The sequence below is a fragment of the Brachycentrus maculatus genome, unplaced genomic scaffold (genome assembly GCF_059751285.1).
Source record: "Brachycentrus maculatus isolate JH-2025_06_01 unplaced genomic scaffold, ASM5975128v1 h1tg000527l, whole genome shotgun sequence".
Lineage (NCBI taxonomy): Eukaryota > Metazoa > Arthropoda > Insecta > Trichoptera > Brachycentridae > Brachycentrus > Brachycentrus maculatus.
Window position 1 is genome coordinate 180,313 of NW_028281273.1, and position 144,179 is coordinate 324,491.

The 144,179-nt window shown below is 33.2% G+C and overlaps 10 protein-coding genes and 1 pseudogene across 13 annotated transcripts in view; 4 read left to right on the top strand and 7 right to left on the bottom strand.

The window, feature by feature from the left end:
* The first annotated feature begins 1,922 nt into the window (after positions 1–1,922).
* LOC148301701 (uncharacterized) lies at positions 1,923–3,913 on the top strand. The gene is made up of 2 exons (XM_088272786.1): positions 1,923–1,964; positions 3,054–3,913. Exon 2 carries the CDS (start codon positions 3,061–3,063, stop codon positions 3,838–3,840), a length of 780 nt encoding a protein of 259 aa, XP_088128912.1. The 5' UTR covers positions 1,923–1,964; positions 3,054–3,060; the 3' UTR covers positions 3,841–3,913.
* Positions 3,914–9,000: 5,087 nt separating this feature from the next.
* Positions 9,001–12,614, top strand: LOC148301702 (uncharacterized). Its single transcript, XM_088272831.1, has 3 exons — positions 9,001–9,195; positions 11,540–11,550; positions 11,721–12,614. The coding sequence occupies exons 1-3, from the start codon at positions 9,001–9,003 to the stop codon at positions 12,520–12,522; spliced, it is 1,008 nt and encodes a 335-aa protein (XP_088128957.1). The 3' UTR covers positions 12,523–12,614.
* Positions 12,615–22,933: 10,319 nt separating this feature from the next.
* Positions 22,934–38,119, bottom strand: LOC148301703 (sorting nexin-2-like). Its single transcript, XM_088272782.1, has 10 exons — positions 37,955–38,119; positions 37,404–37,550; positions 36,231–36,474; positions 33,354–33,533; positions 32,350–32,471; positions 27,636–27,842; positions 26,443–26,559; positions 25,922–26,041; positions 24,048–24,200; positions 22,934–23,663 (listed from the first exon to the last, which is right to left on the bottom strand). Exons 1-10 carry the CDS (start codon positions 38,051–38,053, stop codon positions 23,613–23,615), a joined length of 1,440 nt encoding a protein of 479 aa, XP_088128908.1. The 5' UTR covers positions 38,054–38,119; the 3' UTR covers positions 22,934–23,612.
* A 395-nt stretch (positions 38,120–38,514) lies between these two features.
* On the top strand, positions 38,515–47,749 carry LOC148301704 (protein PRRC1-like). Its single transcript, XM_088272783.1, has 7 exons — positions 38,515–38,873; positions 39,746–39,843; positions 41,789–42,084; positions 42,863–42,965; positions 43,661–43,831; positions 45,891–46,080; positions 47,335–47,749. The coding sequence occupies exons 1-7, from the start codon at positions 38,718–38,720 to the stop codon at positions 47,452–47,454; spliced, it is 1,134 nt and encodes a 377-aa protein (XP_088128909.1). The 5' UTR covers positions 38,515–38,717; the 3' UTR covers positions 47,455–47,749.
* A 2,803-nt stretch (positions 47,750–50,552) lies between these two features.
* LOC148301705 (hydroxymethylglutaryl-CoA synthase 1-like) lies at positions 50,553–52,529 on the top strand. Its single transcript, XM_088272846.1, has one exon. The coding sequence runs from the start codon at positions 50,749–50,751 to the stop codon at positions 52,129–52,131; it is 1,383 nt and encodes a 460-aa protein (XP_088128972.1). The 5' UTR covers positions 50,553–50,748; the 3' UTR covers positions 52,132–52,529.
* A 571-nt stretch (positions 52,530–53,100) lies between these two features.
* On the bottom strand, positions 53,101–81,398 carry LOC148301706 (alpha-N-acetylgalactosaminidase-like). Of its 2 annotated transcripts, XM_088272847.1 has the most exons (10): positions 81,282–81,398; positions 79,754–79,924; positions 79,115–79,289; positions 75,274–75,448; positions 73,856–73,953; positions 72,444–72,605; positions 71,185–71,379; positions 69,278–69,448; positions 57,577–57,649; positions 53,101–53,284 (listed from the first exon to the last, which is right to left on the bottom strand). In XM_088272847.1, the coding sequence occupies exons 2-10, from the start codon at positions 79,906–79,908 to the stop codon at positions 53,253–53,255; spliced, it is 1,236 nt and encodes a 411-aa protein (XP_088128973.1). In that variant the 5' UTR covers positions 79,909–79,924; positions 81,282–81,398; the 3' UTR covers positions 53,101–53,252. The 2 variants fall into 2 exon arrangements, with proteins under 2 accessions (XP_088128973.1, XP_088128974.1); XM_088272848.1 differs by lacking the exon at positions 57,577–57,649 and having other exon boundaries at positions 53,102–53,284.
* Positions 81,399–82,342: 944 nt separating this feature from the next.
* LOC148301707 (alpha-N-acetylgalactosaminidase-like) lies at positions 82,343–88,541 on the bottom strand. The gene is made up of 10 exons (XM_088272832.1): positions 88,414–88,541; positions 87,757–87,917; positions 86,888–87,062; positions 84,887–85,061; positions 83,734–83,828; positions 83,458–83,619; positions 82,969–83,166; positions 82,713–82,877; positions 82,527–82,599; positions 82,343–82,446 (listed from the first exon to the last, which is right to left on the bottom strand). The coding sequence occupies exons 2-10, from the start codon at positions 87,909–87,911 to the stop codon at positions 82,397–82,399; spliced, it is 1,248 nt and encodes a 415-aa protein (XP_088128958.1). The 5' UTR covers positions 87,912–87,917; positions 88,414–88,541; the 3' UTR covers positions 82,343–82,396.
* A 2,325-nt stretch (positions 88,542–90,866) lies between these two features.
* LOC148301708 (alpha-N-acetylgalactosaminidase-like) lies at positions 90,867–97,882 on the bottom strand. The gene is made up of 10 exons (XM_088272795.1): positions 97,735–97,882; positions 96,904–97,064; positions 96,140–96,314; positions 94,516–94,690; positions 94,263–94,357; positions 93,953–94,114; positions 93,129–93,326; positions 92,388–92,552; positions 91,497–91,569; positions 90,867–91,075 (listed from the first exon to the last, which is right to left on the bottom strand). The coding sequence occupies exons 1-10, from the start codon at positions 97,735–97,737 to the stop codon at positions 91,032–91,034; spliced, it is 1,251 nt and encodes a 416-aa protein (XP_088128921.1). The 5' UTR covers positions 97,738–97,882; the 3' UTR covers positions 90,867–91,031.
* A 2,653-nt stretch (positions 97,883–100,535) lies between these two features.
* LOC148301709 (alpha-N-acetylgalactosaminidase-like) lies at positions 100,536–108,500 on the bottom strand. 2 transcript variants are annotated; one of them, XM_088272836.1, is made up of 10 exons: positions 108,382–108,500; positions 106,584–106,744; positions 106,297–106,471; positions 105,493–105,667; positions 104,598–104,692; positions 103,715–103,876; positions 101,960–102,157; positions 101,487–101,651; positions 101,326–101,398; positions 100,536–100,691 (listed from the first exon to the last, which is right to left on the bottom strand). In XM_088272836.1, the coding sequence occupies exons 2-10, from the start codon at positions 106,736–106,738 to the stop codon at positions 100,648–100,650; spliced, it is 1,242 nt and encodes a 413-aa protein (XP_088128962.1). In that variant the 5' UTR covers positions 106,739–106,744; positions 108,382–108,500; the 3' UTR covers positions 100,536–100,647. The 2 variants fall into 2 exon arrangements, with proteins under 2 accessions (XP_088128962.1, XP_088128963.1); XM_088272837.1 differs by having other exon boundaries at positions 105,493–105,855; positions 106,025–106,471.
* A 2,526-nt stretch (positions 108,501–111,026) lies between these two features.
* LOC148301710 (uncharacterized) lies at positions 111,027–120,255 on the bottom strand (annotated as a pseudogene).
* A 3,635-nt stretch (positions 120,256–123,890) lies between these two features.
* The window catches only part of LOC148301711 (uncharacterized), a 352,511-nt gene continuing 332,222 nt past the window's right edge, over positions 123,891–144,179 (bottom strand). For both annotated transcript variants that reach the window (XM_088272798.1, XM_088272797.1), the window contains 4 exons: positions 131,187–131,274; positions 128,697–130,748; positions 126,204–126,958; positions 123,891–124,864 (listed from right to left, as the gene is read on the bottom strand). In XM_088272798.1, the coding sequence (XP_088128924.1) occupies positions 124,797–124,864; positions 126,204–126,958; positions 128,697–130,748; positions 131,187–131,274 (2,963 nt within the window). In that variant the 3' untranslated portion in view covers positions 123,891–124,796. The remainder of the gene's footprint in view (positions 124,865–126,203; positions 126,959–128,696; positions 130,749–131,186; positions 131,275–144,179) is intronic.

Below are 144,179 nucleotides of genomic sequence, written 5' to 3' on the forward strand. Positions count from 1 at the left end.
TAGAAAAATAGTAATATAAAGTAAGCGAAGAGAAACTCAAACCTCAAACTGAGTGGTCATTTATAATTTGGTTTTTACTAAAATGTTAACATTGTTTGATTTATGTATCCTAATTAATAATTTTGATTTTTAAAATTTTTCAAAATGTTTATTACTATACCAATACATTCTTTGTTGGTTCATTGTATATTTTCTACTCACTTCTGGTCGTAGTAAAGTTTTCTTTCTTCACAATTACCCTGATTTTACTTCTTGATTACCTCCGCATTCAAATTATGTATAATATGTCCTTACAAAAAATCAATAAGTATGAAATTCGTTGTTATAAAAAAAATCTAATGTCTGTATGCGGCCCTTGGGAAAATTTTAAGTCATCGATGGGGCCCGGGATGCTATTTGGGTTGGCCAGGCCTGTTCTAAATGAACATAATGGGGAAATCAAAAGACTAGAAACTTGTAAAGCGTTCACAAAAAAATAACAATGATCAGCAATATTTAGTTTTTTAATCACATACCATTAAAAAAAATGCTTGTTTTAAAACTTCAGTTAATGACCCGTTATCAGGTTGTTCCAAAGAGATTTTATATCTACTTCAGGCAACATTAGATGGTTTTTGTAAGAAACTATTAGGTTTTTTTATTTTTGCGATTGGCTACCTTGAATTTCCTGACTGAACTTATGCGTACTTCCTTGAACACTAAATATACTAAATTTAAAAAAATTATAAAAATTCAATTAAAAAAAGTTGTTTCGTTTCTAATGTATACATGATTTTTTTTTTGATTATGTAAAATTGACAAAAAAATCAGTTGTGGTTATAACTGGGCGATAACAAAAATATGCTAATTTTCTTTGATAACAATCAATGACAATGTTTATAAAATTACAAGAATCAAATAAAAAAAAACATATTGTTAAATTTCTACTTCTATTCTAACCTTGTAGTGTTTGTCAAAAATCAATAAATTGAATATGAAAAATTGTAATTTAATTGCTGGTAATAAATACATATATTTTTTTTTTAAATATGTTTATCAATCGTTATCACTGTTGGCTTAATGATCAGTGGGGCCATTCCCAAGAGATTAAAATTGATATTTAAAAAAACTGCTTCTTCGAAATGTTTGACCTCCTTAGTCATGAAACTTCAGATCTTAATCTGCTCAAGAGAATTGAAGAGCTACATCTTTTCAGCGCTTCTCTATGCTGTCGATAGCTGGACTTCTACCCAAGCTAATACAAGAATTTTAAATGTGAAGGAATTTGCTGTAGAGGAATCCTCAAAATATGATGAGTTGAGAGAGTTTGAAATGAAGATATTTTGAAACGCACACGAAAGGAAAAGTTATAGACAATAAAGAAAAGAGAACTATATTAATTGTTTTATTTAATAAGGGGAAAGATATATAAAGTGATACATATTATATTACACAGCCAAATGTAAACTGGTTGAAGGAAGAAAGAAGATTTGTTCCACTTGCACACTTAGTTGCTATTTAAAGCGAATGCAGACAAAGAAAAAAATGCCATGATGAATGCCAACCAGCAATGTAGAGAGGCATAATAAGAAGATGAATCAATTGTAAATATGGTGTGAATAGTAAAAAAAATATGTATAGAAAATACTATTAGTAATATTACAAATACCTTTGTTTGGGCTGTCACTTTATAAGCGAGAACCACACAACAAAAAAACATGGTATCATTTATTATATTCATAATCTAAAAGTACGTATTCCACTCTGGCATTAATGCACCAATATTTGACTTTTAATTGCTTAATAAACTGTATATCATTGAAAACACTAACTGGTGGGATTTGTTTTATTGGTGAATTTTGGACAGATTAAAGTATATATGATTTTTTATCAATACTCATTGTTAACGTTGGTATATAAACCACGAAAATATCAGTAGAATCACAGTTACATTGTGTTTCTTGCAAAGGATTCACCAACTAACAGTAAGTGTTATACCAACCCTTTACTTTTATACATTTTATTTTTTAAATATTTTTTGTTTGTAAATTTAAAAAAAAACTAGGCAGATATGTCAATAGACATGTCGCTCACTCCTTTCAAGAACGTCATAAATCAAAAAACTTGATTTTTCAGGAGAACGTTTTTAAAGTTTAAAAATATAATACAATGTATTAAAAATAAATATCAAGCCACTTATTAAACTTTTTACTGTGCAACAGATCTTTTTAGGCAAAACCTGAAGGTTTTTTCTCCATTTGAAAAATATTAAGTTTATTTAAAAAAATACATAAACAGTACCTTTTCTTCAAAATGCAAAAACAACACTTTCTGCCCTCTAACGGGTAAATATTGAGTTAAAAATATGCCTCTTTTGCCGGGATATAGTACATTTTCTGGGGATTCCAAAAACATGCACAACTGAAAATTCTCGATTTTTGATTTATGACGTTCTTGAAAGGAGTGAGCGATGTCTTATAAATGAAATCAGTTATTCAACAACAAATAACAGAGAAAGACCAAGGAAAACTTGACATGATCAAGTATTTCAAATACTTATAAGTGGTCAAGTCAAGAGATGGAATAATCGACAGGTTTGTATGAAGAGATGCATGAGTCCACACTCTTCCATAGGAGGCAAACAATGTTTGCAATGACAGAGTTGTATGGCTTTCTATAAACCCTGCCTACTTCATCACACCACTTCCTTGCAGGGGCAAGGAAGTGGTGTGATGGATAGTTTATAACAACTGCACAGGTTTCCTATCCCATTTTTTACAACAGTAATAAAATAGGGAATAAATAAATATATGTCCAAATTATAATGTAACTTTTATACTATTTGGGTAATATTTAACATATGCACCAATTTAGGTTTAAATATAAATAAATAAATTATCATATAAACAATTATCCATATACTCGTAGTATCAACAAAGCAAAATCTATATTTTTATGCATCTGATATTATAAGTTAGATATGTATGGTATATGAATAAAATCAGGTGTATCTGTGAATACTCGTGGTACTTCTGAAGACAAAAAAATACTAAAGTGGTTTTATTATGTTCTAGGTTCAAAATGAAGTTCTTCCTATTAGCGTTCGCCCTTGTGGCATCCAGCCAAGCTGGACTTATTCCCGGCATGATTCCAAATGGTCCAGCTCAACTGCTTCCAGAAGGCCCATCCGTCTTCCCACTACCAATCGTTCCCGACCTGCCAATCAACCTCAAGCCTCTGCCAGTAGAGCCAGACGTGGCCATGCCCCTTCCTTCTCTGCCAATCGTGATCAGCCCGCTGCCAATCATCCCAGAGGTGCCAAGCATCCAGCCACCACAGATCCGTCCACCAACCGTGATCTCCCCAGAAGTCCCAAGCATCCACGTGCCAGAGGTCCCAACTGTCGATGCTGCCCCAGTACCCAAAGCTTCCAGCCCACTTGTTCAAATCATCCTGAACATCGTCAGCGACAAGTCTTCGGAATCCCTTGTTGATACCATTGTTCCGGCCCCAGAAGGTATCACCAAGCCAGTAATCCCAATACTCCCGATCCCAGAAGATATCACCAGGCCTGTTATCCCAGTCCCAGAAGGTATCACTCGCCCAGTTATCCCAGTCCCAGAAGGTATCACTCGCCCAGTGATTCCAGTCCCAGAAGGCATCACCCGCCCAGTAATTCCAGTCCCAGAAGGCATCACCCGCCCAGTCATCACAGCCCCAGAAGGTATCACCCGCCCAGTCATCACAGCCCCGGAGGGCATTACCAGACCCGTTATTCCAGACATCAACAGACCAGATGTCTTCATTCCAAATGAACACTATGGACAGAGCGAAAGGCCAGCCACTGACCTGATCCGTTAATTTACTTCTGGATTCCTGTAACACTATTTTTTATTCATTTTTTGGACCTAATAAATAATAATTACTTAAGCTGATAACAATTCATTTTATTTCAATGAAAGTCACCTAAAGTATTATTCTACTGTCACAATTTTCAGAGGAAACAAACATTTATACAACCCTAACATAATATTAAAACTGAAAACAATTGGAACAATAAGAAGAGAAAAATACTTGAGTGTAAATATTATTTACCAAAACGTTATTGACAAATCAAAAATTTTAATATATACTATTCAATATGCTAAAAATTAACCATTTTATATTAAATTAATATAAAAATCAACAATGAAATACACCCGTTGAAAATATTATTTACTTGACAAAAGGATACCCTTAAACTTTTTTTAAAGATATTTACTATACGCAATATAATATAAAATCTTCAAAAAAAAAATTAACTTAGCATCATCACCGCAGGGGTAGGCAGGGAGAATATAACGCCACACTTATCTGTCTTTGCATCTTCCACCTTCATGTATCTTCTTATACATACCCGCCGATTATTCTGACTCCCGACCTGACCAATTTCAAGTATTTGGCATACTTGATCATACCAAATTTTCCTGGATCTTCAGCTGCTCCCATTTCCAACTACATTCGAATCATTTGTTTTACTGTTCTTTCTACACTTATAGGTCACAATAGATCATATAAGTTCTATTGTGACCTGCCTCTGTATCACAGCTCACTCCCGAGTCCTACATGAGTCATGTAGCTCACGACCTGTCTTGGTGTCCACCTTCTCAGAGCTTCACCTTCTCAGAGTCCAATAGTCGTCCTTCAAGGATGTGACTACATTTGCGAGCGAGTGCGTCACAATTATAGAGAATGTGGATTAGCGTTTCGTTATCCTCCATACAAAATCTGCATTTGTTTAACTGTTCTATCTAAACTTATGTGTGTGTGTGTCCAAATAAATTCAAGTTATTTTTCACTACACTGGACTGGTACCTGAACCGCAGAACTGATCACCTTTTGTTCTAGTATTTCACAACAATCAAGATAATACTAAAGGGTCCGCCAAATAACTTTTTTTTTTCAAAAACAGGGCGCAAAACATCGAGTGTAGCTTCGGCTGTGTGGCACGTAGCGCCGTCCTGTTGAAACCAAATGTTGCCAATATCCTCCTCTTCAATTTTTGTGAACAAAAATCCGTTCAACATGGCCCGATAACGATCGCCATTGACTGTAACGGCCACTCCTTGCTCATTTTCAAAGAAAAATGGCCCAATTATGCCTCTGGACCAAAATCCGCACCAAACAGTGACTCGTTTTGGGTGTACCGGCTTTTCAATGTATGCGTGCGGGTTTTCTGTGCCCCAAATACGACAATTTTGCTTGTTTACATACCCGCCAAGATCAAAATGAGCTTCATCCGAAAAGATGATTTTTTTGGCAAAATCGGCATCTTCTGTAAGTCGATCGCAGGCCCACTCAGCGAAGCGAAAACGCATTGGATGGTCAGTTGGCTTCAACTCCTGAACCAATTGGACTTTGTATGGCGTCATACCAAGGTCTTTATGCAAAATTCGTCTCAATGATGTCTCCGAAATGTTCAATTGTTGAGAACGACGGTGAATTGATGTTGATGGCGCTTCACGCACACTTTCTGCCACAACATCGATATTCTCGGGTGTACGCACTGTTTTTGGCTTTTCACGCTTTGGTTTATCGATGAGGATGCCAGTTTCTTTCACTTTTTTCACAAGATAACGAACATACGGAGCTGACGGTGCTTCTCTTCTTCCAAAAACCGTACGCAATTTTCGCACACATTCTGCAACATTACCATGATTTTCAAAGTAATGTCGCAATATTTTCCAGCGTTGTTCAAGCGTATACACAACCATATTCGCTCAGCGGAAGGATAAAACTAATTATCTGTTAAATCAGACATGAGCTAAGTGTTACCATTCACGAAATAAGCACTAGTTGAAAAAAAAAACTTTAGATGGCGGACCCTATACTATATGAGATGTATTACACAAAGTGAACGATAAATGATAAGGAGAGTGTTATATTACCATACCACAAAGTTAACAATGCTTTTAATTTACAAATTATGTCAAGAAGTAATTGAAATTACTATGTAATTGAGTCGTGGACTGAGTATGTCCAATTGGAGAAAGCTATATAGTTCATAAATTCTCAACTAATGGCAGTACTATCAACTGAAATTCCGCATCTAAAATAACAACTAACATCAGTGTCATCAAAGTCCAACAACAAAGCATACATTCGTGAAAAAAATAATGCAAAATGAATGTTCAATAATGAGTCGAATGATGAATGCTATAAAAATGTATAAAGTAATCAATTAAGCCAGCCAAATGCCAGGTTGTGAGCCCTGAAATGCTTTGACTTACATTTTAAAAATAAAAGATGGTTTGTCTCAGTTGAGACACCTATAATTTGTATATTATACTTCAAACAAAAGAAGCTGAAAAATTTACTTGCATCTTTAAAAACATAACATATCGTCCTAATTTCAGAATAAATATCAAAAATTTACTATGCTTTATGTCAGTCTATATTACAGTATGGGAGTGTTGGTTGGGGTGGTAAGAGCAATGCGTTATTCAAAAGTGTTTTTGTTACCCAAAAATCAATAATTAAAATAACACTTAAAGTTCCAGGACGGGCTCCCACAGAGGAAATATTCAAAAAATTACAATTCATGACAGTCAAACAACTATATGCTAAAACAATCCTTGCATGTGCATTTAAGAATTACTCTTACGTATCACAAGAAAGCATCTCCCAGCAAAGCACAAATAACAATTAACATGCTTTATGGAAATGTACATAGAACTACGGGATCCAAAACACAGAAACACATCAAACAAAATCTAACACATACTATGATGTGATGTTATTATGACTCAATGTATGTCTCTAAAACAACTTTGATTAGTATGCAATAAAGTTATACAGACTTCCATATTCTTCTTCATCTTTGATGAGATGTCAAAAAATAATATGAAAATAACTCCTGTAATTGGAGATAATCCAGATTTTGTGAACAAGTATTTGGACACACTCAAAATGTTGTAAATAAATTATCTGGTCAAATTATAAGCTTAATAATAAAAATGAAAATGGTATTTTCTGGCGTTTCTCATGTGTGTGATTATAATCCAGGATTCGGATCTCACATACTAATATAAGAGTTTCTGCTTAATAAAAAGCTTCTTTACATCTCACCAATAGATGTCTCTAGTGAAGTTCTAGTGATTCATGAACAAGGTTTCTAAATTGGTTCATATATATAGAACTTCCAAGAATTTAAGTAGTGTGGTTGTCAATAATGGGTAGAATTGGTGAATGTTACACGTGTGTAAAGTGATCACTTAAACCAGCCTATGACGGTCGTAAGCCCCGTAAATGCCCAGACTTCCATATTCTTCTTCATCTTTGATGAGATGTCAAAAAATAATATATTATACAACCTGCTTCTATTATCCATAAATTCATTGAAAAACGAAGCTGAGTATAAAAGAGCATATTCATAAATGTATAATGGAAGTTTATAGATCTAAAATAGATAGCATCATTCATAAGGAATTTTATTTTATATAGTTTTATAAATAAGTATTGTAAAATGTTCCCTCGGTAAGGAAAAACTTAGTGAGGGCACATTATTGTAATTTGTAATTTGTAATTATGTATATGATGAAAAATAAAAAATGAAAATTCGTAACTTTTCACTGTCATTCCAGTTCTGATGTAGTTTATACACGTTACAAGTGTTACTTACTCTCACATGTGATACTATTTACAGCTTAAACCATTTTCCACTAGTTTTAACAGTATTGTTAAAAACCTATCAGCGGAAGCTAAACTGGCAGTGCACAACGGAGTCCTGGTTCCAACTCTAATGTATGGAAGTGAAACATGGAGTTGGCAAAAGGAGGATGAAAGTAGACTGAATGCAGTCGAAATGCGATCTCTCAGAAGAATGTGCGACAAAACGATGTATGATAGATGTGCGAATAGTGAAATAAGGAAGGAATGCAAAGCTGAGATAAGCATTATCGATAAAATTAAGAAAGATGTGTTGAGATGGTTTGGACATGTGGAACGAATGAGTGAGGAAAGAACGGTAAAACAAATTTATGAGGCGAATGTTAGTGGGAAAAGAAGCAGAGGAAGACCGAGAAAAACATGGCACGATCAGGTATGCCAAATACCTGAAAGTGGTCAGGTTAGGAGTCGTAACAATCGGCGGGTATGTATGAGGAGATGCATGAACGTGGAAGAGGCGAAGAATGTTTGCAAGGACAGAGTGGTGTGGCGCTCTATTCTCTCTGCCTACCCCTGCGGGGAAGCGGCGTGATGGTTAGTTAGTTAGTTAGTTAGTTTAACAGTATTGGTACCAATAGTAGATAGGGTGAAGAGAAAACCAGTAGTGTGGCTAGTGTACTTTTTTTTAAAGAAAAGATAAATATTTGTATTTTTATTATTTATACAAATATTTCAATTTCATACTAGTTCTATGAGCCTAAGGGGCTCATTATTAGAAATAGGTATCAAATTGTGGTAGAGTGGGTTCGAACCGAGAAACTCTGACTTAAGAGTCCGCAACACTAACCACGGGACCACAACCCGACACTTGGGGTTACATACCTGTACTCATACTAGATTGTGTATCTTGATTACTGCTAATTTGTATCTAGAGAATAAACACCAAGTAAATAATATAATTTCTAATCTAATATAGTGATTTTATGATTTTTGCAATATTTTGAATGTATCCATTTTTTTACACAAATATGTTGATACACGATCTTGACATACGGCACGGAAACAAGAGCCGACACCGCGAGAACAAAAAGCCTTCTTATGACATCCAAAATGAAGACTCTACGACCCATTGCAGGGCTAACACTTCGCGACAGAGTTAGAAACTCTGAAATAAGAAAAATCTACAATGTTGAAGATGTTGTGCGATGGGGAAGAGAGAGAAGACGTTTCTGGAGAAATCATGTGGGAAGAGCGTTCGAATCGAGTGGTGAGGATAGCAGCGGACAGCAACATAAGCGGGATCAGACCCCCAGGAAGACCACCTAAATGATGGAGGGATAGCTGGTCTTCCACCTCCCAGGAGCAGACCGGAGAATGACAGGACTTAGACCTAAAAGCGGAAGAAATATGTTGATAATATTGATGGGGAAAATTGAGGGACAGCGTGGTCCTGGTAGGAGGCAATCGTCTTGGCTGCGCAATATAAGAGATTGGACCGGAAGTGGACATGTGGGGGAACTGTTCCGAGTCGCGCAAGATAGAAAAGCCTTCGCCAGAGTGATTGCCAATGTCAGAGGGACCTGATACGGCACAGAAAGAAAAAGAAATATGTTGAGATAAGATATCAATGAAACTTTGATTACAATCGGTGCCAGAACCACGCAGGTCCACATGTTACAGTCGCCCAGCTACTTAATTAATATGTTGCTGACTTACTAAAATATTATATTTCGATAAGCGTATTTTGAAAATAAAAATGATGAATGTAATGATAAAAGATTTTGATTTTTTATAAATAAAAAGAGAGTTTAAAGTATGTGATTTAAGAATTGATAAAGATATAGAGAAAGGAGAGAGAATATTGCAGTGAAATCATTTGTGTGAAATAAAAATCTAACACCGGAAGCTAGAAAAATCCAGCACTAGCAGTGAAATCACAATAACAATAAAAGGAGTATGAACCCGAATGTATGGAAGTGAAACGTAGAGTTGACAAAAGAAGAATAAAGTAGACTAAATTAATTTATTGATTTGGCGTTTAATTTGTAGAACTCCATTTTAATTTATGAATCAATTATAAATCAAACACAGATTTTTTGAGTCTACTAAGTTGTATTTTATTAACAAAAACACATAAAAATTATATTGTGACAATTGTTTCGCCTTGTTAGGGCATTATCAAACGAATGTGAAGATCTAATCTTCTATACAAAATCACCTGGGTGGCTATGTCAGCCACCTTCAATGTCACAATATAATTTTTATGTGTTTTTATTAATAAAATACAACTTAGTAGACTCGAAAAATCTGTGTTTGATTTATAATTAATACATAGACTAAATTCAGTCAAAACGGGACCTCTCAGTATGAAAGATGTTCGAATAGTGAAAAAAGGAAAGAATGGAATGGGCTGGGATAAGCGTTATCAATAAACTTAATAAATGTGTTTTGAGATGGTTTGGACATGTGGAACGAAGGAGTGACGAAAAAACAGTAAAGCAAATTTAGTTTGAAATAGGAGCAAAGGAAGACTGAGGAAAACTTGGCATGATCAAGGTATGTAATATGTAATCTAAGTATGTTTGAGAAGATGCATGAATGTGGAAGTGGCAAAGTTTGTTTGCAAAGACAGTGTGGTGTTCTATTCTCTCTGCCTATCCCTGCGGAGAAGTGGCATGATGGTTAGTTAGTTACTTAAAAATTCAAAGTATTTATTAGGAAAGAAAATACTTCCATCGGTTTTATTCCATATTGGAATAAGACATCATATCAGCATCCTACCAACATAAATAACTTTAAAATATTATTTATTGCATAGAAAAACTTGAAGTAGTAAGTGAACAATTAGGTAATAAAATGTATAAAAAAGCCTAGACTAACTTTTATGTTTTTATAACCCTTATATTTTATTATTCCTTTACCTAATTGTGTATACCTAATCTGCTACTAAATAATGGGAAATTTGGAAGAACACCCAATTAATTCTTAATCTTTATAGAAGCAGCTTTGATAATTTATGAGTTTGGATGTGAGGATTTGTTTTATTGGGCATGAACTCCATTCTTCTTTGTGATAACACAACACCAGCACTTCAGAAACATACTATATAAACCGGACCAAAACTTTCAATAGCACAGTTAAGTTCCTGCCTGCAAAGAACTAAAGGTAAGTAACTCCTTCCTTTTAACACCAATTATTCATCAAATTATTCAATCAATAACAACAATACTTGTATGATATTCAAATCTAGTTTTCTTAATTTCCTTTCTGGACTCTAGTAAGAAAAGTTTTGATCTCTTAAATGTTTGCAATTTCTGATATCCTTGAAATTTTCATGTATTTAGTAAGGTAATCTTACTCCTAACGCATTTTTGATTTGAAATAACTTACTTTTTATAAAATATGTATCTTTATATGAGGCTGCAATAATTATGATTCAAACAATGATGATAATTATTTAATCATAAAGCCAATTTAAATCAACTGAAATTTTCATTCTTTATTCAATATTACCCTGTACCACCTGAAGCGGAGGGCTGATCACCTTTCCTAAATGTGTTATCTTGATATTTGGGTGCGGATGAGGGTTTGAAGAAGAAAAAAATTAAATAGTAAAAATTATTTCGGGAATACCTTTACCTGCTCCGGAAAGCATTGGATATTTTCATTGTTTTATGTTCGGTATCAGAAAGGTTAATTTATTTTTTTAAATGTTCAATTTTCCTCAAAATCAGCAAACAGTAGATTCTCAGTTTACTAGAATGGTTGGTGAAATAAATAAAAACATGTTTATTTGGAATTGTTTCAAATCCTGGCTGAACCATTTCCAAGTTAAAGGAATCCTGGTTCGTATTCAATATTTTAAGTGGAGACTCTCATAGAAAATCTGTTATATTTATTTTGAACTCCCTAGGAGTTGAACCGGTGCCAACAGCCAACTTACCAAACATGTTAACTCAGTTAGGTAGTTAGTTAAGTAGTTAATATTGTTGTCAATAAAGAGGACAAGCTCCGACTACATAGTAGTTAAAAAATAATCTTTGTATATCCTTGATTCACTAAACGTAAATGTGTTTTTTTTTCTTTTATTCCAGCATCAAGATGAAATTCTTATTCCTGATCTTCGCTTTGGTGGCCACGGCCATGAGCCATCCACTCGTCGGAACCTTCGACATCCCCGTGGGTCATCCTTCTCTCACCCGACCGGCCCTGCCAGAAGGCCCATCTGTCTTCCCACTGCCAGCCCTCCCTGACCTGCCAATCAACCTGAAGCCTCTGCCAGTAGAGCCAGACGTGGCCATGCCCCTTCCTTCTCTGCCAATCGTGATCAGCCCGCTGCCAATCATCCCAGAGGTGCCAAGCATCCAGCCCCCACAGATCCGCCCACCAACCGTGATCTCCCCAGAAGTCCCAAGCATCCACGTGCCAGAGGTCCCAACTGTCGATGCTGCCCCAGCACCCAAGGCTTCCAGCCCCCTTGTTCAAATCATCCTGAACATCGTCAGTGACAAGTCTTTGGAATCCCTTGTTGATACCATTGTTCCGGCCCCAGAAGGTATCACCAAGCCAATGATCCCAATACTCCCAATCCCAGAAGATATCACTCGCCCAGTTATCCCCGTCCCAGAAGGTATCACTCGCCCAGTCATCCCAGTCCCAGAAGGCATCACTCGCCCAGTTATCCCAGTCCCAGAAGACATCACCCGCCCAGTCATCACAGCCCCAGAAGGCATCACCCGCCCAGTTATCACAGCTCCAGAAGGCATCACCCGCCCAGTCATCACAGCCCCAGAAGGCATCACCCGCCCAGTCATCACAGCACCAGAAGGCATCACCAGGCCAGTTGTCCAGGTCCCAGAAGCCATCGTCAGGCCAGCCATTGACCTGATCCGTTAAATATAAGCAAAATATTATGTAACCTACCAGTTTGATTTAAACTTTTTGTCTTATAAATATGCAATAGTACCTGTTTGATTAAAAGAATTCCATCTTGCAGTTTGTTTATGTTATTTTGATAAAATTTAATGTTCCAACCATACTTTCAAAGACACAAAGCTTCTGCCTAGTTCTGATCTCGGGTTCCAGAGATTCCAATAAGCGAGTTACATAGTATATAACTTATTTTTTGATATCTCATCAAAGACGAAGAAGAATATGGAAGTCTGGGCATTTACGGGGCTTACGACCGTCATAGGCTGGTTTAAGTGATCACTTTACACACGTGTAACATTCACCAATTCTACCCATTATTGACAACCACACTACTCAAATTCTTGGAAGTTCTATATATATGAACCAATTTAGAAACCTTGTTCATGAATCACTAGAACTTCACTAGAGACATCTATTGGTGAGATGTAAAGAAGCTTTTTATTAAGCAGAAACTCTTATATTAGTAAATGCCCCGTAAATGCCCAGACTTCCATAGTCTTCTTCATCTTTGATGAGATATCAAAAAATAATATGAAAATAACTCCTGTATTTGGAGATAATCCAGATTTTGTGAACAAGTATTTGGACACACTCAAAATGTTGTAAGTATATAACTTAATAACTTTGTAACAAATTCACTTAATATATCTTAATCATAATGCATATCAGTTTCGAAGCAAACACCTTCTTTCCCAAGGGCTAATTAATAAGGATCTATTTACTTCGAAACCAGTTGACATTATGTAATTAAGTATAAATAGTGAGTGATTTTACAACAAAGGTATTTTATAAGTTATAAAATAGAAAATCACAAAGTTAGTGCTTCAAATATTGTCAATATGTATGTAAATATGGAGTAACTCAAATCTATGGGGATATTCTCCACCTTCTATCAAAATCCAGAATGTTGAATCAAAATACTTCCCCTCATAGTGAAATTAATGAATAAATAGTGGTGTTTTAATATAATGGTAACAATCTTTCCACATTTTGATGACTGAATGTCTACCATCTCATTTGTTAACAAACTATGGAGAGGAAAAGTATTTCTACTCGTTCGGTCGATTGATGCTTAAGGACGGGAAGGGTGTTTTTACCTTCTTCGCCAGCCTCATTTCAAAGCCAAAAAATAATGAATTACATATTTTGTTTTTAAATTAATATTACTATATGTACATAATTATCAAATCCCGTTGCCAGCGGTTTGCAAGCGTAAAAAACACCCATCCTAAATGTTAATACTAACTCTTTATCAACATCGGATTCCCTAAATTAATGTGCTGCTTGCTTCTTTATGCTTTTGTTCCTCAGGTAACACCCGATTAAATGAATGAGAAACCATTCATGAATGAGATTAACCATTTCTGAATGAGAATAATTATTTTAAAATGAGGGAATGAAATAAAAAGACATGGATAATTTCGTAATATTCTTTATAGATTTTTTTATGAATACATATTTATATAATTTGGAAAATAAACTTAAGAGTATCAAAATTGATCATAGAACTGTAAGTATTGCTTCTCAATATATAATATTATATATAACCTTAGCAGATTATTCCATAAAAATAAAGTACAATAAAAATAATGAAAATGTATTTTTTCCTTATATTATTAACAAACTACAGGCAATCCTTAGTATTCATATATTTTTGTATTATTCAATATGTGTATATTCACATAAACCACAAAAACTCTTAAAAAATAAAATCTATGCTTGATAAATGTATGAAGAAAACAAATAAAAAAATACTAACTAATATGCTTCATTGTGAAAAAAGAATGGAACTGTAAAAAATAACCTTTTCAGTAGTTTTTATTTTTTATTTTTTTAAAGTTTTTATTCACATTTCATGAACTAATTGAGGTCAACTGTTACACAGTATTATCTTTGATATTTATTTTACTACGAACTCTTTTTCAAATTATATATTTATAAAGTTAGATACAAAAAAAACAACAAAAATGTCAAAAATCTAATTTCATCAAAGAATTAAAACTGTACGATTTTTCTTTTCAAGCTAGTATAAAAAAAAACTTGAAAATTACTGATGACAGTATATAATACGATGATGAAATTTGATTCGTATTTTTATTTTATTTTTTATTTTATTTTATAAAAATATGATTTGTAATTGAGTAAAACAAATATTGTCGTTTGTGAAAAAGTTTTGCCCCTAAACTGAGAAAATATAGGATTGCCTGTACATAAACTAAAATAAACTATCAAATAAACTAAATTATGGCTAGACAAGTCTTATTATATAAACAAAAAATAAAGTTGTAATATTTTAGGACAATCATGAAACAAACAAAAAAACATAGTCAATTCAAAACTGATAGTAATCATAATTCATGCAGCCTTAATTTGTGGAAATCGGTATAATTTATTTTATATATGGTGGAAGCTAATTATAATGTGATTTAGCAAAGGCGATAATATATCGTGGGTATACTGGCAAAAAACATTAACTCTAAAATCCCTGTTTGAATAATCCCTGTTATTTAAAGCTTTTAGCCTAAATAAAATACCCACTATTAAACTTTAAGTTGAATTTACTGTTAAAACAACATTTATATGACATTTCAAATATTTCAATCTACTTAGTGTATTTTACCAGTTTTTAGAACAGTTTATAGTCCGCCTCCGTAGTGTAATGGTCAGCATGCTCGCCTACCGTTCTGGAGGTCCCGGGTTCGATTCCCAGGGGGGTTTAATAAATATAAGTGATTTTTCAATACTACACTGGACTGGTACCTGAAGTGGAGGGCTGATCACCTTTCCTTCATGTGTAATCGATCGAGATAACACTCCGTTTATATGAAGCAGTGCCCTATGCACCATTGGGGTGCGGTAAGGGATTTATTATAGAACAGTTTATAGAAAGTCAAAATTGAATATTTTCGAGTTAACGTTTTTTGCCAGTACACCCACGATATATTATCTGAGATATTACTATAGTATTCAAAATCCATTTATTTTGTAGAGATCAAGTCTTTGTAATAAAAATGTGCATGCCTGACTATTTTATATGTATAGTTAAATTAAAATTAAGCTAAACCATTCATATGAAAACTCTGGCCATATGGGTAATTTTCGCTTCTTCCGTTATCTTCCAGATACAACACCAATGCAAAATTAGAGGAATGCTAAGGATTATATTTATAATCACTCGCGAAAAATAAGAGAGTGGAGGCTTACAAATTAAATTAAATAAACAAGAAGATTCTATTTTGATATTCATTCTAACCTGATAGGTTCAGAGTGGAACTGTTACTGATAACTGTTCCAGATAACATATAAAACGAGGTAAATATAAACTCATTTTTTTAAACTACAACTAATAGAGAGTGGGTAAAAGAACGGGTTAAGTATGTTATTTAAACTGATATTTTTACTCAATTCAAGTAAGAGAAAGAGGGAATAGAAAGTTCCATGTTATATTATCGAAAGGAATGTATTTAACATAACCGAATAATTACTATCAGATCAAATAATTTTATTAATAAGTGTGAGTCCTGTTTAAATTAAAAATTGCCCCTAATTCCTTAAGTCTTTAATTGATTTTTCATATTTTTGTTCACAATAACATAAAAAATAATTCATAATTTTGAAAGAAAAGTGGTAAGCAATATCATGAGATATTTAATGCAGAAAAAATAATAAGAATTACACTTTTTCATTAAAAAAAACATGCCAAAAACACGACTGCTGTAGATCTAAACTAAAATTACGACTTAGCATTGTAATGCCAGTAAAAAATGGAAATGCTAGCAACATCATAACAAAATATTGTATATTTCTGATCGATTTCAGTTAAATTTACTTAAATTACCTAAAGGTTATATATATTATATAAAAAAAATAAAAACCCTTATCCACACCAAATGGTGCATAGGGCACTGCTTCATATAAACGCAGTGTTATCTTGATCGTTTTACACATGAAGGAAAGGTGATCAGCCCTCCGCTTCAAGTACCAGTCCAGGGTAATATTAAATAAATATTACAGTGAAAAAATCACTTATATTTATTTTACCCCCCTTGGGAATCGAACCTAGGACCTCCAGAATGGTAGCCGAGCGTGCTGACATTACACTACGGAGGCGGACATTTATTTTACGGTATCTCAAAAACAAGACAGCATTGGAAGCAAACTTAGAATTACTAGCCAAAGTCAAAAAATTAGTTATTTTTGTCAAAATAAGTTAAATATTATTAAGCTACATTCGAAAAGTTCAAAAATAATTCAAATATAGACAATATTGAAGAGATTACTTTTATCAAACTTGTTAAGTTTTTAACAAATATCACGTTATCAATTTTCCAAAAATTCCCTCAAAAACATTATTTGCAAATTAAATTTGCAATTTGCATTATTGCCTCAAACGAATCATTACAAAAATTATTGCCGTATATCCAAATCAGAGAATTGAATAAAAAAACTGAATCAAATAACGACTTCTTCAAATGAAACTGTTACTCAATTATGTTTTAGGAATTGATCCTTTAAAACTAATTGTGAAAAATAGTGAACAAATTTGGTCGCGTGTTGCATATTTCTAGCTCTAAATATATATTACAGTTTGACATCAAAAACTTAAACTAGAAAGAAACATAAATTGAGAAAAATCAACGACAAATACTATTCCAATTGGGTAGGCTTGCCGATGTCCCGGTTTGAAGGGAACAGTCCCAGTTTTCAGACAAAATCCCGGTATCCCGGCTGGTTTACTTCACCTCCCGGTAAAAATTTAATCTGATTATGGATGACAAAAAAGTCTAAAAATAATTAACTGTGAAGGATTATTTAGGAGGATTACTTTGTAATTGATTTCACTGTACTGTACGCTGAGGGCATTCTAGTATCCCAATTGAACATTTCAGAAATCTGGCAAGCCTACAATTGGATAACAGAAAAATAAACAGTTACATATTAGTAAAATTTTCTAATTGAAATGTTTTTTTAAACAAGGTGCACTTTAACTAGTTTCCACGCATAAATAAAATAATCATATTTATTATAATATAATACAATGTCAAAAACATATGAAGTTGATAAGGTTTTTTTCATTTTAAATAAAAAAATATTTCTTTTAACAATCATGTTAGTACAGGGTGGGGCGTAATATTGGGTAATTTTAACAACTGTAAAGAAAAGAGTATTACATATTTTTTAAATGAATTTTGATCACAATAAAGTATATAAAAAAACAAAACTGAAAAAAATTGCCACAATTTTACTGTCAAAATTTATCGATTTAAATGTGAGCATTGAATTTATTTTTTTTTCATTATGCAGCATTTCCAGTCGGTTCATAAGGAATAATCAAAGAACAACCAAAGTCTTCAAACATATTGCATTGCAATCAGAACAATGATGTAATTAAACACATATCTACAGATCTATCTATCTAACTTTTTTTTTTTTAAATGATGCTGTATTAAATACATATATATTCCCAAATGTTTTGGCACTAAATTCAGTGCCAAAACATTTGGGAATCACCCATTATTATGCCCCACCCTGTATATTTTTTGTGTTATCATAATGTAAATTCTAATAAAAGATTGTGTAAGGTAACACAATAAATAAGGAAATAAAATAAAACATCTGACATTAATTACTGGAAGATTGATATAAATATGTATATGTAATCTTTATTGAGAATATAGCTGCAGTAAAATTATATGGTTCAATGATTGAATATTATCTTACTATGGAAAACCTATCCATAGGGTGATTATCCAAATGACTTAGTAACTAAAAAAAAGTCTTAAAAGTTGCAATCGATATTTTTTATTGATATCATTACTGCTAGTATTGCTTACGGATGATTGATGTAGACATTGCTTTTCAGATAGCACCACAAAAAAAGTCTGATGGTGTCAAATTATTCAATCTTGACCGCCAACTGACCGTATGATATTGCTTTGAACATTACATTTGATGAAAAATCTTGTTGGCCAAGTGACAGTATAATATTGCTTTAAAACATTACATTTGATGCAAAATCTTGTTGGCCAAGTGACCGTATTATTACTTTGAAACATTACATTTGACGAAAAATCTTTTTGGCCATGTGACCGTATGATATTGCTTCGAAACGTTACATTTGACAAAAAATCTTGCCGGCCAAATGACCGTATGATATTGCTTTAAAACATTACATTTGACAAAAAAATATTGCTGGCCAAATGACCATATAATATTGCTTTAAAACATTATATTTGACAAAAAATCTTGCTGGCCAAATGACCGTATGATATTGCTTTGAAACATTACATTTGACAAAAATCTTGCTGGCCAAATGACGATATGATATTGTTTTAAAATATTACATTTGATGCAAAATGCTTGTAAAACTGTTCTATTCACTTTTTGACTTTCCTTCCAAGGTCATAAAAGTCGACTAGTTCGGGAACTAATTTTCCCTACATTTCTATATGGAGGAGAATCATGGACTATAAAAACCTGTGAAAGAAAAGAATCAGTGCCAAGATGTGGTGTTTGAGACGCGTGCTACGAATTCCCTGAACCAACAGAAGGACAAACATTTCCATCTTAAAAGAGCTAAATATAGACGAGACTTTTCTAAGTCTGTTTAGGACAAGTCCTACAGTTTTTCAGACACATCGCCAGAAGAAACAATAACAACCTTGAAAAGTTAATGATCATGAGGTCGAAGGTAGAAGAGGAAGATCCCCATTAGATGGACTAACCAAATCAAGGCTGCCACAAATTCATCAGCGGTTAGAGCAATGTTGATAGTACTATGAAATGTTTTGAGGACAAGGGGAGAGGATGATCACGACACTCAGCAATGAGAATAAAGAAGCAGAAGAAGAAGAAGACTCTCTACATCTGGCATATCGCCACTCCTTTCAACAACGTCATATATCAAAAAACTGATTTTTCAGGAGATCGTTTTTAGAGTTTAAGAATATAATATGTGTTAAAAATAAATACTAAGCTACTTATTGAACTTTTTGCTGTGCAAAAGATCTTTTTAGGTAAAACCTGAAGGTTTTCCTCCATTTGAAAAAAATTTAGTATATTTAAAAAAATAATTAAACAACACCTTTCCTTCAAAATGCAAAAACAACACTTTCTGCCCTGTAGCGGGTAAATATTAAGTTAAAAATATGCTGTTTTTGCCGGGATATAGGACATTTTCTGGGCATTCCGAAAACATGCACAAGTGAAAATTGGAAAAAAAGGAGTGCACGATATATCATTTCATAACAAATTGCGTGTCTTCGTTTTACAAATAACAAAATCAGACTAAGAAACGTCAAGAAATACGAAAATGGCAGTACCTTTTAAACGCTCACCTAACTACAGCTCAAACTATATTTTATTTCATACCATACATAAACATTTGTTTAGCTATCATAATGTATAAAAATGTTTGGACATAATGTGGTGTATTTATTATCGATTTAATATATTCGGTTATACATATTTAAGACCTAGTTTTTTTACACATTTACTATCAAAATTACAAGCCTAATCTTATTACAAGGGCTTAATTTTATTATATGTATGTAATTGAAAAGCAACCAAGCAAAAACCTTCAATGCAATATTGCGGGAGAATTATTTTTTATTAAAAAATAAATAATTAATATGTATGTATTTGGATGATGGGCAAAATGTGGTATTCATTTCAAAGTAATGACTTAAGTATGGAATAAATTATTGTCCAAACAAAATTAATCTCGATAGAGTATAGACCACGGGTGGCCAACCTTTTCAGCAGCCGGACTAGATTTTAGAAATGAGATTTCGTACCAGGCCGAAAAACAAAATTTCTTTGATTTTTCAAAGCAAACAAGAAATACATTGTTACAAAAAAAGAGAATCAAACATTTTTATTAGATTAGAGTTAGGCAATGCAAAAGATAATAATAAAAAAGTAAACAAAACGTAATAAATTTAAGTGAAACGTCTGATTTTTTTTGTCAGAACCAAGTGTATCAATGTTGATAACGATAAATGTTGTTACATGCAAACAGTTTTCCTATTGCTCATCAATGATTGTTGTTCTCATTTGAGATTTAATGTGCTTCGTTTGACTAAAAAGCTCTTCACATGTGTAAGCGTTTTCAAATAAGGGAATCGTTGATATGTTTGTAAAATGCAGGATAGTTCTCCTTGTCCAAATGTTTTGTAAAACAAAAAATTGTCTGAGATACTTCCATATATGGGATTTGATACGAACTACGCACGATGGAATGTTCTTTTGGTGGTTTTATGTACACTTAAAGAAAAAAAATGTGTGATATGCTCCGCGGGCCGCAAGTAAACACCCAGCGAGCCACATGCGGTTCAGGGGCCGCGGGTTGGTCACCCTTGGTATAGATGTTACATTTAGGCTTTTATTGAAGGGCTGTTCAAAATAGGACTTTTAGTGACATCTGTGAACTTCTTCGTATAGTTCCTATTCCTAAGATTTTGTACAATTATCTGTAACATGATAAGATGGTCACAACTGTCGTCAAGAAAGGGCAATTTAGTTTGCAAGGCCATGTACTTTTTAGCTTGCCTCATTTACAAAGCATTGCGTTCACGCCGCGCAGAACGTCCCTGCTGACAATCCGTCAGCATTTCTCGTTTGAACTTCGAGTAATAATCTTCGCAATATCGTAGTCATACAGGAGAAAGTGACCAAGTGCATTTTTTGCAAAAACGTGATCATTGACTATTTGATATCTTACTAGGTTAATATTGCCATGAAAAAAATCCCAAAAGATTTTAAACTTGGAAGTATAGTACATTGACTTGTTGAAAATGACTAACTGCATTGGTGTTTATTTTCTTGCCAAGCAAAAGTGACTTAAATGATCCTTCTGAACATTTTACGTTTTGGTAGTTGGTCACTTTCTCCTGTACGACTACGATATATATGTTTTTGGAAATTGAAAGTGGTGAATAAACTTAGAAAACACTACACGTATTGCAAAATTATGAAAACTTACTCAATTTCTTCAAACGTAAATCTCAATAAACCGTTTTTTTTTTACATTTTCACACCTTAAAAGTTATTCTTATTAAAAATATTGTATAATTCTTTCTTTAGCTATGAACATTATAATTTCTACATGGAATATGTACTACAAACCTGATTCATTACCTGTCATGATTTCTTACATATGTTTACACAAATAGAAACTTACGAAGACAATATTATTGTTTTGCATTTCAAACACTTCCTATACAAATGTACAATTGTGTGTTCATTAATATTTCTGGAAATGTTATTGGAATTGGGTAAATCAATGTAAAACTTTAATTCGTCACCTGAATGAAGAATATCCTTAATTTATTAACAAGTTGATATTCATGTATTATGTTAGTTATGCAAATGATTTAGTTGTGCAGAAAGCTTTTCAAATATTATGAATCTAAATATTCAAAAGAAAACATACATAGCTAAATGTTAGAAGAAAAAAAACTTGCTTTATAAAGTTTAATTAATTCCCTTGTAAAATTTCCTTTATGCAGTTAGGATAGTTCTGAATTCAGGTGACAAATTCACTATTGAATATGAGGGGTTGAGAGCCAGAGGAACTAATGTCTATTTTTAAAATGTTTTTTCACAAAAAAAGCTTCGTTTTTCATTTAAAATAACTAAGACTTTGATGAATGTGAGATTTTTGGTTAAGAAATATGAAAAAGGAAGTATTTTATATACAATCAGAACAAAACGTAAATATTTTTTTTTATATAAATATAATATAAATAATATAAAAACCCTTATCCGCACCAAATGGTGCATAGGGCACTGCTTCATATAAACGCAGTGTTTATCTTAATCGTTTACACATGAAGGAAAGGTGATCAGCCCTCCGCTTCAGGTACCAGTCCAGGGTAATATTAAATAAATATTACAGTGAAAAAATCACTTATATTTATTTTACCCCCCCTGGGAATCGAACCCAGGACCTCCAGAACGGTAGGCGAGCGTGCTGACCATTACACTACGGAGGCGGACTCTTTAGTCGCTGAAAATATTTTTACTAACACATATCTTTATTCTAAATGTAAAATGCATTTTGGTATTGTAAAGAAAGATTTCTGGTAGTAAAAAATATATACCCTCAATTGCAAAAAGTAGATTGAAACAGTGTACACTTATTTACCTAATTATAAATCTTACAATACAGTTTTAAGTATTAAACTCCTATAAAAGATTTATTTCCTACTAATAAATCTTTTACAGGCGAATTTCCAGAAATATTCACAACATTTTCTAAGAATAAAATCCAATTAAATTGATATAATTCTGATCCAAAAATTTGTTCCTTATCGCTCAAAAAAACAAATGGAGAAAAGATATGAAAAATAGGGAAAAAAAATAAAAGAAAACATATCATAAAAAAATATCATATATTTAAAAGTAACTTAAAAATACGATTTTGCCGATTAATTGCAGCAAAATAAATCTTTTTTGTAAAGATTCTTTCTCGAACTTGCAAACTAAACTGAATGTTTACAGATTAACAAAACAAAATTAATATAAATTGAGCAGAAGATTAAATTAATAAGCTTAACATATAAATTTTGATTATAAGCCAAAGGATAACATAGAGATATAGTTTTATAAAGTAGAAATAATAGTACTTATAGTATACATAGATAGTTACGCATTCTTAAAATGCTTGACTTAAAATAACTCGCTAGATACATAATATATCAAATAGTTCTCCATACATTTGTATATGGGAAAAATAACAAAAATGTATAATATGTTATATACTTATTATTATTTATCAGTTTTATTTAAAATAAAACATATTCGAAGCTATTCAATAAACGAGAATCGGAAAAGATACCGAGTTGAAATAAAAATAAGCATAGATTAAAAATTGTCTTTTTCAGAATAGTTGATTATTCAATGATTGTGTACCAAAATCCTGCATTAGTGGAATTGTACATACAGGATAATGTTGAAAGGAATCGGATGTAATAAAATATTATGTATGTAACAATATAGTACAGGGATCACCATTTGGTATGCTGAGTACGGCTTAGCAGCTTGTCTGAACCTCAGGCAATAGCTTTGGCTTCCGGAACGAACGCCTCCCAATACTTGATCAGCTGTAAAATAGAACACAAGTTATAATATCAACATTTTTTAGGGCTCAGTCCCTCGCTAGCGTATAGCTAAACAATTATTTAAAATACAGCACAACTCGGTTATAATGTCATCAAAGAGACCAACAAAATCATGGGGTTATATCAGAGTGACGTTATAAAAGAAACTTTTTTAAAACGCCATTTTAAACAAAGGAAAATTTAAAAGAAAGCTTACTAACTAATATGCATTTTCTCAAATTTTCAAAGAATTACATTGCAAAAAAATTGTAATCTGTTATTTCAATAGATGTTTATTCCAATTTCGAATCAGCGAGCTTTTATTGTATACTTTTGAAATGTGAATGATTTTTTAAAAGTAATTGAATTGTCTGTTTATTTTCAAACCTGGGCTTGATGAGCCATGTGATCTTCCAAATACCGGATGATTGTAGCTCGGAACTCCCTCACGCGGGAGACCTCAAACAATTCCATCTCTTTCTTGATCATGCTGGATATATTGTTGAACTCTTGCTGCCCTCTCTCCACCTTGGCTTCCCACTAAACATGAAAAATAATCCAATTTATTTTTAACATACTCTTAACACATCGCTGTCAGGCAGTTTTTTCATCAACCCCGACCCTAATTATACTCAGACAGTCTGAAGCCCTACCCTCAGTATACTAATCACAAGTAACCGCAAACCCAATTTCGATGTGTACAATGTTTTTTGGCGTCTCTTGCGTTCTACCAAAAGTAAAACAAAACGCTTATAATCGTCTCTACTAACAGTATGTAAAAGACACTTTTAAGCTTTTCCCGCAAGCAATGAGTTAATCTGTCTTGTGCATCAAACATGGCTCCCATATCCATACAAATCGCTCACTCCTTTCAAGAACATCATAAATCAAAAAGCTTGATTTTTCAGGAGAACGTTTTTAAAGTTTAAAAATATAATACAATGTATTAAAAATAAATATCAACCCACTTATTATACTTTTTACTCTGCAACAGATATTTTAAGGTGAAACCTGAATTTTTTTTCTCCATTTGGAAAATATTTAGTATATTTAAAAAAATAAGTAAACAATACCTTTTCCCAAAAATGCAAAAACAACACTTTCCGTCCTGTAACGGGTAAATATTAAGTTAAAAATATGCTGCTTTTGCTGGGATATAGTACATTTTTTGGGAATTCCGAAAACATGCACAACTGAAAATTGCCGATTTTTGATTTATGACGTTCTTGAAAGGAGTGAGAGAAATATTACAGCCATCAATCAGTTGAACAAAAAGTGATAAAGAGCTTTGCACAGCTGTGACTACGTATCTCAAATACACTGGGGAGGGAGATATATGATGCTGAGATACAAAAAATTATCTTACGTTAAAGATGTAGTTTAAGGTAAGTACTTTACAAATAAAACATTCATATTTGTTTCTATATATGTACTACATTTTTTTATATTCCTATTATGATGAAATGTTAAATAAAACTGAATACTGAATAAAATTACTATGATAGTTCAAGACAAATCAAATGTGATCTGACAATGTGAATCTGAATCACCCATTAGATATTAGTTACTGTACATTCATTATAAGTTACTATCAGTGTGAATTGTTCAAAGAAAAAGTTAATTTTATTTTACAAAGTGTGTTAACAGTTTGTGAACAGTTTTTTTATGCATGATAAGGTGTGATAACCCAAACATTTTGTGAATGTTTTAATTGTCTTTTAACTGAGTAAACAGCAGCACAAATGACAAACATTACACATATTTGGCAAATCTTATATAGGATATCCTTCTAATGTAAAGACAGAAGAGATAAATCTTTATTTTCGTAAAAAAACTGACAGATCACCGAAATCGGTCATACTTATACTATCCGGCATTTAACGCTAGGATACTAAACTATCGTAAAAATTACGAAGGCAAAATGACAATGTCTACATCATTTTAACGCCCCATGCTTCACAGTACCTTCCTAATGCACGTTCAATTTTTTTCCTTAATATGTGATCTTTTAAACCCAAAAAATTTTACTATTCCTTAAAATAATCAAAGTTTTTGAGTATGTATCTTATTTATTCCCATTTTATGTCATATTTTTTACGAATGTTTAGTAACAAAGTGACTCAAAGGATAGTTTAATAATCTAGGGTTAAGGGGTTAAAAGGGCAATATCCTGGGGATAATCTAATTTTTATTCTACTAAAATGATATTTTTAATGCACACATTGATGGTTTGATCACAAGCTAATGGTTAAATTTTTTACCTCAATAATTTCAGATGAAGCTTGTTCTATGCGGTCGTTGCGGCCGGCCAATTCCGCTTTAGCTTTGTTCTCTCGCCTGCGATTCAGCTGCATCTGAGCGTGTTGCCAATTTTGAAAGACCTGCAAAAAAATTGCATCAAATAGATTTGGGAAAAAAATAGCTTTCTAAATTATCACACAGTATTTTATTATTCACCCTACAAATGATATATCAATATTTATTATAGGGGTATCAACCTGAAATGAAACATATCATTTTTTAACACATTGATGTCGGGCAGTTTTTTCATCAACCCCCACCCAAATTATACTCAGATAGTCTGCCGCCCGACCCTCAGTATACTAATCATAAGTGACCACAAACCCAACTCCAATCTGTACAATGTTTATTGGCGTCTCTCGGGCTTTACCTAAAGTAAGCAAATAGAATGCTTATAAGGGTCTCCCGCTCTCTACCAACAGTGTGTAAAAAATACTTTCAAGTGTTTCCCGCAAACAATGTGTTAATATGGAATATTTACCTTAACTCGTTCATGGAACACATCCTTGATTGCGCCCAGGAGACCGATATAATCCTTCAGCAGCTCACAGAGCACATAGAAATCTGTATTAGATTGTTCATTATGAAGATTTTCCACCTGTAAAGGACGTGGGACAGGATTATTGATGAGTTCAGTGTCATATAACCAGTAGCCTAAATGAGGCACTTAGGATTGTAGGGCACATAGGCATACAATCCTAAGTGCCCTAGCCATTGCTACTTTTATTTCATCGTTGAATAACAAACTAGACAAAAATATCGAAATCTTTTAGTGCACAACCATGATACACGATTAACACACAACGAAGGTTTGATAGTCCCAAGAATTAACAATAAATATGGGAGTCGAACACTGCAATATATCGTTCTGAACATTTTTAATTTGTTGCCGACGGATGTTACAGGTCAAAATAAAATATGGAACAAAGGTAAAATAAAGGAATGGGTGAAAGAGTTTATTTTATGAAAATTATAAAATGTTTAAATTCATAATTTTTCCCTATTTTTTGTGTGTGTATTAGGTTAAAATGGTTAAAAACAATAAACAAATGTATTCAAAAAGAACTCCACCGACAAGACACACAAGGTGGGTCTCTGCAAAAAAAAATTAAATATGTTTAAAATTGCGATTTGAATAAATGTATACAATTTATATTAATAAAAAAAAATTAAAATTAATTTAACATACACTTCCTTGTCCATTGCATTTCACCCAAACGTCATTTTATAAATCTATTTTTATAAAACTGTATCTTATAAACAATATTCTATTTAATTCTTAGATCCAAGAATCATAATGCACTAACAAAAAAACTTTAAAATAGAATAACATTTGCTAACGGTCTGCCTTTGTAGTGCAATGGTTAGGATGTTTGGCTAGCAAGCTGGAAGTCCCGGGTTGGATTCCCAGGGAAAAACCGACAGATGGACATCCAGAATCCTAGAATGGAGACCCTGGGACGAAAAAAGAGGATAAAGAAGACAATTCCTTTCACCGCCAAATATTGGACAAGAGCGGCCCAAGGAAAAAAAAACATGGAAAAATATGGAAGAGGCCTACATCCGGCAGTGGAGAAACGGCTGAAGAAGAAGGAGAAAGTGGTGTTACCTTCTCCTGCACGTCTAAATTAGGTTGGAGCAATATTCAAGGAGGTGATATTCAAAGTGGTGTACCTTCTCCTGCACGTCGGCCAGCTGGGAGAGCGCACGCGCCAGCGCGGCGTGCTCCTCGGCGCCCGAGAGCGCAGCTGCGGAGCGCGCGGCGCCCCCGGCCAGCCCGGCCAGCTCGCGGCGCCCACCCGCCAGCGCCTCCGCCGCGCCGTGCAGCCGCCGCAGCGCCGCATCCAGCGCTTCCACCATGCCGCAACGCTCCTCGAACCACTGCCGACAAGGCGCACGTCGGATCAAGTCTCATTAAACAGTTCCCTGACTAACCCTTAACCGCCCTACACAAACGAACGTACGTGATACGCGCAGTTTTTCTTCACCATTCCGCGCTAACCCATATGACCTACGCACACAAGATATCTATTCCAAAAATATTTAATACGTACCGGATACACTGACAAATTTTTGTCAGGTTTCATACCTGACGATATTTTGCGACAACAAACGTTGTGATTTTTTTGCTTGTTTATAAAAAAATATGGCTGAAAATAACCCGGAGGTAGGGTGGTTAAGGCCTAACATAATTTTCTCTAAACCCAGATAACATTTGACGTAATTGAATTTCTTTTTTAAAACACCGTTTTTGTATTGAAATAATAAGTTCTTCTTCGAAATAAATATATATTTTTGAAAGGTACGGAGTTAAAAAAATATATATATTAATATTTTTTCAATACATATTTTAAAAAACAAAAAAAAATTAATATATATTCAAAAAAAAAATCAACATGAAGACACGTGCAGTCCTAAGTATGGCATTCTGAGTTGAACGCTTGAGATCTAAGCCTTAACTGAGCGTGACTTGGGCAAGGAGTTTGTATCATATTTGACAAATCCGAGCACTGCTGGGGTAAATAGTATTCCGACTCGTCATCAAATATTGACCCATTTGTTTTTATTGAATAACCCGAGCGGTGTTCGGACAGTCTTGTTTCGACTTGTGAGTGACAATTTCCTACAACGACAAATTTTCTCACCAAAATTCAACTGTTAAGGTGTCAACCTGTCCAGGAGTGTGGCCATACATGGTCGTCTAAACGAAGCTTTCCTCGAAGCAGTAAGAGCGTACATGAATTTCCGAGCTTATAACTAAAGCTCAGTGACATGTATTTATAAAATAGCACTTTTGCTGCTATCTGTGGTTTTATGTAAACACTAAAACTACATTTCAGATTATTTTTAATTTTTACAAAACGTTACCACACACTGAAATTTTTGTTTACCAGTTTCGAGTACCCTTGGTGCATGTTAGACCTCGGCCTTTAGTGCATGTTGTCCTGCGATTCTTAGCGCAAGTTGATCCTCGGGTCGACCAAAAACACATGTGATTAATATTTTGTGTAGTTTGGTAGTGACGGCTAGTATTGTTGCATGCTGGTGTAGTGATAGTCCTGACGAAGAGACGGGTACATCTCGAAACTGGTAGGCTAAAATCTCGGTGATTGGTTGTATACTACGTATAATACCATATTTAGACCAGTTATACAATACATATATAGATTTTTTTATCTCAGAACTATAGATACTGTAAATATTTTCAACATAAACAATCTTGAAAACATATACTATTGATCATAGTGACTCAAAAAAGTACCATGCTAGTTGGTCATCTTAGTAGGAGAGTCAAGTTAAACATATAACAATGACCCCAATACTTGATTGATAATAGTGCTAACTAAAAAGCAATGTGATCCGTGAGTAAAGACTACAAATTAACCTAAAAACTTTACATATTTGCATATAAAAAGTTATGAATATTTATAAATTGCACTAACAAAATCCTTTATGTAACCTTTTTGTCTAGTTAACACATTGTTGTTGGGCGGTTTTTTCATCAACCCCGTCCCTAACTATACTCAGACAGTCTGCCGCCCGACCCTCAGTATACTAATTACAAGTAATCACAAACCAATCCAATTTGTATAATATTTTTTGGCATCTCTCGCGCTCTACCAAAAGTAAGCAAATAGAATGCTCATAAGCGTCTCCCACTCTCTATGTAAAAGACGCTTTTAAGCATTTCCCTCAAACAATGTGTTAATATAAATTGCACTGTAGTGACATGCAACTATGGATGTATTATATCGACCCCTCATACATGTATCGCAAGAGAAAATAGCACAATTTTACAAAAGGATTTATAAATATTTCATTCCATACATTTGCATGCGTCGATATTTTCATTATTTTTTAAATATACACAAAATACATCTTTTCCAATTTAAAATGATCATTTGTGGCCTCTGATAGTATGCGTAAGAAGGGTCGATATACATATTTGTACTTACTAATTTATATACAAAAAAAAATGTAAATGTCAGTTTGTTTAAAATCTTAAATCTTCTAATGTTATTCACTGATTGCTTTGAAATTTTGATAGAACATATTCGAATACGCGCACGTTTTTATATACCTGCAACAGGTATTTTCACCTGTGACAAGTAAAAACATATTTTTCAACGGCTTTTTTTACCACAATGGCAGCGCTGCCCTATGCACCGTTGGATGCGGATAAGAGTTAGATGCGGAAACAGCAACCACAAAACAACAAGGGTTCATCTTTACCTAAATTGCTACCTACTTAAGTCATTGTCGTTTTGAGGTTGCAATATAATTATACCTTAATTTATTATTAGATTAAAACCAATATTTTTAGCTTTTCCACTTTTTTTTTTTAAAAAAAAAAAAAATAAAAAAAAAAAAAATAAAAAAAAAAAATAAAAAATAAAAAAAAAAAAAAAATAAAAAAAATAAAAATAAAAAAAAATAAAAAAAATAAAAAAAAAAAAAATAAAAAAAAAATAAAATAAAAAAAAAAAATAAAAAAAAAAATAAAAAAAATAAAAATAAAAATAAAAAAAAAAAAAAAAAAAAAAAAAAAGTGGAAAAGCTAAAAATATTGGTTTTAATCTAATAATAAATTAAAAATGCAATTCCATCACGAAGTGTCAGTGGATAATATAAATCTATTAATTATACCTTAATAAATATTTTAAGAGGTAGGCATTTAATACTTCAAGACTATAATATTTATGTACATTCCACTAGAAAAATAATATTTTAGATATACTATAATGACTATGGCTTGGTAAAAGTTCTTACCTTGCCATCCTTCTGCTCTCGTAGTTTGTAAAAATAAAAAATGAATGAATACAAATAGGAGAGCATTTAACCTAACCGAACCTAAGAGGGGGATTTGAAAACCCCCTAAAACAATGTTTCACTCGGTAACTTGATGATAATCAATATTTTTTGTTGCAGTAGAGTCCCAAAAATTCAGGATAACTCCAACACCACCCTGCTAAGGCAAAAAAAACCTCTGCTAGTTAATAGATTTATATTATCCACTGACACTTCGTGATGGAATTGCATTTTTAATTTATTATTAGATTAAAACCAATATTTTTAGCTTTTCCACTTTTTTATTTGACCAGCGACCGGGTTTCGTCGTTACCGACATCATCAGACTGGTGATGTCGGTAACGACGAAACCCGGTCGCTGGTCAAATAAAAAAGTGGAAAAGCTAAAAATATTGGTTTTAATCTAATAATAAATTAACTCTGCTAGTTAATTTTAATTACAGACAGCTTTATACCTTCAAAAAGTATTTTTCTGAGGTCTGTCATACACTGATCAAGATAACACTGCGTTTATATGATGCAGTGCCCTATGCACCATTGGGGTGCGGATAAGGGTTCAAATGAAATGAAATGAGTAAATAAAGTACACACTTTTCCTTTGTGTAAGGGTATTTCGGCAATATATTCTCTGTTGAATTCTCAAGCAAACAATACATACAAGTACAGTATTTTCTGAGGAAACACTAGTACATTTTTAACCACATTCCCGATAACCCGGCAATTTTACAAACTTCGCCACCCTTCGGTCCGAATTTTCGTGACTCTACTATACTTTGAAATACTTCAGCACTTTTCGTTTTAAAATATTCAAAATGTGTGACCCTCAATCAAATGTTTTGATGAATATTTGCGCGATCTACGGTCAAAGCTACGCGATCGATGCGTGATCCAAAGGTCCATGTCACGTCACATGTGATATCTATGTTTACCCGTGATAATGTATTACTTTACTCTAACTACTGCGCGCCACAAATGTATTGAAGCGAAACAGTTATTATGAACTGCATTTTTCCGATCATTCACAGTGTTTGTCACAGGTTTTGTATTATTATTACATACAACATTTCTATAAATACGACTGGAATGTTTTAAATCCCCCCTCTTAGGAGTATGCGTAATTTTTAGATAATTTGTGTAAGGAAGGTTAAACTTTTTGATCTTTAATATGATATTTTCTCATCGGTATTTGATTGCTTTCTTTAACACGTTTGCTGACACGTGGCTTATTTATGTAATCAGTAAAAAATATATGTATAAGTAAAAAAATATACATATACATATTGGTGGCTAGCACACAAAGAAAACCCAAAAATAAATTGGGGAATTGAACCCTAGACCACAACAGGAGTCAAATGGAAATCATTTAAACAGAAAATGACAACAAATTGCATTTATGAACGTATTTCGATCACTATTTTTTATTCTAGATCACTGTTTACTCTTTTCTGTAGACTATAAGAAAAAATATCCCAGCAAATTCTAATCCTTATACATAGTAAACATTCATTTAATAAAACTAAAAATTTAACCACACATATCGCTAATTTAAAAAAATGAAAGCAAATAAAAGTTAACTTACAGGATCAGTCTCATCCATTTTGTATGTGATTTTGTTAACAGTTTCCCCAACTTTGTTGAATAATCGTAGAACTCCTGCGCCACTTAAGGCAGATGTGCTTGTTGCTTTCGGTAAATCCATTTCTGCAGGAAAATCACCATATTAAAGTAACAAATAAATAGCTGGGAAATATGGCAACTCTTGCTATTGTGTGCGTGTGAGTGTGTGGTATGTGTGTGGTAGAAACCAATATAAAATAATGGATTTTTTGTATGTGATTTTGTTAACAGTTTCCCCAACTTTGTTGAATAATCGTAGAACTCCTGCGCCATTTAAGGCAGATGTGCTTGTTGCTTTCGGTAAATCCATTTCTGCAGGAAAATCACCATATTAAAGTAACAAATAATTAGGTGGGAAATATGGCAACTCTTGCTTATTGTGTGCGTGTGAGTGTGTGGTATGTGTGTGCTAGAAACCAATATAAAATAATGGATTTGGTGCAGGTCATGAACACTCTAATTTGAAATACCTTATGAGTTGCCTGCTATTATTTTACACATGGGCGAACAAATTAAATAATAACTTCTTTATAAAAAGGCATTACAAAATTCGCTTTTTGAATTTGATCGCTTAAAGGTAATCACCCTAATCAGTGTACAAATTTGGTTGTGAATTATGTATTTTTAGCTCCTGATATTTTTTATATCAATAACTTAAGCTGGAAAGAAATATAATTAGAGAAAAAGTAACAAATACCATTCTAATCAAGTAAACAAAAAAGTTACCCGCTACGCACATCTCTATATCATATGTGCACACTTTACCATCAGATTAGTGTTGTGAGTGAAAATTTGCAGGCAAAAAAATAGTGCCTACACTCCTTACTTTGTTATCAGTTATACACATCTTGCATGATTTGTTTTAAGGATTATTCTATCACCATCGCAATGGTGGTCACAGTTATAATCTACAATCTGATGTTTGAATGTAGAATTACAGCATTTAGATCACATATCATATCTCACCTGACTCCAGAAACTGCCGGAAATCTGGGTCGATGCATAGTACGGGATGCTGCGCAGTACGATTGAGATATCTCTCCAGTGATGCTCGACGTCTCTCTACAAATTCTGAACTACCAGATCCACCGGGGGAAACTCCAGAGCCGTCGGATGACTGGTTGGACATTTTGATTTTAGTCATCCCTAGAAGAAAATAATAATAATAAATAATAAAACCCTTATCCGCACCCCAATGGTGCATAGGGCACTGCGTCATATAACGCAGTGTTATCTTGATCGTTTACACATGAAGGAAAGGTGATCAGCCCTCCGCTTCAGGAACCAGTTCAGGGTAATATTGAATAAATATTACAGTGAAAAAATCACAAATATTTATTTGAACCCCCCTGGGAATCGAACCCGGGACCTTCAGAATGGTAGCCGAGCGTGCTGACCATTACACTACGGAGGCAGAGGAAGAAAATAAAATAAAATAAATTAAATCTTATGCATCCATAACTTTGTTGAATAATCAGAAATACTTTGATCGTAATAATATAATTGCATAACACAATTAAAAACAAGATGACGACAGATGTCTAGATAAGCACCTGCACTTGACCTACTACTTTACTTCAAGTTTTATGAGTCTGAGTGTAATAATGCTAAGGGGTCGATAAGAGTAAAAAACTAGAGAAGAATACTTACAAAAATAATGATAATTTTTGCACATTACGTTTTAACCATTTAAAAAAAAAATTAACTAAAACTGTGCCAGGAGATCACAGATATATTACATGTTAGCAAATAAAAACTTATAATATTTTAATTACATTTATTATTTATTTAAATCGTTTTTAAACTCTAAGCTGTTGAAATAATGAGTATAAAAAAAATAAGGTATGTTGATATAATATTCAAGCCAGGAAGGACCATAATGTTGTCTTTAAAAAGATGTTGAAAAATATTTTGTAATAAAACATTATCAATGTTTATATTATGTTGTTTTTAAACATACATACTCCAACATGACATTCAATCATATTTGAATAAACAATATCAAATAACTAATTTGGTGAAAAATTACAATGCATATTTTACAACATGTTCTGATAATAATATTATTAACAATGCTGTATGGATATTCAAAATAATTCAGAGATAAGGCTTCAGATAATGCATGAAATAAGCTACCCATTCCATTGAAACAGCTATGTGTATATATTAAGGTGTGACAAGCATGGATAAGCATATTTGTAGCCACTTTCTTGGAAATTGAATCAGTTTATGTATGTATTTATATTTCTAATTACTCATATTTACCTTCTTTCAAACATTAAAAAAAAATATATTATCAAGCTTCTTATTCTTAGCCCGATTTACACATCACAAACACACATGCACACTGTGGGGCAAGAATTATTTTTATTATTTTAACATATTTTATGTAGAACCATTGATTTTTTTAAAATAACAATAACAGATATAGTTACAAACCTTTTACATAATAAATTACCCCCAAGGACAAGAATAAATTATTTATATTTCATCAGAAGTTTAAGCAGAATTACTACACAAAATGATGTTTATCTAACTGGCGTTTACGATATTTCATTGAAAAAGGGTGGACATATTAACCTTTTAACCGCGTTAACTTTATTCCTGAGAGACGCCCATGCGCGGCGGTATTTTGCTGTTTTTTAAATGATTACTTTTCTCATGTATTTAGTTACGAAATGATTTATTTTCCTAAACAAAAACGTTCAATGGGATTCATTGTGCCTTTTTAGTACTCTATAATACACGTGTGTCACATTATTCTTGAAATATATCGTAATATAAAAAAATAAGATCGTAACATAAATAAATCAAAGCACGCATCGTGTGTCACTCTTACCCACTGGCGATGCGTAGCGTCGAGAGTGAGACAGATATAGGGCATGATTATGGCGCGGACTAATTACCGACCTCGAAGAAAAATCAGGGATCTGTTCTTTTATTTATCCTTGTGATGTTACAAATTATTAGTCAGTTATTTCAACAGATGTCATAAGACCAAGGATTGACGTATTAATTTATTCAAAGTTCCACACCATGAAAAAATCCCTCCAAGTTGAACTGAGGGTCGAAACTTGGAGCAAAGTAAAAACACATACGCTCATGTCAGCCGCGTATGGGGCATGTTTTATGAAAACGCATACGGTTATGCGATCCGCGTGGATCCGGTTAACAAACATGGTAACTGTCTGTCTCTCTCATTTCAAACATGAAAGCCTAAGGTGCAGATATCTGCATCTCGCAAGTGAGCCAGATGCAGATATCTTTTGTCAGAATATGGTGGCTACCAAGATCATCATTTTATCATGTAACTATAAAACAAAAACAAAAAATTCTTCAAAATACATATACGTTAATAGTATGAAGAATAAGCCAGGTAACACGCCAAATATCATTACCATATGAACTTAGTCCTGATGACTTATGGTTTAAAACTTGGGTTACTAGCAAAATACTGCGTTCCTCACACATGCCAATTATTGTCATCCACTAATGTTACCTGAGCGGCTCACAAACATGTATGATCCACGATGATTAGGCTAGTTACAGTCTTAATATCAATTTTTTTTTTTTAAAGGAATAACCCGCAAAGTCTCTACTTTTAGAGGCTTGTCTGCAGGTAGGATAGTAAGGCAATTGTGAAAAATTCATCACAAACACCCAAACCAATTGAAAATAAATCTTTCATGAATTTATTTTGCACTTCGGCGGAAATCGAACTTGAGACGCCAGTTTCGCAGTCGAGCGTATACCCAACTACGCCATAGCCCCTGTCATATATAAAACATTTTCTTATTTTCGTTATATGTAAACTGTTCACAAATATAATTATAAATAACATACCAATTACACTCTTTTCCGGTGCTGGTGGAATTATGCGTCCTGCCCTAAGGTATTTTTCCATCAGCTTATCGTGCAGTCCCAAAAAATCACTAAATCTCCTTGAAACTCCGAAATTCTGTTTAGAGAAGATGGGCATATTCGTTTTGGTGATCACTCTGTAGGCTACATAGGAACTCATCCCTTCTCCAACCTTCTGCGGCTCTGTTACTGTGATTTCTATATTGTTCCCGCGTTCCGTCGTTACCTGAAGAATAAAAGCCAGAGATTTAAAAAACATGTTTGTCAAAAAGATTTAATATATCTGTTCACGTTATATCCAACATTTATTGAAATGTTTTATAGCAAAAAATATAAATGTGGAAAAAGAGTGACTGGAGATATTTCTTTTATCAATTGATTCGGCAGTCACTTTGTGGTAAAATCTATCCATTTTTAATTTAAGTTTTACTTAGTAAATACCACTATTTCTTAAAATCCACTGTTACATGTGTTTCGATGCATTCCGCATAATTTTTATGGTGTTTAAAATGATGCGGAATGCATCATTTTAAACATTAGAAGTAAAAGAAGAGATACATAGGCATGTCTATGCAGATATGTATAGGCATGTCTGCGTAATCAGAGAGCATGTATGACTAGATGTATGGATGTGAAGGAGGCGAGGAGTGTATGTCAGAACAGAAGAGTGTGGCGTTCCATCCTCTCTGCCTACCCCTGCGGAGAAACGGCGTGATGGTAGTAGAGTACTAAGTAAAACTTAAGGTAAAAATGGAGATATTTTTGTTTACACACATTCTCACTTAGTATTTAACTACATAGTGCACTTATCCCTGCGGCAAATGGATATAGTTTTTAGCAAAAGGTAAAAAACTAAATATTTTCATAACAAGCTAGATATCAAGATCTTTTTATGAGGAGAAAAAATATCAATGGGTTTTGTAGAGTCAATACTATTTTTATATCCATTACTTAAAATCAAATTGAACAATAAAACGCTTATTTCATTCCAAAACGTTAGTTCCACTGTGAAATTGTATTTTTATTTTTGCCGCATCAAATGTGTCAATATGGTCAATACGTCATTTTCAAAAGTTCACTTATGATATTTGATCATCTCTGTTCATAGTTTATGCTTTTATCAGATTAACCAGTAAATTACAGAAAAATAAATACCTCTTCCATTATAGGGCTACTTATGGAATGTGGTTTACTAATGAGAACGTTCTCCATTTCTTCATTAACAGGAGACGATATTTCTAAACTGGGAAACTCGTCAATATTGTCGTATCCATTAGTGTCTTCTTTCATGACTGGATTATCCTAAAAACATCATACAAAACATTGAATTGCGTACTAAAGATTTTAGTTTTGGGGAAGAAGCAGGCTTACGTTATATTATGAAAACAAAAACTTAAGAAAATAAGTATCAGATGTATATTATGACGCTCTTTTCGAGTCCAAACATAGCTAAATAGTAATGTAACATCCGTTCTCAAAACGACGCTACAACAATAAAATATTTACTTATAAAAGAATAAGTAGTCCAATGAACGCTAAAAATTCATGCATTATATTCAATTACGTATGAACAATACTATTCAAATCAAATAGGGGAGGAAGATTGAGATAATACCCATTGACGTATGCAATACATTACGAACTGTCAAAATGACAATCCAAATGTCGAATAAACGCGTACTCGCCACTAGAATTTTTAGACAAACCTGAATAGCCGAAGCGAAAACATCCTCGTCGTCTTCATCGTCGTCTCTTTTAATATTTACAGTTTCAAACAAAGGGGGAGGCTCCATATCTTCAGCCATTATTGTCCAATTTGATTTTCTCCTAATCAACCGAATGACAACGACATATGACCGGCAACACCAATCCAGCGCTGTAGCGTTGTGCTATGTTTAATGTAGGTAGGAATTTGCAACAATCGATAGCAATCGGTACTGTATTTGAACAATCGATTCATGATTTTTTCATAAATTAATACTAAAACAGTATTTAGTAACATTATTCCATATTATTTAAATGTTTGTATTCATTTTTCTGTTTTCTATGATATTTTGTTTGATTTATACCAATTGTATTTATGTAAACCAGCCTTAATAATTTCTTTATCCTTTACGCTAGACTGTATTCATTAAATTATGTCTCTTCATCAAAAGGTTAATTATTGTTATATCATAAACATTTTACATTCACACAACACCATGCTACTTTTTACAAAATTTTAATTACATTGACTTAATTTTTATTGGCATCTGGACGGACTCTTGTGTTTGGTAGATCGTAGAACTACGAACACCAAGAACTGTCAATTTGTTTTGTATTTGCGTACGTGTTGTTATAACAAAAAATCCTTGTTTTATCTCCCAAATTATATTGATAAGAATTTACATGCTTGCTTTTTTTACATTGGAATGTTCAATAAATTCACATTGATATTTGTTTTATAACGAAAGTTGTCCCACTGGCACAATGAGTATTCCGAATGTGCCAAAACCAAAAATACCAGCTGCTTCCAGCACAGCTGGAAATATTCTTTCTAGTGTAGCTCCCCCGTCGGCCTTACCCAACTTTATTACCACAACAGCACCACAAGTGTCTTCTGAGTCCTCTGATTCGCTTATTAAGGTACCTGCAAACGCTTCTTCGCATCGTGTTCACTAATATTCCTTACCCGATGAGAAAACACTTGTGAAGCAACAAGTTTTTTACTTCATTTAGATCAAACAAAAATGAAACTGCTTTATTGTATTTCATTTTGAATCCATGGCAATTTTTTATATTTATTTTAAAATTCTCTAATACTGGAATCAATTAACTAAAAATATTTTATTTTTGTGGATTCATAATGCATAACATCTATTATATTTCATTGTACTGAACCCAGATGGAGGTAACTAATATTTATATCTGTCACAGATTATCACGCCTAAATAAAGGAATGCTTTTAACACCTAAGGGCGGGAAAAGTATTTCTACACGTTCGGTCGATTGATGCTTAAGGATGGGAAAGGTATTTTTGCCTTCTTCGCCGACCTCATTTCAAAGGCAGAAAAGATGGAATGACATATTATTATGTACCAATCTCTTTGTTAAGGTCTTACCTATATGTACCTAATTATGAAATCTCGTTGCCAGCGGTCCACAGGCGTAAAAAACACCCGTCCAAAATGTGTTAAAAAAAACATCATAACTGTGGTCAAAATTAAAAATGTTACGAGCGTATCTACTTCAGTAGGTTAATAAAAATATAAACAGTACGAGAAACACCGTAAAGACAGTAAAAATATAAAATAATGTATATAGTGACACCTTTAGTTACACATGCCCTAACTCAGTGCATTGGCGATATATAATTATTAGTTAAGATGAAACCTGTAATTTTATCTTAAATTATGTTTTTTTAATGTCTGCTGGTTTCCTGATGTTCATGTTGGATTGGATGGAATATCGGAAGCGGAGATAACAACCTCTGTAACAATTCATACCCTTTGTTACAGAAAGAGCTAGCTGCTGCAGCTCAAAATGTTCCACCAATCTCATCATCACAACCAATACCAAGATCTGAATCCAGTGAGTTTCTTCAACCCACCTTCAGGTATCCTACCTTTAAATAAATAATACTTTTATTATTCTCACCCTTATGCTCAAAATGTTCCACCAATCTCATCATCACAACCAATACCAAGATCTGAATCCAGTGAGTTTCTTCAACCCACCTTCAGGTATCCTACCTTTAAATAAATAATACTTTTATTATTCTCACCCTTATGCTCAAAATGTTCCACCAATCTCATCATCACAACCAATACCAAGATCTGAATCCAGTGAGTTTCTTCAACCCACCTTCAGGTATCCTACCTTTAAATAAATAATACTGTTATTATTCTCACCCTTATTGACACCCAATGGTGCAAATTACACGACATTTTATCTTGACGATAAAATACATGAGAGGTATGCAACCCGGAGAGCCCTGTATCCGAGAATATTGAATGCAGAACTGATTGCTTTGCCTCCATATCGACGTGCCCTACGTAAAGTGCTCTAACTACATTTTTGCCAATTTTGAGATATTTGATGTACGTTATCAACAGACTGTTATAAAATAAACATATAAAATAAATTACGCTTAGTTTTCTGGCGTATTAGACGCTATCTACATCGAATTTTCGAAATGAACTGAACTCCTAAAACGTTAACTACTTAATTTTGACAAAGCATAAAGTTTTAAAACGATTTAATACATCATTTTATTGTGTTTTTGAATGTATAATAGTAGTTTAGAATTTCAGATAAAACCTTTAATTAATAAATAAGAATACGTTGAAAAAATCTTCTAAGCTCTCTCCTGTAAAGTAACAGATTTGCAGATAGAGTGCTTTACGTAGGGGCCGTCGATATATATCAATGATCAATCTCATGGGGTGCCTTGTGCACTATTTGTTTGCTAGCAGAGGCTAAAGAAGAATGAAAAAAAAAAACTACTTTTTTGTGTGCAATAGTAGCCAAATGCACTAACAACACTGCAAAGCCAGATAAAGAATTATATGCATCCATTTGCAGTTTATTTTGTTGGTCTTCTGGGACCTAGAGTCAATTCAGAGCTTTAAATATTCAACCCTTTATGTCCCAGGAGGTAAATTATTAGCAATTTAATTATATTAGTAAGGCTTTTCGCCGTGAGGTTTTAAGAAAAGTAAAACCTAACAAACAAACAAAAATTATGTGTATTCAAAGAGTATTATGAAGACATACCAAATGTGTACACTCTGTGGCGTCAAATATATATGTACATAGGTTCATATTTAAAATTATTCAAATTAGTGCTTGATATAAGCTAGAAACAAGCACAAAGATAAGCGCAAACACGCTAATTTTGTATGGCCAACCTGGTGAGCACAGTAGAAGAGAACCAGAATAAATGTTTAGGAATTAAATACTTCAATTAACTCCCTAAAGAAATTTTTTAAAATTAGAAAATATCAAAATTCTTAACTTGCCTATTACATGTAAATCTTAAAAAAATATATAAAAGAAAAGAAAAGGACTATTTTACCATTAATCAAATAAAACAATGAATCTTGAGTGTAAGTCCATCTCGAAGCACAAGAGCTCAGTTTCTTTTTTGGAGAGGCACAGCGATACTAAAATTATAAGATTGCCATATGTTTAAATGTATAGAAATCGTATTTAAAAAAATGTTACTGTATTAAATAAAAAAATTAAATAATTTATATTTGAAGCACTAACTTTTTGATTTTCCATTTTATAATTATAATGTTACTTTGTTTTAAAATCACTTTTAATAATTTTTTATTATAACTTATTTATAATGTCTACTGGTTTCGAAGCTTCTTTATCAAGACTAATCAGTCTTGATAAAGAACCGGTTAGCTTCGAAACCGGTAGACATTATAATTAAGTTATATTTAAAAAAATCTTTATAGTGATTGAAAAACAAAGTAACATTTTTAATATTTTATAAAAAAATCCATTCCAAAATTAAATTACATTAATTTAATTTTACTCATTTTTTTAAGCCCGGCGATACCTCCTAGCAAGGGTATCCCCACGGAAGCGACTCTCATGGCCAGCGGCTACGGCTCCGAGTTGAGTTCCCCTAGTTCGGCAGACAGCCTGACGGAGGTGCAGTCGGTGCAGTCGGCGCACGAGGCCGAGGAGATGATCGGCAACGTGATGCCGGGCAGCGGGATCCTAACGTGGGTCAAGGGGGCCGTGTCTAGCGGGGGGCTGCTGCACCGGGTGGCCGAGAAGGCCAAGAGCTCCGTGGACTCGATGATCACAACGCTGGACCCGCAGATGAAGGAGTATATATGTATGAAACCATTTTGACTTTATCCTTATTCTTTGATTTGTAATAATGCAATTCGTCACTGGAGTGACACTTCTCATTTTATTAACAGACTACCAATGGAGTCTTTTCACATTGTAATTCTTCTTCTTACCCTTATACCCACTCTATGGTACATAAGACATTGCATTGTATCGAAGCAGTATTATCTCAATCATTAATTTTATGAAGGTAAGATGATTAGTTCTGCTCTAATTATGCAACAAAATATATTATTATTTGTGTAGCTGCCTTGGCTGGTGTGCCTTTATCTCGTTCACTATACTTTGTCTGTGATCTTCTTTCTTAAAAAAGCATCCAAGCTGGTTTTTTTACTCTTGACTGAAGTTGAGTCGATAACTAAGATTGATTATTACTAAGTTATTCCAGTCTGAAACTACTCTGGTGGGTGTAATTTTTTTCTTTAGATTGAGATGAAATTGGGGACTGTAGAAATATCAGTGTAGACCCTGCATATTGGTGTTTATTTGATATACCTCTTGCGGGAAGAAGTCTTTATCAAGTCCCTTTTCTTTCATTGCTCTTCCAATAATTTTAGTCCTAGCGCTTTTAATCGACCGTGGTTAGGGATCCTTTGAGAAGGTTGGGGATTTTTGTTTCACCTTGTGCTTTGTTCAGTAAAATTACCATATTTTGATAAATAGGGATTTTTTCAACCATTTGCTGCTGATCTGGTTTTGTTTACTGTCTATATTGACATATCTGAATTAATCAGTATTTTTAACGCATATCATATTTTTAGATTCTGGAGGAGATGTGGAGGTCCTGGTTGCATCAGACAAGGATGATAAGGTGGTCCCCATTCGAGAATCATTTCAAAATGTCTTTGGAAAGGCAACCATCATGTAGGTTTCAAAACTTTTTTGCTATATTACGAGTTTATTAAAGACTTCCATTGTAAAGATAATGTACATGTCATTTAATTAGTGATAGAATGATAATTATATATTGTTTATCAATTTCCATACCCAATGTGTAAGGACTTCCTATATGAAACGAAGAATACAAAGAATTACGTATCATTAAAATATACATATTTGAAAGCAATGCAAGTACATATTTACAATTTGAATGTTTAAAATAAATATTTGTACAAGAAAATAAAGCTTTGTAAAAAATATTTTGATAATAAATCAAATTCTCATAAATTTATATCTCATTTTTGTAGTTTTCAATTTATATTCCTGCTTTAAAATTATTACGATTCATAAATTAAAAAAACTTGTTTTTCAAAGACATTTCAAATGTTTCGAATCCTTACTGTACACAATTGCTTTGTGTAGACTTCAACTACTTTCTTTAGTTTTATTTTTTAGTTCAATACAAAAGAAATATATATTAGGTACCTAAAATGTACATTATGTTATATGAATTACTTTTATCTAGCAAAAAGATTTCCTTTAACCTGTATCTAAAAAAATATAAATTTACACACGCATCCGGGCAAAGGTATTGTGTACTTTATTTAGGCCAGCAAACGATTTAAATTTTCAATATGGTAAATATTCTTTTAAATTACTGTTTGTTATATTCCTTTCAGAGGGTTTGCTTCTCAATCACAAAAGATAGCTGCACAGCCAGTTGGGTTCGCAGCGGCTCTTTCAGCGGCTAAAGATAGAATAGGTCAACTCCGTTCCAACAATTCCAAAATAGGGAACAATGTGCCTATTGTGGCTGTTGAGAGCTTTGTTATAGAGGTCACCAACGAGAGGTAACTATTTCTATTCTTAAAAAACTACAACATAATGAACATTTCTATTCACCCCTCTGTATTCCTTGTGAATAGTTTCACTTGCTTCATAAATTATAATGGTTACCAACACATAAATATTTGCATTATGAAATATATTATGTATGTTGGTACTACATACATCTTCTTTTTTTTTAAATGCTTTGAGATCTGTGATCACAAAAATTATGACATCAGGTAAATGGAGTACCTAACTCTATAATATATAATAATTATAATAATTTTTAAAACAATGTAGTAGTTTCACATGGTACATATAATGGTTACCAACACAAAAATATTTGCATTATGAAATATATTATGTATGTTGGTACTACATCTTCCTTTTTTAAAAATTTTGCATTGAGACCTGTGATCACAAAAATTATGACATCAGGTAAATGAAGTACCTAACCTCTTGAGTTTTATAATAATTTTTAAAACAATGTAGGCATTTCATGATATGCCCGTCCGTATATTATGAATATACTGATATCTCAAAATTATCTATTTTAGCTTAAATAAGATTTTTCTATTGATTTTGTAATGTTGTATTTTTCTACAGGAAAAAAACATTAATATGTTAAGCTATCTACATACATAATTAAGTACCCAACTAATTATATAGGGAGTATGATTTGATATGAATTTTGTTTTTAAAATTAAAATCTAAATAAGTATGTCAAATGGCCATATTTAGCACTCCCGGCAGTAAGAAGTTACAAAAATAGTACTTTGAACATTTAACAGTGTGATGTGAGAAATGCAAAAAATTTTGATCTTTTTTGTTTTTGATGTATTTATGTACATTTATCAATGTTTCCTCATTCATTAATAATTTTTAAATGGCTAATAAAGTGTAAGTATATAACATTTGCTTGGTAAAATAAAATCTTGGAAATAACGTTATAATGAATTGTAGTCAAATATAAAAATACATTTTAAAAAGAGTTACAAGGTGTTTAAATCAAATAAATTTTTCTCTCATTCAAACATTTTTATCACTAAACTTCTTGTTTTGAAATCAATACAATCAATTGATACTTTTTTCTTAAGAGCAATATTTTTTTTTTATTAAGTGCATTTTAGTTTAAATTAATTTCCCATGTTTTGACACAAAATTTTTATTCTAAAGCCCCCATGATCACACATGTGGTCCATGATGATTTTTTTAGGTAATATAAACTAATTTTCATTTAAGTTTTACTTGGTAAATACCACTATTTCTTAAAATCTATTGTGACACGTATTTCGATGCATTCCGCATCATTTTCAAACACCGTGTGGTGCGAAATCCATCGAAACACGTATCATAATAGATTTTAATAAAGGGTGGTATTTACTAAGTAAAACTGAAATGAAAAATGGATATATTTTACCACAAAGTGACTGTCGATTCAATTAATAAAAATATAAACTAATTTAATGAACCAATTTATTCTCAATTCTTTTTCTTTTAACATTTTTTTACATATAAACATATTTTTAATGAAATAAAATCTGTTCTTAAACGGTCTTTTAAGTTCAAAAAATTAATTCCGTCACAAATTTTAGACAGTGCCCATAATAGCTCAAATATAAAGCATCATTTTAAACTGCTTTTTCAATGCTTCAAATATTCTATTGTTGGAGAATGAACTGATTTTATCACTGTCACTTTTGTTTAAAATAACAAAACATCTCAAAAGGTTGGATACTAAATTAGATACGCATGAATAAGAGAGGTTTTTTTCCGTCCTTTTGTTAAACTCATTTTTTGTTTACCATTCAAAAACCTTTTTTTTTATACAGAATATTAATCAAAAATAATTTCTATGTTTTCACTTATTTTTTCAATTTAAGTAAACAAAATTAAAATAATATTAATTGAATAATCATGACTATTTCATTTTAAAATATGAACATAAAAACTTCATATTCTTATGGCATTTTTTCTCTCTTCCTTTATCAAATTCAGAAAAGATTGTTTCTTCTTTTTCTATGAATTTTTCATTATTAGTGTAAACAATCTTTCAATCAATCAACTTTCAACAATCCACAGATGGTTCGACTTGGCAGTTCTTGTACTGACAGATCCGGAAAGAGGGATAAATCTGGAAACTTACACGCAGATGACTCCGGTACCTTCAACGGTGATAGCAGCCGCACAAGGGGATACTCCGGATGGTTACCAACACAAAGACACAGGATTCAGTACCACAATTGGCTCATACATGAGTGCCAACCTACAGGTGAGTGATCATAATATGTAATTTTATTATTATTAATTAAAACACAATGTTACAGAATGTAATTTATTTTTGTAACAGCTGTTTCACTTTAAATGGGGATTATCAAACTGTATTGAAAAAGTTTGATAATGCCCCCGCAAAGATGTCGCGAAAATAAATAAATTCTGTAGAATCGTAAATTATCATTTGGTTTATATTGATTATGACTTATTATTTAAAAAAATTGAGTAAATACTAACAGCAAGTAAAATACTAATTAGCTTGCAGAAAAATATGCTTGGTGGCATATTTCAATAGCTTGTATTGTCAAAACTGCCAGGTAGTAATTTTAACACTTCTTTTTTTTATAAGGATGGTAATGTTTTGGCGTTTCATATAAAGGTGGAGACATAACATAACGTCATAACATCGCTCGCGGTGAGCATCACCGAGCATCCAAAACTATGGATGGAGCGCTCTGCATGGTGTACTGACTGCCTGAATGCTCGCATCGTAAGGTGTTACGTTATGACGAAATGCTCCGGTCAGTCTCCACCTTAACAAGTAGCATTTAAATCAAAATTGTTTTCAAATGGATTGATTACCATATATGAACTTAAAGGATCTTAATGCATCAGATAAACTATAAACTACACCCTTAGTCAATATATCTTTTGTGTAATCAACGTAAAGATGTTTTATACCACCAGTTAATGTCAAGCATTCAATATAAATCTCATTGTTTCCCAGAACTCTGCTGTTACACTACTGTTTTTCTATCTCATATATCTCAGTATCGTAGAACGGGGCTACTTGAACACACATGTGTTACTTGAGCTCAGTACCAAAAAAGATTTAAATCTGTATTTGGTCTACAATAATGAACGTATCGACATTATTTATTGTTTGCCTGACAGGTGACACTTATTGTCAAGATACTTCGATCGATACCACGATCTAAATAAAAAAAAATACTGGGCTCAAGTAACATATCAAAGTTCAAGTTCTACGGTATACAAATGATCAACTTTAAAAATAATTTATTCATTTTCTACATCCAAATTGTCGTAACCTGAATCGGTTGTAAGTGGAAATTCGTCTTAAGCATATCTGATTATTGAAAAAAGCGCACATTTTGCATTTAAAAATAAAAACAGTTGAATCTTTGTTTAAAAAATATGAAAATCAATGTTTGTCTTTTTATCATTGAAATATGGATCCCTGTTTGATATTATTATTTTATCTGTCATTTTACTAATATTTTGCTATTTTCAGACCCATCACAGTCAATGGCACGAAACTGCTACTTCAGTTTCAAGAAGAGAAATGATACAACTGGCTGCAAAGTCGTTAGCAACCCTTTATAAAAAAGCCATGGCAGCATCAAAAGCATGAATTTGTAATTTTACCAACATGTAATAATATTAGTGGTTAATTTTACATGTTAAACTCAGAGATTTTGCATATCTATTTAACAGTTTTATCCACAACAAAAAAATAACAGTGTGGATCAAATCAATGGAAAGTAATGATTATTTTTATTTATATTAAGTTTCTTATGTTATTTGATAATGGAGCAGATACGAAGAAATGAAAATAAATATTTATTTATGTTACATGAGTTTACAAAAATATTTATTTACCAATTGTATATTAAACAAATTATAAATTTTGCCTTTTTATCATAAAACTTTTATTTTCTTAACATCTCGATTAAAATAACTTGTGTATCAGGGGTATTTTAGCAGAACACATTAAGCCATGCAAATATGTTCTGAGATAATGGAGTTTAAAGGAGAATACTTTTTTATATTTTTATTCCTATACTTTTCCTGTATTTACCTATATAATTGTAACGAATCTATTTTTGGGTACAAAAATTCATAATAATATCCAAAAGAACATTCTTTACAATTAATAAGTAATAATTTTATTTACATAAAAGAGTAGTGTGTAAGAAGATTACCGAGATTAAACTTTTCTCCCTCAAACTCCATTATCCCATAGCATATTTGTATGACTAAATCCTTCCTGCTTGTATGCCTTTGATATTACACTCAATTCCAACACCAAACTCCAATGCTGTCATATTTCCAGTACCCATCTGTGCTCCGCAAGCAGTTTAATAGTGGCTTTTCATCAACCCCTGTGATAATCTATTAATAATATAATAATAAAACCCTTATCCGCACCCCAATGGTGCATAGGGCACTGCGTCATATAAACGCAGTGTTATCTTGATCGTTTACACATGAAGGAAAGGTGATCAGCCCTCCGCTTCAGGTGCCAGTCCAGGGTAATATTGAATAAATATGACAGTGAAAAATCACTTATATTTATTTTACCCCCCTTGGGAATCGAACCCGGGACCTCCAGAACGGTAGCCGATAATCTATTACTCAAACAATATATTTGGAGATCAAGAGCACCAATAAACAAAGATACATGCAAGCGTCCCGTGTCACATCTAATTATAATATTTGTCATTGAAATAATTTTTAAAATATTAATAATTGTAATAATCAAGTAAAACAAAATTAAATTACACACCACAACCATTGAAATGCCAAAACAATCAAAAATTATTCCATAAAGTTTTTTAACCCATGGTGTTTCACCATGAAGAATGTGCAGCAAAGCGATTTATGATAGATGTTCGAATAGTGAAATAAGGAAGGAATGCAAAGCTGAGATAAGCATTATCGATAAAATTAAGAAAGGCGTGTTGAGATGGTTTGGACATGTGGAACGAGTGAGTGAAGAACGAACGGTAAAACAATTACATGAGGCGAATGTTGTTGGAAAAAGGAGCAGGGGAAGACCGAGAAAAACTTGGCACGATCAGGTATGCCAAATACTTGTAAGTGTCATGTTAGGAGTGGAAATAATCGGCGGGTATGTATGGGGAGATGCATGAACGTGGAAGAGGCGAAGAATGTTTGCAAAGACAGAGTGGTGTGGTGTTCTATTATCTCTGCTTACCCCTGCGTTAGTTAGTTACTGTTCCATCACAAAATAGGGTCTTACCAGTTGTGAACCAAATACAAATTTACAAAAGTTAACATAGTTTTTCATCAGGCTTAGTTAATTATTTTACCTTGTTTTATTTCAAATAGACATTGCAAATTATAAAAATATGCCTTGTGTGAAAATACGGGCCGACGTCGATTGCCAAATCGCTGACTGATATAAATTCATTGAAATGTCTACCATATTTTACTAAGTTAAATGAGTAAAGAGGGGTAAGTAATGGTTCAGAGGTACAGTTGGATTTAATTGAAATAAATCGAATTTCGCCTCCCCTTTTCAAGTCTAAAAATATTGACTAAACTAGACTTGTTTTATAACTTAATTTCATCATTAATTTTAGCTAGGTAGAGTTCTCTTAACAATTCATCTTATTTCTCGTTATATTCTAAAAATTTATATTTTTCCTATTTGTACGTTTCTAGAATACATATTAGTATTTTCTTTGCTTTTTCTAATAGTGATAAGATTTTTTCAATCACGAATGTATATGTTTAACACGTTGACTGCCACGGCAATTTTCAGAATTTCGTTCTAATAAGCCAATTCTTTTACTTCTTGATTTTGAATAAATTTTTATTAAAAATCAAGAAGTTATGAATTATATTTTCTGTTCATTTTTTAATATTTTCTATTTATCTAATCTAGCATTGATTTTTTATTCTTTTCCCAGAACCCATCTATCTTTATTAGCACTTATGTATTACGAATTTTATCGGAGCTGTACGAGATAACTCGTAGTCGACGTCCTAACAAAGAACGCAATCTACGAGTTATCTCGTAGTTAGCAGTCAACGTGTTTAGAAAAAGTCTCTTTTTAAAGGGACGGTAAAACCAACGAAAACTCCCTTTTACATGTTTTAAAAATATATAAGGAAGCTTACATTGTACAGGTATAATTTATGTGATTTTTCAAATCGCAAAAAATCAAGACGCATTGATTTCACACAGTACCTACGTAATGAACGTGATCACCGGTACCTACCTGAAATATGTGTTTATTTTTTTTAAATGGCAAATGGCAACTCGGGCGCTAAATTATTTTCAGTTTGATATTTTTCAACATAGGTAGTTTTTTATAAAAATCGTTTTCGGTGCATATTACACTCTCGAATAATAATTTTGAGAGAAATTTAGAAATTAAATATGTTAATTCACTGGTGCTATTATCGATGATAAGTTATCGCGTATTTTACTATCGAATTATGAAAGTTTGCGTAAGGTTATGAAACATCGCGACGGAATGTCATAATTGGCGACGCCGTAAATGAAACCGTAATATTCGCGAAAGTAACAATGTTAGTGAATGAATTCTTCAACGAGACGAAAAGAGACATCTCCGAGTTATCCGGCAACATACCCCCTCCACGCGAGATTCCCACATGTCTCGCGAGATGACCTACATGCGAGCTCTAAGTAGGTAAAATTCTTCGCGAGAGGAGAGAACACAAATCGAATTACTCGTCAGTGTCGAGTGGGTCACCTGCGACGGTTGTCGGCCCGGGCGTATTCATAGCGCGTATGTATCGGATACGGTAGAAATTCCGGTTGGCCTTGATCGTCAAGTTTCACTGTCAACGTAAGCTGCCCGAGGCATCGTACCGGACGTGGAACTTCGAGCGGTTTAGCGCGTCTACGGAACGGGATTCCACGCGTCGCGAGATGGAACGGTGGCCCGAGAATGTCGGCATTTTGGCCATCGAGCTGATTTTTCCGTCGCAGTATGTGGACCAGACGGAGTTGGAGGTTTACGACGGCGTCTCCGCCGGGAAGTACACCGTCGGGCTCGGGCAGGACAAGATGGGCTTCTGCTCGGACAGGGAGGACATCCACTCCTTGTGCCTGACAGTTCTGCAGAATCTCCTGGACAAGAACAACATCGACCGGGAGCGGATCGGCCACTTGCAAGTGGGAACGGAGACCATCATCGACAAGAGCAAGAGCGTGAAGACGGTGCTGATGCAGCTGTTCGAGCCCTACGGGTACACCGACATCGAGGGCATCGACACCACCAACGCCTGCTACGGGGGCACGGCCGCTCTGTTCAACGCCATCTCCTGGGTGGAGTCCTCGGCCTGGGACGGGCGCTACGCGGCTGTGGTGGCCGGGGACATCGCGGTGTACGCGGAGGGCTCGGCGCGGCCCACGGGCGGCGCGGGCGCCGTGGCCATGCTGGTGGGGCCCGGGGCGCCGCTCGTGTTCGACCGCGGCCTGAGGGCCACCTACATGAGACACGCCTACGACTTTTACAAACCCGATCTGTCTTCGGAGTACCCCGTGGTGGACGGGAAACTCTCCATCCAGTGCTACGTGGGCGCCCTCGACCGATGCTATCAGTTATACCGAAAGAAAGCCCAGAAAGTAGACCCGAAGAACGTCGGCCTAGAAACGTTGGACGCCGTAGTGTTTCACGCGCCTTATTGCAAATTGGTACAAAAATCTCTAGCTAGACTCGCATTCAACGATTATTACCTCACCCCTGATGATCAGAAGGAAGCCAACTATCCCGGGCTGATCAAATTTAAGGATTACGAGCTGGAGAATACTTACACGGACAGAGATTTAGAAAAGGCGTTCATGAGTCTGAGTCAGAAGACGTTCGACGATAAGACAAAACCGTCTCTCTTGCTAGCCAGCCAAGTGGGGAACATGTACACCTCGTCGGTGTACAGCGGACTGGTGTCCCTGCTGGTGAGCAAGAGCGCGGCGGAGCTGGCGGGGCGGCGCATCGGCGTGTTCTCCTACGGCTCGGGGCTGGCCTCCTCCATGTACTCCATCACCGTGTCTCGGGAAGCGGGAGCCGACTCCAAACTTCACAAACTCTTGGAGAACCTGAACGACGTCGTGCCTCTGCTAGACAAGAGAGCCCGCGTGCCGCCGGAACGCTTCAACGAAATAATGAAAATCCGGGAAAAGAACTGCCACGCCGCTCCTTACAAACCCATCACCCCCGTAGAATCTCTCTTCCCCGGGACCTATTACCTGGAAAGCGTAGACGAAGCTCACAGGAGAACGTATAAAAGATACGACGGAAAGAATAATTAAGTAAGTTATGGGTATTAGTTGAACATCGGTTTCTACAGGGTGTCGGTTACAAGACGTATTTAGTCGGTGTAAGAAAAGATGTATTTAGTATAGCTGGCGCATCGATGCATTTGCAGTGAAATAATACACCAGTGATTTTTCACCATTTTTTTAAACGCCTTCACAAATATGCATTTTATTAATCGCTGTTATATTTCAATGACTGTGATTTTATTTATCTTGCGTGCAATACAAATTGAAGGAATTAAATTTCACCATAATTTAGCATAGTCAAAGTTTAACTTATTTTTATCATGAAAAGATATTTTTCATGTCGATGTTATTACACTGACTTTTGACAATTTTTTGTATTATTAATGTATGTTTGTTTTGTTTTTGAAATATAAAATTATTTTATATCTATGTTTTTCATTTGCCTTCGACAATCTTTTTATAGTTATCAGTTCATCTGTGATATGAGATCACGCAAGATGGCATCGCACATATGAATATTCCTTTATAATAATTAATCGATTGGGTTTTGTTCAAACTGACATTGCTTCTACAATTTAAAAATATTTAAAAAAATCTTTTGTGAAATGATTAAAAACACGATTGAGCATACTATGATGGAAAAGTCTTTTTGTCATCTGAAATTAAAAATAATCTACAAAAAAAATTGACCTTTGTCTATTACCAATGAACTTTGGATATAACAAGTTTTTTTTCACCTTCAGTATACAGGTGTATCGTAAAATATGGCACATATGTGTTTATAATGCATTAAAAATCGGATTAATTAATGTAATAAACAAATAAATAGGTAAATGAGAAATTAAACAATTTCTACACATTCTATCAGCAGCACAAATAATTTGCTAACCAAATCGAAATTTTATTATTTTAATAATTCTTTCAAATCATAGTTTTATGATTGTTTGATAATTTGAAATATTACCTATCTTATCAGTTTAAAATAAAAGTCATGACAAACAGGTAATTATGTAGTATTTTTTTATTTAAAACATTTAGACATTATAATTTGAAACAGCAAGGTACAATTCAACAATTCTTTATATCTTTATAAATTTTTAAAAAAATCAGTCACATAACACACTCTTATATAAAACAATATAATGAAATTATAGCACATGGAATTTATAAAACACCACATCTGAAAAGAAAAAAAAAAGATTATTAAAATATTTATTGCCTGTTATGATTGGAATTTTTCAAACTACAGGTTCTGACCTACAAAATTTATAAAATGGGTCATGACAACTGTCTTTGTCCATTATAAATAAATAGGCATAATTCATAGACCGGGTCACAATATAAAATTAAATTATTTTTGCGAATGATTTATATATTACTGAATATTTTAACCAAACATATTCTGGTAAGAAACGGCGACATAATTTTGATGATTGGAAAAGGTCTGAAAATGTCAATTTTTATATAAATATGATGAAGAAAAAACAATAATTTAATATTTTTTCTTAAGAAAATGAATACAGATGGAATGACATAATTGGTGTAATCTTCGACTGCAAAATATTTATCTTCGATAAGTCTGCTCAGATCAATTTGTGATGTATTTTTCATCAGTCATCTTCCTGCCCCATCCTCTATACGGCCTTAAGACAAAACTCTAAAAAAGTCTTTGCAAGTTATTCTTTCAAAACAAAAAAAATATTTTGGTTTGTACACCAATGTAGATTTTAAATATGCATAATAATAAAAAACAGCAAATTTTAAAGGCCAGCATTATGAAAATAAAATTTTAAAAAGTACATACTGGTGGATGGGTAAATAAATATGTTTGAGTCAATGAAGTATGAGTGACACTTCGCTCACTCCTTTCAAGAACGTCATAAATCAAAAATTGACAATTTTCAGTTTTGCATGTTTTCGGAATGCCCAGAAAATCTACTATATACCAGAAAAAGTGGCATATTTTTAACATAATATTTACCCGCTACAGGGCAGAAAGTGTTGTTTTTGCATTTTGAAGAAAAGGTATTTTTTAATGATTTTTTAAAATATATTAAATATTTTTCAAATGGAGAAAAAACCTTCAGGTTTTACCTAAAAAGATCTGTTAAACAGTGAAAAGTTCAGTAAGTGGCTTGATATTTATTTTTATTACATTGTATTATATTTCAAAACATTAAAAACGTTCTACTGAAAAATCAAGTTTTTTGATTTATGACGTTCTTGAAAGGAGTGAGCGACTTGTTTGAGAACATGCAGTTTTCAACGTGGATAGTAATTTTTTTAGTAGCAGTCTAATGAATTCAATAGAATACATAAATAAGTATTTAATATTCATGTAGTGTATTGAGTGCTTTAACCCTCTGACTGATGAGTTTCAGTGAAGGTTTTATTTGGAAAAAGGACAGGTTATTTTTTTCTAATAATGAAATAACGCTAATGCATTAAATAATAGTATTTTTGAAATTATATGATTTAAAAAAATGTTTAAACTAAAAGAATTTTTAATTACAAAAGTAGTTTTAAAAAAGGTATTTTTTTAATAAAAAATCAGTTTTAAAAGTAGTTAAAAATAGTTTAATAGTTTTAAAACTGATCTTAGATACACAAACGTTTTCTATCTAGCATTTCATTTCCAATACCTACAAAGGCCCATTTTGTTTGCTCGTATGTGGTATGGCAGTGTTAAGATGAGACTTGAGTAAGCTTGATGTTTGAAGATTATCTATTTAGGTAATCTTCTTTACTGCTTACTAATCTTTGTCAATGGATCTGCACATCAGAAGGATAAGGTTTTATCTGACAGTTTTGACAAAATGATTGATTTAATAAAAACAAAAACCTATACAGTATAACTAGGTGGTTAGCTTAAGCTGTATTAATGTTTATTGTTAACAATTATATTGACGTGCCCTACGTAAAGTGCTCTAACTACATTTTTGTCAATTTTGAGATATTTGGTGTACGTTATCAACTGACAAATATAAATATAAATGAACAAAAAATATATATAAAATAAATTATGCCTAGTTTCAGGCATATAAGACGCTATCTACATCGAATTTTCGAAATGAACTGAACTCCTAAAACGCTAACTACTTAATTTTGACAAAGCATAAAGTTTTAAAACGATTTAATAAATTATTATATCGTGTTTTTGAATGTTTAATACTTGTTTCGAATTTCATATAAAACCGTTAATTAATAAAAAAAATACGTTAAAAAAATCTTATAAGCTCTCTCCTGTAAAGTAACTGATATGCAGATAGAGTACTTTACGTAGGGGCCGTCGATATAATGGATATTTGACACAATCGATAAATGAAAATACTTTTAGTTTTACTCTTTTACTAATTGACAGCCGGATGCTTTTGCCAAGAAGGCATCTTCAGCAAGCTCTCAACGGCTAATCAATATTTACATTTATATTAACACGCCTGTGTTGGGTTATTTTCCTGCTAAATTTAAAAGAACTTGGGTAAATATTTGATTTTCACACGCAAAATCAGATTCTATATAAAATAGCTGTATCTTTTCAACTATAAGTTATATTTTAATAATTTTTTTGCTTAAAAATTATCAATTTATTATGCAATAAACATTTGTTTTATTTAGCTCATAAAATTTAGCTAAAGTACATAAATTTATGAAGAAGAAAAAACAATTTTTTTATATTATAAAAGAAATATGAATCAATAGTTAATAAAAATATTATCAGCAATACATTTCCCTTAGTGGTAAATGTAATTTATTTGCACCGTGAAAGTTTTTATTATTTGTTTTATAATCTTCGTGTCCCTTCAATATAAAATTCTAAAAATCGGCAGGCAGGTACATTGACATAAAAATATAAGATACTTAGTTTCCCGTACCCCACCGATAATTTGTATAAACTGAATTTTGTCAGCTCCCGCTTTTTACATATAATTTATACGAAACATGTTTGCGTCATCTGACTCCTGACAGCAATACGTCAAGTCCTTTTTTTACATTATATTTGAGTATTATTATATTTCTTTATATATAGAAACGGTGGTGATATTGCATTTTTCAGGTTTTAAACTTTGGTATACAATATAATGACATTACAAAACTGAGGAAATATAAATTAATAGGACCGCAGTAACTAATATAATAAAGGTTTGTGGGAAAAATTTGCAATCATTACAAAAGCTGATTTAAGATTATTTTATAGGATCAATAAAGGAACTAATTAAGCCATTAAATTTAAAAAAATAGAAGAAGATATAATAAACTTATTATTTTTAAATTATCTAAAAGAACAATAAAATAAAAATTACAACTTTGGCACGTGACATTTAAACAACGGTCAAATTTCACTATTTTTAACAATATCAATATTTTTTTATATCGGACACTGGATTATTCACCCTACGGATGAGGTGTCAATTTATTTAAAGTTGAAACTGGATAAGAAGCATGTATATGGAATATTTCGGGGCTTACGACCTGGCATTTGGCTGGCTTAAAGTCAACCAAATCCCAGGTCATAAGCCCTGGGATGCTCAGACTTCCATATGCATGTTCCATATCAAGTTGAGACACTTTAAAATAATTAATTGTATACACATTACACAATTTCTAAGGTTGGCTGAGACACCCAATAGAATAAAGTTTTGATTTTTATGCAAAATCACCAAAGGTGCATGCATATGACATCATCTTTCTAATGTACAGATGTCAATTAACTTTTTTTTTCATTAAACTGATAATAAAAAAGATTGCACAAGTTAACTAATCTTTAATCTTTTTTTAAATAATTTCTTAATTTTTGTGTTTTTATTATCATGTTTATATGCATAACAGTAATAATTTCTTGGATATAACAAAAATCATTTATGCGTCACAAGCTTAATATGTTAATAGCAAAAGTACTTTATTTATAATTTATTACTAGAACTATAAAAAATACTAATTTTTCATGCTAATTTTTGTCCGCCTCCGTAGTGTAATGATCAGCACGCTCAGCTAAATAAATATAAGAGTGAAAAAATGTTTGATATGAAATTATTATTATTATTATATCATATTTAAATCATTGAAAAGAACTCAAAGATGCCTAAAGTAAATATATAATCTTCCCCAAAAATAAATATAAATATAATTTATATTGTCCGCCTCCGTAGTGTAATGGTCAGCACGCTCGGCTACCGTTCTGGAGGTCCCAGGTTCGATTCCCAGGAGGGGGTCAAATAAATATAAGTGATCTTTTCACTCTAATATTTATTCAATACTACCCTGGACTGGTGCCTGAAGCGGAGGGCTGATCACCTTTTTTTCATGTGTTAACAATCAAGATAACACTGTGTTTATATGATGCAGTGCCCTATGCACCATTGGGGTGCGGATAAGGGTTTGAAGATGAAGATTTGTTCATACATAGCAGCATAATGAAAATGAAAAAAATAAATGAATGAATTATTATGTATTTTTTAAGGGTTTACAACATACCCATAGGTGGAACCATTATCGTGAGATTTTGTCCTTCAGTAATATTCATGACAGCCATTTTGGCAAATAAGTCCTAAAAAGAATAACACGTTTTTTTTATGCAAACCCAAAAACATTTAATTATGTAACTGAAAAATTTATTCAACTCCAGAATCAATAAGCGGTCATTCTGACTGATCAAATGATTCTAATAACTTTTTTTAAACAAATATAAGTCACTAAGTACAGCTTTGTAAAAAAATGAGAGAAAAAAAAACAATATTTTTGTTTGAAAATATTCATAATCTACATCATGGGTCGGCAACCTGCGGCCCGCATGCGGCCCGCGAGACATCTTGGTGCGGCCCGCGAGATTCTCGCCGCAACGCACATGACGGACGATATTATACACAATCGAGTGAAAAGAAGCGAGAAAGGGAGCGAAGGGAATCTCATTGATTTTATTAAATACAATAAATGTCGTTAAAATATACACTTAGCGTTTTATTTTTAAAACTAAAATATTTGTGCATAAATATTGTATGTATACCTACTGCAAGTGCGGCCCGCACTGATCCCCATGAAAAATATTTGGCCCTTTTACAACAAAAGGTTGCCGACCCATGATCTATTGGGTTGATGCAAAAGTAATGACCGTTTTTTTATGATCCCAGGTAAAAATTTTTTTTTTCATAAATTATGAATAGTATCTTCTTTTTTTATAATTCCATTGTATAAAGGATGCTTTCCCTCTACTTTCTATTCAGTTTTGGCCTGGCCAGAGTACAGTAATAACCCCTTGTATTTTTTCAAAATGTCGTTCGATAAAGTGCATTTACGTCATTGTTTACTTTATGAATTCCTTAAAGACAATACCGCGAGTGTGGCAACCAAAAACATTTGTGAAGTGTACGGAGCAGATGTCATCAAAGTTCGACAGGTACGAAGATGGTTTGCAAAATTCCGATCTGGAGATTTTTCACTCATTGATAAACCACGTACCGGGCGGCCATTGAAGTCTGATGAAGACGAATTAAAAGTCATAATTGACACCAATCCACGTCTAACCATCAGAGAGATTGTGTCAATGATGGGAGTCAACAACACAATCGCATTAAGACATTTGAAGCGCATGGAAATGGTTTCGCGGTACGACGTTTGGATACCTCATCAATTGTCGGCTGCCAATTTATTGGATCGTGTTTCAACGCGCGTTGCCTTGAGTGCGAGACAAAAACATGAACCTTTTTTGCATCGTTTGGTGACGGGAGATAAGAAATGGGTCGTGTACAACAACGTGACAAGAAAAAGACATTGGACTATACCTGGACAAGCCCCATTAACAACTTCGAAGGCCGAAATCCATAAAAAAAAGTTATACTTTGTGTTCGGTGGAATAATAAGGGTATTGTGTAATTTGAACTCTTGGAACACGATAAGACAAGTACAGCAGAACGATATTGTCAGCGTTTATCCAAATTGAACATGGTCCTTCAAAAGGATAGACCAGAATTGGTAAACAAAAAAGGGGCAGTGTTTCATCACGACAACGCGCGACCACATGTGGCTATGATGACCCAACACAAGCTAAATGAGTTAAATTGGGATGTTATCAAGCATCCACTGTATTTTCCAGATCTTGCTCTTTCTGAATTTTATTTATTCCGATCACTGCAAAAAAATTTAAATGATGAAAAAAATTATTCAATAGAGCAGGTAAAAACATCCCTTACTTCATTTTTCGCATCAAAATCCACGGAATTTTATACTACTGGTATTAATAAGTTGATAGAAAGATGGAAGAAGGTTATAAGAACTGGTGGAAATTATATAATTTTTTAAATAAATAATACACAAGAAAAAAAAATTTAAAAAAATATATGTAAAAAACGGTCAAAACTTTTGCATCAACCCAATACATCAATGATTATGAATATTTTTAAAGAAAAATACAATACAATGAGTAAAGAAAGAACAGTAAAACAAGTTTGTAAGGCAACTGTGGTTGGTAATAGAAGAGGTAGAGGAAGACCGAATAAATCTTGGGACCAAGTACTTGAAATACTTGAGATGGTCAGGTGAGGAGTCGGAATAATCGGCAGGTATATATGAGCAGATGAATCAATATGGAAGAGGTGAAGATTGTTTGCAAAGACAGATTGGTGTGGGGTTCTATTCTCTCTGCCTACCCCTGCAGAGAAGAGGCGTGATGGTCAGTTAGTTATATCAATCATTTAGTTTATATTAATTTTTTTTCTCTTAAAGTCTCAGTAACGGGTTTTAAGCATTATTTTCAATAAATCTAGCTGCATTACTGAGAAATGTCAGTCCATCGGTCCACTATCATCAGCCCTGGTCACGGTGGTAGCTAATATGTTGGAAAAGCACATTTTCAACGCTCTTGTGCCTATATTAGCCATCAATGACCAGAAATGTTATATGGAGCTGTTCTTTCTAATGATATTTCATCCTAAAAAATCTATAATTTTTTTGTACTTTTGTGCTGATGATTTTCTCAACCCATTTTGAGCATTCTTGAGCACCACATTTTGATTTTTTAAATCTTCTTTGTGATAGCTTGGATGAGAGTCCATAGTTGGCCAAAGAAAATAGTTTCGAAGCCATAGAAAAGCACTATAAAGATATAGAATTTCTATATAAATTAGCTAGTCTGTGAATTACATTCTCATGCGCAGATGGAGGTTGAAGTTTCTCTATTACTAAAGTCACATATTCCGAAGACGCAGTTTGTCGCCATCTTTATTCTGACTTTGATCTTTCGGGAATGGTCCCATTGATCGATAAGCTAACGCCCAGATATTCAAATTAATGTGCAAGTGCTCAATTCGACGTGTGCCCTACGTAAAGTGCTCTAACTACATTTTTGTCAATTTTGAGATATTTGGTGTATGTTAGCAACTGACCGTTATCTACAAATATAAACAAACAAAAAAATGTATAAAATAAATTACGCCTAGTTTTCAGGCGCGTATAAGATGCTATCTACATCGAATTTTCGAAATGAACTGAACTCCCAAAACGCTAACTACTTAATTTTGACAAGGCATAGAGTTTTAAAACCATTTAACACATTATTTTATATGTTTTTGAATGTTTAATACTAGTTTAGAATTTCAGATAAAACCGTTAATTAATAAACAAAAAATATGTTAAAATACAAAAAAAAATCTTCTAAGCTCTCTCCTGTAAAGTAACAGATTTGCAGATAGAGTACTTTACGTAGGGGCCGTCAAAATCAAATTTTGACATAATCTCATTCCAGTTAAAAGCATTTGTTTCAGACCATTGCTACACGTCGTCTGTTCTAGTATTAAAATAAGATAACACAATTTTACTAACCATAAATTTGAAAAAACGTGACTTTGAAAACACATTATTTAAAATAAATAAAAATTAAATACATATTTTTCATACTTTTGTATGATAACAAATACTACGTTATTTATGCTTTTCTTTTATCATTTTTTAAGTATTTTAAAATCAAATTGTGAGCATGTGTAAGTTATGCAAACATTTAAGGCGTAATTATTGAAAGAGAAAATTGATGTGAAGACAGAAAACTTTCTCTTGATGACTTTAGTGGAAGAGGAAATTAATGAAATTTTAAACAATATCAGAATATAGAACTTTCTACTTCTCTGCTCATGACCTACTAACTAGTCCAAGTTTACATTAATATTCGGACATCATAATTATCAAGTCAATTGAGTGACTCAGAGCTCGAACCGTCTATGCAACAATTGAATCAACCATTTATAAATGGGCCTAAGTCAGTATTCAAAAAAGAATATTTTAATATAACCTTGTAGCCTCTGCATTGTCAGAAAATAAGAGGTTTGACACGCAATAGAAGACGTATAATTACAACATGGAATGATGTGCCCTCACTGAGATGTGATAAGGTTTCCTTTCCTGTGCTAAGGTCACATTTTAAAATACACTTCGGTCTCTTTTTATGTAATAGATACGTTCCACGGAGAGTCGCATAAAAAAAGACTTGAAGTACATACAAAACCGGGGATAGGTTCCATTATTTTTAAAAACCACATAACTTCAAATCAAAATGATAGAATGTACCAAAAATCGCATAATTTTTTTTTTTAAAAATCATAAAAACAAAAACAGAAGAGCTTTTTCCTTAATTAAATATTCACATATAGGAAATCGTTTTTTAGATAAATCCTTAATCCAAATTACAGGTGCTTTTTCTGTTTTTTTTTCCAATAAAGCATCATTGCATCGTTGCACATTAAAAAGTTGAATAAGTGGCTTGATATTTATTTTTAATACATTGTTTTATATTTTTAAACTTTAAAAACGTTCTCCTGAAAAATCAAGTTTTTTGATCTATGACGTTCTTGAAAGGAGTGAGCGATATGACAAAAAATTGTCAATAAAATATAACATGGCTGAATAATGCAATCTATTTCCAATCTACCCACTTCCATTATGCATTTGTGAATAGCTCTTTTATGAAACAATAATAATTAAGACATTTAAAATACAAATGGCCGAAAAAAAGTCAGAAATTAAACACTTTCACTTGTTTATTTGACTAATTTGTTCTTTCATCTATGACCAGGTATCATAAAACTGGGTTTTAATGCAAAAACTACATTCATTTTGTTGATTTCAAAGTACAAGGAAGTCAGAAAAGAAAAACCACTCAATGGTGCATGGAGCACTGCATCCGATTTACAATGTTAACTTGATTGTTAATTTTATAAGAATTCAATTTCAATTCAACTCAATTCAATTTATTTATTTCCAATTAACATATACATTACAAACTAAAAAATTTAAAGTGTATACATAAAATAAATACAAAAATCTAAAATATGCAAGAGCTATATTGCTAAAGGTGTAGAAGAATCCCGCTTCGGAAAACTCCTTCAGACGCAAGGAACAGATCAATATCCAATGAGATATTGTTCAACATAGCGGTAGCTCTTCCTACAGGCATAACCATCGGCAGGTTGGTCCTGTGTATAGGAATGTGAAACAATCTATGCTGATGCTATCTTAGGTAACTATCGGGAACATACAGATCAATGTTTCTGGATAATTTCAGGATTTTTGATCATACCGCACAACAATCGATAAAAATGCGTAATCAAATACAGTAAGAATATGGAAGTCTAGGTATTTACGGGCTTATGAGCCATCATAGGCTGGTTTAAGTGGTAGATTGATTGGCAACCATACTACTTCAATTTTTGGAACTCGTCATCATGACTAATATATTTAAGAGCTACTGTTTAAAGATAAAAATTAAGTATACCGTTTATTACCCAGCTTAACCTAATCTAAGTAATTTAAATCGTGTTAATCAGGTTTGAAGTAGTATTGACCCAATTGAGAATTTCTATGACAAGCAATGTACACCTAGATTTTATGTGCTAGCATTTTATTGCTATTTATTTATTTTTCAAAACATATTACATACATAAGTCATATATAATATTCCCAATGAGTAATTTCTATTTTTCATTTTGGGACATGGGATTAAATTTAACAAGACTGGAACACGAGATTGTTGCGCGGTATGATCGATAATCCTGAAATTATCCAGAGCATTGGTCTGTATGTTCCCGATAGTTACCTAAGACAGCGTCGGCATAGATTGTTTCACATTCCTATACACAGGACCAACCTGCCGATGGTTATGCCTGTAGGAAGAGCTACCGCTATGTTGAACAATATCTCATTGGATATTGATCTGTTCCATGTGTCCGAAGGAGTTTTCCGAAGCGAGATTCTTCTACACATTTAACAAGAGTCTTCTTGCGTAATTTTTAATTTGTTTTTTTAATGTATACGCCTTAAATGTTTGTTTGTAATGTATATATAATTTATTAAATAAATTGAATTGAAATTGAAATTGAATTGAATTGAACACAAATAATAAGGTTACAATTTTATTTTTTTAAATAACCAAACTAATACATGGCAAAATATAAAAACAATAAACAGGTCTAATGAAAAGGCATAAGAAGCATATTTAAAATAATCAAATGAGAAAATATAAAAAGTGAGAAAATATAACAATTGAGAAAATATAAAAAACATAAGGTAAAAACAAAATAAGAAAATATGACACTACATATATATCTTTCCATAAAGTATTTTTTCAGATCATTTATTTTGGATCGCGGAATGGGTTCTATTTTATATATGTCAGGCAGCTGGTTAATTTGGGTATAGGCAATATATTTTAAGGACCTTACTCCAAATTAAGAAGTGTTTATCGGCTCCACATGTATTTTTTTATGTCCTCGTGTTTTATGATTATGAATTTCTTTGTTAAAAATCGGTATGGTATTGCTGTGAGTCGTTTTAAACATTATTTGAAGCATTGTATTTGTAATCTGATAAGTTGGTAGAATGTCAAAAGGTATTATGTTAGTGCACAAATAAATGTCTTTTACATGAATCCACAATTTTAAGCATGATTAATATTTTTGGCGGCCAAGTGTTTAAGGATAAAAATCAAATATACGGCTTATTAATCATGTCCTATTTAGCAATAAAAAAGGTAATTGTATAATTTATAACTAACTAACTAACCGTCACGCCGCTTCTCCACAAGGGTAGGCAGAGAGAATAGAACGCCACACTGCTCTGTCTTTGCAAACATTCTTCGCCTCTTCCACATTCATGCATCTTCTCATACATACCCGAAGATTATTTCGACTCTTGAACCGGCCGCTTTCAAGTATTTGACATACCTGATTTACCAAGTTTTCCTCGGTCTTCCTCTGCTTCTTTTTCCAACTACATTTGCCTCATAAATTTGTTTAACCGTTCTTTCCTCACTCATACATTCCACCTGTCCAGACCATCTCAACACACCTTTCTTTATTTTATCGATAATGCTCATCTCAGCCTTGCATTCTTTCCTTATTTCACCATTCGAACATCTGTCAAACATCGTTTCGCCGCACATTAGTCTAAAGGATCGCATTTCGACTGCATTCAGTCTGCTTTCATCCTTCTTTTGCCAACTCCATGCCTCGTTTCCATACATAAGGGTTGGGGAACCAGGACTCTGTTGTGTACTGCCAGTTTAGCTTTCACTTTATAATTTAGACACTACATATTTACAATTTCTTTGCATAGGCGACTTTGGCTCTCATCCATTCAATTCTCATTGTCCTCCTGATATGTAAAGTGTGTTAAAAGGCTATTGAACAAATTGATTTGTTTAATTTCTTTCGAGTCGTGTCAATTTGTTTATATAAGAAAGGACATGGTCTTATTTATGGTGACAATATGGTAATGGTATGGTAAACCAATTTCATGTCTGCCTCCATAGTGTAGTGGTTAGCGCGCCAGGCTAATGCTGGAGGCCTCGGGTTCGATTCCCAAGAGGGTCAAAATAAATATCAGTGATTTATCAGTCTAATGTTTATTTAATATGACCCTGGACTGGTACCTGAAGCGGAAGGCTGATCACCTTGCCTTCGTGTATTTAACGATCAAGATAACACTGCTCCTATATGATGCAGTGCCCTATGCACCATCGGGGTGCGGATAAGGGTTAGAAGAAGAAACCAATTTCTATACATAGAATATTTAAATTTAACCTTTTATCTTTAGTTATTGTAAATAAAAAATTAATTTAGATATTTTTATGTTTTATTTCATATTCTATTTTTATTTTTTAAATATTTTTTTTTAGTTTTTTCTTTTTTAAATTGAGAAATATTTGTGTTTTTATTATTTACAAGAACACATAAATTTCATACTATTTCTGTGAGCCTAAACGGTTCATTTTTAGAAATAAGCATCAAATTGTGGTAGAGTGGATTCTAACCTAGAAACTCTGACTCAAGAGTCCGCGAAACTAACCACGGGACCACAACCCGACACTATTACGTACACAAGTCACATATATAATATTCCCGATGTATTTATATTTATATTTTTGTAAAATACAGTTTCCTCAGAGGCACTTCAATTAATCATACTCAATGTAAGCCAATAAAAGCTATTATAGTTTATTGTTAAACTAATGTGCTAAAGTGACATCTCCATTAGATAGAAATTTGCAAGACAAAGCATCTCATATAATTTTTTCTTAACACATACGGAAACATGTTATGAACTGTTATACAAGTACATATGGTACATATATAATTGTCATCCAAGTAACAAAAAGGTGTTATTGATATTTGCCATTCTATTTCAAATAAAAAGACTACGTAACCAATGGGATATTCATAATTTCATTTATTGATCGACAGTCACTTTGTGGTAATATTTATCAATTTTTAATTAAATTCAAATAAAACACCATATTAAAAATGATGCAGAATGCTTTGAATCACATGTTACTATAGATATGAGTAAAACTTAAATAAAAAATGGAATATTCATAATTACGGTTTTCATATATATTCAAGTAAAACGTAAAATAGTTTGTATTTTAGTTTAGTTTTAACATTATGTACACTTTCAAACTAACTAACTAACCATCACACTGCTTTCCGCAGGGGTAGGTAAAGAAAATAGAATGCCACACTACTCTGTATTTGCAAACATTCTTCGCTTCTTCCGTATTTATGTATCTCTTCATATACCCGCAGATTATTTATTCTGACTCCTGACCTGACCCCTTTCAAGTATTTGACATATTTTATCATGCCAAGTTTTCCTCAATCTTCCTCTGCTCCTATTTCGAACTATATTCGCCACATAAATTTGTTTTACCATTCTTTTTTCCTCACTCATTCATTCCACATGTCCAAGCCATCTCAACACACCTTTCAAAGAACAGGATAATTTTAAAGAACAGGATTTGGATATAACCCATTAATTTTTAAATTTTACTTAATAAATACTACTATTTTTACTTGGTAAATAGTGGTATATACCGAGTTAAATTTAAATGTGAAGATAGATAGATATTACCAGTGACTGGCGAATCAATTAATGAAATAATTATTTCCCTTGCTTTTTAAGTAATTTGACAGGATAGTACAATCTTATATATGTAAATTACCTAGAAAAATAACTTATAATACATGCAAGTTCTATTGAGAATGTTTCATTGCCATTGTCTTACAGTTTACTGTTTTTTTTTCCTTTACCTTGTTTTATAAAAACTAATAAAAATAAGTCTTCTTCTCAAAATTATTGTATTCCAATGTCACAAAAATACAGGCTGACACAGGTTCTTAAATTACTAAGATTTAAATTGAAAAGGTGTTTTTTTTCCAAAGTCAGTATAAGTCAAGAGGTAATATAAGTCAAGAGTTGAAGACAGCTTGGTATAGGTCAAATTATGACGTCGCTCCCTGGTTATACACATCTGAATAATTTGACAATAGATGATATTGTAAATTAAAATGAGATATTATTTATCAAGACCTATTATTTATTTTAAATTTAATAAATGTTATGTTTTTTTTTAAAATCATTTGTTAGCTATACTATCTCACATAGTTAGTTATACTAGCTGTACCCAGCCACGCATTGCTTCGCCTCAATCTGGTTAAATGAAAAGAAAGAAAATAGAAATCACACACATTCATATTCTAATGTATTTCATTTCACAATGCTTGTAAAGCAATGCAATCAAAAATATTGAAAATGACAGTTCTGTTAAGAAGCATACTGCCTGCCATGACCAATGTTTAGTATTGCGTGTGTTTAGTATGCTCAAGAGATGACGCTACGATAGCGGTCGATAGAGCTAAAAATATATGTTTTTTATCTGTCACCGGTAATAACATAAGCGTTTTCGAAGATATCTAAATTTCAAAGTAATTGGTGAATCCCTTAAGAAGATTCAAGATTTTGAACAAACGAATATTGACATTTTTATTCATATAGATAGTGAGGTCTGAACCCACCAAAATAAATCGAAAACTAGTGAAAGCGTAACAAAATTTATATGCAAAAGTACCTTGAATAGAAATTAGAAAAGGTATTTTTTTTCAATTATCAATTTTGATTTTGATTAAAAATAAAGTACTTCGTAGTACTGCTGAAAAAATATGACAAAGTGCAAGTTCAATAAATAAAATTTTAATGATCATGTTATTGACATTGTCATATAAAAAATGAAATAGAAAAAATACATACATGAAAATATGATCATAGTCCATTATAAAAAAGTTTTGAAAACATATTAACTCCATTATTTCATACAATTAAATTTCACGGAAATATTATTAGCATATTATATTAAGTTTGCATGAGCTGAAAGCAAAAATTTTCACTGAGCACAAATGGTAGTGCTCTTTTTACATCAACACTATCTAATATTAGAACTAGAACATGATAATTATCATGTAAGTATTGACTAGTGTAGGTACATACTTATTATTCTTTTATTTTTTTGCGTAAATACATATAATCTTTACCTATACATGTTATGTTGTACCTCACGCCTTGAGCTTCTTCACTTACCAAAGTCGTCTATTTTCCATTTGCCCGTACCACATAAGGCAAAAAAAAGGATTTGTGGATTGGTACGGACCTGATATGGGTGGAGAAATAGCTCAAACTGATTTTGCTAAAGTAACGGCAGTAATAGTAGATTAAAATGGAGTTATGCGCTAGAGATACTAAACGGAAAACCTTCGTGTATCTACAATCAGTTTTGAAAGAAGTTGAAAATTCCCTTAAGTTTAAACATGCAGTAAAAACATAAAAAATCATAAAATCTGGAAAATATTGCTATTTAATGCCTTGTAATATTGCATTATTTCATTATCAGAAATTTAAAAATCTCTCCTTTTTCTAAATAAAATCTTAATTAAAACTCATCAGTCTAACTAAAAACTAACTAACTAACCATCACACCGATTTCCGCAGAGGTAGGCAGAGAGAATAGAACGCCACACCAATCTGTCTTTACATACAATCTCTACTTCCTTATACATACAGGCCGATGATTCTGACTCATCAGTCAAAGGGTTAAATATATTCCACTTCTTTTTCTGGAGTGCTAAGTGATCACCTTGCCTTCATAATTTAACCGGATCCACGCGGCTCGCATAACCGTGTGTGTTTTAACAAAACATGCCTTATACGCGGCTGACATAAGCGTTTGTGTTTTTACATTGCTCCAAGTTTCGAACCTCAGTTCAACTTAGAGGGATTTTTTCATGGTGTGGAACTTTGGATAAAATAATACGTCAATCCTTGGCCTTATGACATCTGTTGAAATATCTGACTAATAATTTGTAACATGACAAGGATAAATAAAAGAACAGATCCCTGATTTTTCTTGCGGTCAGTAATTAGTCCGCGCCATAATCATGCCCTATATCTGTCTCACTCTTGACGCTACGCATCACCAGTGGGTAAGAGTGACACACGATGCGTGCTTTGATTTATTTATGTTACGATCTTATTTGTTTATATTACGATATATTTCAAGAATAATGTGACACACCTGTATTATATCGTACCAAAAAGGCACAATGAATCCCATTGAATGTTTTTGTTTAGGAAAATAAATCGTTTCTTAACTAAATACATGATAAAAGTAATCTTTTAAAAAAGGCGAAATACCGCCGCACACGGGCGTCTCTTAGGAACAAAGTTAACGCGGTTAAAAGGTTAATAGTTATCAAGTTGACACTGTGTTGATTCATCGCACTGCTCTATGCACCATTTAGGTACAGAATAGGGTGTAAGAGAGAATTTCAAATAATACACAATGACATAATTAGGTGTGTTTCCTTACCGTAACTGTGTATCCATAAGTATTATTCAACTCTAACTCCTTTGTATCCACAATAATAGTTTGCTCCGCAACACTATTCATATTTACAAATGCGATTGCATAAGAATATAAATTTTCACCTTTCATAGGCAGTACTTGTCTTTTCCACAATTTTAAATCTCCAAAAATATTCTGTTGGAAAAAATACATATGTTACTTATGATGTTATCCGAGAATTTTTAAGTACCTATGTTTAAAATAGCAGAGAGGAATAATAATGTAAGCAAAAGGTGAAATAAATTAGCATGATAACAATGTTATTCAATTGTTGTTCAAACAATTGTGGAATCGTTGAACTCAGACATGCGTACAATTTTAAATACAGTCAGTTTAAAAGTAAAATTTAGCCAATTGAATTTTATATATTTTAGATGATTTCTTAACATAACGCACACTTTGTAAATTGGTTTGTCGGTTTGAATAATGATTTAACTTTGACGTAAATGTTTTAATTTTAATGGCAAAAAAGTAAAGAATGATGTAACAGTCAATAAACTCTGTTAAAATAGCCCACATATCGTTTCTTTAAAATCTTTCAATAATGTCATAAATATGAATGAAAGCAATTTTTTTCATTAAAACACTGAGTCACAATCTAACCTAAACTAATGCCATTAGAATTGACCTGAACAAAGTACTAACACAGACGTATTATGGATTTAGGATGTGTGAAAACATTTTAGAATGAATTTACGTATATTAGAGATTTGTCTAAAATAGATATCTGTTACTTTTTCAGTTACCTAAGTTTTCTATCCAGCTAAGTTTTTGATGTTGAATTATCAAATTTATCATGAGCTAGAATTACACAATACGCAACCCAATTTTTACACTGATTGGCGTGATTTGCTTAAAGCTATTGAATCTAAAAACTGAATTGGTTTTTTACTATAAAATTTGATCGCCCATCACTGTACATATATCGCTCACTCCTTGAGTGAGGGCTCATTATTGTCAATTAGATATTGTAAATATGTCAATGATGAAAAATAAATTAATGAAATAACAAAAAACCTCATATCCGAAGTAGAAACCACATAACCTTTTGATTGTTATTGTGGAGAGACATGATTTAACTTTTTACAATTCATATAAAGATCCCGGAGGATAGATATACAATCGCTCACTCCTTTCAAGAACGTCATAAATCAAAAAAACTTGATTTTTCAGGAGAACGTTTTTAAAGTTTAAAAATATTATACAATGTATTAAAAATAAATATCAAGCCACTTATTGAACTTTTTAGTGTGCAACAGATCTTTTTAGGTAAAACCTGAAGGTTTTTTCTACATTTGAAAATATTTATTATATTTTTAAGAATAATTAAACAACACCTTTTCTTAAAAATGCAAAAACAACACTTTCTGTCCTGTAGCGGGTAAATATTAAGTTAAAAATATGCCTCTTTTGCTGGGATATAGTACATTTTCTGGGCATTCCGAAAACATGCACAACTGAAAATTTCTGATTTTTGATATATGACATTCTTGAAAGGAGTGAGCGATATGTAAGAAATGAATACAATAATAATAATAATAATAAATTTGGATAACTTATATAGCGCCATTTTCGTAAAAAAAAATACCTCAAGGGCGCTTCACTGTGAATGAATTGGGGAAAATATTATGGTGGAAATGATTTAGCAAACAAATGTGTTTTTAGTCTTTTTCTAAAGATCATCTCACTCTCACTATTTCTAACCATTGGTGGAAGAGCATTCCACGCCGTCGGTCCTGCAACAGCAAAGGCACGCTCGCCAAATTACCATACCAATTGTGATGGCATTGGGAATCAACTTCAATAAAAAATAAAACAAGAGTTTAACTTAAACCTTATAATGCAGAAGATAAATAAATTTTAAACAATACCTTGAATATTCCACCTTGGATTCCCAAAGGATCTTGATCCACAGCTATAACCTCAGCGTTTGTCAAAATATCTTTCATCTCATCTAGAATGTTGTTTAAATCATTCGACATGATTAATGGCGCCGCAAGAATTGACCAGACTGCCATCTGCACTCTACTCTGTCCTTCGTTCAGTCCCGAATTCCCAATCATCAACTAAAATTTCAATCAACTCGTGAGATTAAATCTAATATTATTGTGCAAAGATTTGAACACACAAAATATATTTAATGAAACACTTGTCAAATAATAAAAATAACAACATATTGAAAGCACTGCGAATGCCCAGACTTTCAAACAACTTTATAGAATCTTCTTCTAACCCTTATCAGCACCCAATGGTGCATATGACACTACATCGTTTATAATAATAATAAAACCCTTATCCGCACCCCAATGGTGCATAGGGCACTGCGTTATATAAACGCAGTGTTATCTTGATTGTTTACACATGAAGGAAAGGTGATCAGCCCTCCGCTTCAGGTAATATTGAATACATATTACAGTGAAAAAATCACTAATATTTATTTGACCCCCCTGGGAATCGAACCCGGGACCTCCAGAACGGTAGCTGAGCGTGCTGACCATTACACTACGGAGGCGGACAAAACATCATATATAAGCAGTTTATATTGGTCGCTAAATACACGAAGGAAAGGTGATCAGTTCTGCGCTTCAGGTACCAGTCTGGTGAAATTTTAAATAAATATTAAAGTGAATAGAATCTTCTTCTTCTTCATCTTCGTCTTCTTTAAACCCTCATCCGCACCCTAATGGTGCATAAAGCACTGCATCATATAAACTAAGTGTTATCTTGATCCGTTAACACACGAAGGAAAGATGATCAGCCCTCCGCTTCATGTATCAATCCAGGGTGATATTGAATAAATATTAGAGTGAAAAAATTATCCCAGGTGGAGAGTCAAATATTCATTTGACTCTCCACCTGGGAACCGAACCCGGGACCTGCAGTATGGTAGTCGAGCATGCTGACCATTACACTACAGAGGTGGACAGAATAGAATAGACCTATGTAACTAATAACCAATCATATTCATTTCTACTTCCTTAAAATATTTTTAAATCAGTTAAGAAGCGAATTAATCTATTTTGTAATTAAAAAAGATGAAAGCAGTGTGAACTTACTTACTTAAAATATTTTTAAATCAGTAAAGAAGCGAATTAATCTATTTTGTAATTAAAAAACTCAATAAAGTTACCATATCTGGATCATTCCAATGCCCGGGGCCCGAGTATGAAGACATTATTTTGTGATGTTTTCCATAATAATTTATTATCATTTTCACGCTATCCCAAGAATCTTGAATATCATGATAATTTCTCCATAAATTACATGTTTCCCTTATTTTCTCGTAATTGGGCTAAAATAAAAAAACGCAATTAATAAAAAAATACAAATGAAATGATAATACAGTCGCATCCGCTTATTATGATCATATGGGACCTGTTATGTATTGTGATAATAATAAAAGGCTGATTACATTAACTCTTTCAAAAACCATAACTTTGGATTTGCCAACATCAGCAAATCACTTTCCTTGCACACATTATACACTTTTGTCACCAACACCTGCAGGTCTTCTCTGCTTTCGGCAAGAAGAACAGCATCGTCAGCTTACAAAAGGTAACAGAGAGTCAAATTGTTCAGCTTATCATTGTTTAATCTATACATAGAGAATAGCATGAAAGAACTGAAAGGTTTAAATATTGGAGCTGGGATGAACATGGAAATGCCGAGAATTCATATACATTTTGTTTCAATGCAAAGCCACCAAAATAGATAACAATAATTCCATTAATTGAATTTAAAAATAGTTTTTGGTAATATATATCTATTTCTAATTTAAGTTTTACTTGGCAAATACCACTAATGATTAAAGTATAAATTTAAACACACAACTCTTTATTTGGTCATTAACTTCCTATTAATTTTTCCTTTTTTGACCGTACTTGCTTCAATAATTTCATTAATTGATTTGGCAGTCACATTGTGGTAATATTTTTCCATGTTTTAATACAAGTGGTATTTACCACGTAAAACTTAAATAAAAAATGGATATTTATTGACTTGGCGTTTAATTTGAAGAACTCCATTTTAATTTATGTATTAATTTTAAATCAAACACAGATTTTTTGAGTCTACTAAGTTGTATTTTATTAACAAAAAACACATAAAAAATTATATTGTGACAATTGTTTCGCCTTGTTAGGGCATTATCAAACGAATGTCTTTGATAATGCCCTAACAAGGCGAAACAATTGTCACAATATAATTTTTTATGTGTTTTTTGTTAATAAAATACAACTTAGTAGACTCAAAAAATCTGTGTTTGATTTAAAATTAATACATAAAAAAAAAAAAAAAATGGATAGTTAACAATGGCCTAGGTTTGATAACAATAGAGCGGATTATTTTTAATTTAGTTTTAGGACCGACTGATCATAACAATAACAGATAGATAATATTATCCGTAATCACAGTAAACAAATTCCACCGTATTGAATTGTAGCACTATTTTTAAAGCAAAATATTAGCTAAACGTGAATAATAATAATGACTACAATATCATAAATTAAATAATAATTACTTCTTTATTTTATTACACCTTACCTTTACTTGAAATATATGTTCTTGATAATACGGCCAGCTGCAGGAAAAGACTATTGGTCTTCCGGTTTTGTTAAGTTCATTCTTGAATTCAGGATACCCTAAAATAAAATATTTACACATTTAATATTACTATATATAATAATAAAAATATAATACTCAGTATTGTCTGACAGAAGATTGTAAATGACAAATATTTGAAAACTACTTTTAAACACTGTACAAACTATAATAGCAACTTGTTAAAAAGATAATAAGCTAGGTATGTTTTAAAAGTGTATTGTAAAATAAACACAGCAATACAAAATAATGATAATAAATTCTCATACTGTATTACAGACTTTGATGCACTTTTTTCTTAAAAAATTGCCTCTAAAATTCAGGTTCATCTTATACTCGAAATTAATATCCAATGATTGATTCAAAATTCCCGCCAGTCTTAAAAATAGTTATATATTTGATGCCACGGGAAAACCTATATTTATCTGGCAACATTGTAATGATAAATATCATACAATAAAAAAAATTGTCAAAACACCACACATGCACTTGTGGAGGTACCAAAAAGTTATTTATTTCCAATACTGCGAAAAAATCTTTTAAATGCAAATCTGTTATGTTTACTGTATTCTATTGAAATCTTAATTAAAGTTACGACAAAACGTGACCAATCCTGTGTCAAACCAATATGAAATCATTAAATCGCACCAAAACAATTTTAAAAGTTAGAATTCCTGATTACTTAAAATCATATATAATGGAAATGTAACATTTTGATGAGGACCGCCACATTTCGCTCACTCCTTTCAACAACATCATAAATCAAAAATTGACAATTTTAAGTTGTGTATGTTTTCGGAATGCCCAGAAAATGTCCCAGCAAAAGCGGCATATTTTTAACTTCATATTTACCCGCTACAGGGCAGAAAGTGTTGTTTTTGCATTTTGAAGAAAAAGGTATTGTTTTTTTTGTTTTTAATATACCAGTATTTTTAAATGGGGAAAAAACCTTCAGGTTTTACCTAAAAAGATGTGTTGCTCAGTAAAAAGTTCAATAAGTACCTTGATATTTATTTTTAGTACATTGTATTATATTTTTAAACTTTATAAACGATCTCCTGAAAAATCAAGTTTTTTTTATATTTGACATTGTTGAAAGGAGTGAGCGATTTGTAGTACACTTGTACTTTAAGATTTTAAGGTCAGTTTGGTTTTATAAACTAAGTTTGTTTAGTCTGGTTTTGCAATCTAATAATAAAAATGGTAAAAATGTTATTTATTTTTAAATTGCTTAAAAATTAAGATGCATCTATAGTCCGTAAAATACGGCAAATAAAGAGTTAGTTGGTTTGTTCAATCTTCTGTCAGAAGAGTTTAAATTTTTTATTATGTTAACAGTACAGTAACACAGTATGATTTACCAAAATCCAGCTCATTAGACAGAGTAAAACATCCGTCTAATTTAAGGTAGTCTACCTCCCATTTGGCAAATGTTTCCACATCTGTCTTCACATGACCTTTGGAACCAGCATATTTCTCACAAGTTACGGTTCCATAATTTTCGTAAATACCGAATTTCAATCCATTATTGTGAATCTGGTAAAATAAAGGACATTTTTACTTCAAATAAACACTTCAAAAGCATGTTTTCTCTTTTATTTATTCCTAAAATCACTTGCTAGGTCCTATAATTTATAGCCTGCGCCTGTCTGCCTCCGTAGTGTAGTGGTTAGCGCATCTGGCTACCATGCTGGAGGTCCCCGGTTCGATTCCTAGAGGAGTCAAAATAAATATGGGCGGTTTTCACCTTTATATTTATTTAATATCACCCTGGACTGATACCTAAAGCGCAGGGCGCAGAGCTTACCTTGCCTTCATGCAATTAACGATCAAGATAACACTGTGTCAATATGATGCAGTGTCCTATGCACCATTGAGTGCGTATAAGGTTAGAATAAAAAGATAATTTATGGCATAAAATTTAATAGAGGAAAAAATTTAATTCCCTGGTAGCAACATAATAAATGCGACATTATAATGAACTTTATAAAAAAAATTGAAGTTTTACTTAAATTAAATTGATACTTTAGATGTTTGAAAAAAATTGTGGTGGTATATTTTTTTAAGTAATACTCAGCTGTATTTTTGCATTATAGCAAATATTCTATTTTTCATTTATTTCCAAACCATTTATATTTATGATTCTACTGGTGTTTCTTTTTTGGACAAAGCACCAACAATTGAACGAATACATTGCCACAATTGCCACAAAAAACTGGTATATTTAACGATGATGTTTTTGTTTTAATTTTTTTCAAGGGCTTCATTATTGCATTATTGATCTTTGGAGAATTTAACTATAGGAGTTGCTTGACATTTAGAGGAAAGGACAAAACCTCCGAGCGAGTGTCTTAAAGGAAACCAAGGTTGGGTAGTAAGGGGTTTGTTTTATTATTCAAAATATGTTTAAGAATGTTAAAATTTTGTTCGTCCGCCTCCGTAGTGTAATGGTCAGCACGCTCGGCTACCATACTGGAGGTCCCGGGTTCGATTCTCAGGGGGGGTCAAATAAATATTAATGATTTTTTCACTGTAATATTTATTCAATTTAACCCTGGACTGGTACCTGAAGCGGAGGGCTGATCACCTTTCCTTCATGTGTTAATGATCAAGATAACACTGTGTTTATACGATGCAGTGCCCTATGCACCATAGGGTGCGGATAAGGGTTTGAATGAAATGAAATGAAAAAAAAATGTAAATAAAAATAACACTTGACACTGGCACAAACATCCTCTCATTGGGTGACAGACGAATAAAAAAATAGTAAAATTTAAAAAAAAACCTATGATAAAACACCTGTTAGTGAAACATATTATCTTTGAATATTTTACATATCGCTCACTCCTTTCAAGAACGTCATAAATCAAAAATCGTCAATTTTCAGTTGTGCATGTTTTCGGAATGCCCAGAAAATGTACTATATCCCAGCAAAAGAGGCATATTTTCAACTTAATATTTAACCGCTACAGGGCAGAAAGTGCTGTTTTTGCATTTTGAAGAAAAGGTGTTGTAATTTTTTTTTTAATTTACTAAATATTTTTCAAATGAAGAAAAAACCTTCAGGTTTTACCCTAAAAGGTTTGTTGCACCGTAAAAAGTTCGGTAATAATATTTATTTTTAATACATTGTATTATATTTTTAAACTTTAAAAACGTTCGCCTGAAAAATCAAGTTTTTTGATTTATGACGTTCTTGAAAGGAGTAGGCGATATGTATTATTTATAATCCTTAATGGTATGTAATATCTTTTACAAGGGAGATGATTTTGCTGTTGAAATTTACAGTTTTAATTAAAACACATTTATTCAAAATAAATAAAAAAAGGTAATTTAGCTAAAATACACAGATCCATAGTCCACTGAGATATTTTATCTGCATATATGCAAATGTAAAAATTATTATTGACATCCCAATTCAAGGTTCTTAAGCATTTCATGCTCTACGATGAGCATCACTCACAAAAAAAACATTAATTTGGAATATCGCTCACTCCTTTCAAGAACGTCATAAATCAAAAAACTCGATTTTTCAGGAGAACGTTTTTAAAGTTTAAAAATATAATACAATGTATTAAAAATAAATATCAAACCACTTACTGAACTTTTTACTGTGTAACAGATCTTTTTAAGTAAAACCTGAAGGTTTTTTCTCCATTTGAAAAATATTTAGTTTATTTAAAAAAATAATTAAACAATACCTTTTCTTCAAAATGCAAAAACAACACTTTCTGCCCTGTGGCGGGTAAATATTAAGTTAAAAATATGCCGCTTCTGCTGGGATATAGTAAATTTTCTGGGCATTCCGAAAACATGCACAACTGAAAATTTACGAATTTTGATTTATGACGTACTTGAAAGGAGTGAGCGATATGACAAATTGTCCTCGCATAATATATTTAAAATTATCTGAAATAATGAACAACAAAAGGCTTACTGTCTCATTCAAATTCTTATTTTTTAACGTACACAAAAGAGTTAGGAAAATACTTTTTTGGTTCATTTTCAACAAATTACACTTGACTGAAAAAATAATGAATTTGGTTATGAGTGCAACTCAACCTCGGGTTACAAGTCAAATTATTTCCATTAGACCATTCACATCAGTTATAGCAAATAAAAACCTATCAGCGGAAGCTAAACTGGCAGTCCACAACGGAGTCCCGGTTCCAACTCTAATGTATGGAAGTGAAACATGGAGTTGGCAAACGAAGGATGAAAGTAGACTGAATGCAGTCAAAATGCGATCTCTCAGAAGAATTTGCAACAAAACGATGTATGATAGATGTGCGAATAGTGAAATAAGGAAGGAATGCAAAGCTGAGATAAGCATTATCGATAAAATTAAGAAAGGTGTGTTGAGATGGTTTGGACATGTAGAACGAATGAGTGAGGAAAGAACGGTAAAACAAATTTATGAGGCGAATGTTAGTGAGAAAAGAAGCAGAGGAAGACCGAGAAAAACATGGCACGATCAGGTATGCCAAATACTTGAAAGTGGTCAGGTTAGGAGTCGTAACAATCGGCGGGTATGTATGAGGAGATGCATGAACGTGGAAGAGGCGAAGAATGTTTGCAAGGACAGAGTGGTGTGGCGCTCTATTCCCTCTGCCTACCCCTGCGGGGAAGCGGCGTGATGGTTAGTTGGTTAGTTAGTTAGACCATTCACAACCCAAATTGTTTATTACCTAAAACAATTTTCCCCAAAAGAATCACAGAGTGATAACTTCCCATGAACTCATATCTTAGATTCGTACACATGTTGTCAATCAAAAACTTCCTTTCTTTATCTATGTATAAAGCATTTATTTTGATCCGCTTAACCTGTCCGGGAGTAAGTTTCTGCGGACAAAACTATATCTGGGGAGTCAGTTTTTTGATATTTTTTTACTTTATATAATTTTATATCATAGTCGATGCTATAAGCAACATATTTTCTTGAATATTTTTTTTTATTTACACCAGTAAACATGATTTATGGAAACTTCAATCATTTTGCCGTAAATCATGTTTTAAACGTGTTTTGATATAAATCATGTTTTGTATTGGCCGTACATGTACGGCCATACTCCTATGAGAATAATTTTGTATGGCCGTACATGAACGGCCATACTCCCGAACAGGTTAATAATTGAGCTAGTAATTTTCCAGTGTGTTTGACATTCTTCAAATGAATTATAATAATATAATGAAAAAACTTACATATTTGGAAATATACATCATCCCATTGGGGAACCTGTCCCAGTCTGGTTGTAGAAATCCATTACGATCCCGGGTTTTTTGCATCCAACAATCATCAATGATAATATACTGATAGCCGGCATCGGCATATCCATCTGTTATGAATTTATCAGTAACACCTAGCAACAACCGTTCACTGAAGAGAAAAATGCCTATATTATTTTGAGAAATAAAATAACTTTGTTTTTTTATCCACTCACTTTTATTATTGATAATAAAAGTGATTGGATAAAAAACATAGGTTTTTTATTTCTCCAAATAATATATTTCAATGATCCATAAAGTTAGTGCTTTAAATATTGAAAATAAAAAAATGTCTGCTTCAATATAAGTCTTTAATTTTGGTACTGCTAAATTGTGTATTATAATTTAAATACAAAGAAAATATTATGAAAAACTTATAGTAATATGAAAATTACAATTTTTTTTACCAATTTTTATTTATGATAAAAAAAATCCTGACTATTAAACTACGGAGGTCGAGAATAGTATTTGCGAGGTGATTTAAATTAAGGATTATATGTTTTCCATTTACAAGCCATGGAAAAGATACCTTTTAATAGAAACATTTAATATTTTTTAGAGATAAGCTGCTTTTACCTTAAGCACTCGTTGGGTTCGCTAACACAATCAGTTTTGCAACGGTAGCGACCCCACGTCATCCATCCCATGGGTGGAGTCTTGGCTAAACCATTGTCCAATCCATTTCCAAAACAAAGTAAATATGAAGCAATGGTGAGTTGAAACCACATCATTTCACAACTGGTGATACTAAAACGTAACATAAAAGGAAAAACAAGAGATAAGCAATTTGAAAACAATTAAAAAAATTACAATAATCAGAAGGCCACATGTTGGCTTTGAGATTGCTCAAATCATCTTCTGAATGCTGAGCATCATGGTGTTCTGAGACAAAGATGGCGGACTTCAAAACAGGCGACCTGGCATAGTCGGGTAGACACTCGACTGCGAAACTGGTGTTGCTGGTTCGATTCCCGCCAGTTGCAAAATAAATTCAATAAATATTTATTTTTAATTGATCTAGGCATATGTAATTCATTTTTTATATCAATCTTCCTTTTCATAACTGTCCCACCTGCAGACAAGGCTCTAAAACAGAGGCTTAGCGGTTTATTCCTTTTTTTAGATGAAATTAAAGATTTCATGTGGAAATTTGCCCTTGGGAAATACCTGGTGGCTTAATTTATTTGTAACATCCTCATTTTTATCTTGGTAATAGAACAAATTTGCAAAAAAAAATATTTGAGGGGACTTCATTTCTTCCATCCAATGGCGGATAACTCCAGACTATGTTTAGAAATGAGTGAATGAATGAAAACTAATAAATAAACTCGAGTTCTTTGTAATCTCTCAAAAAGTTGTCCCTTGTTAGGGTTCCAAATTGATATTGACTTTTGTTTATTTAGTCATACACAGGGTTTTTTTTAAAACAAAAAAGGTCCTGGAACTCACTTCATGTCAAGCTTTGAACTTTAAAAATAATATATTTAAATATCATTTAAATATTCATCACAATACCATATTATATCGTTTTGATGAATTACATAAATAAATATTGTAATTACGTAAGCGCAAACATTGTTTCGCCTAATAGAATTTAAAAATAAAATAAAAAAATTATCTGTTAAAAAAGGTGTCAGAACGCCGATCCACCGCGTTACATGGAAAAAAAGCCCTGGTTCTACATGTTGACACTCTATTTTGACTCTATGAAAGAGTTTAGACATTTTTTCCTCATTGTTGGATATTTAGCGTTGAGTCATTTGCATATCTCATATTGGTCTTCTGCTGTTACGCTGCCTTCCCACTTATCTAATATTTTTCTCTTTATATGTTCACCATATATATTAAATAGATCCGGAAATAGTATATAACCTTGTCTCCTGGCTATTTGTACTTGGAATTACTCTGAGAGGAACTCATCTACACTTACCCAGTAGTTACTTATATAACTCATATAAAGTATAAATTTTAATAGAAAAAAAAATATTTACATAGGTAATTAATAATAATAAAATTATTTTTTATGTCAAGTTGTACTAAGCATTAAAAACATTCATTAATGTAAAAAATATAAAATAAAAACCAATTTTTATATTCAATTCACCTTATTATTTCAATTTGAAGTTTCGAAATACGCACATTACGTGCGCATAACGCATTCTAGAAAATAATATTTCGGTTATTGCACATTTTTGCAGCAACCTGACACTTGACACTTGTCAATTTTTGACGTTTCGTATTTGTTTAACGACAAAAAACATGTTGCCATACAAATAATTTATTGAATAAAAGTAAAAAGTACTTACTTAGCGATAAGTCAAATGATTTTATTAGGAAATCAAAATGACCCACCGTCACAACTAAATTTGAAGACAATATTTGATTTTTTGTGACAACTTATGTTCAATTTAGAATACAGTATATTATTATATGTTTTATAGATGAAAAATCAAATTAAATATTTCTGTTTTTGTATATATAAAATAAATTTAGCATAACTATTTTTTTTCACATCCATACAAAAATAATTTATTTGAAAAATTATGAGAAGAGTAAAAAAAAACTTTTTAAATCATGATTAAAAACAAATTTGGAGAATTGCTATTTTTATATTATTTCACATTATTTCGAACCATACCAAACCACACTCGTGGGTGCTCGATTGTTTCTTGCTCTTTTTTTTTCAATGTCTATTTGAGAGAAATTACATTCATTATGTACATAACAATTACTTCTTTTAAAATAATTTTGGTTCTAAATATGCTAAAAAAAGTTGAAAAAAAACTTTAACTTTTGTTCATACAATATATAAATCATACACTATCCAATACCAAGTAATAAAAATTACAAAATCAGTTTATTTGTGTTCTATACAGGGCAGCTACACTATATAACAAAAATCAACTTAGAAATAAAATTTATTACATTTATCACATTTTATTAGATTTTTCACAATTTTATTATCTTTAACGTGATAAAGATTTTATTTACACTAAAAGTCAGCAGTCAACAGTCCGTTGGTGGAATATTTTCATTTTTAACTTCTTAATTCCAAAATTGTGAAAGATTGATTTGGATTTTTGATTACTGAATTAACAATTTATATAATATAACATTTATTTTAAAGGTGGAAGTAATAAATTTACTCAAATATTAAAAAATTATCTCATTTATTTTTGTAGTTTTTTTTTCACAAAGAATTAAAACATTTTTATATTATTATTTCTTGTTCTTGGAGGGAATAACTTCGATTTTGTACATTTGCACACCTAAAAAAACATTATTATTAGATTCATAAAAAAATAAAAACAACTGTTACAAAAAAATTATATTTGTGATATTTTTATACCTGTAGGATTTATTCTAACATTGAAATCTCTTCTCTCCAGACCCCAGTTCCTTGATTCAGTTGTAAAGAGATCCTGAAGAAATATTTTTGAATGAAAACAAACAATTAGTAATATATAGATAAAGTAGAGGTGATCTTAGTTAAAAGGGTAGATGATTTGATTATCAAACCATAATTTGAGCTTACCACAATTTTATAATCATTAGCATCAGGTATTCCAAGTTCAGTAAAATTGAAAACAGCATCTCTAGGAATACCATCAGTATTATGATTTACAAAAGCGAAGGCTAAAGATGGTTCGCCATCAATAATTGGAGTTATTTCTCTTCTCCAGACTTCAATATTCCGTCTCTGAAAGAAAAAGAAATATTTTCAATCGTCAAAAAAAAAATATGGTAAAAAGTATGCCTATTATAATACAGAGAAAGATAGATGTACTCACTGTTAACAATAAAATACCAGCTCTTCCCAAGGGATCTTGATTAACCTCAATAATATCTTTATTAAGAAGAATTTCTTTGAATTCTGGTCTCATAGTTGCCAAATCCACAGACATAAGCAATGGTGCTGCCAATATCGCCCAAACTGCCATCTGCACCTTACTTTGATCAATGCTAAGACCAAAGTTTCCAATTATGAGCTAAAAAATGCAGAAAAATAACATAAACTTTATCAATCACATACAAACCTTTATCCTAATAAAATTATAGAGATTCCCCCCAGATATTTATTTATATACAAAAACACTAACATTGAAGGTGTGTTCATCACTAGCTTCAAGGAAATATTGGCCAATTGCAAAAAACTTTTGTAATTATATACCACTTTAGATGTACCGTGTATAGTTAGAAGTGAGCTCATTCAGAGGATCCGCATTAGTGGATTATTACAATTTTACTGTTATTTATTTGAATAGTAAAATATATCTCACCATGTCTGGATCATTCCAATGACCGGGCCCAGCATATGTAGCAAGTCGTTCTGAATTCTTTCCAAAGTAACTCATAATATCTCTAACACTCCACCATGAATCGTCAATGTCATCATAGTTCCTCCACATGTTGCAATGTTCAATAATTGAAGTAAAGTTTGGCTAAAATTATTTAAAATTATTACTTCTATTTCAAGGGATACAACAAATTAGTGGGTAAATCACAAAGGTGTATTTTGGATGACAGAATATTGTTTTAATATTAATCAGTGTTACCATCATTCCATTTTCTTCTTGGTACACTGGCCAACTACATGAATACAGCATTGGTCTTCCAGTTTGATTAAGTAGCATACCAAACTCCGGATAGCCTATAAGAAGAAATAATAATATGTTATAAACAATGAACTGCTATCCAATATTTAATTAATTAGTTGAAGGAATTTGTTTCTCTTTTTGTTAAAAAAAGAAATTACACATCTATTCTCAGCCCTTACAAAACTGAGATGTAATTAAGTCCTCATACATTTTCTTAAAACTATTTTCTTTAAACCTATTATCGCCTAGTTAGTGTATAGTGACCAGATCTGATTGACGCAGTGTTAACTTGATGATTAACTATATAATGGCAAGACGATCAATACTGCGCTCCAGATCATTACATTTAGGAAAGTCATATAATTGATGAGTACAAATGAAGAAATTGATGAACTGAAATGAGCTCAGGATTTAGTACATTACCGCTATGTGAGAAAGCAAATGAAAAAGAAGAATGGGAGTAATGGCTATGGCACTTGGATTCACATACCCGTACTCATACTAGCTTGTGTAAATCATATACTGCTAATATGTACAAGTAGCCTCTCATATAAGTACCAAAATAAAATTCACGAATTTATGAAGTACATGACGAGATAATTTAAGTATTGAAAAGAAAAAAACTGAAAAATTCAATTATTTTATTTAAAACATTTTTTCATTTACGAAAAAATTACTACAACTACTACTGACCCTTATCCGGACCCAATGGTGCATAGGGTACTTTATCAAATTGATAATTTGATTGTTTGTTATATGAAGGCAAGGTGAGCAGTCTTGCACTTCAGGTACCAGTCCAGGGTGATAATGAATAAATATTATATTGAAAAAACTCATATTATATTGACCCCCCCCTGGGAATCGAACCCTGGACTTCTAGCATGGTGCTAACCACTATGGAAGCGGACGGAAAATTAGACATTTTCATACTTATGTGACAGTATATACGTATCTTATGCAATACCAAAAAAATTATCCTTTTGATTTATAATGGTATTTAATGATAACCAATTACTGATTATCATTTAAATGATTAAAATAATTGTAATAAAATCATGTATAAATAATTTATGTAATCAGAGATTGTGATCAATTTTGTAAATATACACACCTTCATCCATCAAATTAATATCAACATAGCAACCATCTAATTTGACATAGTCCGCTCCCCATTCAGCGAATGTAGCTGCGTCAATCGCTTGATGCCCCAATATTCCCGGATACCCGGCACAAGTGTTGGTTCCGAAATCTTGATAAATGCCAAACTTCAGTCCTTTGCTGTGCAACTACAATCGAAATCATTAAAAACATTAAAAATGTGCTAACAATAAAAATTTTGAATTGTTGGGTAATATATCCAAAATTAAACACAGTTATTGGATTGAATTCTACTTTATTTACACATATAATGTCTTAATAAGACTAAACGTGTCACGTATTATCAAATATTTGTAAATAAAGGTAGAATTCAATCCAATAACCGTGTTTACTTTTGGATATATTACCCAACAATTCAAAATGGAACTCTACCAACTGTCTGCAGTTACAATAAATAAAATAAAGATTTTTTAATATTGCGGAAGAAGCAAAAATTATGTCAGTTGATTGAAGGTGGGTACGGTTGAATTCTATTGTAATGATTCCTTCTTCCTTCTTCTTCTTACCGCTATCCCCACCCAATGGTGCATAGGACATTGCATCAAATGGCCACAGTGTTATGGCCCATCGTAAATTACATGAAGGCAAGTCTGTGTAACATTACTGGTCTAGATAGGTAACCAAAATGTTCTTACTGACCACTTTATATGCATTTGATTTTAGGAGACCTACAGAAACCTGACTTTGAGCTCGCCCAAATGGGTCATGGTGGGTTCATAAGCCGTGTGTTTATGAGCTACTTAAACCGTTTCAAGCTTTCTGAATGATGCAATTTCAACTTTATTATATTCATATAATCCTTCAGGCAGGATGATCAATCCTGCACTATGGATTTTTGGATCAAGGTGTGGAATATATTTGATAGAACAGTGATTATGTAAGTAGAAGAGCTTAAGGTGATGGACATTATTGTTATATCTTCTAATTTATGTGCCATATTAGGTCCTCCCGATGTCGACTTTCACTTGAGAGTAATTTTCCGTGTGTTGACCAGCTATAAACAGTGAACACGGGAAAGTAAATGAAGGAGGATTGGTAGGTGGAAAAGAGAAAGAGCAGCAATGGCTAGGGCAGTAAAGTTTGCATACCCGTATTTGTATAACCTTATGAAAGCTACCGTAAAGGTGTACAAGCCCCTTGAGGAAACCTTCAATATTCAAATTATAATGTAGCTGTGATTGGTTTAAAAAATGTTATTGGTCTTTTGGTTTTCTTTCGGATATAGGTAAAGCAATGACATTATTTGCAGTTCTAAATGACTTACAGTGAGTTTTTAATTTACAACGTTTTGAGCGTGTCCAAATAATTGTTCACAAAATCTGGATTATCTCCAATTACAGGAGTTATTTTCATATTATTTTTTGACATCTCATCAAAGATGAAGAAGAATATGGAAGTCTGGGCATTTACGGGGCTGACGACCGTCATAGGCTGGTTTAAGTGATCACTTTACACACATGTAAAAAAAGCTTCTTTACATCTCACCAATAGATGTCTCTAGTGAAGTTCTAGTGATTCAAGAACAAGGTTTCTAAATTGGTTCATATATATAGAACTTCCAAGAATTTGAGTAGTGTGGTTGTCAATAATGGGTAGAATTGGTGAATGTTACACGTGTGTAAAGTGATCACTTAAACCAGCCTATGACGGTCGTCAGCCCCGTAAATGCCCAGACTTCCATATTCTTCTTCATCTTTGATGAGATGTCAAAAAATAAAGTTTTTAATTTGTTTATATATATTTAAGGAAATAAGCATTTGTGTTTTTATGATAAACCCAAATATTAAAATTCCATTGTATTTTCAAAAAACAGACATCAATTTGTTGCCAATGGGGGATTGAACATAGAGTCTCTGAATTAAGATTGTGACACTAACCATGGACTACAACCAGAGTAGGTGCTGGTCTATGTTTTTTTTTACTAATATTAATAAAATATAATTGTGTTACTCACATAATCCCCTACAAATTTCATCCCATTGGGGAACCTTTCCTTATCTGGAACAAGTTTTCCATCTTCGTCTCTATACATCTCCAGCCAACAATCGTCGATACCAACATAGTCATATCCGGCAGCTAAATATCCTTCAGAAACCATTAAATCAGCTGTACGTGTGATTAATTTTTCACTGCAAAGTTATAAACTTATTTATAAATTAAAAATATAACAAAATGTTTGTTATATTAGTATGTGTCCACTCACTGCGATTTTTTCTACCACTTTCAAGACATACTTCTACCTTTAATAGGATAATTACTATACCAGCATGAAAACAACACTACACTACAACAAAAAACACTATTCATACATTTTCTGTACAAAATACTAATGTGCTAATATGTAATACACATGCAATATTAGTGTGTTGTGATCGTGTTATTGGGTGATACAATTATTTCCATTCATTCTTCATAATTTCTATCATCTCATCATACTTTTTTATCAACCCTTTATGCATTAACATTTTTTCTTAAATGGTAAACTTATTATATTCCAATAGATACTTTAAAAAATATGTATAGATACCACTACAATTTTACTTGGTAAGCATATTTTAAAATATTTATGACTTTTTTATGTTTTAATTAGATAATTATTCAAAAACTTTATAAGTATATGAGAATATTATAAACAACATTATATACATTTTGACATTCCTCTGGAAATCAAACCCAGAACCTCCAGCACAGTAGCTAAACTGCATTAAACACTGTACTACAGAGACGGATATAATATTATACAGAAATATGTGAAATCTTTGTAAACAATAAAAAAAATTATATACATTTTTAAAAAGATGGTTATGAGTAATTAGTTCTTACCTTATACACTCATCGGGTCGATTTACACAATCCGTGATACACCTGAACCTTTCCCAGGTTAACCATCCCATGGGTGGTGTTAGTGCCAATCCATTATCTAAACCCAACGACACATTTACCAGTAGTAGCAATACTGCCAATATTGCAATTTTCATTTTTAACTGAAAACAAAATTATGCTGGAGAATTTATAAAACATTAAACATGTAATATTGTTTCAAATTCATAATAATCACAAATTGTTTATTAACCTAGGGTGAATTTTTAAGTGAATTGTTATTTTCCATTGGAAATCATATAAACATCAAAGATGTCACCAATAGATGTCTCTAGTGAAGTTCTAGTGATTCATGAACAAGGTTTCTAAATTGGTTCATATATATAGAACTTCCAAGAATTTGAGTAGTGTGGTTGTCAATAATGGGTAGAATTGGTGAATGTTACACGTGTGTAAAGTGATCACTTAAACCAGCCTATGACGGTCGTAAGCCCCGTAAATGCCCAGACTTCTATATTCTTCTTCATCTTTGATGAGATATCAAAAAATAACATCAAAGATAGCGAAAATGAGTCTTAATTTAGTAATGATGCAACTTTGAAAAATGCAAAGTGAAAGGATGCAGATCGAGGTCTGAGTGTAGAATATTTTATCTTTTACCTGATTTTTGTCCTTAACTCTCAAGAAATATGTTCCTTACTTAAATTTAATTAAATAAATGTAATTAAACAGGTCAAAGTACTGTAAAAGAATTTAGAATAATGAAACTTTTATCATTGAACTCAATGATATATAAATATAGCACCTGTCACTCTGCTCCGTAGAAAATGCAGAATGTGTACTAAAATCGAATGCTTGTATAAATTAATAGATAGTGTATCAAAATTAAAAGAAAATTCTCAACAGGGTGCTCCATCACCTGATAACATTGCTTAAACTTCTCGACCCAAATTAGCAACACATGTATTATTATTTTTATTTAAAAAAAACTAGATAAGAATTGTTTTGAAATATCTATTTTGTAGATCCATCATTCTTCACTCTATCAAATATTTTTTAAGATTATCTAGTTTGTTTTTTATTTAATGAATTATTTTTCACAAAAACAAAAGCGGTAAGCAACAACACTAAAATCAGAAAATATTTCATGATAATAACAATTTATTTGAAGACACTCGTATCTTAGGTGTCTGAACAGAGAAAATGTATTTTTTTATACAAAGGTATTTTCTATACAATAATAAGTCAAGGTTTCACAGGGCTTATGACCTGATATTGACTTGCATACAATTAATATGACATATATATATCATCTTTGAATTTTGGCAATATGGATGTTTAATAAGGGGCAAAATAGTTAACATTACAGAATATCACAAAGCGATCACTTAAGACTGCCAATACCAGGTTATAAGCCGTAAAAATACTCAGAATGTCATTTTACCATGGTGTAAAAAAGATGGTTCGTATCTGTTAAGACATCTAATAAACCTTATCCGCAACCAGCGTCTCATAAAGCACTGTGTAGTTTTGATTATTTATTACATATAGCAATGTGATTAGTCCTGTTCTTCTTATACCTGACCAGGATGACGTCAATTAAAAATTAGATTATAATTACTTATATTTATTCAACCTAACCGGGAATCGAACCCAGGACCTCCGGCATGATAGTTAAATGCACTTTCCACTATACTATGGAGGCGGACTAAATTGACATTGTTTATAGATAATAAAATATGTACTTCAGATATTATTGCAATTATATAACAATATTACAAAACAATACATAACTGTAAACTAGCTCATGGGGGCATAAAGCACAACATTTTTTGTTGAACAGATTAGATAAACTGCAGAAAAATAATAATAGTAGTACACTACACTCTTCGATATGGAGCACTAGGTTATTATTGTTTCATCATATTATTATTTATTTATTAAGAACCACAAACAGGTATTACAAATATTTTCATAAAGCATGCGCAATAGTTATACTATAGAAAACATGGTTCTTTAAAAATGCCAACAATGTAGTGCAATTCAAATCATTCTAGTACTTAGTAGATTGGAGTACGGTTGGTGATGTTTACATAGCTGAAGCATCACAAGTCGTCAGAAAAACATGAAAAATTAATTAACCTGATCAGAATTTATGTACTAATTTTATGCCCTTGTATCATTTTCTGCTATTCATATTATCTACTTTGCCAGCCGTCTCTCCACTGCTGGACGTAGACCTCTTCAATTCTTTTCCAGAATTCTCTTGTTTGGGTTTTTTCGATCCACTTACTACCCGTGACGGGGACAATGTCATCTGCCCATCTTTTCTGGGGCCGGCCTATTCCTCACTTCACGTCCCATGGTCTCCACTCCAGGACTTCATATTTTAGTTGTTGTAAACTTGAATATAATAAAAATTTGCCAAGTAACTTTGTTATAAAATCACTGTATCTTATTCACCTTACAAAGCACCGATCAGCTTTGAGAATAAATGTCTGTGAAGAATTTTAGGCATGTGGCAATTTGACTTTGATGAATGAGGAAATATGGCATAGGACACAGTAACCCATGATCACAACTGTCACCAAGAAAAGGCTGTTCAGTTAGCTAGGCCATGTATTTCGTATGCCTCTCAAGAGCCTTAATCAAGTTTTCCGCTTTTAGGCATCAGGTTCCCGCCGCCAAGGACGTCCACTGCTGACATCCGTTGCCAGTTCTTATTTGAACTTTGAAACATGGACCTGACTTGGGGGAAGTGCAAGAGAGCTGCCAGACTACCCAAGAGCCTTGCCATTTAGAAAATCCGCATTAGTAGATATGAAACACTTAAGTTATATTATACGTTCTATCAGATCTATTAAATGATGGATCATTCATTGAACAAAGCATGCTGGCAAGAGGGAAATGAAAATTTTCATCACAAATCTTGCTTTTTTCAGGCCTTGATTTAAAAATTTCTACTGGACAATGTAATAATAGTACAAAGAAAATTTACTTATCATACATATTTTCTTAATGTCACAATACCTAATAACCCTTGACTTTTCATTTTTACCTTTCAATTATAACACCAAGATTTATTTTAATGTCTATAATAAATAATTTACCAATTTTATTTTAATATCTTTAATATTTAAGTACATAAATGATATATTTTACATTAAGGAAAACAATCAATAACAAGAATAATGCACTTTACTCGTATTTACATGAAAAATATATATTTACAAAATATGTATTATTAATGCAATATTATAAATAATCATCATAAACACTTAGTTCTTAATGGGAATAATTTCTACTTTATACATTTGAACACCTAGAAAGAAAAAAAAACACAATTATTAGTAGCACTTATATAAAAGGCACTAGTTCCACAAACTTTGTTGGTCTTGTGATGATTTTAAGTATCTTCTATGGTTTTGAATATTGAAAGCATTAACTTTGTGGATCATATTGATATATATCATTTCGAGAAATAAAAATACTTCGTGTTCTGATCCACTCACATTTTTATTAACCAACTAGTTTCGGCAACAACCTGTTGCCCTCTTCAGGGTTATATTTATTACTACTTGAAACTAGTTGGTTAATAAAAATGTGAGTGGATCAGAACACAAAGTATTTTTATTTCTCGAAATAATATATCTTCTATGGTCACTAGCGTACCCAGTGAGACAATATGACCAAAGTTGGAAATTACTTATTTTTGAAACATTAAATAAACAACATTTTAATACCTGTAGGATTTATTCGGACATTAAAATCTCTCCTCTCAAGACCCCAGATCATTGTTTCTGATGTAAAGAGATCCTGTAAAAATACTTTTATGAAATAAATAAAAGAAAATTGACGATAATAAGTAAAGTAACTATAGCTACAATAAGATAAAAGGAAAGTTTTCTTTTGTTCTAACTAACTAACCATCACGCCCCTAACTGCAGAGGTAGGCGAATAGAACCCACAACAATCTGTTTTTGAAAACATTCTTCGCCTCTTCTACATTCATGCATCTCCTCATACATACCAGCTTATTATTCCGACTCCTTACCTGACAACTAAAATATTATTATTATTAAAGTGAAATAATTTGTTTTTGTAGTGTAGTAGATTAGCGCGTTTGGCTACCACATTCCTGGTCCTGAATTTGATTTCCGTGGGGGACAAAATAAACATAAGTGTTTATTTCAATCTAATATTTGGTTCAGAGTCCGCCTCTGTAGTGTAATGGTCAGCACGCTCGGCTACCGTTCTGGAGGTCCCGGGTTCGATTCCCAGGGGGGTCAAATAAATATAAGTGATATTTTCACTGTAATATTTATTCAATATTACCCTGGACTGGTACCTGAAGCGGAGGGCTGATCACCTTTCCGTCGTGTGTAAACGATCAAGATAACACTGTGTTCATATGATGCAGTGCCCTATGCACCATTGGGGTACGGATAAGGGTTTTATTATTATTATTATTAATATTTGGTTACCCTGGACTGGTGGTAAATACCAATAAGGGAAGGGCAGTACTGATTGCCTCGTCTTCATGCAACTGACAGTCAAAGATAAGACTGCATTGATGCAATTCCCTATGCAGCATTGGATGCGGATCAGAGTAAGAAAGTAAATTTTTAACTTACCGTAATTTCATAGTAATTAGCGTTTGCTATTCCCAGTTCAGTAAAGTTGAACACAGCATCTCTAGGAGCTCCATCAGTGTTATGGTTTACAAAGGCAAAGGCTAGTGACGGGAAGCCAGCGATAACTGGAGTTATTTCTCTCCGCCAAACTTCTATATTCTGTCTCTGAAAATGCCAGTAATGGTTATATTTTATGCTTTTAAGTTTGACCTCTTACTTCCTTGAGTTCCTTCAGGATATTCGCTTGGAGGTTTGTCCTTCCCGCTTAATGTCCAGCAACTCCTACTGCTAAACTCTCCAAAAATCAATAATGCAATCATAAAGCACTTGAAAAAATATAACAAATTGAATATTAGTGATCATTAAAAATTAATTCATAGCCTAATAAAAAAAATACCTTCATTAATTGATTCGGCAGTCACTTTGTGGTAAAATCTATCCATTTTTAATTAATGTTTTACTTAGTAAATATCACTATTTCTTAAAATCTACTGCGATACGTGTTTCGATGCATTCCGCATCATTTTCAAACACCGTATAAAACCCCTGTCACAGTAGATTTTAAGAAATAGTGGTATTTACTAAGTAAAACATTAATTTAAAAAAAATACCATTTGTTTGTGGCATGTATAACTCAATTTTGGGTGCTTTGCCAAAAAAAAGTGTAAAGTTATAATCTCACACATGGGAACCAAATAGCTATCTATTTATTGCACTGTGGAGGTAGGCATGCGTACTTACCTTTAATACTAAAACACCAGCTCGCCCTAAGGGATCTTGACTAACTGCAATAACGTTTTTATTAAGAAGAATTTCCTTGAACTCTGGTCTCATGGTTGCTAGGTCCGCTGACATGAGCATCGGTGCTGCTAATATTGCCCAAACTGCCATCTGGACCCTACTTTGATCAATGCTTAGACCAAAGTTTCCAATTACAAGCTTTAAAATAAAAATAAAATATTATTAATTCAATCACACACACCTGAAAATCGATCACTTTCAATACAATACACTAAATTATTAATAATACACGCGTGTTTGTAAATTATAATCTGGAATGTGTTATGTGTAATTATGGAAGGAATCCAATAAAAATAATCAATAATAAATAGTAATATAAAAAAATATAAAAAGTTTTTTTTTTTAAATCTCATAATTTGAACATTATTGATAATAATATGTATTGCCATTTTCAAAAAACCCCTCAAAGGTGCTATACAATTTATGTCTAGATACGCAATGCAATCAGTGTCTATGGCTAATAAATGAATGTGAAAATTTAGATTTGATCTATTTATTAGGGATAAAACATTGCCTCCTTCATTGGGTTTTCATATAGGTAGGTACCATGTATATTTGTAGTTAAAACATGAATTATTTTATAAAAATTCCAAATGTATCATCAAAAAAAATAAAACAAATCACACATTTTTACATCATAAACAAACAAAAACTAAATTTATTTTAAAAAGAGCAGAACAAATTATTTGAAAATTGTAATGCTACTGAAATCCAAATCAGGGCACAGCTAGGGAAAACAATAGTAGTAAATAAATTAGTCTTACCATATCTGGGTCATTCCAATGACCAGGCCCAGCATATGAAGCTAGTCGTTCTGAGTTCTCTCCGAAGTATCCCATTATACTTTGAACACTCCCCCATGAATCTTGAATATCATAGTAGTTCCTCCAGATATTACAATGCTCAATAATAGAACTAAAGTTGGGCTAAAATAACATACACGAATTACAATAATTACATTCAATGAATTTTATATTATATTATGTATTTTTAGTTGGAAAGACATATTTTTGTCAATATTAGAAAGAGCACAATGTCGCCATAAAATAAATGTTCACAATATTGCCATATTACCGTCATTCCGCTTATCTCTAAGTAAAATGGCCAACTACACGAATACATCATTGGTCTTCCAGTTTGATTGAGTAGCATACCAAACTCTGGATAACCTGTATGAAGAAATAATAATGTCCATATTATCAACATGTAGGCCAAGTACTATTTATCAATGCAATAAAGAAAAATATTTTAGAAAACTTCTATGTTCATTTTTAATTGTATCAATATTATAAATACATAGCAATCAAACAATAAAAAAATTATGTACCTTGATCCATCAAATTAACATCAACATTACAACCGTCTAATTTAACGTAATCCGCTCCCCATTCCGCAAAGCTAGCTGCATCAATTGCTTGATGTCCCAATATTCCCGGATACCCTTCGCAGGTGTGAGTCCCAAAATCTTGGTAAATGCCGAATTTCAATCCTTTGCTGTGTAACTACAATTTGAAACAATGAAGCCAATAAACACAAAACATTCATTTATGTCAAACTCGTAATACATATGCATTATTGAAAGCTCCCAAAACCATATCTGATTAAAGGCATTTAGTCTATCTCGGATTCATTCTTTCATGCAAACAAAAATAACAATTTATAAAATAATGTTATTTATTGATTTAGCACTAACTTTAGGGAATAACGTGATGAATTTTTTTATTTTTAAAAAACAGTTTATTTTGATGTTCTCATCATCAGGTGAAAATACAAATGGTTTGTATTTTTACCTGTTGACGAGATATCTGTAGTTCTCGAAAACTAGTTATGGTCACATTAATAAACTCAAAAGTGGTCTAATACAAGTGGTTTTTTTTATGATCAAATTAAGCGTAAACTATTTTTTCTTTTTACCATACACAATAATATTTTCACTAACGAATTCATTTTACAATTTTAATATCTTGACCATTGCAAGTGTGATATTTCAATATATTTGTTGTGTAAACTTCATGAATTTACTATATATTTGCTATATTTCCCTAAATTTTAAGCTTTATTTTAATTTATTTTTTTATATGGACCTAAGCCCATGTACCCACTGCCAAGAAACCTAACCCAGCTCAATGCCATTCCCATTGTCCCTTTACATAGCCCAATACATATATGTCGCCTACTTTCAAAATCCGCCAGATCCAATTTGATAAGATTTTAAAGTAAATACTTTATCGGAATGCCAATTGTGTATTTTATTGTTTAAAATATTTATATGCTTGAAAACCCTGCTAAAAAATACTTAAAAACAGCGTTGTATTTCGAATTCTGCTATATTCACGGAACTTGCCTTCTGACCCATATCGGCCAATCAGAGAGCGGGGATAGGTCAAAAATTAAGATGACGTCATTATCGGTATGTGTCTCGTGTTTTTTATTTTTAAATACTGAAAAAAAATGTTAAATTCTCTATTTCATAATATTTTACCAAAAGATAGATAAATCTTTTAAACATAAATGTTACCCGGAGAATTTAGCATGTTTTGGAAAATTGACTTACATGGATCTGGCGGATTTTGAAAGTAGGCGACACATATGTTTTATTCATTTGCATATTGTTTTTAATCTTTCAGGAGATATAAAAATTGCAGTCTTGAGAATTATAACAATTCAGTAGGAAATAACAGAGGCAAAATTCAGGCCATTCCAGAATAAACTGCATGAAGACATCCGGACAGTGTCTTTATGTACATCTGATCAAAAATTATATTTGTAAAGGTAATATTCATCATACGCCATTCATATTAACAGGCACATGATAAGTTTTCGCACTAAACCATTGAATCAGACTGTAAGGGGCCAAAATTATCTTATCTTTTTTCTTGCAGTTCAAAATAACTACCATTAGGTGACTTACATAACTAAAAAAAATATTCTGTACTGATATTGATACTCACGTAATCTCCTACATATTTCATTCCATTAGGGAACCTTTCTCTATCAGGAACGAGTCTTCCTTCTTCATCTCTATTTCTTTCCATCCAACAATCATCTATACCGAGATAATCATATCCGGCAGACAAATATCCTTCAGAAACCATCAAATCAGCCGTACGTAAGATTAATTTTTCACTGTAAAAATATGCTTGAATTAAATATTGTCCGCCTCCGTGGTGTAATGGTTAGCGTATTAAGCTACCATACTGGAGGTCCCAGGCTGGATTCCCAGGGGAGAGTAAAAATAAATATTAGTAATTTTACACTCTAGTATTTATTTAATAATATCCTGGAATGGTCCCAGAAGCGCAGGAGTGATCAGTTTACCTTCATGTAAGTGACAATCAAGATAATACGATACAGTGCCCTATGCACCATTGGGTATGGATAAGGGTTAGAAGAAGAAGAAGAAATATTATTCATTTTGTCGAAAAAAACATTTGGATTATTTTTATCAATGATAATTAATTTTCAGTCACTTTTTGGTAAAATATATACATACAAATATATCCAATATATTATTAATACATATAAGTTTAACTTGTTACATACCGCTATTTCTCAAAATCTATGGTGACACGTGTTTCAATGCATTTCGATGCGTTACGGTGTTTGAAAATGATACGTAATGCATTGAAACAGATTTTAAGAAATACTCGTAGTAGTATTTACCAAATAACTTAAGCTTAAATTTAAAAAGTAAATTAATTTAATTCTTATTTACCTTATACACTCATCGGGACGGTTTACACAATCCGTGATACACCTGAACCTTTGCCAAGTTAACCATCCCATGGGTGGTGTTAGTGCCAATCCATTATCTAAACCTAATGAGACATTTACCAGTAATAGAAATACTGACAGTATTGCAATTTTCATTTTGGTCTGAAAACAAAATAATATCAAATTTTAAAATTAAATTGCATAACATGTTCTCAAATTATAACATCTAAATAAATAAAAATAGTATTTTATTCTTTATCTTAAATCTTCTTAAGTTGTTCACAATTCGTTGTTCATCAAAGTTGTTCAAAATTTCGACAAACGTTGTCAATATGCGCGTGTTTTTGCTGTTTTTGAAAAGCGCTTTTTTTACAGCAATGCCAGCACCATCTACTAAACGTAACAGCAACACACAGAAAACTTAACTATATTTATGATGGGCAGCGTGTTTCTCGAAAGCTGCTAAAATATTGTGTAACCATATGCATTGTGAAATTAAAAATATTAGAAAAATGTGCAATGTCTTATCTTTCTTTTCCATTTAACCATAGCCACAGGAACGCATCGTGGGTTACAGTTAGTTTAAAAATAAAAAATATCTAAGACTAGCCTTGAAGAAGGAGCAGATTGCTTCTATAAAACCAGATAAAAATTTTAATTTATAATGATTCGAAAATATTGGTTTAAATAAATCAATTTTTGAATAACAGAAAATTACAAAATTTGTGTTTTAAATACTAACTAATTATAAAATCATAGTGTTATCTATTTTTTTTAACTAGGTGCATTAACCATTAAGGAATAAGACTTAAAGTAAACAATAATTTCTTACCATATTTTTATTCCTTTAAATACAATTAATTTAAATTAATTTAGTATGAATAAGTTCGTTAAAATACTATGAAGAACTTATAATAATGTAAACTGCTTTTTTTTAAACTCATTTATATATGGCGCCACTCAATCAGCTGTAACTGTATGCAAAGAACATTAAAAAGAGACAAAAATAAAATGGGTGTGTAAAAAGATAATTTATCAAAATGAAAATAAATTTTTCTGATAACACTGATTAAAGTTTAAAATCATAATCAATGATTTTGAAATACTTTTTGATACTATCAATTCTCACTCAATCAAATTTAAAAGATTGTTTGATAGTCGAATATTAAATTTGGTTGTTTACTAAAAATTCAGTAAGCAACAGCATTATAATGTTTGATCTATTAATTGATTCGGAGGTCAGTTTGTGGTAATATCTATCTTTTTTATTTAAGTTTTACTTTGATTAAGGAAACACTTGTTTTTATACCACTTGAGTTTATTAATGACTACTAGATTCGGAAGCTAAACTTCCATTGTCATTTTTCATTTTTCCTTTGTTTTCAAACTCCGCCCCTTGACTAACCCCCTTCAACTAACTTACCCCTCTCCTTATTAATAGAACAGTATTTTATTATTTTATATTTTAGTTATTATTCAGACCTGACGATGGAAATTTAGCTTCCGAAACTAGTAGTCATTAACCTGTCCGGGAGTATGGCCGTACATGTACGGCCATACCAAACTTTTCTCAAAGGAGTATGGACGTACATGTACGGCCGATACAAAATATGATTTATGACACGATTTATATCAAAACATGTTAAAAACATGATTTATCGATATTTCGATAATTTTTATATAAACCATGTTTACTGGTGTAAATATCTTTGTTTATTCAAGAAAATATGTTGCTTATAGCATAGACTATAATATAAAATTGTAAAAGTAAAAAAAAAAAACAAAAACAAATTCACTCCTCAGATACAGTTTTGTCTGGAAAAACTCACACCCGGACAGGTTAATAAACTCAAGTGGTATAAAAACAGTGTTTACTTTATCATTGTAACATTGAAACAATAAATAAAATAAGTTTTACTTGGTAAATACCACCATTTCTAAAACTCTAATGTGACACGTGTTTCGATGCATTCCACATCATTTTCAAACACCGTATGTACCGGAATGCATCAAAACACATGTCACAATAGATTTTAAGAAATAGTGGTATTTACCGAGTAAAACTTAAATTAAAAATATTTGATCTACACTACATGAATGAATTTGGGAATGTAAATGAAGGCTCAGTGTCTTTATTTATGGTTCCTGGTGACAGATTTTTTTCTCTATATAAATATAGGAAGTTTAGTTATTATTTTTGTTTGTAAGTGATAAAAAAATACAATAATGATAATTTTGAGCTACCAAGATAACAAACAAGTGAAGTCATCAGTGACTTTATCAGGACCTTTTTTTTTTTCTTCTCCCTAACTCTTATCTGTATTCAATGGTCACTACATTGTATGTATTCAGTATTATCCAAATTGTTAATTACATAAATGTAAAGTGATTAGACTTGTGCTGCAGGCATAAGGTACCAATCCGGGATGAAAATTAATAAATATTATTAAGAAAAATTACTTTAATTTATTTTGACCCCCTGGGAATCGAGACCAGGGCATCCAGCATGCAATGGACACAGTCAAATAATGAATTAACCCACAAAAACCATCAAAATGTTTGACTACTGTGCTGGACGCACCGGGTTTGATTCCAAGGAAGATAATATGCGTGATTTTTACTCACACGTTATTATCACCCTGGATTGGTATAAAAGCTCAGGACTGATCACCTTGCCCTTCATGTAATAAACAATCAAGAAAATACTGTTTTTTGACATCTCATCAAAGATGAAGAAGAATATGGAAGTCTGGGCATTTACGGGGCTGACGACCGTCATAGGCGTGTGTAAAGTGATCACTTAAACCAGCCTATGACGGTCGTCAGCCCCGTAAATGCCCAGACTTTAATATTCTTCTTCATTTTTTATGAGATGTCAAATAATAATATGAAAATAACTCCTGTAATTGGAGATAATCCAGATTTTGTGAACAAGTATTTGGACACACTCAAAATGTTGTAAGAAAATAGTGCATCAATATGGTACAGATAAGGGTAGAAGATGAAGAAGAAACATTTCTATTAAATAGTTTTAAGTATGTCAGGCCTGTGTTTGAAAATAGGAATTAAGACGTGGCAAAGCAAAGGGCCAATTACCTAACCTATAAACAACTCCATACTCTAACTATGGCTTATGCAACACCGTTTATCTTTTTCCTACTTACGCATCAATTTTGTTATTTATTCCTGTATGTGGATTTACGTTCTATATTCATTATCAATGTAATTTCATGAGTGAAGTTCTAGGAAAAATACTTGCAATGTGTGGGTCGAACCTAGCACCTTTGACCCAGTGTCCACGATGCTAACCATGGGACTGCAACCGAACTCATACGAAACTGATAATTACCTTTCTTTGTTTGGCAACTTTGTCAGATACAAACTGTAATACATCTTATGTTCAATGACGACAGATTAACTTGTTTTTCTTCTTAAAACCATTTTTACATTAACACTAGATGCCTGTCCATGGTTTCAATCCCATTAACCTTTATTCTTATTTATTTATTTCATAAAGATAAACCACTTAGAGTATTAAAAAATTGTTTTATTTAGGTCATAAGAATAATAATTTTGCAAATAAATAACCCGGATTCACAAATGTAATATTTTGAATAAATAAAATATAACAAATATTATTTAATATTGTTTTATTCTTACAATTTTTATACAAGTGATTAAGCGTAGACTAAATAGAGAAAAATAATAATTCCAATAAAAATTCAAGCAATATTATTATAAGTCCTTATTTCTTGGCAGGAATAACTTCGATTTTATACATTTGTACACCTGGAAAAAAATATTAGCAACATTTAAATTATCTTTTTTTTATAACTTTAAACATTGGGTAATTCACCCTACGGATGATATATCAATATTTATTATAGGTGACTCAACTTTAGATGAAGCATCGAAGCCGAATGCTAAGTCGTAAACCCTGAAATGCCCAGACTTCCATCTTCTTTAATTTGAAAACAATAGAGGCTATGTGAAGCCGAATGCTAAGTCGTAAACCCTGAAATGCCCATCTTCTTTAATTTGAAAACGATAGAGGCTATGCCTCAAGTTGAAACACCTATGAAACATTTAGATTAATATCATTATATTAATGTTAAAAAAAAAAAAAAAAATAAAACCGCCTCCGTGGTGTAATGGTCAGCGTGTTTAGCTACCGTGCTGGAGGTCCCGGGTTCGATTCCCGGGGGGGGGGAGAAAATAAATATGAGTGATTTAACACTGTAATATTTATTTAATATTACCCTGGACTGGTTCCTGAAGCGCAAGAGTGACCACCTTGCCTTCATGTAAGTAATAATCAAGATAACACTGCGTCAATTTGATGCAGTGCCCTATGCACCATAAGGTGCGGATAAGGGTTATAATAATTTTTTTTAAATGTTTTAGAATGGTTATATGTTAATACCTGTGGGATTTATTCTGACACTAAAATCTCTCCTTTCAATACCCCAGTTCATTGACTCAGACGCGAAGAGATCCTGTAAAAAAAATAATTATAATGATCAGATGAAAGTAAAGTTTATGTAAAGGGGGATGATTTCATTATCAAATTAAAATTTGGCATACCATAATTTTATATTCATTAGCCTCTGGTATTCCCAGTTCAGTAAAGTTGAACACAGCATCTCTAGGAGCTCCATCGGTGTTATGGTTTACAAAGGCAAAGGCTAGTGACGGTTGGCCGGCGACAATCGGAGTTATTTCTCTCCGCCAAACTTCAATATTCCTTCTCTGAAAAATGATTTTTATCATTACCAGTTACATTACAAACAAGACAAAGTTACAAATAATTAAAAATGTAAATTGATGGCAAGATACATTTCATTCTTCCGATTTTTATTGCATTGATTAATTTTTAATTATACCCTTAATTGTTTTTTAACTGATGGCGTGATCACTTCTTAGTATCTTAGGTATCAAATCCCATGTTCAAGGTTGTATAAAATAATTCAAATCAGTCAAGTTTAACCTATTTCATGCATGGTGACAAAATGAGATAACTTTACATTAAACTACGAAGGTATTTCATTAATACTTACCGTTAATACTAAAATACCAGCTCGTCCCAAGGGATCTTGATTAACTTCAATAACATTTTTATTCAGAAGAATTTCTTTGAATTCTGGTCTCATTGTCGCTAAATCTGTCGACATAAGCAATGGTGCTGCCAGTATCGCCCAGATTGCCATCTGTACTCTACTTTGATCGATGCTTAAACCAAAGTTTCCAATTACAAGCTGAAAAATATAAAAGAATTATTATACTTCTTCTTGCTCATGGACTAGAGCAGGCATGGGGAACATCGCATCCGGCCTTTTGGCTGTTCTAGTGGGGACTTTTGACTGATGCCAACTAAAAAAATAATAAAACACAGATTACCAAATCTTTAAATGCTTTCTAACAAAAAGCGGATGCAAATTAGTCATTAAAAGTTGGTAAACCTGTAAACATTAACAAATATTTTTTATGATGTACGTACTTTTTTATGTATTAAGTATGTTTCTTATAGATACGCAGCTTGATGATTAATAAATTGATTTGTAAATTTGCATTTTTCTTTATTTTTTTCTTAATTGCATTTTTAACAATTTATATTGTGATATAATTAAAATATTTAGTTTATAGGGGGGTGTCAAAGTTTTCTTTACTGCGGCTTCATGTTGAATCAGATAAGTGAATGTGGCCTTTTGAAATAGAAAGGTTCCCCATGCCTGGACTAAAGTATGTATTACTAATCTAGATTTAATAGTAGATAAATCATAAAAAAATACCTACCAGCTTATTATACACAAATCACCAATAACACACTATATGAAAACATTTATAGAACCACAAGATCAAAAAAATATTAAAGAAAATCAAACATTTAAAATAAAAACAAACATTCGATCAAGGGAATTTTGGGTATTTCGTAATAAAGTTCTATAACCTACCCCATTATCCATAAAATCATTTTATAACGGAACTATTTATAAAAGAGATATTAATAATTAGGTAATGAAGGTAGATAGATATAAAATAGATGGCTGAGCCCTTGAAGTAAAAAAAAATTAGTTCACAAAAACTCAAGCGGAAAGAGATTAATAGGAACAAACCATGATCATTTGTAGCAGACTGTTTTCCTTTTCTTAGAAGATATTGCATTTACACTCTCCTTATCATTCACCGTGTTCACTTTGTGTAATATCACTTAAAAACTCTACTTCACAAGTACCGGTTTCGGAAAGCCATCACGACTATCATTCCATCATCTTCTCCAAACCCTTATCCGCACCCCAATGGTGCATAGGACACTGCACTCATATGAACGCAGTGTTGATCTTGATCGTTAACATACGAATGAAAGGTTATCAGCCGTCCGCTTCAGGTACCGGTCCAGGGTAATATTGAATAAATATTGGAGTGAAAAAATCACTTATATCCATCATCAGGTATAGTCTAAAGTTGAACTGATGATGGAATGATTATTCTGGAACTGGTAGTCGTGAAGTAGAGTTTTTAAATAGTACATATTATAGAAAGTGAACGATGAATGATAAGGAGAGTGTTATATTACCATACCACAAAGTTGACAATGCTTTTAATATACAAAAGATATTCCATTTAACTACGTATGAAATTTTACATACACACAAGCTGTGTTGTCTATATAAACATAATATGAAAACAGTATGTCTAATGTGTCATGTGTTATAAATATAACATTCTTCTTTCACCCACAAATGTTAATTTATGATTAAAGCGACGTTTATTCATATGCTATTGTTTTTGTATTGATAGTAAATAATTCTAACCATATCTGGATCATTCCAATGACCGGGGCCGGCATACGTAGCTAGACGCTCTGAATTCTTCCCAAAGTAATCCATGATGTACGCAACACTCGCCCATGAATCATCAATATCATAGTAATTCCTCCACAAATTGCAATGTTCGATAATGGAAGTAAAGTTCGGCTAAAATAATAAATACACCCTAAATTAATAATAAATGAACTAATGATAAATACAGTCTTTACATCGACTGGAAGTCTAAGAAGCAATTAAATGTTTCTTCTTCTTCAAACCCTCATCTGCACCCGATGGTGCATAGAGCACTGCATCATATAAACGCAGTGTTATCTTGATTGTTAACACACGAAGGAAAGGTGATCAGCCCTCCGCTTCAGGTACCAGTTCAGGGTGCTATTAAATAAATATTAAAGTGAAAAAATAACTTTATTTATTTGATCTCCCTCCTGGGAATCGAACCCGGGATCTCCTATACAGTAGACGAACGTGCTGACCATTATGGAGGCAGACAGTTTAATTAGTAAAAGTAGACATTAAATGTTTCAAACCCTCATCCGCACCCGATGGTGCATAGGGCACTGCGCATATAAACGCAATGTTATCTTGATCATTAACACATGAAGGAAAGACGATCAGCCCTCCGCTTCAGGTACCAGTCCAGGGTAGTGTTGAATAAATATCAGAGTGAAAAAATCACTTATATTTATTTGACCCCCCCTGGGAATCGAACCCGGGACCTCCAGTACGGTAGCCGAGCGTGCTGACCATTACACTACGGAGGCGGACAGTTGGACAGTTAACAAGTAAACATTTAATGCGGACTCTTGCATTAAATGTTTACTTGTTATTAATTATTATGCAGTGTTGCCTTAAAATGATGCCTTACCATGATTCCGTTTAATTCTTGGTAAACTGGCCAGCTACACGAATACAGCATAGGTCTACCAGTTTGATTGAGTAGCATCCCAAACTCCGGGTAACCTGGGCAAAGAAGTAATGTTGTTTTATTTCACTGATTTTCCTAATAATTTTTCTTGATATTTTGAAAAAAAATTGCCAATTCGAAAACAACAAAAAATATTTTCCTCGAAATTAAAAATTAAATTACAAGAAAATAGCGAAAAACAACACAAAAAAATAATTAAAAAAAACTTTTATATTCTTCTTCATTTTGGTGATGTTTTAAATTCGTTTTCTCTTACATGTACTACATATCGCTCACTCCTTTCAAGAACGTCATAAATCAAAAAACTTGATTTTTCAGGAGAACGTTTTTAATGTTCAAACATAAAATACAATTTATTAAAAATAAATATCAAGCCACTTATTTAACTTTTTACTGTGCAACAGATCTTTTGAGGTAAAACCTGAATATTTTTTCTCCATTCGAAAAATATTTAGCATATTTAAAAAAATAATTAAACAATACCTTTTCTTCAAAATGCAAAAATAACACTTTCTGCCCTGTAGCGGGTAAATATTAAGTTGAAAATATGCCGCTTTTGCTGGGATATAGTACATTTTCTGGGCATTACGAAAACATGCACAACTCAAAATTGACGATTTTTGATTTATGACGTTCTTGAAAGGAGTGAGCGATATGAAGAAATCAAATATATATACTTATTTAATCATTATTGTTTTTATTCTTATCTCTAAATCAGTGCTATATTTAGATTTTCAACCTCCTAATCTATGTGTTATCCATTTGTTGCTAATGTAAATATTATGTAGTTATTATTTTTGCAATTAAAGATAAAATCAGTTTGAAAAATAAATACCTTCATCCATCATATCGAGTTCAACATAGCAACCATCTAATTTAACATAATCTGCTCCCCATTCGGCGAAGGTAGCAGCATCGATTTCCTGATATCCCAATATTCCTGGATAACCGCCACAGGTGTTAGTTCCAAAATCTTGATAAATTCCAAATTTCAACCCTTTGCTGTGTAACTACAATGAATCCAGTAAGCACAAAATATCCAAAATGTTAAAATTCTGATATTTTCTAGATATTTTTCTTTTTTTTGGGAGATCCTACAACACGTGGATTAAAAATACAAAAGATCCTTGATTATGCTAATTTTCAACTAACCAGATTGTTTAAAAAAAGACTTCAGAAGAAGTTATTCAAAAGTATACTGGCAAAAAACGTTAACTCAATCCCTGTTTGAATAATCCCTTTTATTTAAAGCTTTGGAGATCCTACAACACGTGGATTAAAAATACAAAATATCCTTGATTATGCTAATTTTCAACTAACGAGATTGTTAAAAAAAAGACTTCAGAAGAAGTTATTCAAAAGTATACTGGCAAAAAACGTTAACTCAATCCCTGTTTGAATAATCCCTTTTATTTAAAGCTTTTAGCCTGAATAAAATACCCACTATTAAACTAAAAGTTGAATTTACTTTTAAAACCACAACACACATATAACATTCCAAACTATACTTAACATGATAATGGTTGTTTCTGTTTCCCTTCCAGATTTTATGATTTTTCACTATCCGGATAACGGAGGTAACTAAAAGTAATGTAGATAACTAAAGGTAAAATAAAATTAAACAAAAAGCTATACTTACATAATCTCCTATATATTTCATTCCATTAGGAAACCTTTCCTTATCCGGAACTAGTCTTCCTTCTTCATCTCTATACATCTCCAACCAACAATCATCGATACCAACATATTCATATCCTGCAGCCAAATACCCTTCAGAAACCATCAAATCAGCCGTACGTATGATCAAATTTTCACTGCAAAGATATGTTTATATTTATGAATGAAACTGTACATCGATACTTCGCAAAAAAAGCTGAAACAGGTTTTTGTTTCAAAGATGGTTGCGAGTACATAATTATTACTCACCTTATACACTCATCCGGTCGGTTTACACAGTCTGTGATACACCTGAACCTTTCCCAGGTTAACCAACCCATGGGTGGTGTTAGTGCCAATCCATTATCTAAACCTAATGACACATTTACCAGTAATAAAATCACTGACAGTATTGCAATTTTCATTTTGATCTGAAAACAAAATTAAATAGAACATTTTTAAATAATATACATGAAACATTGTTTTAAATTCATAATAATTACAAATTGTATAATTAACCTAGGGTACTAAATAATTGTGTTTTGAATATTGAAAGCATTTACTTTGTGGATCATATTGATATATTATTTTGAGAAATAAAAAACAAGTCTTTTTATTTCTCAAAAAAGTATACTAAATAATTGTATCTAATACAATTTTCTCCAGAGATCATAATAAACATTTTATCTTTTACCTGATTTTTTTTGTTCTTTATACATTGCTTCAAATTTTTAATAATTAAAGTAACTAACTAACTAACTAACCATCACGCCGCTTCCCCGCAGGGGTAGGCAGAGAGAATCGAACGCCACATCACTCTGTCTTTGCAAACATTCTTTGCCTCTTCTACATTCATGCATCTCCTCATACATACCCGACGATTATTACGACTCCTGACCCGGCCGCTTTCAAGTATTTGACATACCTGATTGTGCCAAGTTTTCCTCGGTCGTCCTCTGCTTCTTTTTCCTACTACATTCGCTCCATAAATTTGTTTAACCGTTCTTTCTTCGCTCATACGCTCCACATGTCCAAACCATCTCAACACACCTTTCTTAATTTTATCGATAATGCTTATCTCAGCCTTACATTCTTTCCTTATTTCATCATTCGAACATCTATCAAACATCGTTTTGCCACACATTCGTCTGAGGGATCGCATTTCGACTGCATTCAGTCTGCTTTCATCCTTCTTTTGCCAACTCCATGCTTCGCTTCCATACATAAGGGTTGGAACCAGAACTCCATTGTGTACTGCCAGTTTAGCTTCCGCTGATAGATTTTTATTTGCTAAAACTGATTTTAGTGCACCATTCACTCTGTTCCCAGCATTCACTCTCCTTTCTATGTCTTTATCAATCTTTCCATCCCTAGAAAACATACTACCCAAATAATTAAAGTAATATAATTAAATTAATATATATTTAAACTTGTTTGATAAATTCATAAATAGATTCGGCAGTGACTTTGTGGTAAAATCTATCCATTTTTAATTTAAGTTTTACTCAGTAAATGCCACTATTATTATAGTAATGTGGTATTTACTAAGTAAAACTTAAATTAAAAATTGTTCAATAAGCTTGGAGAGGGGTACCAACAAACCTTATGTAAGACTATTTAATTCCTAATCACCATGTAATTAACACCTACATTAAGCATTTATTATGATTTAAAGATATGTAAAAATAATATCAAGTTGTAGTCTTGTGGTTTTCGCAAACTGAGTTCCTAGGTTCTTCAACTCACTCTACCACAATTTGATTCCTATATTGAATAACAGGGCACTTAGCCCTGCAAAAATAGTATGAAATTTAAACATTTGTATATACATAATAAGAACATAAAAATTTCCTTTTTAAATAAATAAAAATATGTATATGCATAGGAAATGATATACATATAATATATGTATATCATTTCCAGTGAATCTATTTTTTTCACAAGTGAAACGTTTAGTAAAATGAAAAAGCGGTTTGTTGCTTCAATCTGGAAGCTAAAATATTTCAATAGAACTGCTCGTAGCAATAAATAAATGAGCAGTAATTTTATAAAAATATAAATTTCTTACCGTAATTAATTGTTCTTTCACACACAAGAACTATAAATCTTACTTATATTAAGTTATTTTATTATAATAAATTTTGTATATACGTCAAATCACTACGGAGAATTTAAAATAATGAAACCTCAATTATTTAGCTCAATTATATATATAGCACCTGTCGCTGTGCCAGGCAGAAAATACAACATATAAACTAAAATCGAATGGCTGTATAATTGAATAGATAGTGTATCAAAATTAAAGAAATATTCTCAACAGGGTGCTCCATCACCTGATAACATTGCTTAAACTAATTTGTAATACAAATCAACATTTTTTAATTATGTCTTTATCCAATTAGTTCATGCATCAAATCTCGAATGATTATCTATTTAAGTAATTGTATACTTGATTTGGTTGTTTACAAAAACAAAAAAACAATACAGTTAACAATAGTGTTATCATAATGATTTACTTTTATTTAAAAATTAAAAGATATCTTCCTTAAATCATTTGCGATTGTAAATAGTATTTATCTTTTATAACCATTTCTATAAGAAAATATTATAAAACTAAAAATATTTTCCATGTTTTTATGTGCTTTAATTAAGTTACATAATTTCTTTTATATAATTGATAATTATTCTTCTAACCCATACCCACACCAAATGATGCAGGACACTGAATCCCATGGACTCAGTGTTATATTGATTAATTGCATGAAGTTAGGGTCAGCCACGCAAATTTGAAAAATCACTTATATTTAACATGAACCTCCTTGGGAATCAAGACCCGGCACCTCCAGCATGCTACCAAACGTGCTAACCACTACACTTTGAAAGTGGACAAATTATTAATGACAATTTTTCAATTGCAGAAAATCACGAAGTATGTAATAATGATTAAAGAAAACACTTGTTACTACAAAGTTAATGCCGAAACAATAAATAAAATAAGTATGTAATAATAATATATTTTGTCCGCCTCCGTAGTGTAATGGTCAGCACGCTCGGCTACCGTTCTGGAGGTCCCGGGTTCAATTCCCAAGGGGGGTAAAAATATAAATATAAGTGATTTTTTCCCTGTAATATTTATTCAATATTACCATGGACTGGTACTTGAAGCGGAGGGCTGATCACCTTTCCTTCATGTGTAAAAAACGATCATGATAACACTGCGTTTATAAGACACAGTGCCCTATGCACCATTGGGGTGCGGATAAGGGTTTTATTATTATTATTATTATTATTAATATTATTAGACATCAAATACTGTACAGAAGTAAATTTTCAGCTACTTTCTCAGATTTATTTTATAATACATGCATCCTCCTTTTTTTCAAAATATTTTAAAATTAATAACTGATAAAAACATTTTTATTGCCGACTTTATCGCAGAATTACATTCATACAATATTCTTAACCATATTCATGCAGGTATAAAATTTATTTTACAACAGATTACACTAACTGTAGATATAATATATTGAGCACTAGGTCAATTGTTTTTTTTATCAGGTCATAAACTTATTGGAAAAATAATGTAAAAGGTAAAAATGATTAATGAAAATAATGTTTTCATATCTGCACCTAATGGTGCATAGGGCACTGTATCACATTGACACAGTGTTATCTTAATCATTACTTGCGCTTCAGGTACAGTCTTCATATTTTGAATATTGAAAGCATTAACTTTGTGGATCATAGTGATATGTTATTTTGAGAAATAAAAAGACTTTGTTTTTTGATCCACTCACATTTTTACTAAAAACAACACTAATTTCGGCAACAACCTATTGCCCTCTTCAGGGTTTATTTTATGACTAGTTGGTTTTTAATAAAAATATGAGTGGATCAAAAAACAAAGTCTTATTATTTCTCAAAATAATAATACAAAGTCTTCAGTGCAGGTAAGTAAATATTGAAGTGAAAAATCATTCATATTTATTTTGACCTGGGAATCAAACCAGGGACCTCCAGCACTGTATCTCAACGCGCTTACCATTACACTATGAAGGTGGACAAATAATGTAAGTACCCAGATGTTTCCGTTTTGTAAAAAAAGTCATAACTTCTTCCTCTTGATCTTTCAATCATCACTATTCTATGAGCCTCTTACTATTTGGATGCACATATTGCTCACTCCTTTCAACAATGTCATCAAAAATCGTCAATTTTCAGTGGTGTATGTTTTCGGAATGCCCAGAAAATGTACTATATCCCAGCAAAAGCGGCATATTTTTAACTTAATATTTACCCGCTACAGGGCAGAAAGTTTTATTTTGCATTTTGAAGAAAAGGTATTGTTCAATTATTTTTTTAAATAAACTAAATATTTTTCAAATGAAGAAAAAAACATTCATGTTTAACTAAAAATATATGTTGCACAGTAAAAAGTTCAAAATGGCTTGATGTTTATTTTTAATACATTTTATTTTATTTTTAAACTTTAAAAACGATCTCCTAAAAATCAAGTTTTTTGGATATATGACGTTGAAAGGAGTGAGCGATATGTCACATATTTCCTTTCTCACACACACAATAATCATTACAGCTTAATAAGTCAACATTCCACCATTTGGATTATTTTTACAATTTTTAAGAAATTGTGTCAAAAAGTAGAAATATATATTTTCAAAAAAAAGACAAGATTTTTTTAAAAATCATTTTATTTTGATATATTTCTTCAAATGATTCCAATTTTAAATATGTAATATAAATAAACATTGATAAATTATAAATATAAAGAAAAAAAATTAAAAACATTGTGGTATAAATAAATTTGTATGAATAACCTTGTATTATATCATATGGTGTAATTAAATTACTTTTGATAAAATTACTTTCAACGTTTTCTCCATTTCATCACCTATGATGTGACATTCCCCAAGTCCATCTGAGCAAAATGGAGAATCAAAAAAATCTCAAATATGAATATTTTTTCTGTATTAAGCTACGTAACATATCGTGGGTATACTGGCAAAAAACGTTAACTCTAAAATCCCTGTTTGTATAATCCGTTATTTAAAGCTTTTAGCCTGAATAAAATCACTTCACTTCATTAAAACCCTTATCCGCAGCCCAATGGTGCATAGGGCACAGCATCATATAAACGCAGTGTTATTTTGATCATACACATAAAGGAAAGGTGATAAGCCCTCCGCTTCAGGTACCAGTCCAGGGTAATATTGAATAAATTATTAGAGTGAAAAATTCACCCCCCCCTCTGGGAATCGAACCTGGGACCTCCTTAATGGTAGCCAAGCGTGCTGACCATTACACTATGGAGGCGGACTGAAAAAAATAATCGCTATTAAACTTAAAGTTGAATTTACTTTTAAAATAACATACTTATGACATTTCAAATAACGTAGTGTATTTTGCCAGTTTATAGAACGTTAAAAAGTCTTTATAATTTGCATCATGAAGTCCAAATTGCATGTTTTTGAGTTAATGTTTTTTGCCAGTACACCCACGATATGTGATCCAGTAGTGATATATTCACACACACTAAACATCCAATGGTTTGCTCCGACAGCGAACATTACTGCAGATTGCAAATTTTTGCATAGTAGATACATACTCGGCTTTGTACTGTTAATATACAAAGTGACAATTATTAAATGTAAAATCATGGTGTGGTGATGAGATGTGATTCGGGAATATTGTTTACAAAAATACAAAAACAAATGTAAAATGAGATCAATTTTATACAACACATGTAATTAATATGCATGTCCGCATCGTTTAAAAAAATGTCTACATTTATGCAATGTAAAAAAAGTCTTAATATTTTATCACAATAAATTCTATATATTAATTTCAGTCGGTGCAAAATATTCCAGTGTTCCTGTAATATTTTTTGTTAATATTAATAAACTCGTTAATGAAAATATATTTGGCTTCTAAATGTGTTTAATATCACTTATCTATTAATCAATCTTTATTTTTTATCTCGAATTTTATATAAAACGATTATCATTATAGGCATTATTTAGGAATAAATGTTTTAGGATATTATGTATGTAATCAGCCTCAGAGACATGAGTTCAAATATTTAAATTTAATAAAAAATATATTTATACATTTATCCTATATCGGCTGGTCTAAGTTGTCTTTCTCCTTCACTGAGAAATATCAACATAGCCTTATACAACAAATATACCCCGAGAAGTTTCTTTTGTTTGAGATTCCACGTGGAAACAATACCGTAATAATTTCCGGGCTTGATGTTTTTTAAATTCTTCAAACCGATTACCTCGATCATCGCTGCTTCCCTAGTATACGCCTCAACCGGTATTACATTCTGGAATATGTGTAAACAAATCACTCCCGAATTATCATTCCAAATATCCAAGATGTGTTGAATCTTCTTGTCGTTAGACTTCATGTGTCCGGTGTTGTACTGAGTAACAGCTTGGTAGAGGTGAGAATACGGTCTTGAGCGTTTGCCTTTTCCTATGTAGAATATAGAATCTATGAAATTTCTCCATATTTCTGGCCTGGAGATTGTCTCAGACCGGCAGGGGAGATTGTCCGTTATCCGGGGGTCCAATAGAAGATATGTAAAGGAAGTCTTTGTTATTCCTTCCCTCCATTTTTTATTGATATCCGGTTCCGCAAACTGAGTCGCAATTTGTTTTTCCAGTGATATATAGGGAGAGAGATCACAATTCCAAGTTTCATCTCTAAATGTTTTTTCCAGCTCTATGGGATAAGCTGTAAGTCAAATAAATAAATAAAAACATTTGCTAATGTATATAAAATGTTTCTGCATAAAATATCTACTTTAAAAATCAAAGTTTGAATGCATCTTTGCATCCTTTAGGCCCAATCTTCCGCCAAATGGAAAATTTTTAGATGGCTAAATACTACACAAAATTATACAAAGCATTTGATACACAAGAATAGACTGACTGCATGTAAAAATAATCTACTGTATATATGATAACTCAATGTACAGTCAAGTCTTTTTGCTTTTTGATATCAATATATATTTTTTATATTATATTTAATTTGATACCTTTACATAATTTTGACTGAATTCTAACACATTTTAGGAAACCTTTTGTCATAACAATAAAATACAACTTCGTTATTTAAATTAATTTTGACACTTATTATTTTGGTGTCTATTTCTATCAATAAAAACATTAATTTGAAAAAAATAAAGTGACTAGAGTAGGTACCTATTGTTTAAAATAAGTAATAAAATATCTTACTTTTGTGGACTTCAATCTGCTGTAGTTTTGGAGTCTTTCTCAATTTTTGTAAACGATTTAGATAAACTCTCTTGGTTGATTTGGTGATGGGCCCGGTGGTGACACCGAGTGTAGTTAGCTCTTTTCGCAAGGTATCGGTATCATAGTCCAACGCTATCGGCAATGATGATGTTGAACTAGCTTTCGACACCATCGAACCATCACAAGACTCGATTGTAACCCTTGAAAGAGCAAAATGAAACGTGGAGACTAATTTACAAACAATTAAGATACAAATTATGAGCATAAATGATGATGTTGAACTAGCTTTTGACACCTTGCTTTTGAATAATCACAAGACTTAAATAAATTACAAGACTCAATTAAGAATTACTTAATAAACAAAACGAAACACGGAAACTAATTTGCAAACAATTAAAATACAAATTATGGGCAGAAAATAGGTAGCATTCATAAAAGAAATCAACTTTTCCTTAGATCCATATGGTAATTGAAATCGATCCATCAAAATACGTGTCATAATTTTTTAATTTTAAATATTGGTATTTACTGAGTTTTTTTTTTAATGGGAGCCACACAATGAATCCCGAATCAATTAGATCTCACATCGCTCACTCCTTTCAAGAACGTCATAAATCAAAAATCGTCAATTTTCAGCTGTGCATCTTTTCAGTGCCCAGAAAATTTACTATATCCCAGCAAAAGCAGCATTTTTTAAACTTAATATTTACTCGCTACAGGGCAGAAAGTGTTGTTTTTGCATTTCGAAGAAAAGGTATTGTTTAATTATTTTTTTAAATAAACTAAATATTTTTCAAATGGAGAAAAAACCTTCTGGTTTCACCTAAAAAGATCTGTTGCACAGTAAAAAGATCTGTTGCACAGTAAAAAGTTCAATGAGTGGCTTGATATTTATTTTTAATATATTGTATTTTATTTTAAAACTTAAAAAACGTTCTCCTGAAAAATCAGGATTTTTGAAAAATTTTTGATTTATGACGTTTTCGAAAGGAGAGAGCGATATGTCTTTTATTTACTACACAAATGATATATAAATATACTTACGAAACGGGTGTAGCTAATATCCTTTTCTCAATCAGAGCTATGCCAGCCTGTTCATCTTCATATTTATACTCTTCAATAATACTCGCTAATGTCTCGTTCACTACTGGAACAGATGCTTCACTCAAATTTGTCTTGCTACTAATTGATTCTGGCCGTGAACTGGTTATTGAGATACGATCATCATTATCCTTAACACTCCCAGCTATCTTATTTAAAGTATTTGCAAAATCATTGCTCGTCAAAAGTGCTTTGTTCAAACAATCGGAAAATATGGAACCGTCACTAGAGCTGCAATCGGCCTGGTTATCATAAGACTTATCACTTCTATGCGAAGTTAATATAGTAGACTGTTCGGCGCTTTCTTTCAAGTCGCCAGGTTGAAGATCCGTGAAGCTTTTAGAAGCTTTGGATGATTTATTTGGAGAATAAGGACTTTGGCATCTATCCAGCTTGTTAGCGTTATCACAAGGCCCAGATTGTCGTAAGCCATCGCTGCTTTTATCCTTGAGAAATACACTAAACAGTTGATTATGACTATTCTTGGTAAATTCTATAGGCATGATTCCAGATAAAGAATGATCACTCGAAGTAGACTCAGTTTCACTAGCCGTAGAATTCAAATCGTTGAGTTGCTGAACATCTTCATTATCTAACAATGATTTCTGGAGTTCGTTGAAAGATGCCAAACAACTTTTATAGATAGAAGACTGTTTGGATGTTTCTAGCTTTTGAGATATCTTTCTTTTGTTTCTAAATTCGACGTTGTTAAGTATGTTAATGGAAGAGTTATTGGAATCTTTCCTGTCACAGAGAATATTCCCAGATGATAAGGGCCTGTTGACAGGTGTTACTTGATCTTCCGATTGTTCTTCATAAATAATATTTTGCTTAAGTATAGGACTCCTTGAAAACCATTCAGATATAAATTCTGATTTCTTAAATGCATCAACGTGGATAATTTCATCAGGTATATCTGTCGGAATATATTCTCCTTCTACTATTCCGTTATTTATTATAATCTTATCTAGAAAAAAAAACAATCAAAAGTAAATAAGGATAAAAATTAGTAGTGATTTAAAAAAATTATTTATTTCTTATGGTAATGACTCCTATGATTCACGTCCCGGGTATAATACCTGGCATGGTCAAAAATGTATAAATATATTACGATTGTCTCAACTGACAAAGAGGATTTTAAAAAGGTGATATGGAAGTCTGGGCATTTACAAGGCTTGCGACCTATCACTAATCACTTGCATCATTTAGTACACTTGGTACCACTCACCACCCGGACTATTATTGAACATCCATGTTATCTACATCCTTGGAAATTATCTCAGCCCGTGATTGAACGTTCATTAATTACAAAACTTCTTTATATACTTCATGTAACAAGTTCCTAGCGCCGTCTGTTGAAATTCTTGCAACGTAAAATAGGTGAAACCAAATACAATCAATACAATCAAATTATTTCAGTTACTAGAAAATACCTGAATATTTTTAAAAAAATATGTATTCTTATTTATTAACCAGTTAATGACGGATCATCTAATAATTACCCAGACTTTTCATCATAACTAAACTCAGAGAGATATTTTCGCCGCACTGAAGTTGAAATTTAAATACAGATTTGTGTTTATAAATAATTAAACACATTTTACTTTTGAATCATCTATGTTTAAATCACGATATTTCTAACACAGCAACCCCAAAAGTCCTGGTATCCAAAGGGTTAAGGGGATATTCACAAACACAGAATTCATTCCGCCGGAGAGATTTTTTTAAAGAATGTATATTGGATATTTTTTGTTTTGTAGAATATATATAGAAAAAATATTTTATATATTTTTTTTGTAACTCCATGCCTTTCAATAACTCTTTTCTTTTCTAAACCTGGATATAGAGAAAATTAAGTTGCAGCTCACCTAATATTGGGCCGTAACGGAATGCACTATGCGCAATTGAGAAGCAAGAAGCAAATTAAAAGTCTGATGAAATAAACTGATAGCTTTGTTTCGGGTAGATAACATATTTATTTATTGATTTGGCGTTGAATTTGTAGAACTCCATTTTAATTTATGTGTTAATTTTAAATCAAACACAGATTTTTTGAGTCTACTAAGTTGTATTTTATTAACAAAAACACATAAAAAATTACTAACTAACTAACTAACCATCACGCTGCTTCCCCGCAGGGGTAGGCAGAGAGAATCGAACGCCACACCACTCTGTCTTTGCAAACATTCTTTGCCTCTTCTACATTCATGCATCTCCTCATACATACCCGACGATTATTACGACTCCTGACCCGGCCGCTTTCAAGTATTTGACATACCTGATTGTGCCAAGTTTTCCTCGGTCGTCCTCTGCTTCTTTTTCCAACTACATTTGCCCCATAAATTTGTTTAACCGTTCTTTCTTCACTCATACGCTCCACATGTCCAAACCATCTCAACATACCTTTCTTAATTTTATCGATAATGCTTATCTCAGCCTTACATTCTTTCCTTATTTCATCATTCGAACATCTATCAAATATCGTTTTGCCACACATTCGTCTGAGGGATCGCATAAAAAATTATATTGTGACAATTGCTTCGCCTTGTTAGGGCATTATCAAACGAATGTGAAGATCAAATGGACTACGGTCCTTATGTAGCTATACAATTATAAGTGACAGTTTTAACACGTGCAGCAATAATTTTAACACGTTTTAACACGTGCAGCAATATTATTGCTGCACGTGTTAAAACTGTCACTTAGAATTGTATAGCTACATAAGGACCATAGTCCATTTGATCTTCACATTCGTTTGATAATGCCCTAACAAGGCGAAACAATTGTCACAATATAATTTTTTATGTGTTTTTGTTAATAAAATACAACTTAGTAGACTCAAAAAATCTGTGTTTGATTTAAAATTAATACATAGATAACATATATTTGCCTTAAACCACAAACATTACAATTATAGCCTTATGCTCACCTAGGCTTAAACTATATTTTTCCGGGGTATTTGTTTGACATTGCCTGTAATTCTCTACGGTTTTCAGGAATTTGACAACAGCGATGTGGTGCTCTTCTGTTGCGTAATCCAATGGTGTTTTACCATCATCGTCCTTGCAGATCACATCACCCCCGTGTTCAACCAGCATCTTCACAACACTCAGTCTACCCCATGCGGCTGCCACATGCAACCACATGCAATGGTGTCATCCCATCGTCTGAACTGAAAATGAGATTGATAAATTTTAAAAATCTTTATATATATATTTTATTTATAAAATAAAAGTCCGTTATTAAATATGTTTCCAATCACTTATCATCCCTGATCCCTTTTGACTGTGACTGCTAATCAAAAAAAAAAATAAAGCCACTTGAGATCTACCTAAGCTTCGTTCCCTAACCATCAAAATATTTTGAATATTGTTTAGTACAGGGGTTCCCAAAGTGTGCGCCGCGGCGCCCTAGTGCGCCGTAGAAAGTCAAGAGGGGCGCCGTGAGTCGATTTTCTTATCATTATCCAAAACCATAAATATTCACGGGTACCTATAAAGCAAAAAAAATATTTTGAGAGCTAGCATCGTTTTACCCAACTTCTATTATTGTAGGTACCTATTTCTTTCGACTATAATATATATATATATATATATATATATATATATATATATATATATATATATATATATATACATATACATATACATATACATATACATATACATATACATATACATATACATATACATATACATATACATATACATATACATATACATATACATATACATATACATATACATATACATATACATATACATATACATATACATATACATATACATATACATATACATATACATATACATATACATATACATATACATATACATATACATATACATATACATATACATATACATATACATATACATATACATATACATATACATATACATATACATATACATATACATATACATATACATATACATATACATATACATATACATATACATATACATATACATATACATATATATATATATATATATATATATATATATATATATATATATATATATATATATATATATATATATGTATATAGTCACACTATCTATTCCAAATAGCTTACTAAAGTAGGGCGCCGTGACAAAATACTAAACTTGGAAGTGCGCCGCGGGCTGAAAAAGATTGGGAGCCCCTGGTTTAGTAGATAGTGTTTTAGTATTAATCAGTCTTGATAATGAAGCGATATAATTAAGTTATAATAAAATATTTATACTGATTTTAAAACAAAGTTACATTTTAATTATATTATTTATCTTTAATAAAAACCTTTAGGTGGTATAAGTATCTTAACACACTAAGGACGGGAAAGGTATTTCTACCCGTTTGATTGATTGATGCTTAAAGACAGGAAGGGTATTTTTACGTTCTGCGCCGGCCTCCTTTTTCAGTCAGAAATGAAGGAATTACATATTTAATGTTTTTATATGAATATTATGTAACAATCTCTTTGTTGAGGTCTTAACTATATGTACATTATTATCAATTCCCGTCGCCAGTGGTCCGCTGGCAAAAAAACACCTGTCCTAAGGACGTTTGTGCACTACACGGAATTTTATCATCCGACACTTCAGTTAGCGTGATAAAACGATGATTGGCTTGGATTGGCTTATGCTTTTGTCCATCTTTCTTCGGATCGGTGCTCTTGATCGGTGCGTGAACACGTTGCGCGTAAATTCGATCACGCTAAACTGTTGTAGTCACTTTTATTTTTCAAAACCACACTGCCAAAAAACTGTGTAGTGCAAAAGCTCACTAAGTGTGTACCTTATATAGCATATTCATTATTTAAAATACAATGAAAAAATAACTGTATACTAAAAACAAAAGATAAAAAAGAGATATATAATTGTAAACATGCATGCAAACATACAGATATATACGCACAACAAAATAATCATGAAAATAAACAAACAAAATAATCATGAAAATAATAATTTTAGGCGATTTCTATAACGCCATTTTTTCATCCACATCGCAGTTCTAAAGTATGAAAGTGAGATGATTTAGAAAAAAATAAAAACGCGCAAAACATTTTGTTTACAATATTATAAATAAAAATATTTTTTCTGCACATTCAATTAAGAGTTTTATCATTTTTATTTACCGTTCGTTGGGAAGTCCGCCTTGTGCAATAATCAATTTAGTGAATTTCTCGGCATTTTCTTCAGGATTTAACCCGGCAGCTAGATGGAGAATGTTTATACCTTTGTTAGGTATTATTTCATTGGGATTTACGCCCGTTATCTTCAAGAGTGTTTCTGCTTGCCTGTCATACAAAATAACCCCATAAAATTAAGATATTTAAGTCAACATTACCATTAATAGTACCAGAGAATAATAAAGTAAGGCTCACTTTTGGTTATTTTCGAGAATACTTTTGTAAATACAGTCAAGTACACACATTTTTCCATCCATAATGAATCTCTTTATGAACTACGTCAAATTTAATACTAGAATCTATCGTGATAAATCATATTACTTTTTGCAAAAAGTTCTCAAAAAGTAAAATTCGAAGTTTATTTTTAAAAGTTTTCTGACAGATTGATAGGACGCGCAAAATCAAAGAAAATACTACATGCATGTTATAAAATCTGGGGCTACAAGTTTTCTGTGTGAATATATGCGATTTAATACTGATTTCAATATAACCTCTATTGCGAGTAGTTCGAAGGCTTATTTTCGTTTACTGTGTAGAGTTAAGATAACCTACCTATTCTCATATTTTTATTTTACATTTGTGGCTAAAATGTAAACTTTTACAGATATTTACAAAGAAAATAATTGAATATTATTTTTCTATTACAAAATATAATATGTAAAACATAGTCAATCTTGAAAAATAATCAGAGGAAATACATGTATATGAAAAATAAAGATTTTTCTCTTGCTCTAACTGTATGACCACTAATGTTATACCGAAACATAAATTGTCTAAGTAACAATTTACTTAAATTTCTTAGGGTGGTGACTCACCGGAGCATTTCGTCGTAACGTAACGTCGTAACATCGCTCGTGGCGAGCATCAGCAACTATGGATGGAGCGCTCGGCTCGATGTACTGACTATACGAATGCTCGCATCGTGACGTGTTACGTTACGACGAAATGGCTCCGGTCAGTCACCACCCTTAGATTTTCATTATTTTATATGAAATCATGGTTCTCAATTCTTACTTCTTCTTTGTATATAATATAAAATTTTGTCTACCCTCCCACCAGTCTGACGATTTCGGTAACGACGAAACCCGGCTGCTGATAAAATATTAATTTCTCAAATTTATCATTACTTACCTCTATAGAAGACTTAAAAGTAGGCCCCAAAAGTGATTTGTCCAGCATGCATTTAGTTTTTAAAGGATGTACATACATACTTATTATATTACTATATTTCATGATAAATTAGAAGATGTCAGCATGTAACATGTACAGTTTTGAAACTTTCTTTCACAGCTATTATCATTAATTGACTGAACACAAGAAGTTTATTAATTTTGATTATTTTTACTAACTAACCATCACGCCGCTTCACCGCAGGGTAAGGCAGAGAGGATAGAATGCTACACCACTCTATCTTAGCGAACAATCTTCGCTTCTTCCACATTCATGCATCTCCTCATACATACATACCTTCCAATTATTTTGACTCCCGACCTGACCGATTTAGAGAATTTGACATACTTGAAAGTGGTATTTTTATAGTAAGCTGAATACAAAATATTAATTTAAATTCCTTTAATTATTTTCTAAACTCTTGTGCCTTGCATAAAAATAATAATATTTGGCTAATTTCTATAGTGCCATCATTGCAAAATGATATCTCAAGGGTGCTTGATATTTTTGTTATTTACCATATCTTGTATTTTTTTAAACCCTTATCTGCACCTGATGGTATGTATAGGGCACTGCATCATATAAACACAGTGTTACCTTGATCATTAACAGATGAAGGAAAGGTGATCGGCCCTCCGCTTCAAATACCAGTCCAGGGTAATTTTGAATAAATATTAGAGTGAAAAAATCACTTATATCATCAGGTATAGTCTAAAGTTGACCTGATGATGGAATGATTATTCCGGAACCGGTAGTCGTGAAGTAGAGTTTTTAAGTATTACATATTATAGAAAGTGAACGTTGAATGATAAGGATAATATTTATTTGGACCCCCCACCTGAGAATCGAACCCGGGACCTCCAGTACGGTAACCGAGCGTGCTGATCATTATTACACTGCGGAGGCAGACATATTTTGTATTTACTATGTGCTACATACTGCTTACTAAACTATGGTATACAGCAGGGTATGTACCCCTGAGTGCCTCAGCTATTGGTGCTATTTTTCATTCTTCTCATATTGTACGTACCATTCTCCTATAATTCCTCACCCATATAGCAGTAGTATTCTTCACCCTGAGTATCAATATGTGATGTGTCGGATTGTGATCCCGTGGTTAGTGTCGCAGACAGAGTCAGAGTTAGGGTTCAAACCCACTCTACCACAATTTGATACCTATTTTTATCAACGAGCTGCTTAGGATAACGAGAATAGTATGAAATTGATATTTTTGTGTATAACTTGGCACAATCAGATCAATCAGAAACTAAAATCTAGTGGTGTCAAAAGTTTGCGTAATCGAAGGGCATGTATGACTAGATGTATGGATGTGAAGGAGGCGAGGAGTGTATATCACGACAGAAGAGTATGGCGTTCCATCCATTTTGCCTACCCCTGTGTGATGACAATAGTAGTAGTAATAAAAACAAACAAACACTTCTCATTTCATTAATTAATTGGTGAATTCTATCCATTTTTAATTTAAGTTTTACCTGGTAAATATGACTATTTCATAAAATGTATTGTGACATGTCGCCCACTCCTTTCAAGAACGTCATAAATCAAAATACTTGATTTTTCAGGAGAACGATTTTAAAGATTAAAAATATAACACAATGTATTAAAAATAAATACTAAGCCACTTATTGAACTTTTTACTGTGTAACAGATCTTTTTAGGTAAAACCTGAAGGTTTTTTCTACATTTGAAAAATATTTAGTTTATTTATAAAAATAATTAAACAATACATTTTCTTCAAAATGCAAAAACAACATTTTCTGCCCTGTAGCGGGTAAATATTAAGTTTAAAATATGCCTCTTTTGGTGGGATATAGTACATTTTTTGGGCATTTCGAAAACATGCACAACTGAAAATTGACGATTTTTGATTTATGACGTTCTTGAAAGGAGTGAGCGATGTGTTTCGATGCATTCTGTATCATTTTCAAACACCGTATGTGAAGCTAATTCTAAATTTTAAAGTTGGGTCCTTGGGGCGTTGAAGTTTGATTATGAGTGGTAATCAACACCAACTTCAACTCGGCCAAGGCTCAACAACTGACTAGATTTTTTAATAAAAAACTCAAGTTTAAAATTGAACACTGACAAAGGTCAGTCTATAACCTGATCAGTCTATAACCAGATTGACGAGGTATTCTCTCATTATTTAGAAAATTTGCAGTCTAAACCCTTCACTGCATAGTGTATCAAATTTGTTACATACCCAAAAGTTAGTGTTAAAATGTACTTTAAAAATATAAGCAACCATTCTTTGTTGTTACTGATTAGATACATTCATAACTCACATATATAGTTCATAATTTAGCCAAAAGACGCGCTATGAACGCCAAAATAATAACTTCACTTGTCTCTCGAAGACGAACTGTCAATGCAGTCATGCAAAAAAAAGTCATGCAGTGAAGGGTTAATTACTTGTTCTATACTTCAGCTATCATTAGCCTATAATTTCTTTTTGAGAGTATGAATTAATGGAAATTGATGAATTCAATATAAATTTAATTTTCTTATCCTGAAATAATAAAATCGTTGACAAATCCAAAGGAAGCAACATAATATCAACTGTATCTAAAACCTAAAACGTTTTAAAAAACAATAAAATTATGTTTAAATACTATTGAAGTTAAAAATAAAGTAGTGTTTCTTATGCCACAAGGAATTCAACAAAATTCAGCATTTAAAAAAAAATATTTTAGACAAACCAAATCGAACGTAAACAATCTTAATAAATGAATAAAGTTATTTTGGAATCTTCAAAATACCTTGAAACACATAAATATATATAAAATGATAGGGGTATTAAAAGAGGTCATAAAATAAATAAAACAATTCAGCGTAAGAAATAATTTATTGTATTATTTCCATTTCAATAATTTCTAAGAAAAAAAATCCAAAATGTTAATTATTACAATTAAAAAATACACAATCAATATATTTATTTTTTTGTTTTCAATCATAAATTATGCACATTGTCATAAATGATGTATTCAGTCTACAGCAGGTATTGACAAACTATGACTGTGAGTTTTAAGCCTTTACTTACACTATTTACAACACAAATGCGAGACATTGTCAAGATATTTCGACTCGAGGAGTTTTATCTTAATCCACAAAATGAAATAAAAATAATAAAATAAGGACCCTAAGTGCGGTTTTCTTCCGTAAACGAATCACATTGTCAACTTAACATTACATGGGATTTACAACACTCAATGTTTTGTGCACTCTAATACACCACACCCATCACATTTAATTTACAAATTATTTATACAATCATGTTCGCTTTCGTGGAATGCAGATATAAAAACAAAAAAATGAGGCAGGCAGTCAAAATAAACAGTCGAATAACTTCAGCCGAAGATTATTGATGAACTGATTTTAGTATCTTTGACCGAGTTACCATTCCGAATTCAGTATGCGACTTTCCAGAAACGTATCGCACGGAGAAACAATTGTGGTTACTGATACACGGAATCCGCATAAGGGAATTAAAATGTAACATTTAACCTTAATAAGCGTACAGGGTTATCGAAATAACTTTTACAAAGAGTTGATAGACAGGTACAACAAGAAATGTATCACAATGAATAGACCTAAAGAACAATCATCGAGTCTAAGCGGAGTGGAACGGATGCGACACTGAGCACTGAGCACTCACTAGAATGTTTCTAGGTTAGCGGCGGGGTCTAGAGGCCCTGCTACTACTAGTCTCGCTGCGCCTAGCCGATGCCTCCCTCACTTGGGCGGGAATGTATTAACAACCGTGGCCGCGGCTGCCTGCTGACTAGCTAGGACTGCGGCTGCTGCAACACAAACAGCCTCCATTAGTCACGGCGACCTCTCGCACCTTCCTCTCACTCGCCACACGTTCCACACTCTGCTCGTGACACAACTTCAAACAGACATTCATTATCGGATTACAAAGTCATTAAATGCTTATCACAGATGTAGCAAAATAATATTTTTGTAATGACTATTATTTAATCGATACTCTAATGACGGACTTAGTGTTTAATTTAATATTTATAGTATTCAATCGAGATAACTCTCCTAAAACTTTAGTAGTTATCCTTCATAAATGCCTAGGTAGTCTTATAGATATAAACGATAATAATAAAACACCCGTATGGACAATTGTGCATCTGAATTTTCGATTAAGACTTTAGCGGTAATGGAGTAAAGTTGAGAGAAAACAAGATGAAAGCGAAGAAGGTCTATTTCTCGCGATGATTGGGAGGTTGGCATGTACAAGCTGTCACTAGAGGCTATAGACTATCAGGCAGGAGAGCGACTAATCACACACCGATGTATATATCCGAAAGGCCGAGACTTTAACAAACATTTCTTCTATGTAAAATTTAAGTACAAAAATATCCATACAACAGAACACATCGCCTCTAATAAGTAGCATCTCTAATAAGCCGAGTGTTAGAAACTGAATCCAATTTTCAAATTAACGTATTTACAAAGTAAAAATGAACATTTTATCACAGATTTGTCTACAACACCTAAAAAATTATTTCTTAACATAGCACAAATACTGCTTTGATTATGTTTACTAAAGTAATCTTAAGATAATGAACCCGAGTGTTACTGTTGTTTAATTTATTTCACTTTTATCACTTTTAACCGATACTTAATACTAACGCAAATTCTAAAACACAATAATGCAATATTTTCTAACCACCAATATGGTGTACAAAAATAAGCAATCGCTTCAAATCGCCACATTATGAGCACTATTCGTATTACAGAGTCGGAGTGAGTTCCAATAGTTCTCGGAGACCGTCGATTCATTGTTTTTAAACTCGTCACAATTTAATATTTACTAAACGATAAAATAGTTTTAAAATTCACATCCAAGTAATTGTCCATTAGGTTCCCCACCTCCAATTTGGCGCATCGACTTACTTTATAATTTTCGACACTTTATATTACGAAGGTAATAATTCAAGAATGAAAATCCAGATTTCAAGTCGAGTCTATAATGTAACGCTACCAAGAGACGCCGGTTCCGCCGCGAGTTCGGATAATGTTCTTTCTTTACAGCGGGGCGGGAGCGTCTCTACGCCCGTCCCGCCGGAGGGGCGGGGGCGGGCGCCGGGGGCAGGGGCTATTGTCAGGGGCGCACCAGGGGCTTACCTCCGTAGGGGGTCGGGTACAGGGTGTAGGGCAGGCCCACGTGCGTGTGGTGGTGCGTGTGCACATGGCGCTGCGGCGGGGGCGAGCGCGCGTCCTTGCCGGGCTCGGCGGGCGGCGCGGGCGGCGTGCCCCCCGGCTTAGCGGGCGCGGGCGGCGGCGGCGCCCCCGGCGGCGGCGCGCCCGCCGCGCCCGCGCCCGGGCTGCCCCCCGCCGCGCCCGCCTTGGGCGTGGGCGACTTGAGCGCGCGCTCCTGCAGCTCGTGGATCTTGTGCGAGGAGGAGTAGTACTGCGAGGCGTGGTGCTGCAGCAGGTCCAGCGCCTTGGCGGGCGGCGGCGGCCGGCTCAGGTCCTCAGGCCCGGGATAGCGCGGCAGCGGGACGGGGTGCAGGTAGGGCCCTGGCCCGTACGGCCCCGACACCAGCATGGGGTTGAGCGTGCGGTACATGGGGTCGAAGGGCAGCCCGCCGTACTGGGGCGGCTGCATGTAGGAGGGATGCAAGTAATACTGCGAAGTGGGAGGCGGCGGAGGGCCCGTGGTCTCCATGGTAGGTTTCTGCCCCTCCTGCTTGATGGGCTTGGTGTCCTCCTTGTTCCCTTTGGAGCTATCTTCCTGCTTTCCCTCCTTGGGGGTGGGCGCCTTGGGAGCCCCTCCCTGCGGCTTGCCGGACCCCTGCTGCGGCGGAGCACCCGGTTTCCCAGGATCCGGACCCATCGAGCTTTCTTTTCGTCTTTGCTGTTCCAATGACATGTAATATCTGAAATTTAAAAATTAATATTTATAATTAACTACATACTCTTATTCATATTAAAAGGAATAACCCGCAAAGCCTCTTTTCCGATGGGGAATGAAATTAAGAAAAATACACCACAAACGCAAAAATCAACACAAAACAAATCTTCGTTTTATTAATTTTGCTATCGGTTGGAATCAAACCTATAATACCAGTTTCATCTACCCAACCATGCCTTCTTTTTCTTCATACCCTCATCTGCACCCAATGGTGCATAAGGAAGTGCGTCAAATTGATGCGATGTTTGTTTATGTTGATCGGTAATTATACGAATGCAAGGTAATCAGTCTTACGCTTCAGGTAATCGGTCGTACGCCCAGGGTAATTAATTAAATAAATATTACAGTGAAAATACATTTATACCTAGGAATCGAACCTGGGCTCTCCAGCACGGTAGCAACGTGGTAACTATTACTATATGGAGTTGAACATCGACCCAACAATACTATGCCACTTTTATCTTTCTCTTATTCTAAAAGTCAAACTGTTTAAGGCCACAGTCATGATACGAATGGCAAATGTCAACCGGCAGAAAGATTACCGTAAAATAACTGGAACAGCAGAATGTAGGAAGATTCTTTCTAGGTCTTGTCCCAAATACTACTCTACAAAGTCTACTCATGTATAAATCAATACACAATATGGCTCTAGAGTATCTAAAACAGCTGTGTATTCCAGATGAATTGGTCGATAGACAACTGCATGGGCAAAGTGATCTTACCAGCTCGCAACCAGCGCACTAAATTTGGCGAGCGTGCCTTTGCTGTTGCGGGCCCGATGGCGTGGAATGCTCTTCCACCAATGGTTAGAAACAGAGAGAGTGAGATCTTTAGAAAAAAACTAAAAACACATTTGTTTGCTAAATCATTTCCACCATAATATTTTCCCCGATTCATTCACAGTGAAGCGCCCTTGAGGTAGTATTTTACGAAAATGGTGCTATATAAGTTATCCAAATTTATTATTGTTATTATTAAATGCATTGAGGTATGCAGAAAAATATCACTCCAATTTTTTCTTGTATTTAAACTCTATTCAATAATTATAGATCCCATTTTTTAATCTAAGAATAAAAAAGTACTTATTGACAGATTTTTAGTAAGACACTAACCAACATTATCAGCGTTGAGCGTCAAGTTTTCAAAGAAGAGAAGTCTCCTTTCAAACAATAGATTTTATTTCCATTCCAAAAAATAAAAATATATTTAATTGCAAAGTTGAAATAAAGCCATTTTTTATAAAAAAAAATATTGGTTTTGTTACCGTTGTGCTGTTACTAATTTAATTTCTCAAATGGCAAAATTTTTACAAAGGGATAATAATAAAATAAATAATAAAAATAAAACTAGAACTTGTACATGTTCATCCCTAATGATGACAATGTTCTTGTCAAAACTTTTTTATTGTTTTTAAATAAAAGAGAAATATTTGTGTTTTTATTATTTACAAAAATACTTCAATTTCATACTATTTCTGTGAGCCTAAGCGGCTAATTGTTAAAAATAGGTATCAAATTGTGGTAGAGTGGATTCGAACCGAGAAACTCTGACTAAACACTAGCCACGGGACCACAACCCGACACAAACTGGTTGGATTATCAATAAAAAAAGTGGTTTAAAAGAATGCTCTAGTTTTATTTTATTAAGTTCATAAATGTGCCACAATACCTGTGAAAAACATTCAAGAAAAGGATAATAATTACCTCCTAACATCCTCCTGGTGATGTTGCGCTTGCTGCTGCGCTTGGTGCTGCTGGTGCTGCTGGTGCTGTTGGTGCTGCTGGTGTTGCTGGTGTTGCTGGTGCCGCTGGTACAAGTAAGGGTTCATCTGGGACTTCATCTCTATGCTCTCCTTCAGGATCTGGTGGTTCTCGTTGGGGTGCTTCCCGTCCTTCATCATGTCGGGCTTGGGCTTGCCGGCGGACATGATGCCCTGCTGCGGAGACGCCGGAGGAGGCTTCCCGCTGTTGTGCTCGGCGGGACTCGGGCTCTCCTTGCTCCGTTCGCGCTCCCTCTCCTGCTGCTCCTTCAGCTTGTCCTCGGGCACCATGGACACCGGCCCGTAGTTCGGGTCCATGTTGTAAGGATACCCCGGCATGAAGCCGTACGAATAATAATGTTGCATCAACTTTTGCGACGGTATATTGTCCGGAGGAGCCTCTCTCTTGATTTCGTTCTCGCAAAGAGTCTTGCCATCAGGCAGCTTGTTAGGATCGTCTTTTATCTTCGTTTCCGCCATGGACTGGTTTTGCACGGAAGGCACTAAGTAAGGTGCTTGCCCGTAGTAGGGGTACATGTACCCGGGTCGGATGCCGTGCGGCAACTGAGGTACCCCGTCGGGTTTTTTCTCGCATAATATTTTAGATTTGTCCACTTCGTTATCCATCACGGGCGCGTTGTCGTCCGATATATCGGAATAAGCGGGACTCTGTACTTCTTCCCGACCCGTTTGTTCCATACCGAAAGGAGGCCGTTCGGGCGGATGGGGACTTCCTCCCGGAGACTTTCTACTTTTGGTTGATTTCTTGAATCCCTGAACCTTATTAGCGCCGCTATCCGGAATTTTCTTATCATCAGTGGGCATGAGAGCCGCCGTCGGTTTCACTTTGAATTGGGAGTTTTGCGGCGAAGGAGGCGGACCTTTTTGCTGATTCGGAGGGCCGATATTTTGAGGGAGAGTGGAATCCGTTTGCAAATTTGGCTGAGAGGGATGCTGTATGTGATTGACAGCGGGAAGTGTCGCGAGAGGGGGGTGAGAAATGTGAGCGGGATGCGGCAAATGGGCCGGATGTTGCGGAGGCGCCTGGACAGGGGAGGGACCCTGCTGGAGACCTTGCGTCAGCACCGAGAACTGTCGGGGAGCCGTCTCGGCCGGGCGGATGGCCACGGGGGCCGCGTTGGCGGGGATCGGAGCCACCACTATGGGAGAAGCTACCGGAGGCTTATTGACAAAGTTAGCGACAGGGAATTCTTCCTGCGGCCCGAACCGCAAAACCCCCGGCTTGACGGGGGGGGTCTTGGCGTCCGCGGGGATGGCGGGAATGGCAGGCGGGGCGGCCGGCACGGCAGGCGTGGGAGCCGGCGGCGCGGCGGCCGGCGGGACGGGCGGCGTGGCGGCGCGGGCGGCGGGGGAGGGCACGGGCGTGGCGGCGGGCGTGAGCGGCTCCGGCCGGTCCTCCTTCTTGGGCGTGTCGGGCGGCTTCTCGGGCGACTTGGCGGGGCCCGCCGGACTGGGCGCCTCGGCGCCGCACTCGTCGTTCTCCGACAGCGAGGCGGCGTCCTTGGACTCGTCCTCGTCCACGGGCCCGTGCGCGTGCGACTGGTGGTAGCGCAGGCCGTTGATGTGCGTGTACTTCTTGGAGCAGTTGGGCTTGGGGCACTCGAGCAGCGCGGGCGAGGCGGGCGGGGACGAGGGCGCGCGCCGCTTGCCGGCGGGGGAGTCCTCCTCGGGGGCGCGCGTCTTCCTCTTGCCCGGGGCGGGGGGCGCGGGCGGCGCGGGCGCGGGGGCGGGGGAGGGCGAGGCTCGCGCGGCCGGCGGGGGCGACGCGGCGTCCCGGGGGCTGCACGGGACCGCGGCGCTCCCCGCGGCCCCGCCCCGCCTGCCCTTGGCGCCCCCGTTCCTCAGCTTGCTGTGCACGGAAGAGCGCGTCTCCGTGAAGTTGCTCAGATCTCCCCCGGGCGCGGCGCCCCTGCCCCGCTTGGCGCGCCCCTTGGGCGTGCGGGCGTCCAGCTCCTCGGTAGGAGAATCGCAAAACCTACAAAATACATTTCCATTTAACAATATTTTCATATTTGAATACATAAATTCTGGAACAACTCCAAAACAGAGTTGTTATCGAAATTTCGTAATAAGTTTTTGAGATGGGGATATGGGTAATTACAGGGTTTACACCTTTTGATTGACTTCTTTAAATGTTCACTTTTTGTACAAAATAATAGGTAAAATGTAAAAAGTTTTACATACATGAAGCGATAATGAATTCGTAAGCCCAGTATACAAGACTTTGTATACGAGATATGTAAATATACTCGTAGTAAAATAATTCATAACTACAACAATTGATGCACAGTATTAACACTGTGCCTAAGTATAAATAAAATAAATACTGACATTCACAATTTAAAATTAAACAAACTAATTAATGAAATACACGTCTGTTAATTAGCCAGAATAATATTATGTATTGTTTTACCTTGGTGGTGCCCAATCATGTCTCGTGCAATCTAGGAGTGTTCCGACGTAGGTTTTACCTCTCCAGGTAACATTGACTACCAGGACGCCTGCAAGAAGGAGAATCAAAAAGTCAGTACATATTTAGATTCTTCAACAACATACTTAACTCTATTCAAGTTCATCGTTAAATATCGTAATAATTTGTAATAAAATATCTATAATAGGTACAGTAATACCTCGCTTAGCGTGGGCAATTCGTACCAACAAATGGTACGCTAAACGAATCAGCGCTAAGCGATTACAAAATTTCAGTATTGTGACAAGTTGGTACCTCCACAATTACTGATTTTTCCTCATTTTAAAGATTGTGGTAACACACAAGTACGATATAGCTATTATTAAAGAGTGAAGTGAATGATTCAAGTGCAAATGTGCGCAGCAAAAAATATCCAGTGAAACAGTGAAAAGACTAATTTGAAATCCTTAAAAAAATGTTTGACATCTGACATTTGTTAGTTTGACTACTTAACTGCAGAGGGCAGTAATGTACGGTTAAAAATCAAAAATCTTTTCAAAATTATACTAGTTTGACTACTAAACTACAGAGGACAGTATTGCATAGATAAAACAGCGTTTACGCATTGTTAAGTTAATCATCGAAATAATTTTATGTTTTTGAAAAGAAAAGAGTTATTGAAAGGTGAGGCGTTAAAAAATAAATATAAAAATATTTTTTCTATATAAGTACCATATATTTAACAAAAAAATCCAATTTACATTCTTTAAAAAAATCGGGCTTTAAGAGACATATGACCACTCCGGTGGTCGTCGGGCGAATGAAGCGACTTAACGAATACTGGGCCTTAATCTACTGAATTTTGCTGTATAATTGAAGTAGATTAATATTATAATTAAATCAGTACATTTAAAATGAGTTTACCACGAAGAGATTTCATTAATCTGAATGTTTTTAAAATATATTAAGTTTATCGTCTCTATCGCATTTCTACGAGTAATATATAAAGAGGTAAATAGCATATCGATAATTTGACGGTTGTGTACATTGTTTGCTTATTAAAAGAAGTGTTAATACGACGCCTATAATAGGAATAGTATTAGGGGAGCAGCAGAGGGGAGAGTGATGGATTGGTACGACGCTGGATGAAATCATTTCACTCGGAATAATCCAAATAATCCCTCGTTCTAAATAAATAATACACGATATACGTGAGGTAGCGCTAAACCACTTCGGGATTATATAATAATAAGCCGATGTTTTAGCGGTACCCATTCCGCGAGGAACAAACATCTTTCCTTTATGAGAAAACTTGATTGAATCCTATTATCTCGAATTCCCCTCGCGTTGTTTTCAATTGAAAATAACAGTCTTAAAAATACATGCAGACGTAGGTACCAGTGAGTAAGTACCGACGCCCCTCATTTTCTGAAATTTATTGGCCAGAAGTGGTAACATTTTGCAGGGGTTCATTAACTTGTCAGTTGAGAAGAAGATTGATTTATTTATTTCATACATAAATGATCAAAGCATAAAAAAGAGGAAAAAAACGGCAAAGTGGGTTAGAAAACCAAGATTTTCTTCATTCGGAAAATTGCGTTGGAGACGCGAAACATATCAATTTTCGAAGGTATATTGTAAGTGCTTACATTGTGTAAAATTCATCAAAAGAATATGAAAAGCAATGTTTCAATTTTTTTCAGAATAACAAAAGTAGTTGCACTCACAATGGTCATCTATATGATATAACATATGTAACATATGTTAAACATATTAGACTCACCCCTACCTAGACTCCATACCAAGGAATATTTTTTAAATTTTATTTACTTTGTTTATTTTTAATTTTAATTTTAATTTACTTTGTTTATAAAAATAAAATGAAAATGTAAAACGACCTCCCTCTCTAAACACAAGTATCTACTTTATTAGAGAGGTAGAAACGTTATATTTGAAATGTATTGTATATTTACCAACTATATTCAAATAGGTATTTTGTAAAAAAAAAAATTCAACAAAAAAAAGAGTTCTACAAATCGTGGTGTGGTTGTCAATCATGAGTAGAATGATCAATGTTGTACTGTAGTGATCGCTTAAACCAGCCTATAATAGATCGAAAGCCTTGTAAATACCCAGACTTCTATATTCTTTTTCATCTATGTTGAGATGTCAAAAAGAATAAGAAAGAATGGTTAGAGATACGTTTATAAAGAATCAAAGACAGAATAACGTTCACGCTGCTAGGATTTTCAACATCCTTTCAATTCGAAACAGGGTTTAAAGTGATTCCATGGTAAGTATTTAATGGGACGAATGTGTGGAAAATCATTGTATGACAGAATTAAAAACGACGATATAAGAAAGGAATGTAAGGCTGAACGAGGAATAATTGAAAAGATTAGAAAGAGCTCTTTGCGGTGGTATGGACATGTGGAGCGAATGGATAGCGAGAGAATGACTAAGAAAATATATGTGGCGAATGTGAGAGGGAAAACAGAACGTGGACGACCGAAAAAGACTTGGCACGATCAGATCAATCAGAACCTAAAATCTGGCGGTGTCAAAAGTCTGCGTAATCGGAGGGCATGTATGACTAGATGTATGGATGTGAAGGAGGCTAGGAGTGTATGTCAGGACAGAAGAGTTTGGCGTTCCATCCTCTCTGCCTACCCCTGCGGGGAAACGGCGTGATGGTAGTAGTAGTAGTAGTAGTATTTAATGGGGATATTACCGAGACAAGCTTAGTACTCTTCGCCGACTAGCATTATTATTCAATGCATGGATGTGGAATAAGTTTAAAGGTCCATAATGGATGGGTGGATACTGGGTACTGCGAAGGTAGCGATATAAGATGTGAATTTTACGAGTCGGTTTTACGACACTATGAAAATTTCACTGAAACGTTACCTTAAAACTATAATAATAATATGTAAACGAAACGAGAAAGCTTAGAGAAATACCAAAATGTTATAGCGCCAAATAGAGACATCAAATGCGAGCGTCATTACCTATATGGTATGGAGTTCCCAGGCTTCCATTTCTGATATTTTGATATTACTGTAAAAATCTCGTACAGCGAGATTATTTTTAACTGGAAATTCTTGCAGTATTTTTACCCCGAATTACGAACCATTTCAACATAATAATAATAAATTTGGATATTTATAAAGCGCCTTATTCGTAAAATACTATCTCGAAGAGATTTGATACAGCAGTAAAAATAATATTCTGTGATTGAATTATGGTAAAAAGAAAACCATTAAAATGAATTTGGGGAAAAATGTGTGTCTATTTTGTTTCTAAAGATAAATCCCACTGTTTGTGAATGTTAGTAAAGGAGGAATCAATGAATGCCATTAGCCCTGTAACCAATGATATCCCATGACAGATTACCCATGTCGGATTTTGTAGCTGATCGAATCGTGAGTCTATCTGGAATGCACAACTTTTTTTAACGTACTTTATAGCTATATTTTGCATTTATTAATACATAAGCAGAGTTTCAGTATATTCTACTATTTAGGGAAAACGTAACCAGTGCAGTTCGTGAAGTAGTGGAGTGAAGTGATTTATTTTCATTAAACGATTCGCCTGTCACTTTGCGTTAATATCTATTCATTTTAAATTTAATTTTTACTTAGTAAATACCGCTATTTTCTAAAATCTGTCATGACACGTATTTAAATGCATTCCGCATCATTTTCAGGATGCACAGGAGTTTGAAAATGATACGAAATGCATAGAAACACATGTTACAATAGATTTTAAGAAATAGTGGTATTTCATTTTCAATCAAACCCTTAACTGCACCCCAATGGTGCATAGGGCTTTGCATCATATAAACGCAGTGTTATCTTGATCGTTAACACATAAAAGAAAGGTGATCAGCCCTCCGTTTCAAGTACCAGTCCAGGGTAATACTGAATTAATAGTGGTATTTACCAAGTAATCTTTCAATTAAAAATTGATTGTTTATACCTGATATTACCCATGCAATCATAGTTATTATGATAATAAAATAAAAATTAATGCATTTTACAAGTCGATGACGTTATTGGTTAAATTCTACAATAGATACTTATCCCCCAAATTAACAGTGATGCTAATATAGGTCTTATCATTACCCTTATCCGCACCCAATGGTACATAGGGCACTGCATCGAATTGACGCAATGTTTTCTTGATCATTACTTACATGAAGGCAAGGTGCAATAACCCTTGCGCTTCAGGAACCAGTCCAGGGTAATAATAAATAAATATTACAGTGTAAAATCAATAATATTTATTTTCACCCCCCCTGGGAATCGAACCCGGGACCTCCAGCACGGTAGCTAAACACGCTGACCATTACACCACGGAGGCGGACAAATATAGGTCTAAGGTAACTATTACCGACAGCAAAAAATAGCTAAAACCAACCCGCTGAAAGCAAACTGCAAATGGGTTTTTCACAGAGCCTAGCACAAATAACCTTTTAAATAAAGGACACAAAATGTGACTTTTTGCGTAAGGCCTACAAACGCAGAATCTGTTTTCAACATCCCCTATTACGCGGAGGTAGTAGGGTAGCAGGCACTGCGTACTTTGCGAGATTGGGCGGCGCGATAGGCGGCTCTGGTCGGCGATAACAATTAGATCTCTTCACTGCTCTGCCGCCCTGGTACTGAGTACTGATAACGCACTTAATCCCACACAAGACAAAGAGTGTTTCGATTAAGATTAGCCGAATTATCAAATTAGCGAATGTCATTCGGGACTTTTGAAGGTGAGCTGTTTTTTTTTTGCTTCAATAAAATTAAGAAAGGTGTGTTGAGATGGTTTGGACACGTGGAACGCATGAGCGAGAAAAGAACGGTTGAACAAATGTATGAGGCAAATGCAGTTGGAAAAAGAAGTAAAAGGAGACCGTGGAAAACTTGGCAAAATCGGGTATGTCAAATACTTGAAATCGGCCGGATCAGGAGTCGAAATAATCGGCGGAAATGTATGAGAAGATGTATGAATCTGGAAGAGGCGAAGAATGTTTGCAAATATACGGTGGTATGGCGTTTTATTCTCTCTGCCTACCCCTGCGGAGAAGCGGCGTGAAGGTTGGTTAGTTAGTTATGTTTTTTTTATAATTAAAATATAACTTTGTTTAAAAATCACTTTAAATATTTTGCCATAACTTAATTATAATGTCTAACGGTTTTAGTATTAATCGGTCTTGAAAAAGAAGCAGTTAGCTTCGAAACCGGTAGACATTTTTAATTAAGTTATAATAAAATGACAAATAGTGATTTTGAAACAAAGTTAAATAGATAGTGATTTTGAAACAAAGTTATAGTTTAATTATAAAATGGAAAATCACAAAGTCATTGCTTCAAATATAAATTATGTTTTTTTTTAGTTTTATAAAGCTAAAAAACGCACATAAGTCCACTGCTAAATCCTCTGGTAATGCATATTATATAATACGATCTCGCGGTTGTAACTTGGACGTTTTCTTTAAATGGATATCTTCCTTTTCAAAGTGGAAAAACTACTTTACTTTCAAGCAGAGAGAATTATGAACGAGAGCAAAAGAATGAATCGACTGCAATAAATAAATCTTCTCGACTTTTCCCGCTGGCATTAGAAGTCCAGATAGATTACCGAGAACCAAAGACGGGTTGGGTACGTAAAAGAAAGTCAATTTAATTCTTAAAAGGACGTAACCAATTTTTCATGGAATTAATTTTATCTTTTCATATCTCCATCATATCAGAGAACGCTATTTGAATATTTAAAACGAATGCTTTTCATAATTTGCATTGAATCGTTTAAATTTACGTTAAAATCACAGAACCCATTAAAAAACCTTTTACTTGAATTGAGCAAGCGTTTGAAATCAATATATTTTAAACAAAAAAAGTATGTCATACCGATTTTTAACAAAGAAATTCATAATCATAATACACGAGGACATAACAAAATACATGTGGAGCCGATAAACAATACTAAATTTGGAGTAAGGTCCTTAAATTATATTGCCAATTAGGCAATCCTTTTTTTAGGATTGCCAATTAGGAGGATTTTTACGGAGTGTGTGCAAGTTTTTTGGTGAGAGTATTATAATGTTTTTAATGTTTTTTAAATTAATATAAACCCTGATGATGACAAGGTTCTTGTTGAAACCGGTAGGTTAAATTGTCACGTATTATCAAATATTTGTAAATAAAGGTAGAATTCAATCCAATAACCGTGTTTTATTTTGGATATATTACCCAACAATTTAATATGGAATTCTACCAACTGTCTGCAGTTACAATAAACAATTTAGAATGCCAAAATTGCTGAAGAGTCGCATTGTGCAAGCACGCTGTAAAAAAGTGATAAATATGAGTTGGCAGCGCGTGGCGTCCCAAAATGGCGACCGGTGTCCCCTCAAACCCAAGCTGTTCATATCTCATATTCAATTTAACAGCTCAATAGGGGTGGGACGACAGTATCATTGTGCGAGTAGTGTGGAGTGAGTAGCTGCAATGCATAGTGAAGGAGCGTCACGGGTAATCTGGTGCGGGCGACGGCGCGCGGATATCGCCTAACTATCTGGAAAGCCTGTCGTAAGTAATAACATCGTAAAATACTTGAACCTAGACGCAGATAAAAATGGAACGTGAATAATGCCTCACGAATATTTTATTTTGTATCTTTTGATGAAAAAAAACAAACAAAATAAAAATTGAGGGTAACTTTTTTAGATAATTACGGCTGTCCAAACTTAAAACACAGTAAGGGACATTTTTTGTAGTACGTTTTTTTCATTTTTGGACTAAGTAGAATCTACTTAGTCCAAAAATGCAAAAAACGTACTACAAAAAAGTCCCTTACTATGTTTTGAGTTTGGACAGCCGATTATTGTCAATGATAACTCCGTGATAAAGTATTGTCACTGGACTAAATAATAATATTAGGAATACGCAGGTTGAAATGATACCATTTTATGTGCAAACTACTCAATTTTACATCTTTGACATCTCAACAAAGATGAAGAATATGGAAGTCTAAGTATTTACAGGACTTGTGACCTCTCATAGGAACCAGCTCCAGATGTCAAAAAATCTAAAAATTACTCCTAAATGGAGAAAACCCAGATTTGTGAACAAGTATTCGGACACACTCAAAATATTGTGAAAACTAAATTTTATGGTAGTGTAGTGATTTCCAATCAGTTTTTCCCCGGCTGCACTCTCACTTCATTTATAAAAAATGTTTTTTTTTTAATTATTTTTTCCAATCAAAATACAATTCTAATGACAATGAAAATAAGTTTAATGTGGTAAATTAGAACGTTTTTCTTTGCACAACTCTGTTTGGGAATTAATCCCACTAATTGGGAAACGCTATGCTAGGGCATTGTATTTTTGAGTGAATTTAATAGAAGAACATTGCATTTGACTATAAATTATGACTATATTTAACTGTGAATATGATGAAGACAATACGTATTTCGTCTGAAGGATACATTTAATATTGGTACAAAAGGTATCTAAAAAGTATCGACAAGTACTCGAATTGTACGTAAAATAAGTATAGTTTCTTTAAAGTTTTCCATGACAAAACGTTCTTAGAGACCTCTTTTGCCGGCGGTCCACTTGACCCCTGCTACCAGGGCGGCAGGATGGGCGGAGGGTGGCGAGCCGTGCGGTGAATTTTAATACATATCACAATCGGCTCGGCCGTGCCACAAATATTACAGCACTCGGAAACTTCGGACCAACGACTTGCGAATAAAGCGTTAGGGGATGCGTGATTTTATTCCGAGGACAAAATAAAAATTCATAACAGCAAGCTTCAAATTACCGGATAACGATCATTGAAAAACGCTAAACAAACTCAAAATATTATTATGTTATAATTTCCTGGGGGTACCTGCTGCTGAAATTGTATTTGTAGTAGAAAATATTAATACACATTTACGTTTTAAGACAACGTTACAGTACGAAATAAATCAATTCTATTTTTTTAAACTGATACCATGTCAAGTCAGAATTGTATGGGGAATTTTTTTAAATAAAAAAAAAGGATTATTATTATTAATATGTACTTTATAAGGATTTGAAATGATTTTTTAAAAGTAATTTTGTCCGCGTCCACAGTGTAGTAGTTAGCGCACTAGGCTACCATTCCGGAGATTCAATTCCCAAGAGAGACAAAATAAATATTAGTGATTTTTCAGTATAATATTTATTTGATGTAACTCTAGACTGGTACCTGAAGCGCAAGGCCGATCACCTTTCCTTTATGTATTTTACCCTTAATTACTCGCATGGGGTCAAAGCAATGTCGCATAAAAAAATTAAGCATTTTCTGCTTCGCATTTGATATTTAGTTCATGTTATTTCTTTTATATATGATAAAATCAATAAAGCACTTAAATAATAATAAATAATAAGTTTTATTATCTTATATATTAATAATAAGCAGTTACATATTTTCTTCGTGCGAGTAATTAAAATTAACGATCAAGATAACATCGCTTCTATACGATGCAGTGCCTTATGCACAATTGACTGTGGGTTCGAATAATTTAGAACTAGGGAGCGAAATTATCTAAGCCACGTACATATGTATATAAATGAAGTGTGTACATAATTAGTAATCAACATTGACTGATTTGTTCAAATATGTCATATCGTATTTTGCGGTTCCAGTGATTCGACTTTGTATCTTAGATTTTTACGTATAAAAATTCTAATTGAAATATTGACATAACGTTAGTGAAATTATTGACAGACAAAAAATTAAGTAAAAAGAATGGAATTTTACTTTATTCAATTGTACATAATTTTGCAATCAATCAAGATGGCAATTAAAGCTATAAAGCTAAAAAGGTCCCGTCTTATTTTAAGAACGCTCATTTTTTCTCCGTCACCATTGACGATCTCGTTATCAGATCATCTCGCGAAAGCTTGTAGGCGACAAACTCTCCCGTGCATGTTTTAAAATTGAATTCCAGTTTATTTATAAAGCGTAATTTAGTAGAGAGAGATCCGTCAAATCGGTGAGACCATCATCGCAGACGTCACTCGAATCTGGATAATGAGTGTCCCGAAAGTATTCGTTCCCCGGGAGGCATAAGGCGATGGAGATCATCGGCTCAGACGCGAGGCATTAACCTTTCCCTCCCTGAGAATATCAATATGGAAATTCAATAATTGATACGGGTTCAGATTTTTTGATTCCTACGTAATTCTGTACGTAATTATGTAATATAATTACGTATTTCATAAAAGTATTATAATAAAAAGTTATTTATGTGCAGCGACGAAAAAAAATATTTGTGAAAAATCGGGGATAAAATCACCAATACGTTTCCTAGTGTGTGCGTGCGTGCCGTACCTTGCGGCGGTCGTGTCACTACGCCAGCTATTGCGGGTACTTGCAATGAACTTTTTTTCTCGTTTTGAGATATTTAACAGAGTAAAAATTCCAAAATTGTTACAGTTCAACTTCAGCTATGGTCAATGAAAGCAACATTTAGGAATAATCAGTTCGAGGAAAATTTATCAGAGTTGTTCCGGACGGCGCAGGACCGCGAAGCCTTTGTTATAGTGATCGCCAACGTTGGGGGACCTAACAAGCCACACGAAGAGAAAAGAGAGGAATAATCACATTTTTCCGTTTTTTAAATCACATTTTCATACGGTGTACAAAATATATATCGCTCACTCCTTTCAAGAACGTCATAAATCAAAAATCGACAATTTTCAGTCGCGCGTGTTTTCGGAATGCCCATAAAATGCACTATATCCCAGGAAAAGAGGCATATTTTTAACTTAATATTTACCCGCTATAGGGCAGAAAGTGTTGTTTTTGCATTTTGAAGAAAAGGTATTGTTTAATTATTTTTTTTAAATATACTAAATATTTTTCAAATGGGGAAAAAACCTTCAGGTTTCACCTAAAAAGATCTGTTGCACAGTAAAAAGTTCAATAAGTGGGTTGATATTTATTTTTAATACATTGTATTATATTTTTAATCTTTAAAAACGTTCTCCTGTAAAATCAAGTTTTTTTTTATTATTTGTGATGTTCTTGAAAGGAGTGAGCGATATCACCGTTGCACGCGGTAGTTTTTAGCACTGTAAGGGAAAGGTTAAATTGTTCAGGGGGCAAACGATGCACTCGGCTGGCACTAAAAAAATGTTCACGAAATGTACGAAGGAGACGAGACTCGCAATTTATCATTGTTCCCGCGTCCGTCACGATCCGCCATAATGACTTGGCAATTGCGGAATAATAACCCCGAACCCCGGGAGATTGGCGGAGGTAATTATTCAAAGATGGATCACCGCGCGTCACGAGGCTGGGTGTTACTCAGCCACATATACGCGATGGATAATTAAATAGCGAACACGTATACGATTACACGGGTTGATTGACCACTCGTGTTTAGTTAGAAAATAAGTAACGGGACGGCCATTACCACCGCATTCATACATCATAACACGTCATATTTCTGGGCTTGTGGGCCAATCGGCGATATTATGTACGAGTAACATAGTAGGTGCTTCCAATCTAGCGGTTCAAGAGATATGTTACACACAGATATTTTGTGTTGTATTAAAAAATTCTAACTAACCATCACGACGCTTCTCTACAGGGTTGGCAGAGAGAATATAACGCCAAACCAATCTGCCTTTGCACACAATCTTCACCTCTTCCACATTCATACATACACGCCGATTATTCCGACTCTGGACCTGATCACTTTCAAGTATTTGAAACACTTGATTATGCCAAGTTTTCCTCAGTCTTCCTCTGCTTCCGTTACCAACCATATTCGCCTCATAAATGTTGTTTAACTTTCCTTTTTTCACTCATTCGATTCATATGCTCAAACCATCTCAAAGCACATTTCGAAAAACAAAATATCTATTGGACCACATTTTTTGGCAAAATAACATAGCGATTTTATTTAGTAAAAAAAAACAAATCATAGTTTAGATATTGAGATAAAAAGCTCCCTCATATAATATATTAAAATATTTGTAAATTTAAAAGATGTGGTAAAGTGAATATCGAACCTAGAAACTCCTGACTCTAGATTTGAGTCCGCAATACTAACGACGGGACCACAACATGTTTGTTTTATGAAAACGCTAAATACGTTTTTTTAAATTGATTTGAATAGCTTAACTTTCAAATAATGAAAATTCAAATATTAAAGCTACACGCACGACGATTATATCTGCGATTATATTTTTTTATATCAACTAATTTCATTCCTGAAGCTATAAACTCGCATTTATGTTAATAATTCCCGTGATCCAGAACGTAAGCTACAGCAGAAAAACATTCAGATTAAAATACTGAAGGCTTTATGTGCAAACGTGAGGGAAATCGTTAATCCCACTGCGGACTGTGTGCAATGAAATCTATAAACTATATTTATGGCAGATTTAATTCATGCTAATGGTGAACGATGTCGGTAAACAGCTGACCTGTGTGGTAGCTATTAAAACGACCAAATGCATTTTATTGAATTTTATAGCAATACTTAACTGGGCTCTTAAAGCAATCGTTGTTAATATATTAATAAATGTCAACAATGATCGTTATTAATTTATGCTTATTTTTTTAAATGTAAGAAAAGTTTATACGAAAAATACTAGTATGAACTTTAAGGTCTTGTTGATAGAAACGTAATTATTGTATGCGAGTATACAAGTTTATTAATTGTATACTTTTAGTACCGTTCTGGAGGTCCCGGGTTCGATTCCCGAAGGGGGGGATTTCAAAAAAATATTAAGTTATTTTTTCACTCTTATATTTATTCAATATTACTCTGGACTGGTATCTGAAGCAGAGGTCTGATCACCTTTCCTTCATGTGTTAACGATCAAGATAACACTGCGTTTATATGATGCAGTGCCCTATGCACCATTGGGATGCGGATAAGGGTTTGAAGTTTAGTACAAACCACAGGGAAAATTTAAACACAGAATTCAACCCTTTCAATTGAGACATTTTATTTTTAAATCTCGCATTTAATCTAAAATGAAATTTAAGTACAACAGGCATTTGAATTGGGTTATTCTTTATTCTCAACAAGGAAAGCAGCGGAGATACATAATGGAGTTGGTATAAAGTTGAAAGAGAATAATGGAGATGTTCTCGTGGTAGTGGTATATGATGTCCGGGTAAAGTTTCGCCGGTAAAAGCCGACATGGACACGGATAGCGACCCAAACTTTCAAATAATGCAGTAGTTGAACTAAATTGATCATCGCCGCAAGTTTGAGATACTTGACACAGCTTGAATGCATGCGCAAACACGTCTCCAGCCCTGCCAACCCTCGGCGAGTACCAGGAGTGCAAGCCGGGAAGGGAGATAGCTCCGGCTCTCTCATTACCATATACACGAGGTTGCCGCTAGACCCGACATAATGGCGCACACCCCCCTCCCCAGGCCGCCAAAAGACCGCACCACCCGACCGCCCTCCACGACGGAGTCCGCTATTATCATTTATGCTTTTGGCTGAATCGCAAATTGGTTTTTAAAGCTGTGTCGCTCGGTTAAGTAGCATCCTCTTACTTCCCAACAAAACGTTTAAGTGACACGAGACTTGATATGTCGGTAGTGTAAAGGCAAAGGGGTATATCTGTCTCAGACCAAATTTTACCGGAGAACAAAAATAAACTTGTGAAATTAAATAACTAATTTGTTTTATGTATTTTTATATGTATATTTCTTAATAAAACTAATTAGTATTGCAACTACAGCTATATCATCTTGCCAGATTATGGAATACACTATCTTAGACATTTTGTGGAACAAACTTAGGAAATGAAAATTTGACAGATTTACCCCTTTACCTTTACACTAACTGTGTAATGAATGAATGTGTATTTGCATACAACACAGAAATGTGTATTTAATTACACATTTTTATCGATTGTTGCGCGGTATGATCGATAATCCTGAAATTATCCGGAGCATTGGTCTGTATGTTCCTGACAATTACCTAAG

Bases quoted from the DNA above. Each gene is read 5' to 3' on its own strand.
- LOC148301701 (XM_088272786.1), top strand. From the start codon at position 3,061: ATGAAGTTCTTCCTATTAGCGTTCGCCCTTGTGGCATCCAGCCAAGCT.
- LOC148301702 (XM_088272831.1), top strand. From the start codon at position 9,001: ATGACAGGACTTAGACCTAAAAGCGGAAGAAATATGTTGATAATATTG.
- LOC148301703 (XM_088272782.1), bottom strand. From the start codon at position 38,053: ATGGCTGAAGATATGGAGCCTCCCCCTTTGTTTGAAACTGTAAATATT. The intron at 24,201-25,921 runs GTAAAAAATTTA...TTTCATGTTTAG, and splicing joins CTTCATCTGAAATTATTGAG to TGGGAAGCCAAGGTGGAGAG. The intron at 23,664-24,047 runs GTTTGAAAATAA...TCTATTTTACAG, and splicing joins ACATGGCTCATCAAGCCCAG to CTGATCAAGTATTGGGAGGC.
- LOC148301704 (XM_088272783.1), top strand. From the start codon at position 38,718: ATGAGTATTCCGAATGTGCCAAAACCAAAAATACCAGCTGCTTCCAGC. The intron at 38,874-39,745 runs GTACCTGCAAAC...CCTTTGTTACAG, and splicing joins CCTCTGATTCGCTTATTAAG to AAAGAGCTAGCTGCTGCAGC. The intron at 39,844-41,788 runs GTATCCTACCTT...CATTTTTTTAAG, and splicing joins TTTCTTCAACCCACCTTCAG to CCCGGCGATACCTCCTAGCA.
- LOC148301705 (XM_088272846.1), top strand. From the start codon at position 50,749: ATGGAACGGTGGCCCGAGAATGTCGGCATTTTGGCCATCGAGCTGATT.
- LOC148301706 (XM_088272847.1), bottom strand. From the start codon at position 79,908: ATGATGTGGTTTCAACTCACCATTGCTTCATATTTACTTTGTTTTGGA. The intron at 79,290-79,753 runs GTAAAAGCAGCT...TTTTCTCTTCAG, and splicing joins GAACCCAACGAGTGCTTAAG to TGAACGGTTGTTGCTAGGTG. The intron at 73,954-75,273 runs GTAAATCATACT...ATTTTATTTTAG, and splicing joins GTCTAATGAGCTGGATTTTG to GGTATCCTGAATTCAAGAAT.
- LOC148301707 (XM_088272832.1), bottom strand. From the start codon at position 87,911: ATGAAAATTGCAATATTGGCAGTATTGCTACTACTGGTAAATGTGTCG. The intron at 83,829-84,886 runs GTGTGTATATTT...TTCTTCTTATAG, and splicing joins TATTAATTTGATGGATGAAG to GCTATCCGGAGTTTGGTATG. The intron at 83,620-83,733 runs GTAACACTGATT...AAATAATTTTAG, and splicing joins AAGAAGAAAATGGAATGATG to CCAAACTTTACTTCAATTAT.
- LOC148301708 (XM_088272795.1), bottom strand. The intron at 94,691-96,139 runs GTGAGTATCAAT...TTCAAATTGTAG, and splicing joins TGAAATATGTAGGAGATTAC to TTACACAGCAAAGGATTGAA. The intron at 91,076-91,496 runs GTATTAAAATGT...TTTTCTTTCTAG, and splicing joins TGTCCGAATAAATCCTACAG to GTGTTCAAATGTATAAAGTA.
- LOC148301709 (XM_088272836.1), bottom strand. From the start codon at position 106,738: ATGAAAATTGCAATACTGTCAGTGATTTTATTACTGGTAAATGTGTCA. The intron at 106,472-106,583 runs GTGAGTAATAAT...ATATCTTTGCAG, and splicing joins CGACCGGATGAGTGTATAAG to TGAAAATTTGATCATACGTA. The intron at 105,668-106,296 runs GTAAGTATAGCT...GATTCATTGTAG, and splicing joins TGAAATATATAGGAGATTAT to TTACACAGCAAAGGGTTGAA.